Raw genomic sequence first — 143,636 nt, forward strand, 5'->3', positions numbered from 1 at the left:
GCTCACAGATGAAGAAGAGGGGATTTGTACCAGGTGGACCTGTTGCAGTCCAGCTGCCTCCAACCACAGTGTCTTCCTTGCAGACCAGGCATGACCTCCCAGGTCCTGGTAAGCTTGTCTTTAGGAATCTGACTCCCACCACCATCCCAGTCACCTCTGAGAGTGCTCGCCTGCTTCCACCTCTCCAGGCTGAACCCAAGGATACAAGCCTCACCTGCAGCCAGAAGGAACTTAGGAACCCTGAGGCTCTCCGGCTGAGCTGCAGGCCAGCAGCCTTCTGGGCTGTGGCCCCTCTTTGAGGTGGGTCTCGGTCACCTGACTCCAGGCATCTCCATCTTCCTTCCTAGGCACAACGACTCAGTTCCATCATGGGGCTTTGATCTCGGGCTGATTCTTTCTCAAGGGTCACAGTGCCTGGGCTCCCGAGTCTGTGTGGGGGTGTCCTGCCCAGTGCTGGGGACCAAACTGAGCCCTGGATGAGCAGGTGCTTCCACTGGACCCCCAGGCCCTGTTTTCAGATTAGCTGCCCTAAGATGTGTCCTTAACAAGAGGTGAAACTCTCCCTGGGGTGCTGGTGGCTGGGAGGGAGTTTCACCTGTGGCCTCTGTTTAGAGGTTTGAGAATGGGCCATGTTTATAATTTTAAAAAAGTATATCTGGGTGTTTGAGACTAGGGGCAGGGGATATTGGGGCAAAAGGAGAAGGACAGATTGTCATAGAATGGCAAGGGAAGCCCTTGAATACTTTTGCAAAGTTTAAAGTGTACAGGAAGAAGCTGGGGGTGGTGGCTCATGCCTGTAATCCTAGCACTTTGGGAGGCCGAGGTGGGTGGATCGCTTGAGGTCAGGAGTTTAAGACCAGCCCCGCCAACATGATGAAACCCCATCTCTGCTAAAAATACAAAAATTAGTCAGGCGTGGTGATGCATGCCTGGAATCCCAGCTACTTGGGAGGCTGAAACACCAGAATCACTTGAACCTGGAAGGCGGAGGCTGTACCCCAGCTTGGGCGACAGAGTGAAACTCTGTCTCAAACAAAACAAACCAAACAAAAAACAAAGTGTGCTAGAGGAACACAGAGCCAGTTAGCCGCTCTGAGCCGGCTGCTCTGAGCCCCACCTGGGACTCAGTGATAGAGGGCTGACCTGAGCACTGACCAGGCAGGAGTCCGGCTTCTACAGCCCCCCTTTGTGTGATAGCCTGGGGTTAGCTGGGAAGGCCCCTGTTAGGGCTGGGACCCCAGGGCTCATCGCAAGGCCAACCTCTCCCATTCTAGAGGAGGAATCTGAGGCCCAGAGAAGGGAGAGACATTCTGAGGTCACTCAGGCAGGTGAAGCCAAGGCTGGCTCAGACCTGGGAGTCCTGCCTGTCGTCATGATACTCTCTCTAATGCCTTGAACCATGCCTGAAGGTGGTGAGTGAAGATGATGAATGATGAAGATGATTAGTAAAGAAGACTCTTGGCCAGGAGCAGTGGCTCGCACCTGTAATCCCAGCACTTTGGGAGGCTGAGACGGGCGTATCACCTGAGGTCAGGAGTTTGAGACCAGCCTGGCCAACATGGTGAAACCTCGTCTCTACTAAAAATACAACAATTAGCCAGGAGTGGTGATGGGCACCTGTAATCCCAGCTACGGGGGAGGCTGAGATAGGAGAATCTCTTGAACCCAGGGGGCAGAGGTTGCGGTGAGCCGAGATCGTGCCATTGCACTCCAGCAGCCTGGGTAACAAGAGCGAAACTCCATCTCAAAAAAAAAAAAAAAAAAAAAAAAAAAGACTCTTCACTAACAGGTTGGGAGTTAAAGGTCAAAGGTCAAATTATCATCAGGATGCCACCCCCATTCCAAGTCCAGTGACTCAGGTCAGGGGATGACAGATCCACACTGTAGACAGCCATGGAACATGCCTTCTGCTGGCTTCAACTGCTTGTTGTGAAACACTTTCACAAGGGCATGTTTCCCTCGGCATGGGACTGCTTTCCAGAACTTCATAGACACTTACATCTTCCAGACAAGTGCGTTTCACAGTGAGAGAATTCTGGGAGTTTGCCTACTCTCCCAGGCAACAGGATCATGGTCACTTTTGGGCCTCCGTGTGGGTCAGTGTTGAAGAGAGATGCTAGACAAAGCATGCAGGCCTAAAGGCAAGGATTTCTAGAATTTCAAGAGCAGAGGGCAGGTAGGAGCCTGGGTTCCACGGAGGGAGGGAGAGTAGGTAGGCAGTGGTGGCTAGGGGGCACAGACCAGCCCAAACAGGATTGGAGTGGGGTTAGAAGATTCCATGTGCTGGAGATGGGGACACACGTTCCCCATCACATACATTCCGGATGAGAGGGCCCGCTGGCAGAACGTCTTAGGAGGGCACTGTGGCACTATCTAACAGAAGCTAAAGGGCACATACCTGTTGGCCTAACAACTCCACTTATGGGTATTCATCTGACACACTCCCACATGTGTGCAAAGAGGTATTCACAAGGCATTCTTTATTTAGGTGAGAAATGAGATATCTCATTAGCCCACCTCACTGGGGGGCTGAGGCATCAGTCATACAATAAAATGCCAACATGTGATCCGGTCGAAGGAATGAGGCAGCCTCATGTAGGTGGATCTCTAACACATATTAGGTTGAAAAGCAGAGCAAGTGAATGACAAGGTGCAGGATAATGTGCATAACATGCTCACATTTTAATAAGAAAATCCTATTGATGTGTGTGCTCGTGTATACATGGAAACACCTCTGGAAGGACAACGAAGACGCTGGGGACAGTGATTGCCTCTGAGAAGGTAACTGGGAGGCTGGGGTGCCAGGAGGGAGGAAGATGGGCTTCTCACAGTATGTCCTTGGATTGCTTATGTTACTTTTACCATGTTCAGCGCACAACATATCAGATCCTTCTTTCATGCCCCCTCCCCTGTCCCCCGACAGCTGCAAGACAGGGAGGGAGTGATGGCCTGAGCTAGTGAGACGTGGTACACAGGGCCTGACTGATGGCCCCTAGGTGAGGGTGTGGGTGAGGACACACCCAGCGCAGCAGTGTCTGTTTTGTGCTGATGAACAGATTTGTCACTGGCACTTTTGCAAGACTGCAATGAAATTCTGGCTCAGGACACAGTCACCCAGCTGGGGCCCCAAGGCTTTTGGAATTCACCCATGGACAGCTTGTCAGCAAATCTTTATGGGGCAACAACTCTGTGCTAGGTGCTGAGTACACAGTGATGAGCAGAACATGCAAAGACTGTGCCCTCTTCAACTTGGATGGCCAGGGGGGATTAGGAAAACAAATCGGTCAACAGACCCACAATACAGTCAGTGTTGTGTTCAAGTAGGCTATGCAGAGGGACAGGAGGGCCGGAGGGCTGCTTCATACAGGGTGAGGATGGAGGAGTTCTGAGGAAGGACGTCGAGGCTGAGACCCAAAAGGCGAAAAGGAGCTGATAGGGAGAGATGGGTGGCAGCCAGGAGTGAGCAGAATTACAGGTGGAGGGACCGTGTTGGGAGGCCCCACGGAGGACAGTCTGGAAGGACTGAAGGGCAGCCAATGTGGCCAAAGAATAGTGAGTGTGAGAGAGGAGGAGCCACGTGAGGTTGGTGGGGAGGCCATAGGAACGCCATGCTCCTGCTGCCCTGACTGTGGAGTACGGGGTGGCAGTCAGGCCCGTAGGTCACCCACTTTCTCAGGGCCTGACATTTGCCTTTTCTTGCCCTGCCCTTCCAGCTGGATGCAACCACTCCATGACTCCAGTGGAGGATGAGACCCTGGGATCAGTTCCTGCCCTGGCCACAGGCTTTGCTCACCATATGTTCTAGATGATCAGTATTTCTGCAACAACATCTTGCAGAAACAGTTTTAGTTCACCCACGCTGAGGTGGAGGCAGGGAAAATCAGGACTGAGTTGAAAATGCTCCAGGTTTCGTGTGCCTTTTCCATATTCTAAATGGTCAAGATTTCTGCAATAATATCCTGCAGAATTAGGTGATGTGGACAAGAGGGCTTCAGGGTGCATCAGGCAACATTATGTTTGGCTGTATGGGACAGAAAATGCCCGATCATGTAGCTTAAAGAAGATAGAGTTTTATTTTTTGTAGATAAACAAAGTTTGGAGGTAAATCTAGACCCCTGAATTAGTCCTACATCATCCATAAGAAGCTACCGCATGGCCCAAGATGGCTGCTCAAATGCCAGCAATTGCATCTGCATTTCAGACAGGAGGAGGAATGTGTGGGGAAAAGAAGGGTACACTTCCCTTTAAGGTCCCTTTATGGAAATCATATATGATTTACTTTTGCCTGTATTTCATTGTCCAGAATTTATCCCAGGGCTGCCTCTAGCTGCAGGAAATCTGGGAAAGGTAGTTTTTATTCTGGGTGGCGATGTGCCAAGCTAAAAACATCAGGGGTTCCATGTTAAAGGAAGAAGAGGGAAATGAAGAATGCTAGACACTTAGCATTTTCTGCCACATATGATCAAACAAATTTGAGAAATACTTGGTTAAACAAAGTGAAATAGGCTTCTTTACTGCAGAATCTCTCAGGCTTTAGTGCGCTCACGGGCATTGCTAATCGGTAAAAGGGGCTGTAGTAGTATGTAGCCTTTCCAAAACATACTACGTTATAGAATTGGTGTGTGTGTGAAGCACTTTATGGAACTGGTGTTCTGCAGAGGATATTCGGGTAACGCAGTCCTTGATGAACTACAGAGTTCAAAACTAACCAAGCCAGGCAACACGCTTTCATTTTAAAGACTCAATGCCATTCCTTCAATCAGCCTAGACCACCTACCCTTGATCTGACAGGCCCTGGCTAAGTGCTGAGAGAAGTTCCTCTGAGGTGGGTCCGAGCTCCATGTGGGGCCTCTTCCTGCTGGCAAAGGCTCCCCATGGAGGCTGCTCCACCAGGCAGGCAGGGAAGGGCCTGTATCCATTCCTGAGGGCTGCCATGATGAAGGACCACAAACTGGGTGCCTTCAAACAAGGGAAATCTGTTCTCCCGTGCTTCCGGAGGTCAGAAGTCTGGAATCAAGGCGTCAGCTGTGCATGTCCCCTCCGAAGGCTCTAGGGGAGGCTCCTTCTTGCCTCTTCCAGCCCCAGGAGGTTGCTGCCAATCTTGGCGCTCCTAGGTTTGCAGCTGTGTCACTCCGATCTGTGTCTGCATTGTCCCATGGTGTTCTCCCTGTGTACGTGTGTCTCTGTGTCTTTGAATGGCTTTCTCCTCTTTGTGTGTCTGTGTCCAGATTTCTCTTGTCTTATGAGGACACCAGTCACTGGATTAGGGCCTGACTAAGTCCAGTGTTGCCTCATCTTTCCTTGATTACATCTGCAAAGAGCCTGTTTCCAAATAGCACAGAGGTACCCGAGGTTAGGACTTCAACAGATCTTTTAGGGGAACCCAATGCAACCTAAACAGACAGTTTTCCCTCTTCAGCTCACACCTGAGCCAGCCTGGGGCCATGGAAAAGACCCAGCGCTGACGCTGATCCTGCAGCTCTAACCTCCAGCAAATCGACAAATCCCGCTTATCTCTAATTTATTAGCCTTTGCATGAATCTAATGCCCTTCAGTGCAGAGCCCTACAAACACACACTGTTTTCCTACTGACTCCCAGCCAGGTATGTGGTGGGGGAGCTGGGCCAGCTGGCAGAGAGCATCACCCACGGCCAGGGAGGCAGGCAGGGATGTGGCCAAATTTTCTTCCTGGGTGCCTCCTCCTAGCCACAGGTGCTCCTTGGCAACTAGGCAGCAGGGCAAGCTGGCTCTGCAGGCAGCCCAGGCCCACCTGGAGCCCATCTCCTGCCCTGGCCCTCCGACCTTCTCATGCGGCTGCGTCACGTTGAACGGCTTTGTAAGTGATGGCCTGGGTTGGTAGTGATAGGGGCACTTCGATTCTATTAATTTCAACAACCGTGGCCAGTTTGCTTTCTCTGTGCATCACAAATTCCTACCTGTCCTTCAAGGCTGTATTAGCTCACTAGGGCTATTGTAACAAAGTACTACAAACTGGGTGTTTAAATGACAGAAATGTAATATCTCACAGTTCTGGAGGCTGGAAGTCTGAAATCCAGGTGTCAGCAGGGTTCTTTTTTGTTTTGTGGGATGAAGTCTCGCTCTGTCGCCTAGGCTGGCATGCAACAGCGCGATCTTAGCTCACTGCAACCTCCGCCTCCTGGATTCAAGCGATTCTCTTGCCTCAGCCTCCTGAGTAGCTGGGACTACAGGTGCACGCCACTACACCTGGCTACTTTTTGTATTTTTCTGTAGAGATGAGGTTTCACCATGTTGGCCAGGCTGGTCTCGAACTCCGGACCTCAGGTGATTCACCTGCATTAACCTCCCAAAGTGCTGGGATTACAGGTGTGAGTCACCGTGCCTGGCCTGCTTCTTTTGGAGGTTCCTTCCTTCCTCCTTTTTGCTGGGAGGGAGAATTTGTTTGAGGTCTCTCCCTGGCTCTGGTGCTTTGCTGGCAATCTTTGGCGTTCCTTGGCTTGTAGCTGCATCAGCCCGGTCTCTGTGTTCATCTTCTTGTGTGTCTGTCTTCAAATTTCTGCTTTTTATAAGGACACAAGTTATATCAGATTGGGGTCCACCCTCTTCCACTATGACCTAATCTGAACGAATTACCTCTGCTATGCATCTACTTCCAAATAAGATCACATTCTTAGGTACTACAGGTTAGGATTTGAACATCTGAATTTTGGGATGGACTCAATTTAGCTCATAACAGAGGCCCATCAGAAATCTCGCCTCCTCCAGGAAGCCTTCTGCACTCAAACTCATGCAATCCCCCTTTCTGGAACTCCCATAGCACATAATGTCTGAGGAACTCAGTGGCCCAGGGCCACTTGGGTATTTATATTCTGTCTCTCTGAGGCTGGACTCAACTCTGGGTTGATGGCATTCATAGTTTTTGAACACAAGCGCAGCACAGCAGAAGCCTTTTTATTTGATGTTATTAGGACTGGTAGTTGGGTAGTAAATTGAAAATCCAAAAGGAATGCCAGCAAGCAGCGTGGCTCAGCATGAGGTAGGCAGCAGATTGATGCAAGAGTAGACAGCAAAGGTTAACCACTGTGTTAGTGAAATCGACGTTGGCTAGGAGAGATTCTCCTGAACAAAAAAACAAACAGCAGCCACCAAAGCCCAAGAAGGATGAAATCCGGATGCGAAGTTATCCAACTTCCCATTGAGAGTAGATTTCTTTTTAAAGGAACCATCAAGACTCTGTGCCATTTAAGACTCCTATCTGGTTTGGGTGTCAAGGGAAGTGGCCATACAAGCTGTTTGGGACTCTAAAAGTGGAATGGAATCCAGGACACAGTGAGGGGCCCCTAGGGAACCTCAATGATTTTGTTTTTGTTTTTTGAGATGGAGTCTTCCTCTGTTGCCCAGGCTGGAGTGCAGTGGCATGATCTTGGCTCACTGCAAACTCCACCTCCCGGGTTCAAGCGATTCTCCTGCCTCAGCCTCCTGAGTAGCTGGGATTACATGTGTGTGCCACCACGCCTGGCTAATTTTTGTATTTTTAGTAGAGACTGGGTTTCGCCATGTTAGCCAGGCTGGTCTCAAACTTCTGACCTCAGGTGATCTGCCCGCCTTGGCCTCCCAAAGTACTGGGATTACAGGTGTGAGCCACTGCACCTGGCTGGGAACCTGAAAGATTCTGGAAAATAAAGTTGTCTTTTGAGAGTTAAACTATAAAACAAGCATAATAGGCCCAAAGCAGGGATTGGCAAAGACTTTGTTTCACCTGTTTTGCAGTGTCAACATACCCCCAAAAGACTGGCCATCAGAAGAGTGTGTGTGTGTGTGTGTGCGCGCGGGCGAGTGTGTGTGAATGTATGTATGTGTGTTGTGCATGGCAGTGTATGCATGTGAGTGTGAGTGTGAGCATGTCTGTGGGCATGTGGGCTTGGGTAATGTGTATGATCACGTGCATGTGAGTGTGAGTATGAGCATGTCTGTGGGCATGTGGGCTTGGGTAATGTGTATGATCACGTGCATGTGAGTGTGAGTGTGAGCATGTCTGTGGGCATGTGGGCTTGGGTAATGTGTATGATCACGTGCATGTGTGTGTGAGTGGGTGTGGATATGTGGACAGCCAGGGAGGCCAAGGAGAGGGAGAATATACTGCCTTTGCCTAGCAAGGTGTAGCAAAGCCAAGCAGTGTGTCCCTGGCTTTCTGCAGGGGAAAGAGGGGGACACTGGGCCAGAAACTCATGCGCCTGGCCTCTGCTGAATCTCTGTCCATTCAGGGGAGATATATGCGTGAAGTCATTGCAATGTGACACCTGTGTACTCATCAGATCACCAACGTCATCTAATGCACTCCCATCACATTCCAGACTCACTCAGTGCTGCCATCAGCTCCCAGGAGCTCTCTCTCCAGGGAGGGAATGTGCCCACCAGCAGACACTCAGACGGAGCACGTGGGGACAGAGGCTGACAGCCTGCCTGGCCATTCCTCCTAGTTCCTCTCCTCAGACTAGCTGGTGTCCTTGTGCAAGTTACTTACCCTCTCTGAGATTCAGTTCCCTCCTCTTTGAAGTGGCTTTAATAATAGTAGCTGCCACATAGGTTGTTGTGAGGATTAATGAGATTACCCATATCATGTGCTTAGCACAATGGCTAATGGACGGCAGGCCTTCCAAAAGTATAAGCTACCATCATAATGATCAATACGATAATAAATCAAAACATCCGTATTGCTTTTCATATGTGCTCCAGCAGGCTGACTGGGAGCACAATCTGCCATCCATCCTGTATCCCCAGAGCTGAACTCAGGGCCTGGTGGACAGCATGTGCTCAGGAAGCGTTTGTTGCAGAAATGAATGAATGATAGTGAGTGGCAAGTCATGTTTCTAGGTGAGCCATTCTATACACTTGCACTTGGTGACTGGGCCACCTTTCCCTGGGGACAGCAGACCCCAATGAACTCTGGCACATTACTCACTCTTGGAGGGGAGGCAGGAAGGGAAGGAATTTGGAGATGGAGCTCCCTGAGCAGCCACCTGGTCACCAGGCCAGGGCTTGGGTCATTATCACCAAAATTCTCAGGCTGTTGAATTGGGCCATTGATATCTGCTTTTGTTTTATTTTAGTTTGGAGGGAAGCACAAGCATCACTGAGCAAAGTCAGTATCCTCCTATGCCTTGCTACTTATCCTAACTGTGATTCATGGACCAGCAAAATGGACCTCATCTAGGAGCTTGTTGGAAATGCAGAATTTCAGCCCGACCTACGGAATCAGAATCTACATGTTAACGAGATCCCCAGGGGCTGTGTGTGCATGTCAAAGTGTGAGAGTTTTCTGTCCTAGTGCCACTGCTTTGAGAACTACAGCTTGGTCATCTCTAGAAGAAAATCTAGCATTTGTGAGTTGCCACTTCTCCTGCACTCCAAAATGCACGTCCCAGTTCCTGACCCATTAGAATGAGGTTGTCCAGGGATGTATGGTGCTCTTGCTCCTTCTGGCCATCTCATCTCCCCTCTCCTCTTCTGAAGCTCTTACACTGGTCAGCAACTGGGCCCTTCTTTGCCTTTATGATGAGAAACTTCTCTGCTATTTGCTGATTGAACTGATATTTGTTTTCTTGAAAAGCGTGTTTTAATTCAAGACAGTTGTTGTTAAGGCAAATCTGTCTGCTGTGAGTTTTATCTCCTCTCTGTTGCTTCCTGGTGGTGCCACCCCAGGTCCTGGCATGCATCTTCTGCAGCCCAAGGGGCAAACAACACCCTTAGACTTCCAGACAATCCCCGGCTTCTCCTCCACGTCTTGCCTCATCTCTCCAGCTGTGCAGAACTGGCACACGGGCATGCCCTGCCTGCATTCTTCCCAGCTCATACCTGCTCTGGAGAGAAGACAAACATATGTCAATGACAACACATAAAACCCGATGACAGCCCAAGAACTCCTAAATCTTCCAAATTGCCGTCTGCACTTCCTCTCTCTTTATATCCTGGCATGCCTGAGCTGAACCGCCCCCCGGATCCAGTCCCAGCAGCTGTAATCATGTGTTCGCGTCTTCCAGCTGCTTTGGGAAACGCTGGGGTTCCAGGTACCAGCCTCTTCCTGGCTGCACCTCTCCAGAGTTGGAGACAGCTAAGGCATGAGGGTCCCTGGGAATTGGGAACAGAGGACAGGGCCTAGAGCACCTCCAGACCCAAGTGTCCTTTGACTTTGCACGTGGAAAACCAAGAAATGACTAAATCCAGTGAATTAGCCACAGGAATCCCACTGCAGGAAAAAAGAGAATCCCTAGTTGGAAGAGTTATGGCAAAGAGACAGCGCCTCCTTCTCCAGCAGCTCTATGCTAAATACGGAAACTCCAAAGAAGGGTTACAATTTTCCTTGAGCATCTGGAAATTAGGTTCTGCTCTCGGGCTCAAGTTAAAAACAGTGGTTGGAATTCTGGTGTCAACTTTGCCAGATAAGGGGGGATTGAGGCAGCTCCTTGGTGGTGAAGTGACATCCTGGCTGGCCTCTGTGCCTCAGTATTGGTGAAGGACTTTGGGAAACAAAGGCTCCAGGACAGCCCATTTGCTCATCACAGGTGCAAAGAGGCCAATACTTGGCCTCCAACGTTTTTTAAAACTCTAGAGAAGAATCTTTCACTTTGGCTGGGGCGAAGCAAAGGCATTTAATAACTCATTTCTTAATGAAGAATGAATCATTTTTAAAAGCTTTCCGCCTCTTTTACCAACTGACCCTATAATTAGAAAAAGCATTCATTTCCTTTTTACTGCTGGCTCCCTAAAGCGAGATCTAGTGGTCAGGGACTATCGGGAAACAGAAGCACACTCAAATTAGGATGCTTTAAGGAGTCCCTTAAAAAAAAATGTGTATCCTGCCCACACCTGCCTTGACTAAGGTGTGGGCAGGGTATAGGGAAACTGAAAGGGCTGGTGCGATATCCTGGAGCTGGGATCTCAGTGCAGGGCTCTTACCACTCCTGGGCCTAAAGTGCCGACAGGAGAGAGTTACCGAGTCTGGAAGGAGACAGTCAAGCGGAGAGGTGGCATTGACAGGAGCTGGGATCTTCAGCTGAGGCATGCAGCCAGCCTGAGATGACCCTGTGAGAACAGAGACAGGGGAATAAATATGCCAACTTCACTGACCGACTTCCTTCTAGTCTATCAGAGACCCCATTGACCAGACCCAGCCCAGAGCCAGAGCGGGAGCAGTCTATTACTATAGGACAGACAGGTCAGTCTCGTGGGGTAGAGAGCAGCGTGGAGAGGGGCAAAGGGTGGATCTGGAGAGGCTGAGAGGAGTCACCTGGGACCAGAGCTGCTCTTACATTCCCTCTGCACCCCGCCTGATGCATTCCTTCTTAAAGCTGCTGCCATGCAAGCATCTTGTCATTTTGCTCTGGAGCACCCGTCTGTGGTTTTCATTATTATATATTGCCTAGATCTGTCTTCTGCCAAGCCAGTTTGTAAGCCCTTAGAGACAGAGATTGCATCTCTCTTGGATTTACCCACCGCCCTGGGGTACATATGTTCCAAGTCTCCTTTGGCTTTTTACATGGAAAACCAACCAAGAAATGAATAAATCCAGTGAATTAGCCACAGGAATCCCATGGCAGGACAAAAGAGAATTCTCAGTTGGGAGAGTTGTGGCAAAGAGAGAGTACCTCCTTCCCAAGCAGCACAACGTATATACAAAACATATGGACAAGTGCGTGTGTGTGTGCTTGCGCATCAGCGAGGAGAGGGCAGGTGACGTTGCAGGTAGCAACCACCTGATCTCAGCAGCATTATACAATAAATATTTTCTTTTGTTCACATTACCTGTCCATTGCAGGTCAACATGGAGTGGTGTGCGTGTCATAGTTAGTTTGGGACCCCCGATGGTGTCTTCTCAACACACACATCCCCAATTACAACAGAAGAGAGAGTATGGAGTGAATTACTCACTGGCCCGATGTGTCCCTTCTGTACACATTTCATGGGCCAAAGTGGGCTTGTGGCCATGCCTAACTGTCACAGTCAGGGAAGGAGAAGCCTCACACGCTCAGAAAGCAGGGAACTAGAGACATTTGGTGAGCAGTCTCCCAAAGTGGCTGAGGTTGGTCTCTACCAGGGGTCCATGGAGGAATGAATAATTTTGAATTAAGTGGAACAGTGGGTGTCAATACAAATTAAATGAATAAAAAAATCTATGCCTTTTGACATAGGAATTCAAATCAGTCAACTCAGCAACAGAAAAAAATTAGCCAATCAAGTGTCCAGGAATTATAGAAATCAAATGATTTGTAAGACACAGACTAGTTTATATTACAAGACCCCATTTCTGGCTGGTTTCAGCATAGCCTATGTTGTTTGACATGAATTGTGCCTGGGATGTGGATTCTTCATTGGGGGAGAATCAAGTTCTCCCCCAATTCGATTATGTTATTGTTTTCCAGATTCTCTTGTCCTTGGCTATTCTTTAAGATTCGGACAGACTGATAAAGATCCGCTCACTGATCCTGATGCCCTCTGTGGCTCAGCTCCAAAGAGGACATAGCTGCTGCCACATCCGCTTCCCTGCGTTTTGTGGGACATCCCCATTCATGGCATTCTGCACTACCCCCAGGCATCAGTTCATAAAATTGCCTTATCCTGAGCCCTCCAAAATCCCTGGACCTTGCAGGAAATCACCTCACCTCAAAAGCAGAAAAGGGTGAAAAAACATTTTCAGATCTGGGCAATCACTTTGTTGAAAAAATTGAAACCAAGTTTTCAGGAGTATTTTCAAAAGTGGAGAAGCATGTTCACTCATCTTTAGAAACTGTCTATACCTAAAAACTGTTTAGGTAGTGATGCAGGTTGGTTGAGTTGTCATCAAATTGTCTCAGCCACTTGGCTTCCCAAAGAAATTGCCTTGAAAAATCATGAAGAGACTGAGACTAAAGATGTAAGAGATGGCAATATTTTTTAAAAAAAACAAACAAGACCAAAAAACTACGATCTCTCTTCTCTGTTCCCTCCTATTTTTAAGTAATCTTTTGCCCATCATGAACCCTGAAAACAAATGCTAATACTGCTTCTCAGAGTAAATTGTCAAAGTAATTTTGATGGCTGGACTTAGGCAGATGGACGTTTTATTTACAATGCCAAGCCAGATATCCTGGGATAAACACTAATTCATGAGATCTCTAAGGACTTTTGTGTGCCTAGAGGAGAAACATGAAAATGATCCTGTGATTGAAAAGGTGCATGATCTCATTGAGAAAGTTATTGTCGCAGTAATCTTACAAGCCTACAAAAGTTGGGTGACTAGCAAGGTCCTTCCCTGTCTTCTGAGGGGTCTGGGTCCATTCAGCTCTGGGACCTTGTTAAGGGCCCTTTGAGGTCCTGTCATCTTCAGTATTTTTTAGCAACTCACATTCTGATATGACCTGCCAGGGAGAGGGTGAAAACGATCAGCAATGGCAACTTCCACTGTTATAATTCCTTTTCCTGATGGTAAAAGCAGGACATGCTCATTGCAGAGAATTTGGAAAATATAAAATAAAAAGAAAATAAAAGGTAACCGTATTTTTCCACCCACTTATAATCACCATCAACTTTCTGATGACCTCCTCTTCTTTTTTAAGCTTCAGTTTTCCGTGTTTTGATTTTTAAATTATTTCAACCATTCATTCATCCTTATTTATTGAGAGCATACTATTGTTCTGTTCCCATCATCAGTGATGTAGCGGTAGAATAAATAATGTCCTGTTCTCATGGAAATGAAATAGTATCAGAGACAGTTACTAAAATTCAGAGGGCAGAAAGACCATGGGAAAATCTTCAAACACTTGGAAGTTAAATGGCATACTTCTAAATAATTCATGGGTCAAAGAAGGAGTCTCAAAGGGAATTAAAAACACATAGAACTCTGAGATGCAGCTAAAGCAGTGCTGAGAGGAAAATTTATAACACTAGATGCTAACATTAGAAGAGGAAACATCTGAAATCAATAATCGAAGTTCTCACTTCATAAAACTAGAAAAATAAGAAGAAAATTACACCCAAAGCAAGCAGAAGAAAGGAAATAAAAATAGGAGCAGAAATAAATTGAAAATAGGAAAATAATAGAGAAAAATCAATAAAACAAAAAGATTGTTCTTCAAAAAAAACCAATAAAATTGATACATCTCTAGAAAGACTGACAAAAATAAAAAGAGAGAAGACATATTACCACAATCTCAGAGTTGAGACAGAGGATATCACTACAAATCCTGTAGTTGCTAAAAATATGATGAGCAGATGCTTTGAACAACTTTATGCTCATAAATTCAACAACTTAAAAGGAATGAACCAATTCTGTAAATACCGCAACCTATCAAAACCCAACCCAGATGAAACAGACAATCTGAATAGCTCAAAAACTATGAAAGAAATGGACTTTGTAATTTAAAAAGCTTCAGAGACGGTTTTTCTGGAGAATTCTTAAAAAAAAAAAACCAGGAATTTTACACCATGTTATTCAGAAACTAGAAGAGAAGGGAATACTTCCCAATTCATTTTATGAAGCTGGTTTAACCTTGATTCCAAAGCCAGATAAAGATTTTACAAGAAAAGAAAATCACAGACCAGCATCTCTCATGAACTTAGATGCAAAAATCCTCAACAAAATATTAGCAAATCAAATCCAGAGAGGAATAAACATACCTTAGGGAGGTAGGGGTGACTTAACAAAATGAGCTAAGACATCACATTTAGACAGACTTAGTTTCAATTATCAGCTTCCCATGTGATACAATAACTCAACCTCAGTTTACCTATCTGTAATACAGGGGCAACACACATATTTTAGGATTGGTTCATGTATCTAGTAAATGAAATTATATGTCAAAAAAAAGTCAATGGAAGTTATATTATTTTGTCATATTTCTTTTTTTTTTTTTTTCTTTTTTTGATAGAGATAGGGTTTCACCATGTTGGCCAGGCTGGTATCGAACTCCTGAGCTCAAGTGATCCACCTGCCTTGGCCTTCCAAAGGGGATTACAGGTGTGAGCCAACACGCCCACCAGGTTTTCTCTTATGGAGGAACTAAATGTTACAGCAATAGCTGGTATTTTGTTATCGCAGACCAAGCTGACTAATACAGTCATGGCCCTTAAACGTGGCCCACGAGACCCTGCACCTTCTGGCCTCCCCTCTTTCTGATCGCTACCGTGACCTTTCCTCTGTGGCCCACTCTCTCCAGCACCACAGGCTTCCTTGGTATTCTCTGAATGACACGAGCACATTCCTACCCCAGGGCCTTTGCACTCTCATCTCCCCAGACAGCCTCACTCTTCCTCCACGGAAATTTCCCTCATTTCCTTCAAGCTTTTGTTCAAAAAGCTTCAGCCTTCTCAATGAGGCTGACCCTGAAAACTCTTTACAACTCACCTTCCCCCATTGAGCACTTCAACCCCCCTTACACGTTCTACTTAAAAAAAAAAAAATCTTCCCACATATTGATCACTTCCTAACATATGGTATCATGTATTTGTGATATTGTCTATTGCCTGTCACCCTCTGAAAAATGATAAGCTCCAGAAAATCAGGTATACGGGTCTCTGTTTTGTTCACTGAATCATTCCAAGTGCCTAGGACTCTGGCTGACACATATTTCCTGCTCCAGAAAACCTGTTGGCTGAGTGAATGAACCTCTTCCCCCAGCGAGCGAGCCTGTCGGCCGAAGAGACCACGCCATACCAGGATTTCCCAGCAGGTGGCAGCCGACGCACGCCAGAGACGGCTGGGCGCCCACACTTTGAACTCAAGGTTCTTCCAATTAAGTGCAAAATAAGGAGCCAGGAGAGTCATCAAGTTTGGCTTACTCCCGACACAGACTTGCACTGGAGGTTGTGTGGAGGGGATGAGCCAGTGAGTTGATAAAGCCTTTATCTAATACAGGAGGCTGTTTACCCACAATTCAGGGGTAAAAAAATGTAAACAGCTGTTGAGATGAAAGAAAGTCAGAGTCCTCCCACGGTGGGGAAAAGGGGCAGAAGAAAGCCTGTGGCCACGGATTGGCATCACTCCTGTAGATGGAAAAGTGACATTGGACAACTACTCAGGGAAAAAGGTGAGCCCCTAACACACCGCCGGTGCCGTGGACATTTCTAGTCTTATTATTATTATTATTTTTTGAGACGGAGTTTTGCTCCTGTTGCCCAGGCTGGAGTGCAATGGTGTGATCTCGGCTCATGCAACCTCTGCCTCCTGGGTTCAAGGGATTCTCCTGACTGCCTCCTGAGTAGTTGGAATTATAGGCGCCCGCCACCATGCCCAGCTAATTTTTTTGTATTTTTAGTAGAGAGGGGGTTTCACCAGGTTGGCCAGGCTGGTCTCAAACTCCTGACCTCAGGTGATCCACCCGCCTTGGCCTCCCAAAGTGCTGGGATTACAGGCGTGAGCCACCACACCTGGCCTAATCTTACTGTTAACACACCAGAAGATGCTTTGTTATGAAACCTTGAATCTCCCTGTGGGCCTCTGCCAAGCTGCCCTCCTCCCAGGTGCTTCTGTTATCCATCCAGTCATGGAATTGAGTTGCAGTAGTAAGGAACCCTTTGAAAGCCAAGTGCAAGGTGAACCTGCCTTCCAGCAAATTCAGCATTTGAGTGTATCCGTTTAGTGGGAGGCTCCCAGGCAGAAACTGCATGATAATCTGAGTCTACAAGCCCAGAAAAAATCCATGTCAGCTGATCAACCTAGTAACTATCACAGTGACTACAAGAGCTAGCATCCATTGAGCGCTGCCTGTGTACCAGGCATGTGCTGGAGATGTTTACCTGCACTATCTTATTCATTGTCAGTGCCAACCTCTGAAGTTCACCCTCTTCTCATCCCCAACTCACAGATGACACGAGAGAGGTTGTCACTAGCCCACGGACCCAGTTCGGTGCTTCGGATTTCACCCTCACCCCTGCAGGGGAGGAATCCGCTGAGATGTACCAAGGTGTCCTGATAGACCTCAGAGAACATCTAGTCCACCACTCAGTGTTGACAGATGGGTAAGCTGAGGCCCAAAGAGGGGAAGGGACTGGCTAAGTTTACACAGAAGCCTGCCCAGTCCCTGTGCAGGAAGAGCAACCCAGTGCCTTTAACATTCCCAACCAATGTCAGGAGGTCAAGCACAGGCCTTTATTATTTATTTGTTTGCTTGTTTATTTAGAGACAGGGTCTTGCCCTGTTGCCCAGGCTGGAGTGCAGTGATGCGACCATAGTTCACTGCAGCCTCGAACTCTTGGACTCAAGCAATCCTCCCTCCTCAGCACTCCCCATTCCCAGTAGCTGGAACTACCGGCACATGCGTCATCATGTTGTATTGCTATGTTGCCCAGGCTGACCTCGAACTCCTGAGCTCAAGTGATCTTCTCACCTCGACCTCCCAAAGTGCTGGGATTACAGGTGTGAGTCACCGTGCCCGGCCAATCGCAAGCTTTTAGTTTGCTTTCCTCAGATTCCACATTTGCTTCAGTCCTTGCTGGCACTGAACACTTTTGCATAAGAGCTTGTGAAAATAACACCACCTCTCTTATTTTAGGAGTTTTATCAACTAGTAGACTGTCCAGCTGGAATCACTGGCCTCTCATAATGTGAATTCTGGCTTCTGTGGCTATTAGCTGGTGACTTTGGTCAAGCCACTCAACTCTGAGCTGGTTTGTTCATTGGTAAAATGGGGGTAGCAATATATATTCATGAAAGGCTAGATTCTAAGCTAGTGCTGTCCCGTACAAATGTAATGATAGCCACATATGTAATTTTAAATTTTCTAATAGCCACATCAAAAAAAAAAAAAAAAAAAAAAAAAGTAAAGGGGGAACCAAAGCACACACCATGATTAATGTTCATAAATTGTTTCATTGAATGCAGTAGCTTCCAAATACCATCATTTCAACGTCTAGTCAATATCCAATTGTTAATGCGATACTTCGTTTCATTTTCACATGAAGTCTTCAAGATGGGGTGTGTGTTTTGCACTTACAGCACATCTCAATTTGGACTGGTCACGTGGCAAGGGGCTGCTGTGTGGGACAGGACTGTTTTCCCCCTCCACAGCATTTTGAGCAAGTGGCTCTGCGCTTTAGGAGGATCTTTGTATCTACACCTTGTCTGTAGATGGTCATCATTTGGGACCCTAACAGAACAGAGATGGTCTTCTTCCTGGCCTAACAAGTCCCCAGTACTCCCCTGTCGTCAGCAGGCCTCTGGGCTGTCTTTGAAAACCTTCCCTTCCGGGATAGGTTTCCTCCAACACCACAAACAGGTCTTTCCCATTCTCTGCAAATGTTCATGTCCATTTTGTCCTTGATGTGGTGGAAGTGTTCTTAAAAACTGCACAGCAGACTAAGACACAGTAAGAGAGAGGAATGCAGAGGATGGTGGGGTGATGCGGGAGGTGGAGAGATCACATCCTCCCTCGGGATGGGCTTGGTATTGTGGCACCCTGGGGCTCAGGGATCTGGTCTGTGGAATGTTGTCTTTGCTTGCCAGCTTCGCGCCCCACCTCGCCGCGCCCAGCTCAACTCTGTGGCCTCAACGGAAACACCCTCATTACAGGAGTGCCCCACCTCCGTGACCGCGACTTATATTTGATAATAAGCAGGTAGAAGGGGTGCAATTGTACATGGGCCGTGCTCAGAGAAACATGAAAAGGCTCAAGCCACGCTTCACCCTCAGGGGCCTGGACTGGGAGATGGGAGCCAGCGTCTGCTTGGGTTCTCCTGACAGCAATGGTCACTGTGGCTTGTGGAGAGTGACAAATGCAGGTGGGGTAGCTCAGACACAGGGCTCTAGGCTCTCCAGCGGGTCTAGGGGTGGTAGAGACCCCTCTAACTCTCCCCTCACTCCAGCTCCCAGACAGTTCCTTCCTTTTTATTTTTTCTGGAAGGCAGAGGTTGAGGGCCAGAGCTCTGCATTCAGCCTACCTGGGTTCACATTCCAGCTCTGCCACGTCCTGTGTGGCTTTGGTGAGTGATCCAACCTCTCTCTGCATTGGTGTCTTCCTCTATGAGTGGGGTGGTAACTCCTTCTTGGGGTTTTCTGAGGAATAAATGAGGCAATAAACAGGAGACTCAGCATCAGACCAGTGTACCATGATTATATTTTACAGGGAGAGACATGGTTCCTAGTACTTTGGCTTGTCCAGAATAGAGGCATCTTATTTTCCCCAATCAATTAATTTTATAGTTAAAAAATACAATATTAATAAAATCTATGCTGACAGAGAACAATCTCTGAGATGTACTCTGAAGTGAAAAAAGCAAAGTGTATAATATAGGCCAACATGGAACACAGACACGTGGCCTGTGTTTGGGATGGCACAAAAGTTACTGGTAATGAGTGACTGGGGAGGGGAGCCGGAGACAGCAGTGTGAGATAGCTTGACTTTTCATTCTCTAGCCCCTTGTAATATTCCCATTTTACCAGGAGTATGTATTCCTGCTTTTTTTTTTCGTTGTGAACATGAATTAATTTTTTCAATTAAAAAAAAAACTAATTCAAATATCCCTCCCACCCCCACCAATGATAAATGATCATTGTAAAAAATTTCCCAGTTCTGAAGAGAGAGCCTGAAAATGCTGTACCATTTAATTGCTGGGTGTTAGAGGATCCAGGGTCCCTGCCTGGGAAGATGGTTTGCTCTGAAATTCATTTTCCATGTATCAGCATTTAAGCATCTGTCGGGGTTTAACTGGGGTAAGAGGAAAGCAGCTACTCACGCATGTAACACGTATGCACCCAGCAAACATAGAGCTTCCCTCTCACACACGCACGCACGCATGCACACACACACTTACACAACCTAAGGACTACACATGAACCCCTCACCAACCAAACCACTTCATACCCACATACTAACAAATGAGCCACTTCACCTATCCGCATCCAACCCCAAAAGCTCTTTACACCCACAGACACACAACGCCCACCCCGACAACCAAGCACTCCACACACCACAACAGCCTTTACACACATGCACCCAACGACCAAAGTACTTCACACATGCAACCCAGAGATCAGAAGCGCTTCACGCATCTGCCCAATAAGCAAAGCACTTAATATACACACGCACAGAGCTTTACACACATATGCACCCCAACCAAAGGGTCCACACACACACTCACATGCCCCAACGCCCAAAGCACTTCACACACACACCCACATGCACACCCAAACAGCTTTACTCCTTCAACCAACGTGCATCATACACAGTCCCCAACAACCAAAATATTTTACCCCCATGCACCCCAACAGCCAATGCTCTCCATATAGACCCCCCTTCAAAAGCCCAAAGTGCTTCAATTGGTTTGATGCAGAGGTAGATACTTGAACACCAAGACATTAGACTGCGACTTTCTTTTCAGATTAATGAGCAGAAAAAGATTGGAGGAGGGAGGGGGCGAGAATGGCGGGAGAGAGCAATTACACCCAAATCTTTTCTCTGTTGATTAGGGATTCCTTCTCTAGCCTGCTTTGGCTCCAGCTAAATCTTTTTCTAATGAGATGTGGCTTATCCAGATCAAGGCCCTGAGAAAAAAGTTGCAATTAACTTTAAGAAGAAAAAGAGTGAGTGAGAAAAGGAAGGAAGAGTGGAGGGGGCGGCCAGGGGTAGGGGGTGGGGGCAGGCCCAAGGGCCTGAATGATCAGGCTGGGAGGAGCCCAGGGGCTGGAGCAGGCTCCCAGCAGGTGGAGGGGCGCAGGCCCCGGCTGTGCTTCTGGAGTTTAGGGAACAGCCCTGTGATGCCTCTGCCAGCCTGGGTCAGGCCTCGTGGCCACTTCAGGCTCAAATCAAGGTGCAGGAATGGTGAGTGCCCTCGGGTTTTGGCTTTCTCGGCTCTGCACCCCAATCCCTGGCAGCGGCCTCTCTCCTTTCTGTCTGCCTACCCTCTGGAGGACATGGGCCCTCCTCTGTCCACCCAGAACCTCGGGTGGTGTCTGGTCAGCACTGACTCTGCTCTTGGGAGCTGGGGGGTCCAGCAGTCCTCTGGCGGCCGGGAGCCACGGGGAGCTGGGGTGTCCAGCAGTCCTCCGGCGGCCCGGAACGACGGGGAGCTGGGGGGTCCAGCAGTCCTCCGGCGGCCGGGAGCCATGGGTTTGGCGTGGGCCTCAGCACTGATGGCTGCCGCCGAGGTCCCCCCGACTTGCCTCACTCTTTCCATCTGGGAGTGAGGTCTTGAGTTATTTTAATGTGAGTCACTTAGAAGGGTGGACAGGGCCTAGGACTGAAGGAGACACTTCATATTGAGATGCTAAAAACACCTCACGATCCTAGAACTGACACAGATTGACCTTTCTGTGTTTCTCTCTGGATAAAATCAAGCTAGACCCAGTCACAGTTGACGAATAGTCACTTCCTCTCGCTGATGCTCAGTTTCGTCACCTGTTAAGAAAACGAAAGAAGTGGGGCAGTGGATCTCCAGAGCCTCTGCCAATCCTGACACCCCCAGATCCAGCAGAAGGCACAGATGCAGACTCCGCATGTCCTGATTTGAGTACTCACGGCTCCCTCCCTGATTCCCAAGCTCTGCTCGGCACATTCGCGGGACACTTACACCTTCCTGAAAGTTGTTTTCCGTGCAGAGATTGGTTTTTGCCCTATTCGGCAAGAAATATCCAGCAATGCCTGAAGGCAGCTTTCACAAATCTTGAGGTCTCTAACCTGGCGCTTGTGGTGGGGTCTCGGCTAATAACTGGACATCTGTATGCCAGCCGAGCTGGGGAGCCCGAGCCTGGATCAGATGGAGTTGGGATGGGTAGGGTGGATGGGGGCGCAGGAGTGGGCTGCAGTCTCCTTTCTCTTTGGTCACACACAGCCAGGTATGCGGAAGGGGTCTGGGCAGATTATTTAAAGCTGAAGTCCTTTATTTTCCTACCCACAGCATTTCCTTTTCCCGTTCTGTGCATCTCCCTGTGCAAATTAAAAGGGATTTTGATGGCACGCTGGTGACTCCATGGGATAAATTGAATCTGGGTCTCTGCAACTTGCTTGACTTCCAAAGAAGCGGGGCCCTTGCATGTTGGTGGCCACCCACACACACGGGCTTCCTCCGTGGGATGTCTGGGTGACCCCTTGCCAAATAAGCCCCCCGGACCTGGGCACAGATGAGCTGGGCTCGTCTTTCCTGTGTCTAAGTTCTAGAGAGGTCACACAAGTCCCCACCTCCAAGCCCCAAGAATTTCCTTCAAGCCTGGTTCCCGGGTCCCCAGCCAGCCCTCCCTTCTGTCCCTGCCCTCCACAGTGTTGGTTGCTGGAGACAATCTGGGCTTTCTCCTGTGTCTCTCTGGCTGTCGCCAATGTAATAAGCATATGTGCTAGAAATCCTAGCTGCAGTGCTAAGTTAGAAATTCTTCTTAAACATATAGCAAGGTCAGATGAAGGGGAAAAAAATAGAAAACAAAACACAAAACCCTGAAACAGAAATTGGACACAGGAGGGCAGATGTAGACTGAACAGGAAGTGCTGGCCTGAGGCTAAATGAAACAGCTGTCACCATTGTTCTGGACTGAAAACTGCCTTTGCAAACTCCATGCGGTCCAGGCTCAGAAAGCAGATGTTAATAATTACAGCACATGAAACGAAGGGCACAGGATTAGGCAAGTGACGAAAAAGAAATGGTACCAGTAGATTTATAACTCGCCTAGGCAAATCTGCTTGCTGGTGTGGGGGGTGGGCTGGGCAGCTTCCCTGCAGAGGCCCCTCCTCAACCCCCTTCCTAGTTTGGCATTTTGGCTTCCGGGATGATCTCAGAATTTGGGGATTGTTTTATGGTGGGGGGCCATGGAGACCCATTCAAGCTGCCTTTCCAGGGACCCCGTGACTCCAGGGCCATAGACGGTTGCCTCTGACCTACAGGAAACAGGATAAAATCCCTAATGCTCAGCCCAGGTACAAAAAGGGGATCTGTGGGCAGAAAATCATTGGATGGGTTGCTGCAAGCCGGGACTCATGCGGACACAAAGCTGGGCAGCCATTCTTGGAGCTCTTGTTTTTACCAAAGGGTTCACGTCTAAAATCCAGGAGCTCAAGTTCTTTACAGCTGAAATTGATTCACACTTTAAAATCAGCCAGACCCTAGCGCCTTGGCAAGGGAGCTCAAGGAGGATGTTGGGACACTTAAATAAAGTCAGCAAGGCGAGTTTCTTGGGCTAATTACATAAGTAGAAAAGGCAGAGTCTTCACATGTTTTCTGAACATTCCTCAGTGCTTTTCCATGTGAGCCAGAATTGTAAAAAAACAAAACAAAACAACACACTCGCATCCACAAAAATTCCTCCCATCCCACCACCCCCTAGAAAGGACGTCTCTAGGAAAGGTTAGGAAGAAGGTAAAGCATGTGTTTGGCATCTTTATGCCTGATATGGAAACCATATGCTTAAATACACTAGCAAACATACTTAATATAACACTCTCTTTTATTAAATGTGGTTTTATAAACGCTCTCCCCAGCCAGGGCACCTTCCCCATGCTGGAGGCTGGAACTTGGCAAAATAATCTTCCCGCTGTTACATCTATTGATACACATTTTTTGAAAATGAGTCTCGGACCCTTGGAAAATAGACTGGTTCTGATTATTATTGCAAGAGGGAAGGGGCACACGAGGGCATCTTTTTTCCTCTGATAAATTAAAAGAACTGTAACGGGTGCTTTCTGCAACCTGTAAAAGGGCAGAGCCATCTGTGATTCATTTAGCAGCTCCTTATAGAAGATTTATTTGATTAATTCGGTCAGAAGAGAGAGAATATGGATTTTCCCCTTCTCTGAAAGGCACATATACACTCACACATGCACACATGCACCCACCCATGGGTAGACATCTCAGGAATGAAAAATGACTAATCGTGTTATTGGAACTGGCGAACGCAGGGCCTCAGTGGTGAGATAGCAAGCTCCCGCCCTGCCAATGGGAGGGCCAATTACAGAAGAGATTTAATATCCTCAGGCCCAATGCCATCAAAGAGTGAGCCCAGAGGATAATACCGTGAACTACTGGATCGCTTTGCTTAGGCATTGATTACTGGGTGCCAGGCACTGTGTTGAGCATTTTGAATGCATTATCTCATTACATCATCACAATGACCCTTGCAGGAGGTACTGTCGCCATCACCACTTTATAGACTGGGAGATGGCCCCATTCCCGGCAGGCCTCAGCTCAAAATTCTTTTCACTTTTTCCAGTGGAATTTTGCTTTCTCAGTCCTCCATGCCTACAGCAGACAGATGGAGGCCACACCTTACATTTATCTAGTGGTGGGTAATCTTGGAAGGGGTTATCCGCATTGGCTGTGCTTTATCCCTATAGGTTTCAGTTCAGTGTTGATTAGAGAAACACTCTCCTTTAGGCTTATCTCTAGTCTCAAGGAGAGCTCTGGCCTCCTCTGGCCTTTGTTGCCTCTAACTTACGTGACCCAACCCTATAAGCAATCATCTCTAGACCACTGTCAATTCCTGGTTGGGGGAGGTGGTAACAGCCCCTTAGAGAGGTCCTTGCAAAGGGCAAAGAAAACAGTACAGGTGAAAGGAATCATAAAAGCACACAAGATCTGACCCAAAGAAGATTTTGGATGTCAATGTCAGGAGTGGCAAATATATGGTAAGTAAATGTGTCACTGCTCTCTTTCCCTTGCTCACAGCAGACATTGCTAATTGATCCCAGCTCTGTCTTCTACTAAGCCTCAAAATCCTCAATATAGAACTCCAGTCAGCCTCTACCAATAGATCAGAATTAGCAAAAATAGTTGAAAGCTGTTTGCAGTCCCTTTCAGTTGAATGTTTCATTTTGTGGAGGGAGAAACAGGGGCCCAGAAAGAAGTCAGCTACAAAAGCAGTCAGAGAAGGTCAGTTCTCAGCCTCAGATCTCTGACTTTCTCTGCCCTGTATTTTCAGCATCCACACCAGTGGGGCCGGTCCAAGCCAGGGTGCAGTGGGTCAGAAGCCTCTGTATTTTGCTGGGTCTCTGCTGTCACCCCCTCCCTGCAATAGAACGTCACTGAAGCTGCTCTGCAGACAGGATAAAAGGCATCCTTTTGAAGGCTGCAGAAGATTGAAATCTTTGTGACTTTAAAATAATTAACCCCAAACCAGGATGGAGTGGGGCAGCCTGAGCCCATGATCTGTTACAATCCAGGGTCTAAGATTCTAGAAAGAAGTAGAAGTTTTCATTTTGGAAATACTGGCATCAGTAGACGCTCCTCATTCTCTCACTGGCTGGACCACAGGAAATGCCTAGATCAAAGGCAACCAGGACTCAATAGGTTTAAGGTATTGAGGGCTTGTCTCGGCTGCGGGGCTGTCACCCCGGCCCTCAGACTTTTCAGCTGGGCGGAATTTCTCTGTGGAAAGAATAACAGGATTTTGTGAAAGGAAGAAGGAGGCTTCAAGTTCAGAAGTTCCCTCCAGAGCTCTTTCCTGCTGCTCCCTTGCTAGGACCTAATCTTCAATGTTTCTCAGCCCGACATGGCTCAAGGGGGATTTTGTGGCTCACTACCTAGTTCTGTTGAATATCTGATTGGTGGAGACAAGCTTTTCCATAGAAGAATAAGACTGAGTACCAGGACTCAGGTTCAGAGAATCAGAGGGTGAGTCTGAAATCCAACATATTTGGAAGGGAGGCAGTCATGGCACATTCAGTATGAAGAGCGTTTTCACTATCCCATTGGCAGAGTTGCCTGTGGGGTCTTTAGGGGACCTGCTTAAAGAATAGACAAGAATTGTGTGCAACTTGCCTCTCAGCTCTTGGGTTGATCCTGGTACTTCTGCTATTTTTGAGGAGGCTTGAAAACACTTTGTTTAAACCTGCCTTCTACAATCCTGTGTATACTACGAATTTCCATTATCTAAGACGAAAATTTTGCTAACTGAATCAAACTCTAGCCCAGCCTAACTTCTTGAAAAGATCACAAATATTGAACTAGTGAGGTCCGAAATACTGAGGATTTTGCGGGCCCAAATACTGCCCCTTGAGGGAGTTTGTTGACCAACATCATTTGTTGAAAGAAGATGCTTGTATTACAGAAGTGGTTTTCCAGAATGTTCCTGACTGAGTGACAGTTCAGAGAAGGAGCGAAGTTGGGGGGCAGGTAATGAAAAGAGAAGATCCTCTGTGTACCTTTTTCTTTTCTTTTTTTTTTTTGAGACGTAGTCTCACTCTGTCGCCCAGGCTGGAGTTCAGTGGCGCGATCTCGGCTCACTGCAAGCTCCGCCTCCCGGGTTCAAGTGATCCTCCTGCCTCAGCCTCCTGAGTAGCTGAGGATTACAGGCACCCATCACCACAACTGGCTTTTTTTTTTTTTTTTTTTTTTTGTATTTTTACCAGAGAAATGTTTTTGCCATGTGGGCCAGGCTGGTCTCGAACTCCTGACCTTGGATCATCCACCTGCCTCAACCTCCCAAAGTGCTGGGATTACAGGTGGGAGCCACCATGCCTCGTCCCTCCCTGTGCCATTTCTGATTCCACTTATGGATAAACAAGCAGGCTGAGGTGGGTATGCATTACCCTGAAGACACAACTCAAAAGAGGACTGTGTGCCTCTGGGAATTTCACTTAGTGGCCAACCAGATCTTCACTAGATGTGTGACTTTGGACAAGTTAGATAACATCTCCTATTTCCTTCTCTGTAAAACAGGAGTAACAATAGCACCTACCTCACAAGGTTGTTGTGAGGATTAAATGAGATAAAGCACTTAGAATAGGGACTGGCACAAAGTACCAAGAAAATATTATCTCCCCAATGTCCATTGGCTGATGAATGGATAAAGAAAATGTGGTCTATCGATGCAATGGAATATTATTCACCCATAAAAATAAACGAAGTGCTGATACACAGTACCATGTAGACGAATGTGGAAGACATTATGTTGAATGAAAGAAGCCAGACACAAAAGGCCATCTATTGTATGATTTCATTTATATGAAATATCTAGAATAGGCAAATCTACAGAGACAAAAAGCAGAATCATGATTTCTTAGGGCTGGTAGGGGATGGGAGGACGGGGAAGTAACAGCTAAAGGGTATGGGATTTCTTTTTGAGATGACGGAAATGTTCAAAAATGGACTGTGGTGATGGTGGCACATATCTGTGAATATACTCAAAACCATTCCATTATATACACTTTGAATGACTTGTATGGGATGTGAATTATATCTTAATAAAGCTGTTTAAAAGAAAACTTTTCTTTTAGGTGAGTGGTTACAAAAACGGGATGATGGAGCCTTTGACAACTAGAGAGTGGTTGCTCTACCTACAGACATTCAGATAGAAAAGAAAAACATGCCTGTGGGCCAAACTCAGCCTCAGTTTCCCCATCTGCTAGACAGATAGTTCCTCCCTCAAAGGGCTGTTGGAAGGAAAAATGAGATAATTCATCTACAGCACTTAGCATGGAGCCTGGCATATTCCAGGCACTCAGGAGGTAGCAGTGGCATTGCCATTATTCTTTTAGACTCTAGAATTCCATGCTGGAGGAGTTTGGGGGGCAGGCTGGCTGGAAAGGAAGTGGGTAACTAGGCGTCATGTCCTGAAGCTACATTTGCAAATGAAGCCTACTGCATTAGCTTAGGTCATATGTTACAATGAAAAAGACATTTGCAAAGTTTTCTAAACATGCCTTTATTCACACTTTCATAGGGTTGAAAACACATCTGTAATCAAATAATAACATTATTATTAAAGTTGAAGTGTCTTTGATGAGAGGCCCATGAGGATTTTGGAAGAATTTAAGTCTCCCTGATCCCTGAAAACTGATCCCATAGGTGCCTGATTCCATAGGTGCCTGATCCCATAGGTGCCTGATTCCATAGGTGCCTGATTCCATAAGTGCCACTACTATTGTTAGAATTAATATTTAAGTGACCACATGTGAAGGGCACTGGACAGAGTGAAGAGGCTGGGCTCTTGACTTGACTCAGCCACTCACCAAATGTGCAACTTAAGGAAAATACTGTTATTTCCCTGGACTTCAGCGTTTTCAACTATAGGATGAGAAGATGGTGGGTGCAACTTCTGAATATCCTTCAAGCAAAAAACTTCAGAATCCATGATAATGGCCCAAATCTTATCACCACCTAGGTAAGCCAGATTGGACTGCCTGAAGGATGTCTCCCATAGACTGGAACTTGTCCTTTCTATTCCAAGGGTCTTGAGTTCTAGAATTCCAGGCCAAAGCTCACAGCACGCTTGGTAGAGAAGAGCCTCACCACTACCTCCATTCTGATTCCCCCTTAGGCTGAAGTGCCAACATGGTTAATCCTCTCTCTGGGGCTGGAGACACTGAATTGAAAAGTATCACCCCTAAATTCATGTCTACTGGATCCTGTGAGAGCGACCTTATTTGGAAATAGGGTCTTTGGAGATGTAATCAAGTTAAGATGAAGTCATACTGGATTAGGGTAGCTCTTAATCTAATGATTGGAGTTCTGCTAAGAAGAGGGAAATGTGGAAGACGTGACACAGAGGGGAGAATGCCATGTGTAAGTGGAAGCAGAGATTGAAGTGAAGCTGCTGCAAGCCAAGGAAGTCAGACTGCTAGCACCAACGACTAGAAGAGAGACATGGAACAGCAATGTGATCATCCCAAGGGCACGGCCAGAATTTCGTGGCATCAGTGATGCTGTAGCTCATGCATCCGAACTTGCTTCACACGGTCTCAGAGCAGCTTCTACACCCCACCAGCTTTCTGGTCCTCCATGTTTTGGGGGCCAGACACCAACTGGACAGTACCCAAAAGCTGTCCTATTCTCCTTCCCTACTTTGACTTGGTGCTGAGCCTCGCCTGTGGGTTCTGCAGCAGTGAGAAAGGATGGGGCTGAAGGCTTGGCAGTTCCTCAGGCATGAGGGATAACCATGGTTATTGAAGAAGAATGTCTAATGACACAGAAAAGTGCTCATTGTTCATTTGTTCATTCATTCAACAAATATTAGTGTTACTTGAGTACCCGCTCTGTCACAGGCACTGTCTCAGGCTCTGGAGGTAGAGCACTGCTGGCGGGAATGGGGATGAGCCAGTCCAGGGATCCTGGGGCTCCAGGGTTGGCTGAGATTGTTCTGTGGATCCCTGAGCATTTTTGCAATCTCTTAATATCTAATGGAGATTGTATAGTTACTCCCAGCAAGATCACTTGGGCTGACATGTCACCTTCCTTTGCAGGAATCTGGAATGACATCAGCTGGAAACGGTGATGCTAAATATCTTGTGGTGGTCAGAAGCTGCCTGAAAGATAGGACTGCAGTTAGAAATAAGTTTCTTTTATTTTTTAAGATGGAGTTTCATTCTTGTTGTACAGGCTGGAGTGCAATGGCACGATCTTGGCTCACTGCAAACTCCACCTCCTGGATTCAAGTGATTCTTCTGCCTCAGCCTCCTGAGTAGTTGGGATTACAGGCAACTGTTACCATGCCGGGCTAATGTTTGTATTTTTAGTAGAGACAGTGTTTTGCCATATTGGCCAGGCTGGTTTCGAACTCCTGACCTCAGGTGATCTGCTTGCCTTGGACTCCCAAAGTGCTGGGATTACAGGCATGAGCCACCATGCCTGGCCAAGTTAGAATTAAGTTTTTAAAATAGGAAAGCAATTAATACATTATAAGTGCCTTGGCTTGATAGATGAACAACTTTCAAAATGTAGAACTAGAGGGATGGGCCAAATAATTGAAAGTGTTCTTGAGGAGAGGAAAGCCCTTTATTCAACTTAATATATTGACTAAGTTTATTTAATATATACCTTTGAATAGAACCTATATGCCAGACCCTATGGTTGGCAGTGGGTACAGTGACACAACACAGAGAAGGTCCCTGCTCCCATGGAGCTGAGGCACTTACCACAGGAGACAGTCAATAGGCAAACAAAAGCCACTTTCTTAGGCACTCAATACATGACAGTTATTCATTGGAAACAGTGAATAACTAGAATAACTATCATGTACTGAGTGCTTAAGAAGGTGGCTTTTGTCCCATGCAGGCACAACCCTGGGCTCTGGAGACGAGCAAGGAGCAGCAGAGGCCAGTTCAGGCCGACTCCTTGCTATCCTGAAACTTACATCCTATCAGGGCTGGCAGCTGAGAAGCAAATGGGGAAAAAAAAAATCCAAACAGGAAAAGGTCAGATGGAAACATCAGTGACATGGTTGAGACTTCCAGGGAGATGGGAGGGGGCTACTTTAGCAGGTAGTCAGGGAAGACTTCTTAGAGGAGGTGGTGAGAGAATCCCAACACTCAGTTCTTTCAAGAGGCAAGGTGAAGGAAGGAGAAGCACAATCTGTGCCTAGACTTGGCAGGTCCGAGTTTTGTAGGAACGAGCTAGCTTTGCTTTAGGGCCACAGGTAGGTAAACTGAGGTGATGTGATCTGTCTAGGGTTGCTCAAGAAGTCAGTGGCAAAGCCAGGCTAGAGCTCTGGGTTTGGGCTCCCTGGGCAGTGCTCTTCCCATGCTGTGTACCATCCTGCCTCTTAGAAAATGACTTCCTGAATGCTTTCATGGACCTCTGGCCACACAAAGGATGTGTCTGTGTGTCAGGCGGGTCTCAAGGATTTCTGGAAGTCCTACAATGTGCATGGTGCTATGCCAGGAGCCACAAGGAGTGTGACGGACCAAGCTATGAGGGATCTACACTGGCATAGGAAGATGAAAGCAGCAATACCAGAGGGTGTGGGTGTGACAGTGTCCCAACGTGCTGCTGAAAGAAGCGGTGGGTTGAAGGAGTTCCCGGGAGGAGAGGCCACGGCAGCTGGGCTGGGAGCTTAACCTCTCATTTACTCACAGACAACTTCTCAGCCTGCATTTCACTGTCCCCCCAGCCCCTAGCATGGGGGCCCAGGGACAGGAGGAGGTCTTGGCACAGCTGCGGCTGGAGGTCTCTGCCTTGAGCCCCAGGTTGAGGTGTCTTAGACCTGCAGAGAGGCCCCTGCCCAGGGTTCCTATGGGACTAGCCCTGCCCCTGCTCACTTCTGTTCCTTGTTGCTGTGCCACCCCCCGCTGGCTTTGATGTTGATCCCACTCAGCTTGGCCCAGCTTTGAGGTCTCCTGCTATGACGCCCCAGGATGGCTCTCCAGTTCGCAGGGACTCTCCCTCTCTGTATCACAGCCCAGATCTGGCCTCCTCCTTGCTGGGTTGTGGCAGCGGGATCACTCTGGGGCCCAGGGAGAAGTAACGAAGGAAAAAGATAACTTTGGGCCAGATTGGGGAGGGTTTTATAGGCCTGGGGTCGCTAGGCAGATGCGCTCTGATGGATGATGGGGAGCCCCCAATCCCTGGCCATCTGAGTGGCATGTGAGGCCTAATGGGGGCAGTTGGAAATAATGATCACGAGTTTCCATTTCCTCCCTGAGTAGCCACGGTCAAGTTCCTTGGCAATATCTGCCTTGTTGACTTTACTCTGTGCCTCAGTTTGCCCATCTGTAAAATGGCGATAATAAGAATGGGTAATTCACAAGGTTGTTATGAGGACTAAATAAGGATGTGCCTGAGTCACTGTACTCTCTCTAAACTGGAACTGTCATTGATGCTGAAATCTCTGATGGATTTGGGAGGAAGTAGCCCTGTGGAAGCACAGGTGCAATGGTGCTTGGAGCCTCTTTGCTGCCTTCTGCGTGACAGGAGCCTTCCTCCCCTGTCTTGCGTTTGTGTTTTCCTCCTTCTCTGGCACCTGGCCCACTTTGGCCCTAATAACCTTTGAGGGACCCTCATAGCTGACCCCCAGCCTCTTTCTGCTCACAGCTGCCTGATGGATCTTCCAGCCCTGCTCAAAGTCCTCTATGGCTCCCGGGGGCTACACAGCAAATATAGCCACCTCCTTAGTCTTTATTTAAGATCTTCTGCAATCTGACCTTTGTCTTAACCTTTCAGCCCCATGTGGATCTGGGGAGTCCAAGCCTGAATTTGAGTCTGGGTTCCATTGCATCTGAGCTGTGAAACCTTGGGAAATGCATGTAACCTCTGTGCACCCTGGTTTTCTTATTTGTGAAATGAAAATCATTACTCCTTCCTTGTGGACTTCACAAGGATGTTTGAAGATCAGATGAACGGGGATGTGTCTGGTGTTCGTAACCCAGAAAGCAACTTGCTGTTTGGGGGCCATACAGTGGTTTCCTTTCTCTTAGGCCTTTGTCCACACTATTCCTCCACCTGGAGTTCCTTGTCATCTTCAGTTACCATTGTCCAAATGGGTATAGCGTTCAGAGCCCAGGGCAGACGCCATGTCTTGTCTGTAAAGACGCCCTGACTATTCTGCCTAAAGTGTATGTTTCCTATATCTGATCCTCACACCTCTCACAGACACGTCTTCCTGTATCTGCTGTCTCCTTCCTTTGACTGGGAGCTTCTAAAGGGCAGGGCAATACCGAAATCAGCTCTGCTTTTTCCATTGCACCTCGTACTCCACACACAACAGATGCTTGATGAGTACTTCGTAAAAGGATGGGAGTGTGTGTGGATGAGTGAGCGAATTTGGGGAGAGTGATGGTGCACTGAAGCCAAAGGGATGGCCCCATCCCCCTGGGACCTATTTCATGGCCCTTGGTGACTGTGCCTAATGGACAGCCATTTCCCACACGTGGCTCAAATTTTCACAAATGGGATAGATCCATTCACCTCTATAAGGAGGATTTAGGGGCAGAAATCTGATTGGAAGTTGGTGAATGGGCTTGTCTGGACATTGTATTATGCAGACCAAGCATATGTTTTAAAAAATTATATATATAGCTGGGTGCAGTGGCTCACACCTGTAATCCCAGGACTCTGGGGAGCCAAAGTGGGAGGATTGCTTGAACCCAGGAGTTTGAGACCAGCCTGGCCAACGTGAAGAAACCTTGTCAATACAAAAGAAAAAAATTAGCCTAATGTGGTGGCACATGCCTGTGGTCCCAGCTACTTGGGAGGCTTAGGTGGGAGGATCACTTGACCCCTGGAGGTTGAGGCTGCCATGAGTGGTGATTGTGCCATTGCACTTCAGCCTGGGCAACAGAGCAAGACCCTGTCTCAAAACAAACAAACAACAACAAAAGAGAACCTCAAAAAAAAACCCCAAATCAAACCACATACACACGCACACATGCAACACCCCTTCAATGTGGATATGGCGGGGGTCAGAGGTACGTCACACAACTTAGATCAGAGAGAGCTGGGGTGAGTCAGGGCAATACCTCCCTTCTCCCAGGTTGGGGTAGGGGAAGACTGGGGCTACGTGGGAACTGAGGAAGTGACTCTTGGTGACCTGAATTATGTTCCACACTCAGGAGCACCTGATTTATTATCAGGGACTGAAACACACAAAAGAACAAAGGGTCCTGGGGACATTTGTGACCCATCTGCTCCTTCTCCACATTGCACCAAGGCACTGAACTCTCAGCAGTTCTCAGTGTCTTTGCATCTTTGCGGGAGCCCCTCCTCAACCTCCCCCTCCCCCTCCCCACCCACCCCACTTACATTCTAGGGCCACACATTCCTCAGGCCGTGCTGAATCCTAAGTATTTTAATGCCTGATACCTATCTCCGTATGGATTTTTGTTTTATCATGAGGCCACTGGAAAGTTTTTTGATATCTCTTTGAAACAGATGTCAGCAAAAGCTTCCAGCACAGATCAAGGGCAGGTTAAGGCCTTTGAGATGGGTCTGAATGTCCCTTTAACATCGTTCAATCTAATACCCAAATATACCTCGAGTCATTACCCTGTTTTTATAAGAAGCTCTGAACCATATGTTCGGGAACTAATTAAGCATACAAATCAAGCCCTGGGATCAGGTGGCGCTCTGTTTAAATATCTTAACCTTTTATGATTATCTTAATTTAGAGAAAATTCAAAACACATTCAGAAGTCTTAGAAAATGAGTCACTAGGAATTTACTGGCCGGCTTTGTTGGGATCCTTTCTTTACAAGTCCAGCCGAGATTCCTGGGGAAGTCCTCCGAGCTCACACCTCTCAGGAAATGTAGACATTTGCCGGCCTGGGGGGCTCAAAAGGCCACACCTGTCTTTACCATCCCCTAGCAGCCTCTCCCAGCCAGAAACTCCACCTGTCCCCACCTCCCAGCCCACATGGCCCCCATTTGCCAGAAGGAAGGGGAGAAAAAGGGTCGACTCTGCACTTGGAAGTTTTACCTTCTTTTTAGATAAAATAAGGTATGAAATGAATTGGGGGGAAACATTCCTGTAGCCCGTGTTATTTTGGGAGAAGCCATGGGAGGAGCTAAGGCAGAGACTGAGATGTGAATTACACAAACCTGGCTCCAGAATGGCTACAGGTGGCTGAGAGGGAAGACAAAAGCTGGAAACCATCCTTGTTTTGGATTCTGGGTGATTCTGGCAGTGGGAAGTGGGGGCTGGGGTAGCAGGTGGGGATCTGTCTTCTTACCTACCTCAGATAAAGGAGATACTTGATCTGGAAGGCATGTCTAAAATGTGTACACATACCAAATTGAATTGACTTGTGACAAGGTCTTCTAATCTTTTACCTGCTCAGCCAATATACCTTTATTGAGCACCTACTATATGCCAGGTCTGTTCTAGGCATAGTCTTTACAAGGACATTAAACTGCCTCTGACACAAATGCCCAGTTTACTTACAAAGACTGGACTGGATCTCAAAAACACTCTTTCTTAATGTTCTTAGGACCAGTAAACCTTTATAACAGGGTTTCCAGATAAACTGTAGGATGTTCAAGTTTAAATTTCAGATGAACAACAAATACTTGTTTACGCTAAATATGTCCTGAATTTTGCATGGCACACACTTACACTAAATCATTATTCGTTATTTATCTGAAATGCAAATTTAGCTGGGTGTTCTGTGTGTTTATTTGTTACATCTTGCAACCTGACTTTAGAAGAAGATATAAATAGATACAGGTGCTGTCTCACAATTGGATGTTAAATACTAATTTTGGAGGAAGGCAACAGAAAGCAGTTTTGTACCAGGCCCCCTTACGTATGTGACTTCACTTAGACCTGTATTAGTCTGTTCTCATGTTGCTAATAAAGACATACCTGAGACTGGGTGATTTATAAAGAAAAAGAGATTTAACGGACTCACAGTTTCATGTGGCTGGGGAGGCCTCACAATCATGGTGGAAGGCAAAGGAGGAGCAAAGTCACGTCTCACATGGTGGCAGGCAAGAGAGAGCATGTGTGGGGGCAACTTCTCCTTTATAAGACCATCAGATCTCATGAGACTTATGCACTGTCATGAGAACAGCACAGGAAAGGCCCACCCTCATCATTCAAGTATCTCCCACCTGGTCCCTCCCACAACACGTGGGAATTATGGAAACTATGACTCAAGATGAGGTTTGGGTGGGGACACAGTCAAACCATATCAGACCTCATCACAACTCTAGGAAGGGGGTTCTGTGATCATCCCCATTTTGCCTATGAGTGAGCTGAAGCTCACAGAGTTTGAGGGACTTACCCAAGGTCATCCAACTTTTTCTCTAGCCCAGCTCTCCTGGACTTTGAAGCCTGGGTTCTTTCCAGTGACAAGTTGATGGTTATCTTTCCAGAGTTCTTATTTTCCTATAGCTTTCCGGCTTCTCTCAACTTCTTCCCCTCTTTCCCACAAATATTCAAGGAGAGATTCACTCCCGTCAGATCAATGTCACTGCCATAATGAAAACCACCACCCGAGTTCATGAAGGATGAGATCTGTCGAACCCTAATGAGAATGGTTCCGATTATGCAAAAAGCAACCTCATGGTTATTCTAATGTTACAAGTAAATATAAAACATTTAGAAATACTTGGCTTGGATAGTTTTTTCAAGCACAGATGTCTGACTCTCTGCCAGTTTGTTATTAAAAATGCTACGGTGGTTTGGGTACAAAGACTGTTATAAAAATAAAAGCTAATGCACTCTGAGCACTCGTTTTGTCTTTGTGGGGACATCAGCCATGGTAAGGCCAGAGCAGATGGTGGCTAGTGGTGGCTCTTAAGCGGGCACCCCAACATTCATAGCTCTGTTACTGCCCTGCTTAAAACGCTGCAGGAGCTTCCTGGTGTCCCTCAAATCCCAAATCTGCTCCTGCTGGGTTCCAGCCCTATCTGTTCCTGCTCCCTCTTGCTTACTGGCTTTTTCTAGCTCACCTCATTTGCACTTGCTGTGTCCTCCCAGCTCTTCACCTCTCTGGCTCCTTCTCTTCCTTGGCCTTCAGGTCTTCTCTGACCAACTTCTCTGTATGGCTGTCCTCTTGCCTCCAGTTACTTTCTGTTGCAACTCTCTGCTTATTTCCTTTATTTCTCTTATAACTCTCTGAAGTTATCTTGTTCACCTTTTGTCTTTCCCACCAGTAAGTCAACCCCGTGAAGGAAGGGACCCTGTTTGTTTCGTTAACATATGTCATCTTCAACACCTAGAGCAATGTTAGGTACATAGTAGTTGCTCAATAAATATTTGTTGAACAAGTGCTACCAAAGCACCTGAAGTCTTGCATTGCTTAATCCCATCTGGGGCCATAGGCCAGAAGAAAAGTAGCAGCGTCTACAATTTTTTTTTTCTTTTGAGACAGAGTCTCACTCTGTCGCCCAGACTGGAGTACAGTGGCATAATCTGGGCTTACTGCAATCTCTGCCTCCTGAGTTTGAGTGATTCTCCTGCCTCAGCTTCCTGCATAGCTGGGATTACAGTTGTGTGCCACCAAGCCTGGCTAATTTTTTTGTATTTTTAGTAGAGATGGGGTTTCACCGTGTTAGCCAGGATGGTCTCGATCTCCTGACCGTGTGATCCACCCACCTCAGCCTCCCAAAGTGCTGGGATTACAGGCGTGAGCCACCAAACCCGGCCGCGTCTACAAATTTTAATCAACTCACGGAAAACAATATAACTTGAGAGAATCCTAAACCCTGTGAGTGATGGTTTTGAGTCTAGCAGGAGTTTCCAAGACTGTGCTTCAAACCATGGCAATGAAAAACTTATTTGCTATAGCATTTGCCTATGTGTAGAAGGAGAAATGTAAACAGCAAACTGGGGGCATTCAAATGCAGCAAGGAAAACATTGTCACCCTAATAATCTTCCAGACAAATGTGTTGATGTGAACAGAATCATTTTGGGCTCATGGGATGGGGAGCACTCCTTAGAGGCTATTCTCCTTAGCTTGGCATTTGAGACTTTGCACACACTTGCTGAGACCTGCCTCTCCTGATTTCTTCTGCCTCTTTCCCTGCAGCCTGCCTTCCGTTGGTCCTGGGTTGTCTGTCACGCCCCCACTCCTTGCATGCTTTCCTAGGCTTGCTCCTTTATCTTGCTCTGAAGAATGCTCTTCCCTATCTGTGCATATTCAAAGCCTAATCACATGGGCCTTGTTCAAAGGTCGTCTTTGTCCCCATCTTCTGTCTCATCTACCTCTACCTAGTGGCAGCCTTTCCCTCCTTTGAAGTCTCTGGGCATTTTTTTTCTTTTCTTTTCTTTTTTGAGACAGGATCTTGCTCTGTCACCCAGGGTGGAGTGCAGTGGTGCAATCATGGCTCACTACAGCCTTCACCTCCCAGGCTCAAGCGATCCTCCCACCTTAGCCTCCCAAGTAACTGGGACCATGATGGTGTGCACCATCATACCCAGCTATTTTATTTTCTTTAGAAATAGGTCTCGCTAAGTTGCCCAGGTTGGTCTCGAACTTCTGGGCTCAAGCAATCCTCCCACCTTGGCCTCCTAAATTGCTGGGGTTATAGGCATGAGCCTGAGCCACAGTGCCTGACCTCTGGGCAATTTTTTCCTTTTTCTCATCACCTTCTACTTGACATCAAGCCTGACTTCAAGCTGCTAAAGGACAGGAACTGTGTCTCATTTTTGTGTCCTCCACTGCCCCAGCACAGTCATTTTTGTTAATAATGAGTTAATGATGCTTTTTAGGACACACAGCCCCAAGTCTTTAGCTCCGGACAATAGTGGTGCAGTGTCAGGAAGCTATAGCCAATCAGAGTCCATAACATTACCTGCCCCCACCCCAAGGCATGAAGGAGAAGTGATGCGGTTTATGGTGTGGGCAATGTAAACCAGTGTCTGCATGACCCCACATGTCCAGATGAAAGGCCCAGGGGGCCAGAGATCCAGAAAACAGACTGAACTTCCCTTTTCCATTCAGATGTTTCCCTGTTGGGTGGCCCAAAGCCTGAAACAGCTGAATTCCTGGGCGCTCTATAAACCTCTCCCATTCCAACCTTCCCAAATGTTTTCTTCCAAAACTCTGTCCAAACAAAGAAACAAAAAAACTCCTTCAAGAAACTCAAGTGCTAACACTGAACACATGAGCCCAAGAACCAGAGGTCCAAGGGGAAACAAATACCCTGTTTCTGCCAGACAAACGTTGTCAAATCTATGAACATGCAAATATATTTATCTCAAATGAGTTATACGGAGAGTCACACAGGGTCCAAAGCCACTTGCAAAAGATGGCAATCGGTTTTGGAGAATCTCACACATATTAACCTAAGGATCCTCCCTTTCTACACGATCTAGGAGATTTGGAAGTGTTCTGTGAGCAATGTGCTTTTCAAATGAAGCCCAGTACAAGCTTTTGATCTATATAGGATAGTATGAAGCCCAGTACAAGCTTTTGATCTATATAGGATAGTATGAAGCCCAGTACAAGCTTTTGATCTATATAGGATAGTATGAATTCATACGCAGTACTGATGAATTGACAGTCTACATTTAAACATTCCCCTCATGTACACAATCTGGATTTATGATTTTGTTTTGGTGCACACATATCCTTTGAGTTTCTATGTATATGACACATGGAGAGGCAAGGAAGGAACTCCTGGTAATCTTTCTAAGGCTGACACCCAAGTGTGATCTTGACAGCTTTGGGGCCATTGTCATGTTTTTGACAAGCAATCGCTGTTACAGAGGGAGCTAGTAAAAATGTTTCCCTGAACTCATCGTGGATTGCAACAGGAGGAAGCACTCCATCACTGGAAAGTGACACTAATGCATTCTATTAGATTTGCTTATCATGTTAAAGAGCGTATTAAAAGGAAATGTTTGGAAAAGAGATGCCATAAGTTGGTATGATGGGTTGAAAATTCCTAATTTGGAAAAAATGTGCTAAGACAACATGATTGATGTGAGTGACCTACTTTATTTCATAAGAAAGTATGAGTTGCCTCGGGCCCATTGGTACACATATTTGGAAAAAGTTGGTTTTTTTCCACATTAAGTTTTTATTAACATTTTCAAAAGAGCAAAAACACCATAGAAGGATATAAGTTGTAACTTGTCAATGCAGATGTGTTTGTAGTCATTTGCTGCTGAGAAAAACATATCCCCCTTGCTGGAAGGGTTTCTGAATTAGGTGAGTTTCTTGCCAAGCGAACACTTGATGGGAGAAATATGAGTCTTTTCTCTGATAAAAAATGACAGGGAAGAGGCGTTTTTATTTAAAGCACAAATGACTCTTCTGCTACTTGTAGGTAGTGATCTCTTAGAATGATTAACATTTCATGGAGCCTCCCGGCCACCTTTCTGTGCAGGCGGCAAAGGATTGGGGCTGAGTTAACCGTTTTAGTTCTGCTTGAGAAGATGGAGTTCAATGCCCTGATCCTGTTCCTCAAATGAAGCCTCTTGGTTTGGAAGTCAGGAGCTCTTAGGTTTATCTCAGGCAACGGAAGGGACAGCTGAGGGTCCAACAGAGGGTTGGTTCTGTTACCATTCAATCAGTATTGCCACTGAGTTTAAGACCTCAGGAAATGCTTGCGGTACAATGTTTACTGAAGAGAGTAGGATTAAAAAAATATATAGGCCTGGCACAGTGGCTCACGCCTGTAATTTTCTACATTAAAAAAATAAGAAGAAGAAATTAGCCAGGTATCATGGCACATGCCTGTAGTGCCAACTACTTGAGAGGCTGAGGCAGGAAGATGGTTTGAGCCCAGGAGTGAGTTCAAGGCTTCTGTGAGCTATGATCATGCCATTGTACTCCAGGCTGAGTGATAAAGCCAGACCTTGTCTTAAACAAAACAAATATCTTAATAAATGGAAGTGGGAGAATAAAGTGGCGCAAGTTTTCTGAAATGCAATTTGTGAATTTGTCACAAAAGCTTTAGATTGTTGCATACCTTTGGACCTAAAAATTCCACTTCTAGAAATTTCTTCTAAAAAACAACTATGAATATTTACAAAGATATAGCTAATAAGATGTTTACTATAGAATTATTTATAATATTAAGCGATAGACTCAATCTAAATGTCTGAAGTCAGAGGATTGCTTAAATAAAGTCATGCAATTAAAACAGCCGTTAAAATGATAATGTATAATGTATAAGAATTATGTGGAAGAAGGTTTGTAATATTTTATAGGAAAAGTGGGTTACAAAACATGCATATTACGATGCTATTTGAAAACTATACATATGTCTCCTTAATTTTTAGATATCTACATATGTCTACTTCAGTAGATACATGTATAGTTATGTATATATTCTTATACTGTCTTTAACTATATGCATATATATGTGAAGGACATTTATCAAAATGTTAAGAGTAACTGTTTCTGAAGTAAGTCTTCCAGGTAGTTTTTGTTTCTTTCCTTTTATATGTTTTCATTTTCTATGCTAACCATGGTTTACTCTGATAATAAGTAAAGCAGTTATTAAATGGAAAAATCCAAGAGATTTAACTGGTTACTTAACAGAAATAAGAGAATTCACAAGGATTACCAGGCATGAACTAGTTTTCTCATGTAATAGTAAACAGGTTAAAATATAAAATGAGAAATTATTCCATTCACTATAGCAAAACAAAACAAAACAAAGCATAAATCATCCACAAGACTGAAAATGCAATGACTAATTCATGCAAGAAACATCCAAGACCTATTTAGAAGAAAATAATGAAGTACATCAAAGAAAATCTAAATAAATTATTGTGTTTCTGGCTGGAATGACTAAATATTTTAAAGATTTCAACTCTTTCCCAAATTAATTCATACATTTGGTACAATTCCAATAATAGTTCTGATTAAAATAACTGGGAAGTTGATTCTAAATATTATCTAGGAAAACAGATACATGAGAACAGTTTTCCTAGATGAAGAAAGATGAGAGCAGCCTGGCCCTATTGGATTTTAAAAGATACTACAAAGTCAGGGTCATTAAGCAGTATGCTAATTTTTTTAGGAATATCAAATATATTAATGAACAAAATAGAATGCAGAATAGAATAAACAGAAGAAAATATAAGAATCTAGTATGTGATAAAGGTTGTATTTCCTGTCAATGGAGAAGGGCTATATTGTTCTGCAAATGATGTTGGAATAATTGGTTATCCATTAAGAGAAAAAAAAGTGGGTCTTCACTTCATGTTACATTCACAGAAAAAAAATCCAGATGTATTAAAGATGTACACATTTTAAAAAATTATAAAAGTTATTTAAAAGACTAAAACCAATAATTCCATAATCTTGAGAATGAGAAAGACTTTCTTGAACAGAGATAAGCCTCAGACTCCATAAAGGATAAGACCAACCATTTTGCCTGCATAAATATTTAAATCTTTGGTATGAGAAACATACTATGAGCAAAGGACAAACTAGGAAAAAAATGCAACTTGTATGACAAACAATAGATTAAGAGCTTTACTATATAAAGTGCTGTTTTCAGATAAGAGAAAGATTATCATTCCAATAGAAAAATTGGGAAAATAGAAGCAAAGCTTTTTATAGAAAAAGAAATATGAACATACAAAAAATACTCAACCTCGCTAATAATCAAACAATTTAAAATTAGAGCAATAAAATATGATTTTCACTCACCACTGTCAAAAGTTTTAAAAAGCGAATGATCATATTTAACATATTAAGGGTGTAGAGAAATACTTTGATGCAGTAATTTCATCTCAGGGAATTTACTCTGTGTAAAGATTCAGAAAAGGGTTCCAAAAGTCTGGAATCCTATGCAGTTGCTTGAACAAATGAGGCAGACCCGTGCACTGATGGAGGAAAGTCTGAGGTGTATGAACACATGAAGAGAGCTGGTAGGAAAACAATATAGCGTTGTGATCCCAACTTCTGCTTAAGAAGCATACATAGCTATTTGTACATTTAAAAGAATTTTTATAGCAGATGTTCAGTGGCAGTAGGATTAGGGGGTGATATGGTTTGCGTGTGTCCCTACCCAAATCTCATCTTGAATTGTAGTTCCCATAATCCCCACGTGTTGTAGAAGGGACCTGATGGGAGGTACCCAGTGGGAGGTAATTGAATCATGGGGATGGTTACCTCCATGCTGCTGTTCTTGTGATAGTGAGTGAGTTTTCATGAGATCTGATGGTTTTATAAAGGGCTTTTCCCCCTTTGCTCGGCACTTCTCTCTCCTGCTTCCATGTGAAGAAAGACGTGTTTGCTTCTCCTTCCGTCATGATTGTAAGTTTCCTGAGGCCTCCCCAACCATGTGGAACTGTGAGTCAATTAAACCTCTTTCCTTTATAAATTATGCAGTCTTGGGCAGCTCTTTATAGCAGCATGAGAATGGACTAATGGTGAGGGAGTGGGAAGGGAGCCTCTTCATTTGGACTTTCTCCTCTTCTGTCATATTTAAGATTTTTATGATCATATATCACTTTTATAATAAAAAGCAACACACATCTGACAAATCTGCCTAGGGAGGTGAGGTGACTTGCCTAAGGTTAATAGCACATGAGGACCAGAAGCCGCTGGGTCTCCTGATACCCAGCCTCTTAGTGCCCCCAAAGAGTCCCTTCTTCTTATTGAGGAACCCACGGGACCATGGCATAGCCTCTCTCTCAAAGGATCCCACAAATGCCCTAAAAATGCTATTTGCAGCCTCCTGTCAGGCTGCAGATCACCCCATCCCCTGGGCGTCTTGGATGGGAAGAGTTCACATATGCAGAATTGGGTTGATGAGTTTCAGGGTGGGACCAGTGCCCTCAGTAGTGGTGAGGCTGCTCCACCCATGCCAATGCCAGGTTGCCCACTTGCCTTGTAAGGGGTCCTTGGATGGACCCCTCTAGCCCACAAGTGGTGAGCTGGCCAGGGATTCCTTCCCCAACCCCCATGATTGCTTTTGCACCCACCATACTGGAAACCTCACACAACAGACCTGGCAAAGCAGGATGGGTCAGTTAGGAAGAAGGAAGATGCATCATTTCAAAGTACAACAACATTAGCTTATATCTTAAAGTGCTTTATAATTTACCTTTCTACCCATCACCTTGTTTGATCTTCAGAATCATCATCTGAGAGAAGAACAAGTGTAACTGTTATCATTCCCATTTCATGGAAGAAGAAACTGAGGCTCAAGAGGCTGAGTCATTGACCTGGTCCACACGGCAAGGAAGTGTGAAGAGAGAAGAGGTTGGATCAGCTTGGCACGAATTCTCCACTTTTGCCACACTCCCTCTTTCCTCTCTCCTGGGGAAACCCCTACCCACCCTCAGCCCATGCAAGCATGTTCCCCTTAATCCAGCTTGGCCTTGACCAAGGGCACTATGGCGCTTCCTGCCATAGTACAGTTTGACTTCTGACCCCAGTCTCTGACTCAGTGTCTACTGCACCTGGGCCTCCCCAGCAGCCTTCTGCTCCTTGGGGGATAAGACTGGTTGGGGAAATTCTCTGGAGCCCCCAGAGAAGGGCACAGATCTGAGGGTTCTCTAACTGAGGACACTGTCCTCTCCAGGAGAGCTTCTAACCACTCACACCCTGGTCTGTAAGGATGTGAGTGGTTAGAATTATATATCACTTTTGTAATAAAAAGCAACACACATCTGACAAATCATTCCATTGATTCACACTTGTGCTCCCACAATCTAGCAAAGCACCTGGCATACAGCAGGTGACCAATAAAAGTTTGCTGAATGAGTGAAGTGGCCAGAGGACCCCAAGTCCCATCACCAGTCCACCTAGAACTCCTGTGACTTCAGGCCATCTCTGTCCCCAAGCTGAGACTCTTTATTCCCTCCTGTATATGGGTGTGAGTTAGTCTCTAAGGACCAGAAGTCACCCAGCAGAGGGAGAGGCTCTACTAGTATTGCGTTTAGAATAAAGGGACTGGAGGAACAGAGTCCAGTTTTACCCAAGAGATCCAGAGCCAAAGAGTGGAGAGGTATCCCCACACATCTATTCTGAGTCCAGTTCTGAGAAACTATCTGAGTTTCTAGCAGACCCACCAGCTTCAATATCTTCAAGAATTTGATGCCACCACGAGCAGCTCCTTAAGGCCAGAGGCTGTGCCACCTTGCTTCTCTGTCCCCAGCACATAAGCAGGTGCATGTAAATGAATGCACGGATGCAGGGCTCCTGTAACAACTTGTCATAATAGAAATAAAAAGTTTAGGACAGAAAATGACATTATAGGCCATGTGGTTCAACTCCTTCCACTGGAGACGGAGAAACAGCAAAGACTTGTCCAAGGTCACAGAGACAGCCAATGGAAGAGATTTGGGTGGGATACATTAGCTGGTTTTCAGGGATCAGCCAAAGCTAAGGCCAGCTTGCTTGACTTGGTTCAGAAACCAGGGGAATCCTGTTGGGAGCCACTCCTCACACACTTGAACCCCCACGTTGGCTCCACCCAAAGCTCAATTACTGCTGGGAGAGGCCTGATGCTCTCATAATGAAGTCATATCTATCACAAAGATCCTTGAGGCTACTTAACTGTGAAATAATTACATGTGCCTCAGAACTGGGAGATCAAGGATTTCCATCCAAAATCCCATGATGCTCTTAAAAAAGGTTTCACTATAAACTGCAGGAGGGGTGGGGAAAGGCGAGAGTTTCAAGCCATGTTGCCATGTTTTAATTCCACCTTTTATGTGTTGGCATCATCCCATCTATGTATATATCTCGCTCCATAGACACATTAAAACAACATCAAAGGAGATTAAAAGAGTAACAATTGTCATCCACAATCATATTGCTATAACTAAATTATACCCACATGCATGTATCTGTCTCCCTGTTCAATTATGAAAGCAATATGTGAATGTATTCTCATCATCAGAAATCAAGAAGTATACATTGTAGTCAGAATAAGTACCAGGACCACACCAATTCCTGCAAGTTCCACTCTCTTCTCCTGAAGCAATGCAGTTGTCAGATTGGTATGTATTTTTCCAGAACTTTTCTCTGAATTTATATCTACGTATACACATGTAACTATATATTAGTATGTGAATACACACACACACACACACACACACACAAGCACGAACAAGTAGTATTTATTTTAAGCATTAATGGCATCATATCATGTATTGTCCTGGAGTTCGCTTTTTCTCTCCTTAATAGGTCTTGGAGGTCTTTCCATGACACTACAGAAAAAGAGCTACTTCCGTCTTTGCAATAGCTATATTACACAGTTTTCCATAGTATGGAAACATGCTTTAAAAAAAGTCCCCATTAAAAAACATTTAGTCCCCTGGGTTTTCCAATATTTCAAACAGTGAATATGTATGTATAGAGTGTATATATATACTCTCTCTATATATATATACACTATATATATACTATATGTAACTGTATCTATATAACTATATATATAACTACATCTATATGACCGTGTGTGTGTGTGTGTATATATATATATATATATAGAGAGAGAGAGAGAGAGAGGGAGTTCAGCCTTAAGCACTGTTTCTCACATAGCTGATCAATCTTTTTATTCATGTCTGCACACCGTCCTGCTAGGGAAATGTCAGCTCCACCAGGGTAAAGATTTTGTCTGCTTTTCCCCGTGCTATATTCCAAGTGCCTGGAACAGTGCCTGGCTTAGAACACAAAAAATATTTGTTGAATGAAGACCAGCAAGGGGAGAACATAGCTGCAAACTATTTTAACAAATAATGCTTGTCTAATGCCTGCATTTTCCAAAGGCACTTTGACTCTCGAATCACATTCTACCTGCAGAACAACTGTGGGGGCTCAGTAGATCCTGCATTGTTAATACCCCGTGCTGAATTGTGGACTGAAGTCAGGGCTTAGGCATCAGACAGAGAAAGGTTCAAATCCTAGCTTTGTCACTTTCTCTGTGTGTCTCTGGAGAATTTACTTAACCTCTGTGAGCCCCAATTTTTTAATCTGTAAAAAAGTGGATATACATACCTTCCCTTGAAGAGTTTTATGACAATTAAATGTGATATTATATGTGAAGTACCTGAAATACAGTAAGCACTTAATAAATGCTTGTTCTCTTTTGTCCCTTGCTCAGTATATTCTTTCTACCTGCTCAGGTCAATCACCCATGGCCCTCCTTGTAATGTCTTACTGTCTACCAATTACTGAAAAACCTTACAGTTTTTCCTAAAAAATATCCTGGTATATCAGTTTTCCTCCACCCACAGGAGTTTCTTGGGAAGGAAACAAAAGAAATACTTTCTTGTCTGTGTTACTTAAATGTAACATCAGTAGCTTTTTCCTGAGCATTTTATGTTTATGGACTTATCATGTTCAATAATATTTAGCTGTCTATTCCCCAACTGGTTCTCAAGGGCAAGGACCATGACTGACTCAATTTTTTAACCCTGTTAATTACAGGTCAATTGCAAATTTCCTTATAAATGGTAAATGCTCAATACTGGTGGAACTAATAAATGATCTGAAAATACTACAAATATCTGATTTTAAGTGATCCCATACGTTCATACTTCTGGGAGCACAGGGACTCCTAAACCACTCTGCTCTCATGATAGCACCCAAGCTGTCCTGAGTCAGCTTCATCATCCAGTGACTGATGTGGGGAACTGAACTTTTGTTTCTTTTCCAGTATTGGGGTTTATGCTTTTTCCTTCCTCCATACTCAGTCAAATCCCCTCTGGCAGTCCTTCTCCTGGGTTTACATACCTTTTAAATGTTTTCTTTTCCCTTTGAAATGGCAAGTTTTGCTCACCTCTACTCCCTTCAGATAATTTGAAAGTCAAAAAACAATCAACCCACCCCAACAGTGCTTGAGAAGTTAAACTGTATTGGTCTTATTGTAAAAGAAAGAGACATTTGGAAACAGCATTAGATCCAGGGCCATTGTGCCCATGAACCCTGAAAGTCTCCCTAAAGGTCTTCATCTAATTCCTTACCCCATCAGCCCTCCCTGCTTTAAAATTCCTTTCCCCTTGCCAACCAACATTCACTTCTATTTTTCTGTTTTGTTTAACTATAACGACCTCTATCACAAAGCCTGTGAAGATTTTATTGTACTTACATATTTACAAGGTTAGCCTTCCTCGGCTAGCTTCTTGAGGGAGGATATCATAGAATTTTTCATTTTTGAATTTCAAATGCCAACACAGTGTCTGGTAGATAGGTATATTTTTGGGAAAAAAAGAATATTGTTTTCCTCTAATTTTATTTATTTTTATTATTTATTTATTTATTTATTTATTTATTTATTTATTGTTTTTTGAGCCGGAGTCTCGCTCTGTTGCCCAGGTTGGAGTGCAGTGGTGCGATCTTGGCTCACTGCAAGCTCCACCTCCTGGGTTCACACCATTCTCCTGCCTCAGCCTCCCAAGTAGCTGGGACTACAGGCGCCGGCCACCACGTCCGGCTAATTTTTTTTTTTTTTTTGTATTTTTAGTAGAGATGGGGTTTCACCGTGTAAGGCAGGATGGTTGCTATCTCCTGACGTCGTGATCTGCCCGCCTTGGACTGCCAAAGTGCTGGGATTACAGGCATGAGCCACCGTGCCCGGCCTCCTCTCATTTTTTTTTTTTTTTATGACACACAACCACTATCACTCAATACACTTAGGAAACACAGTTTTTCCTAAAGAATCTCCTAGTATATCAGTTTTCCTCCACCCGCCAAGCTTAAAATTCTATACTTTTATGAGTAGACATTGAACAGATTTTTTAGGGTGGCATCTTGACCACCCTTTATAACATTGCTTCTGAGAGACCACATTCTGAGTTCCAGAGAGTGGCTAAGAAAGAAACTTTTGGAATCCTTTTTGAAAGCAAAGGCCTTTTACCTTCCTTGCTGACTCAAGCATGGATTCTTGTTACATTCCAAGGGACCCTCACCCCATCAGGAAATGCAGTGCCTCACTGTGAACATGGCAGAGTGTCAACATTAAAGAAGAGGGAGGCTGGCAAGCGGTGAGGCCCAGTAGGACCTTAAGATTGTATTACCCATTTAAGGATCCAGCCCTCTTGGATATACCTGCAACCTACCTAGGAGGACCTCTGAGAGGCTGGAATGGAGGGGAGCCAAGCTTGGCCTTCCTCTTTGTAGACCTCCAGGTATTGTGTGGCTGGTGTTAGCTCAGCATCTCCTGCTTTTTTGGTCAGTCTTTGGCTACTTCATCTCTCTCATTTGTTTTTTTTGATATAATATTTGTCCAAGATTCTTTCTTTTTCTTTATTAAGGTATAAACATTTACAAAAAAATACTTTAAAATCTTAAGTTTGATGACTTTTTGCAATTGTATACATCCATGTTACCATCACCCAAATCAAGACATAGAACATTCCTAGCAGCCCAGAAAGTTTTCTGGGCCTTTCTCAGTCAACCCACTCCAGAGGCAAACACCATTCTGAGTTCCATGTCCATAGATTCGTTTTGCCTGTTACTTCACATAAACAGACTCACATAGCCTGTTTCTTCCCTTTCTTTTAGGCACTAAAACAACAATAACAATGTTGTTAGATATATCTAACAATATTAGATGTTAGACAAATGTAATAATAACAATATATAGGCATAACTTAATTCCTTTTTTCTCTTTCTTTTTTTTTTTTTTTTGAGATGGAGTCTCACTCTGTCACCCAGGCTGGAGTGCAGTGTGGTGTGATCTGGGTTCACAGCAACCTCCACCTCTTAGGTTCAAGCTATTCTCCCGCCTCAGCCTCCTGAGTAACAGATTACAGGTGTGCGCCACCATGCCAGGCTAATTTTTTGTATTTTCAGTGGAGCTGGGGTTCACCATGTCGCCCTCCTAAAGTGCTGGGATTACAGGCGTGAGCCACCACACCCAGCCCTAATTCCTTCTTTTTTTTCAGTTAACATCTCAAATTTTTGCTATATAATTTCATAATAGCAAAAAAGCTTCTTCATGGGGTAGGAGAGCATGGCTTTTGTGAAGAAGTAAACAAGGGGCAATTTGCATGATTGTTATTGACTTCTTTACACATTCTGGCATAACGTTAAAAATATATATATATATATATATATATATATATATAAAACATTTCATGATAATGAGGAAAAAAAGCTTCTTCCTGGGGTAGGAGAGCATGGCTTTTGTGCAGAAGTAAACAAGTGAGATTCAGAATGAGCCTGATGAGGGAGCTTTGGTTGTCCGAAGGCTGAGAACATCCTTCCCTGGCAGGCTTTTTCTGGTGGCAGGAGATTTCTTATAGTATCTCAGGATCAGAGACCCCTTGAGCCACTTCCTGTCTGCATTCTTTTTTATCTCTTTGAACATGGAACTATTTGACCAAAGAATTCCTTCTGCCTCAAATTCTTCCTCTTGGATCTTAGCAAAGAGAAAACATTGTCTAAAGCGAGAGTTAACTGTACTTTGAAAGTCATGAAACACACACACACACAGAGACATACGATTAAAAACCCTTGATCACACATTTGGGTTTGAGTGATACAAGTAAGGCAAATGATAATAGAGCAAAATATACCATTATTGATAAAACCTGCACACCATGAGTATAGGTCTCTGAGTATCATCTGACCACAGATAAGGGGCAACTCCTTGTTTTGTTTCCTTGATGGCTTCACAATACAGATGGATACATACATGGAAAAGGTATGAGTGTCAGAGAGGCATAAATGCAGAGAAAGTTGGATCCTGAAATGATATTTGCAGAAATACTTAAAACATGAAAAAGAGAAAACTTAGCAATTTCACAGCACAATGCAAGGTCTAACTTCATTGGTTAAATAGTCCCATATGTGGTAATCTACAAAGCTGGGAGACTTGGACTGGGACAGCCAGGGCTCCGTGCAGAATGGATGGGGAGTGAGCAACTTGTGCAACCTCGTTGAGTTCATTCCTGCCTCTCTAAGTGGGGTAATAATGACAGTGTCCACCTCACAGGGCTGGTGGGAGAGGTGACGGAAGTGAGGTGTGGTCAGGCTATTTGTAAACCATCCATGCTGTCCATGTGGCAATAGTCTCTTGTCTCTTTCAGAGTTGGAATAAATGCTCTGGAGGGGATGTGGGATCCAGACTCTTTATCCTATGGTCATTGACTTTTTGGAGGACTAAAGAGCAAAGTGTTGTCTTTTTCCTCACCCTGTGACTTCCTCTTTGGGGAAAAGTCGGCATTTTGATAGGAAATCAGATGTAGGGAAGCAGAAAACCTGTTAGAGTCAGAAAGACCTGGGTTGGAATCCAGACTTCCTCATTTACTACCTGCGTGTGTGACCTTGGATGAATGTCTTAACATCTTAGAGCCTCCGTTTTCTCATATGGAAAATGGGAATAGACTTCAATGGATTCAATGGCTTTCTGGGAGGACTGGATGAAATAAATCCTTGTAATGGGAGCTCAGCACCGTAGATGGGACTGGTGCTATCACTGATAGAAATGAATTACCTCTCATGTGAGATACCCTGGCAGCAGATGAGAAATGAAACAGTCTATCTTGCTTTCGGCACACCCGGATCGGAACAGGGCAGAAATAAGGAATGCTGGTGCTAACACAGAATAAAGTTCTCCATTACACCGGGCGGGGAAGAGATGGATCACCTGGATGCAGAAAATGCTGCAGATGGGCCAGATGTGCCCAAGCCCATCTGGGGAAGACCCACATCCACATGGTTGGCACTGCAATCCACTCCTCATCTGGAAGGCCTGCCATTCTGTGCGTGTTCAGACGCCTCCCAGTGCCGCCAGGGCCAGAGACTGCAGCCATTGGGGTGAGGAGAGTGGGTTGTTTTATTTTTAGCAACAAGAAGACCTTCTCCTCCCTCTTCTGATGTCAGCCCCTCTACCCACTCCCAGCTCATCCCAGCAGACGCCTGGGAGCCCCTTCAGGGACAGAGCGGGGAGGTACAGTCTCTACTTCTCCACACCCACAACGACCTTTCCCAAGGCTGGGAACTGGACCAGATCCCAAGTGGGCTCTGGGCCTCACTGAACCTCAAGTTTTGCCAGAAGTGGGGAGCCTAAACTGCCTGTTCCAGGTTTTAGCCAAGTTTCTTTGTTTTGTTCTACAAGATGTTCACCAGGTAACCGTTGTGTGTGTGTGGGGGGGTTTGCTTTTGAGAAATAAACAGCCCATGGCATCCTGACAGTCTCCTCTCCCTCTTGCCCCTTCGCTGAGCCTACCCTCCCCACCTCCCCACCCCAATTTCCTTCCCCAACTCCCAAGTCTCTGAGTTAGCAGCCTCCTGTTTATTAAGCTGTAAAGTTAGGATGGTTCTCATTTCTGAGCTTTTCGTTGGCTACACCTGACTTCGTCTCTTTTTTGCTTTTTCCCCCCCACCTCCCTAAACTAAATCACTTGCGCGGTTCTTGCCTTTTAACGGAGGGATAACGTCAGGACATCTGAAATTCCGACTTTATTTTCCTCCAGCACACCTGGCCCCTGCCCTCCAACGGGAACTCCCGTCTGCTTGCTTATTTTAGCTCTCAATTGGTATTAAAAGCAGACTGTAGTTGGGACCATCTGATCTGTAAACGATGCAAGCCCCGACAGCTTTTCCTAGTCCGGGGTCGGGGCGGGCGGCCGCGAGCTGGAGCAGAGGACCTGCGGGAGCCCACGCAGCGCCTCCGCTCTGCCAGGCCCGCCCGCATCGTGCACCTAGGCTGGAGCCCCGCAGTTTGTCGTCTGCAGCCCGGAACCCAAGGTGAAAGGCTTCCGCTGAGCTCCCTGACGCCTCAGCGGAGCATATGCTGCACTCCTCACATTCATTTTTAATTTATGACATCAGTTTAGGGATCACTAGAGCCTCCAAACGGCTTCTCTCAAAACCAAAACAACCACCATAACACAAGCGAGGACAGGAGACGGCCACGGAGTCCAGAACATCGGCTCCTCCGTCCCCGGGGAATAAACATTTGGAAAATCACTTTCCAATGGGGTGTCCCTCACGGCAGCTACCTTCCCCCCAGCCTTGTCCTGGAGCCGACAGTGGATCCCAGGGTATTTTGCTATAAAGACATAGCTGGTCTCAAAGTGGCTTTGATTAGGACTTTATAAAGTTACATTAAAATGATCAAATGCGTACTTGCAGGAAGATTAAAGGCTCTCCCAAATACATTTACACACACACACACACACCTAGAATTGTATACAACATACATTGTATAATATATAAAACATTATGTTAGATAAGTAGTATAACAATATTATATAGGAACTGGATGTTAAATATTATGATATGAAACCACATCATACATATTATATGTTGAACAGTATATAATACAAACGGACCATCTATGTTATAGATGGTATATACGAGACAACATGTCCTCTGAAATAGCCCAGGTGCCGATCTCCTTGTCGCCAAGCACCAACTCAGTACAAGGCGCTGGAAGGGAAGGAGCGAAGCGCATCAGGGTCTCCCCATAGTGATGCAGTCACCCCAGCCCTCACCCTATCCCAGTTCCCCACACGCCCACGTGTCTTTGGGGTGGATGAAAAGATCTCAAACGACCAGCTCCTCATTGGGATAAAGTAGCGAAAAGATGATCTCTGATAGAGGTCAAACTCCAATTGGGAGGAGGGCGCAAATTCTGTAAATGACACCCGAGGGCACACTCACCAGGTTCACTGCAAGCCCTGAGCGTTTTGCGTTTGGTGCCCCAAGTGTAAATCTAAGTATTCTGTCTCCGACACGTAAAACAACTTAAAGTGCCATTTTCCAACGGAGGCATTTAGAAGCAATTTGAAAATTGAAACGAATCTTTATATGCAAGACTGGAACGTTCCAGAGGCCCTTTAAAGCTGCGGTTAGCAAGGCAGTTAGGGAACTCAATGATGGGCTGCAAGGAGACGATTGAACGCACAGCCAAATGCACAGTTAGAAATTTGATATTAAACACGCTCTCGCAAGTAATGCAGTTTAATGATAATTGCTGCGTGTTTACTCTTCACTGGCAGGGGAAATAGAAGAAACATTTTGACAGAAAAGTTACCCTAAAGAGTTACACTGTTTACAAGGAGAAAATATCTCAGTGGCCGCTGCTGGCTTACTAGCAACCCAAAACAGTGTGTGGGGGCATTAGTTTTCCTCCAGAGCTACCGAGAAGGGGAAACCCAACATCAAGTGTCTGGCAGATGGGAGTGTGTGTTAAGTGAGGGCTGTTTTCGTTGGGAACGCACAGCACAGCTCCCTTCCTCCGAGCCACCTCCAGACCCCTCGGCCCTCCCACGACCCCCAGTTCCCGGGTCCGAGGTTCTGGGCCAGCGGCGGCCAGCGCGCCGCGCGAGCAGCTTTTATTCGCAGTCTCTTTAACTCGCCCTTTCCGGTTCTCTTCCCTTCGAGCGCCCTGCAGCGGAGTGTTAGACAAGCCCTGTTGTCTGTGGGCTCTCACCTCAGAGTCAATATTATCTCAGATGGGCACAATAGACTGGAATGAAAAGCTAATATTGAATCAATGCTGTCCCTGTCCGCGCCACCGCGATGCCACCCTTTGTTGCGCACGCCGCCCCCGGCAAGCTGCTGGCGGCCGGGGCTAAGCGGAGGGCGGCGGCGGTCGGGCCTCTCCCGGTCCCCGCCAGGGGTGGGAGGACACTTCGGACCCAGCGTAGAGGAGGCCTCCGAGGCCCAAGCCGGCTTCGGCTGCTGCGGGTCCCCAGAGGCTCCCTCGGGCCTCACTCGCGGCCTCTCCTCCAGACGCCAGGGGCCTGCCACAAAGCCGAGGGCTCCGCATGGCCGTGGGAGAAGCCGGGTGCACGGAGCCTCCCCGCGCCCAGACGCCGAGGGGATGCAAACAGGAGAGCCAGGCCTGGTATGGCCAACCTCCAGGCCCGAGGGGCCCCAGAATATGCGTGTGGCCGGGGGAGGGGGTAGCTGTAGGGGCCAGAACCAGAGGATTCCTTCGCTCTCCCCTGGGGGCCGGGCCCCAGGAGTTGCAGCAGAGCCTGTCTGTAATTAGGGCCTCCTGGTCCGGCAAAGCTGCGGTACTCCTAGAGAGAGTTGGGGTCTTCGAAGGGCATGCGATGGGGTCGTGGTCGCATCAGTGGTCGTGGTCAGACCCTTGTGAGCCCCTTCGGAAGCTCCTAGTCCCTGTCCATTCTTCTGTCCCCCAGCTCTCTCCGCGCAGGCCGGGCAGAGCCGGGGAAGCAGAAGATGCTAGACAAGGGGTCTTGGGGCCGCCTCGCTGGCTGCGGTTGGAAGCACCAGTTTTCCTGCCCGCTGGCGCAGGCGCTGCTCTGTGGCCACCAGCAGAGGTTTCCCGGCCGCTGTGAGTCGCTCACGCGAACGACGTGGGGATACAGGGCACACGGAGTCTCAGCCGCCGCCACGCAGCGCCTGCCCTGCCCGCGCTTCCGTTCACTGGCAGCTGCGAGGCCACTAACCACCCTCCTCCCTCCAGTCCTAAACTCGGGGCTGGAGTCCGCAGGAGCTAAACCAGGAAGAAAAAAAGGGCAGGGCCTTAGGCCCGGAAGAGCGGCCTGGAGGACAACGGTGACCGGGTGCATAAGAGGCAAGAGCCAGAGTGACATTAAGTGGGGCCGCTTGGGCGAACCTTGCTGCTTGCACCCCAGCCCACCTGCAGGGCACTCTTCCCTGCCTTTTCCCCTTGGCTTGAGTGCGAGAGGCTGATTCCTGTGGGCGGGGAGGAGAGGGTGGTCTTCCTAGGGCTCCTAGTGAAGTGAGCACTGCACCCATGGCTAGGAGGTGGGGGTGCCCCGAGTGACTTTTGTAACTTCCCTAAGCCTCAGTTTTCTCATCTGAAAAGTGGGTATCATGACTGCTTCCCTAACTCACCACACCAGATTGTGATGTTCACTGAGATCATGGGCTTGAGCACACATACTTAAACAAAAATGCTAAAACTCGATACAGGTGAGAGGAATTGTTAGCCTTCTTGTAAGTCTTGCCCCAATCTTCCCCACGTTTCAAGGAGGGCCGCAGAGTCCAAAAGAAGAAACCTACAGTTTCTTTTTTTTCCTCAGATGGCAGGATTTCCTCTTCAAGTCCAAGCCCAGCCCCCACATCCAGAAAATGGGGAAATACTAAAGGAAGAGACGATTAAGTCCCTGAGAGAGGGGCTCCTGGGACGCCAGCGTTTCAGAAGTAGCATAGGCTCCTAGATGGACGCTGACAAACCCAAGGAGCGCCTTACATTGTCGGGCAAGGACCAGACTCCAAGTTAAAAGACCGGCCGGGCCATCAGTGGCAGAGAGCAGAGCCTCAAACACGAAAAGCCAGAAAGTGCTGCAGAGGCGTGGAAGGTGCGTCCCGCTTCCGCTCCCCATGCTGGTCCTCTGGGAGCCCAGGAGCCCGTGCACGCTCTGGTGGGCTCATAGTTTGTAGCTTTGGAGGCGATGGGAAGGATTTGCCACGCTCCCACCCACCCCCTATCCCGAGAGAGTGCAAGGGAGATGCAACTGTCTTTACCCCTATCCCCGGCAGGCGCCCCGAACTAGAGTGTACTTGTTTCCAGCTCCTGCACCACCGTCTGTGTGTACGTCTGTCGGTCCCCCTCAGTTCTTGCTTGGTCCTAGGCTTTCATTTGAAGGCAGCTGAGGGAGAAAGAAACTGGCTCTGTTTCCTCGCTTTCAATAATGAATCGAGACAGCGTGTGTGTGGTGAGGGAGTGACGAGTTTCAACGTGATGAAGGAGATAAAACCCGACGGCGGGGTCCTGCCGGTGGCTTCATGCGTCACTGAAATGTTGGGTCTCAAAACGGATAGATCTCCGGAGACTCAGACGTTCGCGCGGATGTCCAGAGGAGGACAGCGCCCCTGCAGCCACCCGCGGAGGCCAGGGCCAGGGTCAAGACCCTGCCGCAAGGGCTCGGAGCTCCAAACAGTTATGCTGAGGGCGCCGCTCCCAGGCTGCCTTCCTATGACACGGGTTTCCAGTGAAGCCCAAGCGTATTCCACGGCCTCACATCACCAGAGGAGCCAGGCTGCCCCGGGACGGATGGGGTACTCGCGCTCCGAGAGGAATGGGAGAGTCATCAGAACCCCGTCGCGGCGGCCCAACGTGCGCTGCTAGGAGTGTGTAGTAATTAATCGCCACCCCTGCCAAAACCAAGGACCCCCTGTGTCGGGCGTTCTCCGCCTGCCGCGAGGGGGCGCGGATATGAGAGAGTCGCACCCTGGGACCCCAGCTCTTCCGACTCCACCCCAGGCGGGGTCCGCGCAGGCCGTCCCAGGCCTGTTCTCTGAACCACCAGGGTCAGGCCGGGAGATATGGGACCTCAGGCATGGAATTGTGGCTGCACAGGTGATCACGGCTTCCTAGTCCTTCTTAGAGCAGAACCTGTCCCATCCCAGCCCCTCTCTGCGCTCCCTTCGGAAGGAAGCCGGACTCCTACTGGAGCTGGAATTCCTCTCAAGCCAAGAGCTGGAGCTGAGGGAGGCAGGAGGGACTCACTTCCAAGCCGCCCGGGCTCCTCTGTAGCCAGTGAGCCTCCTTTGACCCCTCCGCGGGCCTGGATGACGGCCTAGGCGAGACCTTGGCAATGCGGCGCAACCCCAGCACTCCCCCGCCCTCGGGCTCGGGGGCTCGGTGGGTATCGCGCCCGCGCCCAGCCCTCGCCACTAGGCGCCGCTGCGCGCACGTCAATCGGGGCCCCGGGCCGCTGCGCCCGCCTGGCGAGAGGCCTCTAGGGAAGACGCCAGAAAGGGATTTGTCGTAATAATTTAAAAAAAATGTTTTTAGGGCATTAATTATACTTTTCGTTTTCTCACCGCCACCCTACGCGTTCGGAGAGGCCGGCGTGACTGGGGATCTCAGTGGGTTGGAGGAATTCTTAACGCCCCCCAGGCCTTTCCAACTTGGGACACCATTAGTGCGCCTTGGACTGGGAAAGGGCTCGCCCTTCACGGGCGTCGGTGAGGTCCACGGCCCGCCGAGGGAGCACGGGACGGGCTCAGCGTGCTGGCTCAACGTGAGGACCCGAACCTTGGCGATCAGGGACCAAGACTTGGCAGAGTGCAGTGGGTAGGTTCCACGGCACAAGGCCATGACCTAGCAATAACTAAAATGTGATGAACGCTAACAGTGTGCTAAATATTAGCTCACTCACTCCTCAACAACCGTTAACACATTGCTATTTTCTTTTGGCAGATGAGTCAACCATGGCTCAAGAAGGTGAAAGTCACATAGGTGGCGACCCCAGACAGCTCCCACACACCTATTCTCAGTTGCAGGAGGCCATGCACCCACCCCAGGTACCTCACAGGCCTAGCACGGAGCGCAGCGATGGAGAAGCACTGCCCTTTGCTCCTTTGAAGTCCCTAGTTCATTATGTGCCAGACACTGTCTAAGCACTTAGCTTTGTTTATGTCATTGAACAAACCCAAAGCAATTTTTATTTATTCCCATTTCAGAGAAGAGGAAACAGAGGCACAGAGAAGTTAGGTAACTTACCCAAGGTCACACACTTAAGCTGTAAATGCAAGTCTCTCATCTTGGGGGATGGGGGCAGGTGTATTAAAGTATAATTACATATAGTAAAACTCACCCTTTGTAATGTACGGTTCTGTGAGTTTTGAAAAACATATAGAATCATATAAATACCACCACAATCAGAAAGTAGGATAGTTCTATCATCCTCCAAAACAAGTCGAGTGCTACTCCGACTGCATTGGCTGTATTTTTACATATGACAAAATGAGGTCGGGAGGTTTCCATGTTGCCCAAGGTCATTCAGTGACAAATTCGGAATTAGAACGTTTGAATGTGTCTGCTAGTCCAGCTACCTGCAAAGGTAGATTCCTCAGTCTACAGAGCCTAAGAGGCAGCAGTGGCTTGGGGCACACATAGGACAAAGGGAGGAAGCCCCTTGCTCTAAGCTGGAGCCTCAGAAATCCCCACATCTCCCACTCCACGCAGGGCTACTTAACCAAACACCCACTCCATGGGCAGCTAAGGAACAAAGGTGGTCGTATTCTGCAAGGCCTAAATCCACAAGTAAAGTTGAGCAGCAGGGCAGCTGTGCCATCTAGGAGCTCAGAGTCCAGTCCAGACCACAGTGCCCAGTGCCCTGGCACGCCTCCACTGGCCACTCTGGTTAATGAGTTACTATCCTAGTTAATTTCCCTGCACATCGGGGCTAGACCCCATGAACCTTCCCGGGCTCCTCAGGCCAAGTGCATGAATTAGCATAGATTACCCAGCTTCTGGGGTTCCGAACTGCCCGACTCACTAGAAACCCACTTCTCCTTCAAGGGGCTGGAGAGCAGCTTGGGTCTAGTAGCACTTGGAGCAGAGGAACTAGCATGCCCCGCTGCCTTCAGGAAGGGGGACACCAGACCTCAGACCCCGCTTCCCCTTTACCCATGCCTACCTGTTGGCTAGCTAGAGCCCTTGGGGTAAACCTGGCCACAGAAGGACAGTTTATAAAAGGTGGGTGGCCTGCAGAGGATGCCAACTGACTAAAGTGGGGACTGTGTAGCACTCTACCCTCTACTACAGCCAAATGTCCCTGCCTGGGGCAGAAGGCTGAGGGGTCCGTCTCCAGTCCAACACTGTCCTGGTTAAGGGAATAATGACTGCACCTTAGCACCCAGGGCTGCAAGTTTTAAAAGAGGGAAGGCACCCATCACCCTTACACATCGCAAACCATCTGGGTCTCAAACCATCTATCTCCCAGACAAACTGGATTCCCCATGCCCTCAAGGTCAATGACTTTTATGCCCCCACCCAAGATCACTAAGGGTGGAGCTTTCAGTGGCTCCAGTTTGCAACCCCTGAGTCTCAGGCTGAATTTGGAGGGTCTGGCCTGTGGGCACTGCCAGAGCCTGGCCCTCCAGTCCTCCTTCTGAAGCTTGCATGAAAGGTGCCCTCTCCTGCTTGCCAGGATTCTGGATCCATAGTCTCCCTAAGCTGGGTGTTTGTTTCCAGCCTCAAAAACCCGAGGGCGGACCTCTAGCTCCACCCTGGGCTTACTGACTGGGCACAGCCAAAAGACCTCCCCACTCTGCCATGCCTTCAGGCTCCCTGCTGGCCTAGGAGAGGAGAGGCCTCTAACCCCACAGCCTAATTGAGAGAGATATTTCCAAACTGCAGACAATATTTTGGGGGACAGTGGTCCAGGCCCAAGGGAGGTGCATCTTTAAATGCACCCCCACCCCAAGGGCTGGATTCAAAGCCCAGAATCTTTGGGCCTGGAAAAAGAGGAGGAGGTGAAAGCAAAGTCACCTGGAACTGACAGAGGGACAATACTGGGCCAGGACCCCAGCCCAGAGCTTCGAAGCCTAAGGGAGAAGGAGGTGTCTCCCACTGTAAGGGCAAAGCTGAGGCGCACACCTGTCTAGTGTGAAGATGTGTATGTATGTTCCCTGGGAAGGTGTGGAGTGGGGGCAACAAAGATGATCTCTGCCAGTTCCCCACGAATCTCTCTGGTGCCCTGACCACCCCGGAAAACACTGCTCCCAACTCCTCTCTTGCCTGGTTTCCCAAAAGAGGTTTTTGGACACCTGCCCCAACACAACATTTTATCTGGAATAAAGGAGTAATTGACACAAACATAAATATACAGTAGATGAAACCAAGGGAGGAAGCAGGTAGCTTGTCCTGAAACCTGTCCCCTCAACTATGCTTCTGGTGGCAGTGCAGCCTGGCTCACGGTGGACTTCACTCTTCTCCCCCCATTCCCATTGGCTTCTCCCAGGTCTCACGGCAACCTAGTCACCAAACACAGGCATTTCTGCATTCTTAGGAGAAATGACAGGGGCCTGAGAGTAATAGTTTTAAAGGACGCTAGACTTTTTTTTTTTTTATTATTATTATCATTAATTGTAAACGTGAAAATATCTGCTGGTACTTCACTTTAGAAGAATGTAATGGTAAAAAGAAAAAAAGGAAAAAAGAGGCGGCTGATGAATAGATAATAGATCTTTAACCACCAATAAACAGAGAGCAGCGCCAGCAGCCTGGGGATGTGATCATAATTATGCCGCCGCGCGAGCCAATGGGGACGAGGGAATTCGGTCCTAAAATCATCCCAAAACCGAAGGCGAGCTCGAAAATGCGGACACGGCCTGGGACCGGAGAAACGATCCATAATCCCTAGTTGCACTGGGTTTGCACAGCAACCCCCCCTCCCCGGGACAACAGATGGCATAATAATAATAGAAATAATAATAATAAAATAATAGCATCCATAATAATAATAACATTGACCACAGTAACAAAAATAATTACGTCGGAACCATAATAGTACGGTAGCACCACGTCAGGCTCTCCCCTGACCTCGGACTACCGCTCCCAGATATTCCAGAAGGAATTGTTTTGGGGAAGGAGGTGAGCACCCTCCCAGACAGAAAACGCTGGAGACCGTGGGGCGAGAGCGGGAGCGAGTTGGAAGCCCACTGCTTCAGCGGGGTCGGCAGCTCCCGGTCTCAACTCGCAAACGAACAAGCCGGGTCTAGACTCGCGAACGCACCGACCCTGGGACCTCGAGGCTAAGCGTGGTTGGTGGGGTGGGAGGACCCCGCACCCCCCACTCCAGGATCCCTCCTGGCCTAGGAAATCGCTGGGAGTTTTGCTAAGGGTGGGGATTGGTATAACCGAACAGCGCCTTTAGCCCAGGAACCAGCCCCCGCCCGCTTACCCTCGCGGTGCTCCTGGGACGATCCCAGTTCCCCCGACGCAGGGCCGCGTAAGGCAGCCGCGCCGGAGCGCTAGGCGAAAGGAATCTGTTTGTCCGTCTGTCCTACCAGCTTGGGCTCAGCAGGCTCCGGATTCAGGGGGCCGCAGCGGAGGCGGCGCCGGCCAGGGACTCTGCAGGGACCGGGGTGCCCCGGAGGGAGTGGTGCTGGTGGAGGAGGAGGCGGTGGCTGAGGGGGAGTAGGTGGGGAAAGAGGAGGAGGAAGAAGAGGAGGAGGAGGAAGAAGAGGAGGAGGAGAAGAAGAAACCGGAGGAAGAGGAGGAGGCGAAGGAGGAGGAGAAGCCGCAGCGGGCGCCGCAGGAGCGAGTGAGCTGGGAGCGAGGGGCGAAGGCGCGGAGAAGTCGGGCGGCCCGGCGGGCTGCGGCAGGCTCGGCCGAGGCGGCGGCGCCGACTCCGTTCCACTCGGCCGGGATCCAGGCCTCCGGGTTCCCAGGCGCTCACCTCCCTCTGACGCACTTTAAAGAGTCTCCCCCCTTCCACCTCAGGGCGAGTAATAGCGACCAATCATCAAGCCATTTACCAGGCTTCGGAGGAAGCTGTTTATGTGATCCCCGCACTAATTAGGCTCATGAACTAACAAATCGTTTGCACAACTTGTGAAGAAGCGAACACTTCCATGGATTGTCCTTGGACTTAGGGCGCCCTGCCCGCCTTTTGCAGAGGAGAAAAAACTTTTTTTTTTTGCCTCCCCCGAGAACTTTCCCCCCTTCTCCCCCCTGCCTCTAACTCCGATCCCCCCACGCCATCTCGCCAAAAAAAAAAAAAAAAAAAAAAAAAAAAAAAAAAGAAAGAAAAAAAAAAGAAAAAAAAATTACCCCAATCCACGCCTGCAAATTCTTCTGGAAGGATTTTCCCCCCTCTCTTCAGGTTGGGCGCGTTTGGTGCAAGATTCTCTGGATCCTCGGCTTTGCCTCTCCCTCTCCCTCCCCCCTCCTTTCCTTTTTCCTTTCCTTTCCTTTCTTTCTTCCCTTCCTCCCCCCACCCCCACCCCAAACAAACGAGTCCCCAATTCTAGTCCGTCCTCGCCGCGGGCAGCGGGCGGCGGAGGCAGCGTGCGGCGGTCGCCGGGAGCTGGGAGCCCAGGGCGCCCGCTCCTCGGCACAGCATGTTCCAGCCGGCGCCCAAGCGCTGCTTCACCATCGAGTCGCTGGTGGCCAAGGACAGTCCCCTGCCCGCCTCGCGCTCCGAGGACCCCATCCGTCCCGCGGCACTCAGCTACGCTAACTCCAGCCCCATAAATCCGTTCCTCAACGGCTTCCACTCGGCCGCAGCCGCCGCCGCCGGTAGGGGCGTCTACTCCAACCCGGACTTGGTGTTCGCCGAGGCGGTCTCGCACCCGCCCAACCCCGCCGTGCCAGTGCACCCGGTGCCGCCGCCGCACGCCCTGGCCGCCCACCCCCTACCCTCTTCGCACTCGCCACACCCCCTCTTCGCCTCGCAGCAGCGGGATCCGTCCACCTTCTACCCCTGGCTCATCCACCGCTACCGATATCTGGGTCATCGCTTCCAAGGTACGTGCCACGTCGCGGAACTGCAGAGCGCCGTTCCCGCCGCATCCTTTACTGCCCCCGGCCTGCTCCGGGTGGGCGCTTGGCAAGGCCTGGGCGGAGGTTTCTCCGGCTTGCGGGCCAGCGCGCCCTGTTGGGAAACTAGGCGGCGCGGGGCCGGTGGTGGTGTGGATCCCCAGTCTCCTAAGCTACGACCGGTTTGAAGTGATAGCCTGCGGTCTGCTTGACCCTTTGGGAAGGGGTGCGAATGGAGAAGTTGTCCCCCAGTGCGCTTGTATCCGAGCAGGCTGTGAGTGCCCGGCGCCGCGGGGCCCAGAGCCTGCGGGGTCCCCAGGCTCCTGGTACCATCGGCAATGCCCCCAACCGTCCTGGCTCCGAGGGGCGCGGACAGGACTCGGCCGCCAGGCTTGCTTTCGACTGCGTTCGACCCTGTTCACCACCCACTTTGCGCCCCTTCAGTCCAGACCCACCACTTCTTGGTCTTCCACCCTCTTCTGGAGGCGAGAGGACCCTCGCGCCCCCGGCGAAAAGTATGGGATTTGTTTTTTCTTTCCTGCTTTTCGGAGGCCTGGGGAGGGGCGGGAACCCGTGCGGGAGGAAAGCTCCAGGGCTCGGCGCTCTCGCCGCGACCTGCTTAATTGGGGCGCCGAGCAGCCACAGCGGGAAGGCAGGTTCGGTCTGGTTTTTGTTTTTCTTTCTTAAAAAAAAAAAAAAAAAAAAAAAAGAACCTGGTCAGAAACTGTCTTAGAGGGAAATATCTGTTCGCGTGTTTTCATTTATTGAGATTTTTGACTTGTTTTTCTCTGGGTACGGGGTGGGAGGAGGAGAGTTAAAACTTCAGAAAAAGGGATAGTTTACCGATCGGAGTCGGTGAAAAATCTACCTCCGGCGGCAGCCGATCAATACTCCAATACTCCGCGGCTTGTCCATTCATTAACCCATTGCGTTCCTGCCGGAGCCTAGAGTCGGGTGGATGTCACCCCCCTCCCCATATTTAAGAAAATCAAACCAAAGGAAGAAAAAAAAGAAAAACCTTTTACCCTTATTCCCGAACTAGATTTGCCTGCATCCTGCCTGGGCTGTCGGTTTGTTTTTCTTTGTTTGGGTTTTCGGTGAATCGATTTCCTATCCTAATGAGTGAACCCAAAACTCTGAGGCTTTGCTCGAAAAGTTTAGGGTTGTCCTTCCTCATTCTCTATCAGTCATGCTCATGGTCCCCCCACCAGACCCGGAGCCGCTGGGATCTTCCTGCGTTTCAGACTGTCCCGGCGGTGTCTGCAACTCGGTAACCCCCCCTCCCCGGGTTTCGATCTCTTCGCTCGCGTTTCTCTTCTAGTTCTCCGGAGCCGGGAGCCCCGGAGCCCAGTTCTCGAGAGGCAGCAGCGGCTGTAGCTGGGCGCACCCGCAGGCGAGATTTCTGTCCCGATCGGGCTGCAACGACTCGCTCCGCCTCTGTACTTTTCCGGAGGGGCAACAAAACAAATAATTTAAAAATAAATCTCCAAGAAAACTCTGGAGAGCAGCCCGCCGCCTTTCCACCCTGGGTCAAAGTTCCCCGAGAGGTTAGAAAGGAGAGAAAGTCGTTTCTTCGGGCTGTGGGCGCCAATCCCCCGGCCAGGCTCTGCGGCTCCCTCCCCTGCCCACAGCGCCCGGCGAGGAGGTGGCGAGGCCCGCGGCGCCAGGGCGGCTGCGGAGCCGGCCGAGGTCAGGAGCCTGGGGGACTGGTCCCGCCGGGGCAGCGGCTGGTTGGGTGCCGCACAGGTGGACACCCAGCGTTGCGGGCCGGGCAGCTGAGCCGGCGTTCCCTTCGTGAGCCCTTGGGAGGACCACCGACCCCCGCAGGTCGAGCGGCGCCAGCTATGCGAAGGCCCTGAGCGCGGTGACTGGCCAGCCCGGCTCGGGAGAAGTGCGCGGCTCGGGTCAGAGCAGCCCCCCTAATGGGATTTCTGCTGTGCTCCCCGCAGGGAACGACACTAGCCCCGAGAGTTTCCTTTTGCACAACGCGCTGGCCCGAAAGCCCAAGCGGATCCGAACCGCCTTCTCCCCGTCCCAGCTTCTAAGGCTGGAACACGCCTTTGAGAAGAATCACTACGTGGTGGGCGCCGAAAGGAAGCAGTTGGCACATAGCCTCAGCCTCACGGAAACTCAGGTGAGTGCGGCCCGGGCGCGAGGGACCCATCTGGGCGTGCGCCCCCACCCCAAATCTGGCTCTCAAGCACACCCATGAGCACGGAGCTCCGTGAGGGCCTTCCGCACAGGTCCTGGTAGCTGGTTCCACGCCTGGGCTCGGGATGTATGTCTCAAGGTGCTTGGCTTTGTTGGGTTCCAGAAAGGGGCTGTAAGTGCCAACCTGCCCCAGGTTCTGGGGAAACGCGCCGAGTTGTTTCTCTGTCCAGTTGGACATGTCCTGGCTAAGACATCCCTGCATTTCTGGTGAGACTTTTGGTGAGAGTGTGAGGACCCTGCTGGGGTCCAGGAAGAGGGAGAGCACAGTGGGGTTTCTGGGTGTTTGGGGCTGGAGACTGGTAAGGACAGGATGTGGGTTAAAGATGAGTTCTGAGCGACTACCAGCCCATGGCTCACACCGTCGGCTCCAGTGACTTCGCTGAAGGAGATGGGCGATCAGAAGGTGGAGGGCAAGCGTCCTGTGTGTACTCTACATCAGAGAAATAAAGCTGGGAGGCTGCAGAGAGAGGGTCTGCCTCAGGGCACAGGCCTTCTGCACAGCAGGGTCCCTGGGCGGGCCTGGCTTGGGCTTATCCCAGGGTGGGGAGGGGGTTTAGGACTACAGTAGGCGCTACTGTACACGGAGCCGCAGGGTGGGGTCAAAGTTCCCAGCAAACAGTAACGTTTTTGGGCAGATTAAGTTGTAACACTTTTCCTGGGCAGCGCAGAGAGGTCGAGCCTTTTGTTTTAAAACATGTTCCCCACCCCAAAACCGAGGAGGGCCTGGCGGGTTTGTGCGGAGCCCGGCACAAGGCGCGGCCCGGCTGATTTCTCCTGGACAGCCGAGGCGGCGGTGGTCTTTGTCCGCCTCGCTGCCCACGCTGCCTGGAGTCTTTGTGTGCGTGTCAAGCCCCGAGCGCACCGACGCGCGCCTTGGGCCAGCGCCGGGGAGAAATGAACCGTCCTCCCCCTCAATTAGCAAACTCAAAGCAAATTAAATTCAGCCTTGTTCCCGCTCAGCTTTTTCACGGAGCACTTTGGGGGACTGAGGCTTTCCGGGAGAGCAAGACGGACCGACCAGCGGCCTCAAAGGAGGGAATGGAGTGGACCCCAGGGGTCCAGGGACTGGCACTGAGCTAGGGTACTGTTATCCAGATAGGATAGGAGTTGTGGGGAGATGGTATCAGAGGTGCAGTCTCTGCCATCTCCCTTACCTGTACCCCCCTGCTGGGAAGATTGGACCTTGTTACTGTCTGCTGGCTGAATGAGGTCCCACCACTCAGCTTTCCCAGGGGCCCATGGGATGGCAGCTGACTCCCACCTCATTGCTCCTAAGACCTCTCAGAGCCACTCTGGTTAGGCCCAGCCTCCAGCCCCACCCTGGTGGGAAGTGATGGGACTGGGGTCTGAGGCTGTGTGACCAACAGCCTGTTCCGGGGCTGCTTAGGAGGAGGGAAGAGGGAGCTTGCTGTCATCTCCCCTCCTCTTAGTTTCTCTCTTACTTTCCGTGTAACTGACGGTCTTTCAGAAGCTTTCAGTTTTGAACCCATTTTCCTAGCTATAAAGGTACAGCTGGGTTGGTCTGGAGGCCTGCACACTCCATGCCCCTCCTGGCCTCTTCCAGCCCTATCCCCTTCCTGCTCACCTGTGAGAATCCCCCGCAGGGAGGATGCAGCGCAGGCAAACCCTGATCGCCTACCCAGGGCCCCCGCCACGAAGAGAAGACGCTATAGTTAGGAAACACTGCCCAGATCAGCAGAAAATAGAAAGCACATTGGGCCCTGAGGGAAGCTGCAGCAGCGGTGGACTGAGGTCTCCCTTGCACTGGCTTGCTGGAGGGAGTTAGGGACATGTCTCTTTTTATTTTTAATCACTTACTATTTTTGTAGGGGCTTCCCATGCTTTGCAAGGCTTTGCTCTCTGCGGGATATAGATGCCATGTGCAGGGCCAGGAGAGAGGGGACTCAGTGCACTGCGGGCCGCAGGGCCCTGGGGAAAGGCTCTTCAGGAAGGCTCAGAAGGGCAGGGAGCTGGGCTTCTTTTCCACCAGGTACTAAGGGCCCTGCTCCCTGAGGGCAGGCCTTGGGGAGGCTGGACCTTAGGACTTGCATCTAGGGGACTGGGTCTTTGCTGAGTCTGGAACTGGAGTCTGGGCTGGGTGAAAGGATCAGGCACTTGATAGAAGGGTGCTCTGAAAGAACTAACGCACCCCATCGGCCTCTCACCCGCAGGTAAAAGTATGGTTTCAGAACCGAAGAACAAAGTTCAAAAGGCAGAAGCTGGAGGAAGAAGGCTCAGATTCGCAACAAAAGAAAAAAGGGACGCACCATATTAACCGGTGGAGAATCGCCACCAAGCAGGCGAGTCCGGAGGAAATAGACGTGACCTCAGATGATTAAAAACACAAACCTAACCCCACAGAAACGGACAACATGGAGCAAAAGAGAGACAGGGAGAGGTGGAGAAGGAAAAAAACCCTACAAAACAAAAACAGACCGCATACACGTTCACTGAGAAAGGGAGAGGGAATCGGAGGGAGCAGCAGCATGCCGCGAAGACTTTGGACAGCGAGGGCACAGGGTCCCAACCCGAGGCCGTGCCAAGATGGCAGAGGATGGAGGCTCCTTCATCAACAAGCGACCCTCGTCTAAAGAGGCAGCTGAGTGAGTGAGAGAGACAGAGAGAAGGAGAAAGAGGGAGGGAGGGAGAGAAAGAGAGGGTGAGAGAGAGAGCAAGAGCTGAACGTGCACTCTGACAAGGGGAGCTGTCAGTCAAACACCAAACCGGGAAGACAAGATGATTGGCAGGTATTCCGTTTATCACAGTCCACTTAAAAAATGATAATGATGATGATAAAAAGCACGACCCAACCAGGCACAGGACTTTTTTTTTTTTTTTTTTGCACTTCGCTGTGTTCCCCCCATCTTTAAAAATAATTAGTAATAACAAATGAAAATTCCATGTCTAGCCCCATCCCACATCTGTTTCAAAACCTTGAAATGCATGTAGCAGTTGTTGGGCGAATGGTGTTTAAAGACCGAAATGAATTGTAATTTTCTTTTCGTTTTAAAGACAGGTTCTGTGTGCTTTTTATTTTGATTTTTTTTCCCAAGAAATGTGCAGTCTGTAAACAATTTTTGATACCTTCTGATGTCAAAGTGATTGTGCAAGCTAAATGAAGTAGGCTCAGCGATAGTGTCCTCTTACAGAGAAACGGGGAGCAGGATGACGGGGGGCTGGGGGTGGTGGGGGAGGGTGCCCACAAAAAGAGTCAGGACTTGTACTGGAAAAAAAAAAACCCTAAATTAATTATATTTCTTGGACATTCCCTTTCCTAACATCCTGAGGCTTAAAACCCTGATGCAAACTTCTCCTTTTAGTGGTTGGAGAAATTGGCCGAGTTCAACCATTCACTGCAATGGCTATTCCAAACTTTAAATCTATCTATTGCAAAAACTGAAGGACTGTAGTTAGCGGGGATGATGTTAAGTGTGGCCAAGCACACGGCGGCAAGTTTTCAAGCACTGAGTTTCTATTCCAAGATCATAGACTTACTAAAGAGAGTGACAAATGCTTCCTTAATGTCTTCTATACCAGAATGTAAATATTTTTGTGTTTTGTGTTAATTTGTTAGAATTCTAACACACTATATACTTCCAAGAAGTATGTCAATGTCAATATTTTGTCAATAAAGATTTATCAATATGCCCTCAGAGTAGTCGTCTTGGGAAATTGAAGTGGATCTTTAAAAATGTATCTCAGTAATTTGAGTGTGGTCCTTCCCCAACTAGGCTCAAGAAACCCAGGCTCCTCACCCACAAAAGGGCCAGTTTGGTGGATTCTCAGGCATTTTAAAGAAAGATGAGGGTGGAGAAGGGAGAAGATTAGGAAAACTTAAGTCCTTCAGAAAAGGGATGGGAGAAAAGTTTTCCAACCAGACCTTTGCCCATTGTATGCCCTACTGAGGGAGTTTAGTTTGAACTTTGGGTTAAAATGCTTACTTCTCTTAACTTCTAGTTATTAAAAAAATACTGGACATGTAGTTGCACATTGAAGACTACTCTCCCAGAATATTGGGGAAAACATGTAGCAGAATCAGAATCTTGCTACTTCTAAACTTTCTGACTTTAAACCCCGAAGTACAAGTCTTACTTTTCCTTCCTTTCTTTCCTTCTCTCCCTGGCTCCAATCTGCCAAAGGTGATGGGCCGAGCCCAAGGGCCTCAGCAGCCTTATAAGGCAAGCGTTCCGAGAAACCTTCAACTCTTAATTTTAACATTAAAGAAAAAGTTGTAATCAGACTTGGAGGAAACTTAGCTTTTTTTCCCTCCCTCCTTCCCCCTTCTGGGGGTACGAGGTTGTTTTTGCATGCTTCATTTGCTTCTTATCCTGATAGGCTGCATTAATCAGTTTTATTTCCATTGATAGAGAAACCTCGTCTGTTCTGTTCGAGCTACAAAGCGTCCTGCGAGCTTTTGTGAAAGTGCAAATCAGTTTAAGCAATTATCATACCAGGAATATGAAGGGGAAAGAGGAGGCCTTGCCCAGTGGTCTCCTTTAATCTCTTAATCCATGGATCCAGGGGGGCTGCCTGGACATAATTTAGGACAATCTCCCCACCCTTTACACTGTGATAAGGCCAAGTTACAATGCAGGGCAAAAATACAAGCTTTGTTAACATCCTGCCTTGAAAAGTTAAGATTAGACATTCCGTGCACGTGTGGGGACTATAGGGCACTATGGAAATTTTTTCTTTCTTTTTTTCCTCCTCTTCTCTAAAGTAGAATTCGTTCTCCATCTCTTTCTCCTTTCCCCCATCTCTGCCTGTCTAGCCCTCCCCTCTTTTCCGCCATCTCTGTCCCTCTGTAGAAACCTGTTTGCTCGTAGTGCGTTTTCACACAGACCCCTCTTGGAAGGTGTGTGTGCTGTGAGGGCTACTCCACCGCCGGGAGTTGCTGGCGGGAGGAGGGAGACGGGGTGGCCTCAGGAGACCCGGGCTTGCCTCTCACAGGGACAGGTGCGCCTCGGGGTATCCAGGAAACCCTCGTGGGGCTTCCAGGCTCTTTGACAGCACGACCCTCGGTGACCACTAGCTGTCTCAAGCGCTTTGCAGTCAGCGCTCCCGCAAAGCATCCCTTTCTCTTCAACAAGTACAAATTACCTTTTCCTTCCACTCACCTTCCGAAACCCGGAATACCTCAAACACTGAGCGCATTCTTAAACATTCTTAAAATTCAGAATGGTCTGTCCAGAAAAAAATTTTCCGTCTTAATAAAAGGTTTATTTCTGCCAAAATTATATACTTTATATTTTTTAAGTACAAGAAAAGGGGGCTGGTGAGGAAGATTTTTCTTTTTTTGGGTAAACGTCCTATGTAGTGTAACAGCAATAAAATCATCGGAGAATACTATTAGCTTTGAAAAAAAAAAACTAAAAGCTTTATTACAAACCAAGCTTTGAAAATAGGGGGGATTAGGCGGCTGAAAGGGTCCCACAATGGTAAGAAGAAAAGGTTTCATGCTAATGAGGTTAATGCCCTTTGTATCTCAGGCCTCCACATCTTCATTACGCGCTATCTCCGGCTGCACGGAGCGGCTCAGAGAGCCGCAATCCACTCCAACGCCCCCCTTCCCGGCCCAAAGAAGGATTTGATAGCAGCTCTGTTCAAACTAGATAATTATATCTTTTCAAGTCGGAATTAAGATAAAGAAAGTGAAGCAGAGGCGGCTCGCCTTGATCCACTGCAAACAAATTTGGCGCACTTTCGAGTCCTTCCTCCGCCTCAAAAAGGCAGGACCGTCAGCTTATTAGCCGCTCGTTTGCTTTATTAATTCATCTATTTAAAGTGGCAGGATTAGAGCGTCTAATGTGGACGCAGGCTGCTGTGGCGCTGAGGAATATAAATATTTGCGAGATGCCATCCCACGATGACTATCTGGGCGTGGGGCGCGGGGCAGGGTGCGCGTGTGCCCTGCCTCTGCGTTCCCTTCGCAGTGTGCGCCTGCTGGGCTGAGCAGTGGGGTGTGGGAGCCATGTGCCCCAGGTCTATGTGCCCCTTCGTGCTCCCTGGGTGCCAGGCCTGGATGCTTCCGGGCAGGGCTCAATGGGCAGCGTGGGTCAGATTCTGCGCTCCTCCTGGGACACGGTGAACTGTATACATGTTGCCATAGGGTCCTGTCTGTGACCCCGAATGGGGGTATAGGACACAAGTTTGATCCATGTTCCCTTTCCTTGTTAATTATTTGTGGACCTTCCCTGTAGGACCCCTTGGCCAAGTGCATGTTCGGGAGAGGCACGTATTCTCCGTTTGCGCTGCCCTGAGAGGGTCAAACCGAATCTATTACGCGCGTGTGCCGCGGCTACGTTCTCCTGCGAGGTACACATGGGTTCCGCGTGCGTTTCTCGCGGAGGCGCCAGAAAGTCCTAGGGTGGGAGAAGCCTTCGACCTCCGAACTTCCTGGCTTTCTTTCTGTGTGTCCAGTGCTCCAAGCTCCTTCTGGCTCTGGTCCTGGCAGGCAAGCCGAGCAGGAGCTGGCGCATTGGCTGCGGCCCGTAACCTGCCGGGCCACTTTTGTGCGAGGGGCGGATTGTGGCTGCCTGAGAGCCGCGCCAGGCGGGACAGGCAGAAAAGGGACTCGGGCCTGCGCGCGGATTTGGAAACCTCGGCTCCTCCCCGTCCCCGCCTCGAGTCGCAGGAAACAAAGTCTGGGACTCGCGGGCCGGTTGGGGAGGGACTCTGGCTGCTCAGAGGCCTGGCCCGGGGCCCCGCTTCGTGGTGGGGGTTTTAAGGGCTGGTCCAAGTCGGTGTAAGGCTGGCAGGGTGAGGGGTCTGTTCTTGTATGTTTGTATAGGGTGAGAGCACTAGTTTGTGGTATAATGGCATTTGTGTGGATTGTGGAATAGAATTGTGTGTCTCAGCTAGGACTTTAGTCAATTTGTGTCAGTGCTAATTGTTTGAGTAAGTTAAAGGCTGGAGCGGCCGGGGCTACTTATGTAGATTTGGTCAAGATGTTTAGTTGACCTTGTGCGTCTAGATTGCTTTGAGTTAGGGCCAGCACGTGCAGTTGTGAGGCTGCAGAGTGCCTATGACGGTGTGGAAATGCAGTTTATTGAATTTGTGTGCCACGATCTAGTTGCACTGTGTATCTGTGAATTCGTCTGGAGTTGTGCATCTCAGAGAATGGGGTGACTTCGGTGTGTGTGTGGCTTGCGGGGACGTTTCTCGGTGTTTGGATGGGGGTCCCTGTGATGGATGTCCATGCCTGGCCCTAGGGCAGCATCTGCGTGTCTTGGGATCGAGGCGTGTGTGTCTAGTGAGGAGGCTTGGGCTGGGATGTCATCCGGCAGCGCCCCACTAACTCCGGAGTCTGGCAAACAACAGCCGTTTTGTGTAATTGCGCATTTTTCTAGACCAATCTTTATTATTCCAGCAATCAGCGCTGGAATTACTGGGGCGCCGCCTCGAAGCAGCCGCGGGCGGGGCGGCAGAGGATGCCGGCCTCCAGCGTCTGGAGACCGCGCCCGAAAGCCGGGCTGCGTTGCGGGGCCGCTCGAGCCTCGCCCGCAGCTTCCAGCCCGCACCCTCCGCTTGGCCGCCGGATTTTCTTGCCCCAGGCAGCCCCGTAGCCAGGGGAAAGTGGGAGTTTTGAGAACCCTCTGACCCCAGCCGTGACCCCTCTCCGGGAGTTGGCTTCTCCCACATGACCCGGTGCGCCAGAAAACTCTAGGCGGCGCCACGCTTGGAAGCGCAAGGTCCATTCATCAGCCGCGCCCCAGCGTCTAATTGGCCTTTTGTTTATTAGTGTTTGTTGCCCGGCGGGGGGTCTCGGGAGGGCACCGGAGCTGCAAGTCGGGGTGCCAGAAGCGGGCGGCGGACCGGCGCCCAGGGCTGGGGTCCGGGTAGGGCAGAGGCGCATCGCACTCCTCTGAGGGGGCGCCAGAGCGCGCCAAAGATCACGCCCACGTGCGGAGATGCACGCATGGAGGCTGGACTCCGAGTGCCAGAGCCTGGTCCTCCCCGCTGCTAAGGCCCCAGGCTTCGCCCCTGCCCCCACCTCCACCTGCAGGCCGAGCCCTCCCCATCTCTCCACACCCTCAGGATTTCAGACCCGCCTTCCTGCCTCTCCTAAGTTCCCATCCCAGGCGCTGGCCTTGTGGCTGGGTTCCGCTCACGTCCCGCCGTTCTTCGTTCTTCGTGCTTCGAGTTCATTTGTCGTGGCTCCGCCGATTACCCCGGGGAGTAAGCTCCCGGTTTACTCTGGGTTTCCCTCCCTAAATACCAGCCCGGCAGTATGGAGCATCCGGCTTCGCTGGGTGGTGTGATTGAGAGAATGTTTTTGGCAAGGCAGGGAGAGAGGGATGAGACAAGTACTCAAAATTCCACCTTCCTCACCAAGTCAAACCTCACCTTCCGATCCCTATCTCCCACCCAGTGTTCAATCTCCATATCCAGCCTCGCCATCCTCCTCCCTACCCCACATTTACTGCCCCTCCTGTCATTCCTGAGAGACAGCACAAAAGTAAGGTCTCCATTCCCAGCACAAGCACAAGGCCAAAATGCACCTGGGGGTCCCGGAGGTGCTTGGGATGGGCATGGAGTCTCATTTGGAAAATGACTTGAGGAGGATTGGCCTCGCCTGGCGGTGGCCTGGCTGCCGGCAACGTCTGGAGGGCTGGGCCTCAGCCTGGCCCCAGACGTCCCCTGCTCCCAGCCAGCTCCAGGCCCTATATATAGCACTGGTCTCCATAGCCCTGGCTGGACCCTGACGTCAGAAAGAACTTGATCTTGCCTGCTTCGCTCCTGCTTCTGAAACTGATCCTTGAAATGAGAGAACAGACTCTACACAATTCCCATGGCCTTGACATAAGGTACAGCGATAAATATACACCACTAATGAGCAATTACCATATAATCACCTTCCAATTAGCTCGCATAATGATGAATTAAACATTCTAGCAGGCGGGATTAGGTTTCTTACTTTGTATATTATTTACGAAGGCTATAGCTTCTGCAAAGAACCAAATATCAAATTAGATGGGGGAATTTTCACTTGGGGGTGATTATGCATTCAGGCCAGCGGCTGTGTTCTGGTCACTTGTCAACTGAGGCCTCCTGCAAGGTAGTGACCAGTGCGTTTGGGCATTTATTTTCCTTTTTTTCCTTCTCTCTCTTTAGGTTGCAATTGCCTTTTATTTTTCCTTTTACTACTCTGGCCCCTGGGGTGAGAGGCTGGGGACACCGAGGTGGGGGACTAGGTGGGGTTTGGGGAGGGACCTCAGAGAAGATGAGGTGCAGGCATCAGGCCCTGTCCTTCTGGCCCCATTCGCTTGGCCCTTGTTCCTGTTTCTCTCCAGCCCAGGAAGGATGCCTGAGCAATTGGCTCTGCACAGCTAGGGAGCACAAGGCCAGCATGGCTGCCCACTCACCTAATGCCACGGGCTTCCTCCCACTGCACCTGGTGCCGCTGCCTCACCTTCCTTAGGCCTCCTCGGGGCCTCAGTGCAGTCTATTCCAACTTTTACCTCTGCTCCCACCCCAGTAACAGGGAGAGAAAGGATACCGCGAGTTGAGAAACCAATGACAAACCTCCACATCGCCCGCAGCCACCTCTCTTGTTCCGAAATGAATTTTGGCAAGAGATTAGTTCCTAATCTCATCTAACGCTGCTGACATTTGGGAAGAAGATGAAAATGGCAGCTCAATTTCACTCTGAAACAGGGTCACTTCGCAGGGCTCTGCTCTCCAGAGAATGTGGACGCCCCTCCCCTCTCCTAAAACCGAAGAGCTGGAGGGGCAGCCATGCCAGGGACTGCCCATCCCCAGGTCAGCCAGAGCGCGTGGGCCCTGGGCCTGTCTGCAGTAGAATGGTGGGAGTGGAGGGAGGCTGTCTGGGCTGGGGCCACTGCCTCTGTCCTCTGCCGTCTGCCTTCAGGGCACGGTGCTTGTGCACAGAGAGGGGCTTTTGGGCCCCCGTAGAAGAAGACTCTTTAGGCTAGAGAGCCTCTTTCTTGTAGGGAAGGTAAGAAAGTTTCAGGAGTCACCAGTGGAGTAATTAAAGGAAGGTGCCCCAGGGCCTGTGGGGGTTCTTCCACCCTGTACTTCCTGGGTAAGTAAAAGCACAGCTAGGGCTGGGTGGCTGGCATTGGCTGAGGGTCTGGCTTATTTGGAAGCCATGGGTCTGGAGACAGCTGCTCTGGCACTTGACTCCCTGGGGCTGCAAGGTCCTCCTGGAGGCAGAGTTCTCCCTTTCCCCTGCTTCCTTGCTTTCTCCCAGACACACGCTCACCCACTGCAAACCCAAGAGGTGGGTGGGCCATGTTCTTGGTCACCTAGCAGAGCCCTCCATGTCAGCCTTTGTCCTCAACAGGGGCCACTCTGGCAGTGGCCTCATCCTGGGTCAGGTAAGAGAGGGCAGGTAAGTAACTTGTTGCGGGACCTGCCTGGTCACTGGATTTTGTTCCTGAGGGATCAGGCACTTCTGAGGCCTTGTCTGTGGGGCGCAGGGCCTGGAATGGGGGTTGAGGACAGCAGGAGAATCTGTGCCTGGATCCCTAGGAAGGGGTGTGCTAATGAAGAGAGTTCTGTGCCATGTACCTTGCATGCTGGTGGCTGCATATGTAGGAGTGGCTATACCTGAATATGCTTGTACAGTATGCAACTTTGAACATGTGGATCACAAACATGCATGTAAGTGTGCACGTGACCATGGGGGTTGGGGTTGCGGTAGCCCGTAGTGTGTCTTCGTGCAGCTTAGCAAAAGGCATCCCTTCTTCTGGGTGGAAGGCATCCCTTCCTCTCCTGTGGCTTGCCAAGTGGAATGTGAACTGGATTTCAGCAGAGCACCCCGTCGCCCATCCTTTTGGCCAGACTTCTTAGGCAGTACACAGTCTGGAGTCCATAAACTCAAATTCTGGTGGAGACATCTGTGTGTTGGGTGTGGTATTATCCAAGGGTGACTTTATTATTGAGAATCAGCTTTATTCCTAGGAGTCCCTCCTTCGGTGGCACCTAGCTGGGGACTGCCTCTTGCCCCCTTTGCAGTACAGAGGACCTGAAGAGCAACAGCCACCACCGTCTTGGACCCTGAGCAGTATGCAAGCCTGGTAAGCACAGGTACATTTGTGCTTGTGAGTGGGGCTGAGTAACAGAGTACATGTGTATGGATGGATGTTCGGAAGTGTGAATATTTGTGTGTGTGAGTGTAGGTGGGCCCAGGTGTGACCATGGGGGTGGAGAGGGCATGACTGGACATGTTTGTGGGAGCCACAGTGAGGTGCATGGTTGTGGGGTACAGCTGGCTTCTCTGTGTTGCCTCCCCCAACCACGCACAGGCAGAGCCTCCCTTCGGCCACGGTGGTCTGCTTCCTGAAGGGCTCACTGCCACTCCTCTCCTTGACCCACTCTAAATGACTGCGGTTGGCTGGGTGCAGTGGCTCACACCTATAACCCCAGCATTTTGGGAGGCTGAGGTGGGTGGATCACGAGGTCAGGAGATCGAGACCATCCTGGCTAACACAGTGAAACCCTATCTCTACTAAAAATACAAATACAAAAAATAGCCGGGCGTGGTGGCGGGCGCCTGTAGTCTCAGCTACTCAGGAGGCTGAGGCAAGAGAATGGCGTGAACCCGGGAGGCGGAGCTTGCAGTGAGCTGAGATCACGCCACTGCACTCCAGCCTGGGCAACAGAGTGAGACTCCATCTCAAAAAAAAAAAAAAAAAAAAAAAGACTGCAATTGCAGCCTTCCATGAAAGCCAGAAGTGGTGTCTACTACTGTAGATCACTTCAAGCGGAAGGCCACTGTTTTGTTAAGTAAACAGCACCATGTTGACTCAAATGTTGCTTCTGTACTTGCTGTTTAGGGGCAGCACAAAGGGACTTAAGCAGCTCCAAGGACCCTTGGGGTGGTGGTGTCATTCAGGGTTTATTGAAAGCCAGAGCCCTTTAAAGAGCCCCCTTCTCTGCCCACACCCTATGGCACCCCACAACCTGCTTCTCTCTCAAATCTTGAGTTTTCATAGCTGAAAAGGAGACTTTATTTATAATATACTGAATATGCTACAGACCACATCCACTTGTCAGCCTCAAGAGGGTAGAGGAAGAGAGCATGTGTGGGCCTGTGTGTGCACACGTGAGGTGTATGTGGATGTACCAATGATCTCAGCCCATCAGCTGTTCGTGGAAACCCCAGGAAGAGTGATCTCTAGAGGGGTCACTTGGTTCTTTGCCCCAGGGAAGGGAATAGGTGAGCCAGGAGTCTCTGGGGGACTAGCATCCAAGCCTCATGCTTGTTTCGGAAGCTCTCTCCCTGCCTCTGGCCCTGGGTTAGATTGTAGGCCAGCCTGGGGGCAGGAGTAAATAGCCACTGCTTCTGCTTCAAATGCCTACTCTGTGCCACCACTTCATGAACATTGTAGCTGTCTGCCCCCCAACCCTACCCCCACGGGTCAGGCCCTAGTTACCTGCCCTCCCTGCTCACTGCCCTTTCTGGCCTCTCCTTCTATTGCAGACCAGTGGGTGATGGAAGGCACTTAGGTAGGGAAAGGACCTTGTGGTAGTTCCTTCCCAGTCTCATGACTCTCGCTCTCTCATCCTGGGGAAAGGGACCAAGCCAATGGGTGTACAGGTGTCACTATAAAGAGACAGGATCCAGGATAGTTCTGTCCAGAACCTTCCTGCTGCCTGTCTGATTGTGATTTTTGCTCATTTCTCCATGTCTGCTTGCTTGAGGTCACAGAGGTGGCTGTACCCAGGAAGGGTGGAAAGTCTTCCCGAGCCCTGTACCTTCTCTCAACCATCCAACCAACCTTCCTCCCTCCTTCCCTCCCTCCCTCCCTCCCTCCCTCCCTTCCCTCCTTCCTTCCTTCCTTCCTTCCTTCCTTCCTTCCTTCCTTCCTTCCTTCCTTCCTTCTTTCCTTCCTTCCTTCCTTCCTTCCTTCCTTCCTTCCTTCCTTCCTTCCTTCCTTCCTTCCTTCCTTCCTCCCTTCCTTCCATAATATTTGTTTAACTTAGATTTATTCCACAAATGAACTCATTCATATGTGAAGTGACATACATGTAAGATGATGACGATTATTATTTTTGAGACGGAATCTCGCTCTGTTGCCCAGGCTAGAGTGCAATGGTTCAATCTCAGCTCACTGCAACCTCTGCCTCCTGGGTTCAAGTGATTCTCCTGCCTTAGTCTTCCGAGTAGCTGGGATTATAGGCATGTGCCATCACGCCTGGCTAATTTTTGTATTTTTAGTAGAGACGGGGTTTCACCATGTTGGCCAGGCTGGTCTGGAACTCCTGACCTCAGGTGATCTGCCCACCTTGGCCTCCCGAAGTCCTGGGATTATAGGCGTGAGCCACCATGCCCAGCCTGTGTGAAATTAATTATTAAGTGCTGTTAGCTATAGGGAAATATTTGAAACAGTCAAAATGATCATTGCTAGGGGATTGGTAACATAATTTACCCTAGGATGGGATGTTATGCAGTAGTTAAAAACAAAGAAGCATAATCTGTGTTCTAATATGGGAAGCTCTTTAAGATATGTAACTGTTAATTGACAAAAGCAAAAGGAGTTTCCTTGGAATATGATTACTACAAAAGAAATACATATGGGTGCGTATTTGTTGTGAAACTTGCTTATAATCTTTCTAGCAGGATACAGGAGGGACTGGTAAAGTAGATTCCACAGTCTTTCTTGAATGCTATGGCACGATTTCCTCCAGCACCTGGTCGCTCCTCTCCAGATGCAACTCTGTCCCTCTTGAGTGGTTAATATACCATTTGCAAAGGGATTCTCAGCATGGAGCACCATAATCCAGCTGATCCGTTCCGGTTCTATGTAGAGCAGGACTCTCCCATCCCTTGCCTTTAGCCACCGTCCTGTTAATGCAGTCCACAACGGCACTGGCTTTTTTTGGCAACCAAGATTTTAGACAAAGTTATAGAAGTTGGCCAGCCCAGCTTCCCCTCCATGAAAGAATCCTACAGGAGGTCCCACTGGTGGTCATGCAGCCTGGGCTTGGATGTTTTCGTGCTGAGAAGCTCTCTACCTCCCATGGTTGCATAGTCTCTTCTAAAACAGTAGAGTTTCAGGATTTCCCTTGAGCTCTGGAGAACAAGTTTTACCTCTCTGGAGTTTAACCTGGAGTTGAGTCAGTTGTTTGAAGCACTGTTCCCTTGTTTGCCTACCCACTCCACCCATTATTATGAAGAAAATGCAAATTTATACAGCAATAGAGTGACTAGTGTAATGCATACATCTCCCATCTTCAGTAATTATGTGATGGATTGAATTGTGACCCCCCCCTCAAATTTATATGTTGAAATCCTTACCCCAAGTACCTCACAATGTGAACTCATTTGGAGATGAGGGCTTTATAAAGGTAATCAAGTCAAAAGGAGATAGCTAGAGCAGGCCCTAATTCAGTGTGACTGGTGACCTTATAAGAAGAGGAAGTTTGGTGGCTTGTCTTGGATCACACCTGTAATCCCAGCAATTTAGGAAGCAGAGGCAGGAGGATCGCTTGAGTCCAGGAGTTCAAGACCAGCCTGGGGAACATAGTGAAACTCTCTATCTAAAAAAATAAAAATAAAAAAAGAAAAGGAAGCTTGGACACAGACAGACCCAGAGGGAAAATGATATGAAGATCCAAGGAGAAGATGGCTGTCTACAAACCCAGGCCTGGAATAAATTCTTTCCTCGGAGGGACCAGTCCCGCTGACAACTCTGTCTTGGATTTCCAGCCTCCGGAGCTGTGAGAAAATAAATTTCTGTTGTTTAAACCACGCAGTCTGGTGGTTTAAACAACAGCAGCCCTAGCTTGTTAAGTACAAATGATCAAGTGAAGGTCAATCTAGTTCCATCTACCCTTCCCAGTGTCTCTCCAGCCCAGGCTATTTTGGAGCAAATTCCAGACATTATATCTTGTTGTTAGTAACCATGTTAGGATGTATCTCTAACAAGATTCTTTTGAAAGCTTAACTGCAATTCCATGGTTCTTTAATAATTTGACTGTCCATGAGGGGTTGTCCCACAGGATGAGCAGACACCTGTGTGGTGACTCCTGCCCAGTTGACCTGGGCTCTGGGCTCTGCCCAGAATTCAGTCTCCATGTTCCCCAAAGATGAGATCTCTGTTGGATCCAGGTAAACCAGACTCTCCAGTCCTGGTCCTGGGAAGGGGGCTGTCCTCCTGGGTAGAGTCTGGTGATGCTGCCCATTTCTGCCCCTCCCACCCTGCCCAGCTTCCCTGACCCAGCTCATGTAAGTTCAGGTATACAGCAAGAACACTTCTAGGGTCTGTGGGTCTCATTTAACAAGATGCTTTCTGAAATTTCCAGAAACATTCCCCAAAGCAGCACATGCTAAGTAGAACTAAGATTCTGGCTGGGCGTGGTGGCTCACACCTATAATCCCAGCACTTTAGGATGCCAAGGTGGGTGGATCACTGGAGGTCAGGAGTTCAAGATCAGCCTGGCCAACATGGTAAAACCCGTCTCTACTAAAAATACAAAAATTAGCTGGGCATGGTGGTGCACACCTGTAATCCCAGCTACTCGGGAGTTGGAGGCAGGAGAATTGCTTGAACCCAGGAGGTGGAGGTTGCAGTGAGCTGAGATTGTGATACTGCACTCCAGCCTGGGTGACAAAGTGAAATTTTTTTTTCTTTTTTTTAAATCAAAGCAAACAAACAAACAAAAAAGAAATATACAATTATTTTGGGGTCTGGGAGGGAAGAAGGTATGAAAAAGCCAAATGCACCCAGAAGGAAGATCTGTTACACTTATTTGAAAACTTCAAAAATAGTAGAAAGAATCGAATCAAAATGAATGAACATGAATGAATAAACATCATGTTAAGAGCTTTGTCTGTTGAGTGACTCTTGTATGCCATGTACTTTTCACTCGTTGTAGTTATTTTTCACATTGATACTATGAACGAAATACCATGAAATCATCCCCATTTTGCAGATAAGAAAATAGACCAGTTAAATTTCTTGCCCAATGTCTCAGAGCTGGAAAGTGGCTGAGACAGTACTCGATGTGCGATGAGTTCACGGCTTGCTCGCTCTCGTTCTCTTGAAGGAGAACATACTTGAGTGATTTTATGGTCCAAGGTCTGAGCTAAGTGCTTTATGTACATGATTTCCCTGAATCCTCATAGCAACTCCGTAAGGTAGGTTCTATGAACAAAACCCATTTTACAGATGAGGATACTGAGGCTCATGAGGTGAAGTGATGGCTTCAAGTGGCAGAACTGGGACTTGAATCCATGGCTGTCTGACTCTGACATCTAGATTGTTAACCCTGAAGCCTTTATCTCTTACGTTTCACATCTCAACTAAGTCTACTTGCTGTGGCTTGGAGACTTTCTGGTGACATCAGGAGACAGTGACACAGTTACAGGCCTGCGTGTACCCTTCATTGGGTGTAAACACCCCAAGGTGTGACTGAGGAGGCAGCCAGGACACAGGTGAGCCCATCAGAAAACACTGGTGCCCTCCTCCTCCAGGAGGAAAAGAAGACATTTGGACACTAGTTCCCTTCTTGAGAGAGCAAGGACTTCCTTCCCACAGAGGCCTCTGTTGTGTGTGTGTGCGTGTGTGTGTGTGTGTTGTGTGTGTGTGTTTAGGGGGAAATGTGGATGCCTCCCCCTTCCTCTGTGGGACATGAATCTTGATGTTGCCAGTCTGGTCATACTGTGGACATCAGCAGGGCTCCAGGGGTCTCGGGGGAGGGCTTTGCTCTCTTACATGGGGCCTTGGGTGCCTGTGGTCATGGTCCTGTCCCCCTTGGATGCCAGCAGCTTTAGCCACTACCTCCCCCGCTGTGTCTCAGCACAGATTAACCATGGGAACCAGGCCCCAGCAGGAGATGGCAGCCCAGAGTAACCAGGATAGCTGAGGCAGAACCTAGGTGGAGTTGCTCATGCCCTAGAGCTGCCTCCCAGAGAGGGCCCACTGGCGAGGAACCCACTGGGAGGATTAGCCTGAGAGTGTCCTCCTAGTGGCTCTGTGAACACCTCCAATGGACCTTTCTAAGGTTTCTGGCATGCAGGTTGCTTCCAGGGAGCAGCTAGAAAGCCAGGGTTGCCTTCCGCTGTTCTGGGCTGCTGGGGGGTCTGTGGCCCTGGAAACCACAGCTATGGGGCTGTAGCCTCTCTGAGCAGAGCCAAGTGAGGCTCCAGTCTCCCCTGGCAGTGGCTGCATTGTTAAGTAGTGTACAAGCAATTACACCCATGGCAGCTCAGTTGCACCCTAAGCAAATTAGGTGCTGATCCAAAGGTGTAATTAAGCAATAGTGAGTGCAATTTAGCAGTTGCAAGTGCCTTCCTCACTAGTACAGCAATCACAGGCCCATTCAAAGACCTGTTGGAGGCCCATTTTGTTTCTACGACCCTGCCTGTGCTAAGTCCAGGTAAAGAAAGACCTTGAAGCCAAGTTCTGTTTGATTTCTAAATATTCGGGGAGAACCTTTGGATGTGTCAGGGTGCCAAACATAATTAACATTCCTTAGAAACAAAACACACAACAAGCCTGCTATTGTTTTTTAAAATTATATGTCTTCTGATATAAAACAATCCCTGGGTGTTGGTGATGTGTTGATTAATTATCCCAGACAGTTCCTTTTGAAAGTTAGGCAATGTGTTTCTTGACCTCCTTCTCCATTTCAAGGTAGCCAACCTATCGAGTTTCAAGTGCATTGTCATTACCTGTGCTGGAAAAGAGGAGGGAGAAATGGATATCCCTGGGTGGTGGTGGGGCCAGGCTGGCCTGTGGGCTTTCAGGGGCTTTGTAGGCCTTGGAGTTAGGGGTCTAGGTGGCTTTTCAGGCAGACCCAGGGGAGCCAGGCCTGCAGCCCCCATGTGTGCCCTAGATAGAGGGCCCAGTGCTTGCCATGCCTGGTGGGTGAGGACGGAGCAGTGTGGCATTTGTTTGCAAGCTCTGGACCCTCCAGTCACAAAGTCCCTGGTGACTCGCTGAGCAGACTCTCCCATGGCCACTCCCTATGGACCACTCCTCACTTTCTGCCACCCTTTTCTGAGTTTCTGAGCCCTCCTGTGAGCCTCTGAGAGGCGTGCCAAGGTGAGGCTGCAGTTTACACAAGACCTGACCGGAGGGAGCCACAGGGTGGCAGCCAGGAGAGGGGCCTGAGAATCTTGGCAGGTGTGTGAGGGTAATGCTGTGGGTGCTGAGGGGAGGGGAGAGGCCCCTCCAAATAGCCATGAAGGTGTGTGTGCGTGCACATGCACAAATGTGTGTGTGTGGGCGGCTGCATGTGGTTGCTCATGTGTTTATATAGGGGACTGTGTGGGTGCGTGTGTGTGTATGGATGTATGTTTGAGCATGTGTATGAGTGTGCATAGGTGTGTATGTGTATGTGTGTATATGGGTGTGTGTGGGTGTGTACATGTGTGTTTACATATGTGTATAGGGGTGTCTGTATGAGTGTGCATGTGTATGGGTAGGTGTGTATGAGTGTGTATCAGTGTGTGGGGATGTGTCTGTGTGTTTATGGATGTGCGCATGTATATACAAGTAGGCATGTGGGTGTGCATGTGTCTATGGGTGTGTGGGTGTGCATGTGTGTGGGTGTGCATGCGTGTCTATGGGTGTGCGTGTGTGTGGATGTGTAGGTGTGCATGTGTGTATGGGTGTGTGGGTGTGCATGTGTGTATGGGAGTGTGGGTGTGCATGTGTGTGGTGTGTAGATGTGCGTGTGTGTCTATGGGTGTGTGGGTGTGCATGTGTGTGGGTGTGTATGTGTGTCTATGGGTGTGCATGTGTGGGTGTGCATGTGTGTGGTGTGTAGATGTGCGTGTGTGTATGGGTGTGTGGGTGTGCATGTGTGTGGTGTGTAGATGTGCGTGTGTGTATATGGGTGTGTGGGTGTGCATGTGTGTGGGGGTGTGCATGTGTGTGCATGTGTATGGGTGTGTGGGTGTGCGTGTGTGTGGTGTGCATGTGTGCGTGGATGTGTGTGGGTGTGCACGTCTGTGTGTGGGTGTGCATATGTGTGTGGGTGTGCATGTGTGTCTATGGGTGTGTGGGGGTGTGTGTGTATGGATGAGTCTGGGTAGTGTGTAGGGGTCTGCGTGTGTGGAGGGGAGATGAGTGAGGGCGGGGACATTTTCTGCTGAAGTTTCCTTTTAAGCACCTGGTTTCGGCCTGGCTCACAGGGGCCTAACATTCCTGCCTCCGTGCCCTCATGGGTAGCACTTCCTTGCCTTGCCCACCATCATTTCCCTACCCTGCTGCCCCCAGTGGTTCCCTCCCTCTAAACCTGTAAGTCCAGTCTCTCCAACAGGCAGTAAGAATGTGGCACGAGGGAGTGGGGCTGGTCCTTGCCCCTCTTGGTTGCCCTTTGGTGGTCAGTCCTTCTAGGGGCGCTCAGTCTCTCCTCTTCTCCTTCCCGCCCCACTGCCCCTCCTCCTGTCCCCCCTCTCAGCCCTGTCTTCCCCATCACCTCTGCCTGTCTCTGTGTGGGTCGCTGAGTGTCTACTTTTCCTACCTGATTACACAAAATATCTGAAGTGGCCCTCAGGGAATAGAATTAAACTTTATTAATACATATATGGTATAAACACATTATAATGTAAAAATAAAACAGCAAGAAATCGATATAGAAAAACCATAAATTAAACAGTCAAGACCAGGGGAAAGTTAGAAGGCAGGTATAAGATTTTGAGTATTTGCAGAGACAGTGGTTGTGACCAACAGCTATGGAATGTGCTCTGTACCATTCAATTCTGAACTTTATGTGCATTCTCTCATTTAATCCTCTTGATGATGCCCCCAGAGAGGTAGAAACTCTCACCAACTCCGTTTTAGAAATGAGGATATTGGGCTCAGAGTGGCTGAGTACCTTGCCTAAGGTCACACAGCTGATAAATGGCAGATAAGGGATTGGGGTGGAGGTCAAACCTAGGTGCTTGCAGGAGGCGGGAGAGCACATAGACCCAGCCAGAGCAGTCTTAGAGATGAAATCCCTACCCTGTGGGGCGGCCTGGCAGCCCAACAGCAGGAAGCAGAACCCTTTGTGACCCCTCCTCATGGGGGAGGCCTCTCCAGAGAGGGAAAACAGCCTTGTCTTAGGCACACCTGGCTGCCCCACCAGCCCGGCGTTGGATTTCAGGAGTGCCCGATAACATGCCAGGGCACTTCCCTGGGGAGGGGTCTGGTACACAGTTCTCTGCCCATATCCAGTCCCCTTAACTGGCTATCAACCAAAAAACTACTTACTTTCTTGAAAGCAAGTGAGCAAACAGTACCCCTGTGTGGTGTCGGGCGCTGTGACAAATGGCTGCTGAATGCAGTGGCTGGGCTGAGCTGAGAACAGAAATATGGAAAGATGGGGTTGCGGGGGCGGGGGGTGCACAGGGAAGAACCATTCAGAAGGAAAGGAGGGAGAGTGTCTTGTCTCAAGGGGAGAGTTGAAAGGCAGGGTTTACAAGGGAGCAGCATGATCACTTCCTGTCCCCTGTCCCAGGCATAAGACTTGGAAAATCTCTTAGTGAGGTGAGTTTAAAGATCTTAGCTGAAATTGATGACTCAGGCAAGAAAAGTGGCCAGGAGATATAGCTGCCCTTGGCTTGGAGAAAGAGGGTTCAGATCCTGATGATTAAATGATAGCCCACCTTCACAGGCCCTCACTCACAGCAGCCGTTGCAGCACCTGAAGAACTGGCTTACAGAGCCCAGTTTATTTAGCACAAGGAAGGCAGTTTCCTATCTTGGTTCAAAGCGCACATCTGGGTAAAGTGGCCACTAACCTTGCCAACTGTGTGACCCGGGACAAGTATTTTGGCTTCCGTTTCTTCACGCATAAATGAAGGCCATAGTAAAATTTACAACCTGGGGGTATCGTGTATATTAAATGAGCCTAGCATGCCGTAGGAGCTCAATAAATGCTAGGCACTACTATATTCCTGCAAGTTGGGGAACAAATGGCTGCTATTGAACTCTCAAGAGTTCAGCTTTCTTTTGACTGTGCCCTGCTATCAGAAACAGTCATTGTAGGCAGTGGACAAGCCTTGGGCTAGATCTAGGAGATGGGGATCCCAGTTCCAATTCTTTCTCTGATGGCTATGTGACATCGGGCAAGACCCTTTCCCCCTCTGGCCTTCAGTTTTCTCACCTGAGCGGTGAAGGAGTTGAACCAATGGAGCTTCTCAGCCGGGTAGGTCCATGATGAGGCCTCCTTGGGCACCTCATAGAGCAGTTTCTCTTCAGCATCCGAGGGAGGCTTGGCAGGATGAATCCTAAGCTTATCAGGAAAGATCCCAATGGGAAAGGTGATGGAAACATTTTTTTGTCTTAGAGTAACTCAGCCAGACCCCTGGTGTGGCTGCCCCTATTCTGCAGGCTTTGTTTAGAGTTGGGTGGAGATGACTCATTCTCATGCCTTCAACAGACTTCTGTCAGTGAACATACTGAGCACGCTCCCACTGGGCATGGAGGGACACAGCTAATGCACACACGTAGCACACGTATGTATATACATGCACACATGGGCATGCACAGAGCTGCTTCCATGGTCTGTGTAGAAATGACTGCCCTGGGGATGCTCTGATTGTGAGTCTCAGAGCACCTGGACCCAGGAGTAGCATTGCCAGATTTAGCAAATAAAAAGATAGGATGCCCAGCTAAATTAGAAAAATAGTTCTAATGGCTGAATTTTTGTAATTTATTGACAAAAGCTGAATACAGGGTGTTAATTATGGACCATTTTGACAGTCTATACAGGAGCTGGGTCACATAAGCAAATATGGGACACATCCTTGTATACAAGATACCTGGCAACCCTACCCGGGGGGTCCCCAAATCAGCAATGAATTGGACTGAAAGCTGGATAACTTCTTGGCTTAGAAGACAAGTAGTTTACTCAGAAGGCTCTCAGATTGGGGGTTGGAGGAAAAAGGGAGAAAATAAGGGAAAAGGTCCAGGGTAGGGCTTAGGACTTTGCTAGAACCCTGAGGGCACTGAGGTCCTGGCTGCACTGTCTTCCAGATCTGAACCCCACCTCTCCCTCACTGACCAATGCCTGGCAGCCCAATCACATTAGCCTGTTGATTGGGGGCAGCTGCCCGGGCACCACTGCTATTTCAGGATGGAACTGTCTCATAGCAACAAAAAATGGACAGAGGCAAGGACCTAGCTCAGACCCCGCCCCAAACCCCATATAGGTGTCCCAGCTAGGATCAGCCTCTTTCTAAGTCATTGTTCATCCACCCCTTATTGGGCAGGGACCCTTTCCACTTTGCAGACGAGCAAATGGAGGCTCAGGGAGATCTGCTGGGCCTCTAGGATGTTTGCTGTGGAACTAGAAAAAGGCCACTAGTCCCCAGTTGAGCCCCAGCTGGACTGGATTCTGTTGGTGTGTGGGCTTTGAGCCCACCTAGGAGGGGTGGGAGCTGCAGTTAGTGGGCACCGTGGTGTGCAGGAGACTGGCTGAGCTGTGTAGCAGAGATGAGACTTGGGGAGGTGAGTTAATGAGGTAAAATATTTTGTCCAGTGTTCACACAGCACCCGGGGTGGGGGTAGATGATCATTATTGCTATATTAATGCTAATCAAAGTGATACTATAACTATATTATTTCTGTTCACATTTATAGAACAGTTTTGATAAACCAGGCACTGTGCTAGGGGCTAAGGGGGCCCTCAAACAAAGTATGCAGTGCTGCCCATCCCCTAGGAGCTGCTGAGAGTCTAGGTAAGGATCTCTGCAGGTCACACATGACATATTACATGAACAAGGCAAGTGGTGGTAAAGTCATGTAACTTGGCCTTAACGTTTAGGAAGATGTCAAAAGAGAGGGCTGGTCTCACTCACCAATGCCTGGCATTGTGGTGATCAGGGAAGGCTTCCCGGAGGATGTGAGCATCAGGCTCTGGTCCTGGCCCACTCTCAGCCCAGTGTGTTCTGTTCAGCACCCTGAGCTTGCAGGCATGTGGCACAGGGGTGACACTCAGAGAGTGGTCCCAGGGGTGTGTCCAGGGCTGGACAGAGGGCCTAAGTGGGAGAAGCTGGGAGCAAGTGTCCGTGACCTGGCCAGAGTTTTGAAGGGCTGGAGTGACATCAGTTCTTTACCTGCTCCATCCTCCTCTTAGGCTCCAAGGAGAAGAGCCAGGTAAGAGCTGGGTGTAGCTCATCTGTGGCCCTGGCTGGGAGGTTGCTCTGCTGAGAAGCTGACAGCTCCACCCTGTCCACAGTGACCCTAGATGCCCATCGCAGCCTTTAGCCTACTGCACAGGAAGGAAAGATCCTTCTCTGCATCTCAGGGATTCCATCTGGTTTTTATTTTCGTGTGTAGCAGTGACGAATGTTGCCGCAAAAAAACAGAAAGAGGCAAGAGAAGCATACCTCCTCCCGTGTAGGGCGTTTCATCGTGTCGTGTCTGTGCTGGCTGACTGATGGAATTTGACATTCCGAGCTCATTAGCTCAGGAGTCACTTACAGCGAGCAGTTTGCACTGGGAGGTTGAAAAGGGGCTTTAGTTTTGGCATCAGTGCGAAATTTGGCTTCCAAGGAGAAGCTGTCTGGCGGGGCTCATCCCATCCTGAGGCTTTCCCTTCCGCTGTGCTCAGGCTTGGCTTAGCTGGGATCTGTGTCCCCTTCTCCAGGGAGAGGGCCAGCTGGGGCCACCCTCCCCATTTCATCTCCCAGGCCAAGACACTCGATTGTCAAAGTTGGAAGAGAAAGTCTGACTCCAGCAATTTGCAGGGTAGCAGGGGAACTGAGGCCAAGAAAGTGGGTGGGGGGGGGGCTTGCCCAAAGTAGCCCTGCATGTCAGGGAAAGAGGGGCTGTACATAAGAGTGTGGATTCTGGAGGCAGAAAGATGATGCTTCGAAGCCTGCCTCTGTTCCTCACTGGCTGCGTGATCTTGGCCCACAAATGCCCTTGTCTCAGAGGACTGCAAAGAGATGAAGGTAACATATCTGAAGAGCCTAGCATGGTGCCTGTTTCAGACCAAGGGCTCAACACATGCTAGTTATTGCTATTCTCATTCTTGTTATTATTGTGGTTCAGCCCTGACTTCCAGACTTGCAGTGTGGCCCATTAGTTCATGGTGAGGTCTTTTCTGTGCCTTCACGAGTTTCCCAATGAGAGTCAAACGGCAAAAGCAGCCTGGAGACTGCTGGGGGCAGCTCTGCTCTGGCTTTGCCCTTTGGCCTGGAATTAAATAGTGAAGTCTCTGGAGACCAGGCTGAAGGGAGGCAGAGCTTCAGTAGGAGGGGAGATGTCCTTGGGGGGCAGCAGGATGTGCCAATATCAGTCATCAACCAGGCTCCTGCTCCAGAATATCCTTACTGAGTGAATGAGTGATGAAACGTTTGCCCGTTGTTGATTTTTCTAGACCTGGGCCCCTTGGATGCTCCCCTCTAAGGCAGAAAGAGCATGAGTGTGGGAGCCAGCTGGCCTCAGTTTCTTCATCTGCGAAAGGGGTACTGTTTCTCTTTTGGGACTCAAGGAGATGGTGTGGGTAAAGCATCTTGCACGTAAGCCTCATTCTACTTCCACCTGCACAGAAAAGCTCCAGCTTTGAGGTCACCTCTCCTGCCATTGTGTTCCTCAAACCCTTTTGAAGAGGTAGGAGAGAAGTATTACCACTCCCATGGTGCAGGGGAGAACACGGCAGCCCCAACAGGGTGGTTGACTTGCCCAAGAAGTCATCAACAAAGCCGGGACCTCATGCCAAACCTCTTGGTTCTCAGGCCAGTACCCATGCTGCTATGATGCTTCTGTTTCAGCAGCTGGACAAAAATATGGTTGAAACTAAACAACAAAGTCAGCAGTTTCTCAGCCCTTCTCTTCACTCACCCTGGGGATTGGTTGAACTTTCCTCTTCCAAGACATAAACACTCCCCCTGGGTTAAGGGTGCCTTGGATCTACCCCACAGACCTGAGTCAGACTTCAAACAGGGCTTTGGGTGAAAGGGAAGGGGTTCTCAGCCGTAAGATGAGTCACGTGGGCAGGGTGCTGAGACCCCAGGCTGGGGATCCTTCCCAGGCAGACCTTCTGGGCAGATCATGTAAGCGTAGTTTCCTCCCAGCACCTTTCAGGAAACCCTGTACAAACAGCGCCCTCCCCACCTGGCTCGGAGTCCTGGTGATTAGGATTTAATGAGCTGGCTGCAGAGAGCTCAGTGGGCTGGGGTCAGTCTTCCAGGCCTGCGGAATGCACCTCTGCTGGGCTGGGGCTCTGAGTTTTGTGTTTTGGGCCAACCTGATCCTCATATATCTATTTGGAACCAGCGAGTCCTCCTAGAACATTTTATCAGGTTATTTTGAGTTAGGAGTTTAATAGACATAGAAGCCTTTAAGGAGAGTGAGTAAATGAAGTTGGCAAGGGGGAGTAGGCAGGGGAGAGAGGAGGAAATCACAGGCCGAGTTTTGGAAGAGGGCTTGATTATGTTGGTGACAGCAGGCTGCATCTTCCAGGACAGGAATCTCCTCATGGTTTACAAAACACTTCCCCTCACATAATTCTATTTAATTCACACAACAAGCCTGAGAGGTAGGGAGGGTTCATTTGCCTTATTATCCTGCGTTTACAGATGGTGAAACTGAGGCTCAGAGAGGTGCTGAGATCACACAGCAGACCATGGGCAGGGCTAGGATTCTGGACCAAGCTTGGTTTTCTTTTCCCGGCACCACAGTATCCTCTGCAAACCCTCTGTGTTTTCCACTCCTGAGTTAGATGTCATGGTGGTGCTGTAGAGGGGGCTGCTGGAGCACTGTTCTTCATGTAAACGGGGGTTCCTTTTGCCCTTTTTGTGTGCCCACCCAAAAGCTTCTCTGTGCTCTGCTTCCCTTTGCTCTTCAAGATGCTACCTTAGAGCTACTGGAGCCACTTTGTTCAGGCAGAGGGCTGTATGTGCCCTAGGGCTGATGATCTCCCTCTGGGAAGGTTTGCAGCTAAGGACTGCCTGGAGCAGGGATATGAAAGCCTAGCTTTCTCGGCTCAAGGCAGGACAAACTTAGAGGTATAATTTAGCCTTTAGAACTCCCCATGGGACTGGTCCCCAGCTGGGGCTGGGACTTCACCTGAAACTGCACTCTTCTTGCTTCTGTCTGCCTTGCTCCCCTACCATGTCCTTCCTTCAATCTTTCCTGGGAGCACTTCCTTAATTTCTCATGAATCCAGACCTTCAGATGAGATACATTCTTTTTTTTTTGTTTTTGAGACGAAGTCTCACTCCATCACCAGGTTGGAGTGCAGTGGCACAATCTCGGCTCACTGCAACCTCCACCTCCTGAGTTTAAGCGATTATTTTGCCTCAGCCTCCCTAGCAGCTGGGACTACAGGCGTGCACCACCACACCTGGCTAATTTTTGTATTTATAATAGAGATGGGGTTTCACCATATCGGCTAGGCTGGTCTTGAACTCCTGACCTCAAGTGATCCGGCAGCCTTGGCCTCCCAAAATGCTGGGATTACAGGCATGAGTCACCGCGCAGGTGTGGTCAGATAGATTCTCATCTAAAGGTCTGCTTCTGACGTGGACCCAAGACAGGTTCTGAACAAGGGCAGGGCTCCAGAATCAAGATCATGAAAGGAGATGAAATTAGAAAGGGAGGGGAGCTCCTTCACAGAAATCTAAGCGTGAAGGGAGACCTTTTTGAAGCGTTGGCTGGCACAGAGGTGGGGAAGAGGTCATCTGAGAACGTGCTAGAGTGTATTTGTGAATGAACCATATCTTAGAGACTGTGATCTCATTATCTCTTATGAATGACAAGGGTAAGGTGTTGGCCCATGGGCCTTGGCTATGAACAGGGACACAAACATGCTGGGGACTGCATTGGGTCTGAGACACAAATTAGCATGCAGGACATTGATTAGGGAATGCACTTGGGAAGAAAACCTACAAACAAATCAGGGAAGCAGGATGGGGTGGAGGGAGAAGTTGGGCTGTGATGCAGTTGCAGCCAAGGACCCGGCAGACCCCATGGGACTCTGGAGCTGGGATGGCATTTCAGAGATGACCTGAATGACGCTGGGGGCTGGGTCTTTGTACTCCTGCTTGGACCAGTCCTTGAATGCTAGCTACCCCAGGGAGGGAGGTAACCTTGAACTAGGCAACTTCCTCCAGCTGAAGGAAAGTTCTGGAGAAGGACTCAGCTGCAAGGGATGTGGGTGGTACAGCACAGGGTTCCACCGACGCTCATGGACTGTCTGTTGGGGGGTTTCCACCTGGCATTTTCTTGTCCCTGGTTCATCCAATCTTTGGGTACAGAGGCTGTAGAAAGAAGGGAAACATACCTGCTTTCAATTCCATTTAAGTTAACACGGATTTCTTGAGGAGTTCTTATATGTTGGACCCTTTAAGGCCTGATGAAGAAGAGAAGGTCTTTGTCTTCATGAAACTTCAGTCCAGGTGGAAAGATGCAGCTTTTGCATGTTTGAGAAGTGAAATGATAGTCCAAAGGAGCGGGTGTCTTGATGACTAGTGTTTATCAAGCACTTACTATGTGCCAGGAACTATGCTGGGTACTCAACCCATTTATCTTCTCGTAACAATTCGTGATGGCTTTAGAGTATTCTAGCCTCATTTCACAGATGGGTTCAGTGGCTTTCCTGTAAATACTAGAAAGTGGTCAAAATGAGATTTGTAATTTAAGCATTCTAACTCCAAAAGCCTCAGTTCTAAAGAACCACTTTCCACTGTGTGTGTGGGAACTGAGAGGATGCTGGAGCTTTTTGCAGAGTAAGATGAGGATTGTCAGGGAAGACTGCCTGGAGGTGATGGTACCTGGAAGTGGTGCTACTGACAGCATGTGTGTTAGGGGAGTGGAGTTTGCACCAATGCTATATAGAGAGAAGGCAATCTCTTATTGTAAATTGGTTTATGAAATGCTCTCTTCTGTGTGGTCTGCCTAGATCAATCAGAGGTTTAATGGTTGAATGGTACCCTCTCCTGAGTGGAGGAGGAGTTTTTCTGTTTTCCCTTTTCAACTTTTGTAGTGATATCTGTGTCCTGACAGTCACATTCTGCCTCTGCGGTACCCTGACTTGTAGTGTTTGGCAGTTTCTGTGGTATAAATACACCACCATGGCCGATTCATGACTAGTGTCGTGAATAACATGTCACTGGAGGTGGAGTTGGGAAGAGATGCCCACAATTGGCTCTAGGATCACTGCAAGTTACCTTTTGTGTCTCTAACATCTCCACTTCCAGAATTGGATTTTAAGGGTCAGGTCTTGACTTTTACAATGTCTGGGAGGAGCAGCGATTCCTTGGGTCCATTTGGTCCTCACTCAATGAGTGATATCTCACATCCTTATATTCCCAAGTTGAGGACATGGATTACACTGTGAAAGTCTATTGTTCACACAGAGTGAATATCTTTCACCACCCACTCTGGGAAATTGCACTGTCTACCCACCTCCTTCCTCCGTGTTTCTGATACTTAGTGGTCTGGGATCTGCCCAGGACCCACTTTTGCTCCTATACCATAACAACTGTTCACATGGGGAGAGCATTTACAAAGTGCTTTTCAGAGCCATCTTCCCATATAATCCTCCCAACAGCCCGTGAGGTCAGCTGAACAAGGTGTGACTTCTATTACTTTACAGATAAATTATCCAAGGCTCCAGGAGGTTTAAAGACTCACTCAAGGTCACACTGGCTGGTAAATGGTGGTGGAGTAGAATGTAAACCCTTTGGCCTGGCAGGCCCAGTCTGGCACATTTTCTTGTTTTGGACAGATTGAGCGTCATAAATATTGCAGAGTACATTATAAATGAAAAGTTAGGCTAAAAGCTACATGTCTGGACTTATCCTTTTATTTTACATTATTAACTTTAACAATTCTGCCAGACTGGGTGAGGTAGCTCAATCCTGTAATCCTAGCACTTTGGGATTATCTTGAATCTCTTGAGACCAGCCTGGGCAACATAGCAAGACTCTGTCTCTAAAAAAAAAAAAGAAAAAAAAATTAGGCAGGCAAGGATGGTGGTGGACACCTGTAGTCCCAGCAACTGAGGAGGCTGAGGTGGGAGGATCACTTGAGCCCAGGAGTTGGAGGCTGCAGTGAGCTATGATTGCACCACTGCACTCTAGCCTGGGCAAGAGTGAGACATTGTCTCTAAAAATAAATAAATAAACACTAAGATATTTAAAATTCTGCCAACTTATACCCAATTCCTTTTTTCATTGTTCTCTTTTGATTTTCGGTAGCAGTCGGGAACCAGGAGTTTTGGGGTGGGCGGCATGGCACTTTTCACGGGTGATTCGGTCCCTTCCTAGCCTGCTCCTTGTCTTTTCAGCCTCCCACAAACCCCATACTGCAACAGTCCGGGTGACTGTGAAGGGGTAGGCAGAGGTAATATTTCAGCCTAAGGTGTTTCAGATCAACAACTTCTTTAGTCAAGACGACAAAAGTATTTATTACAGGAAATCCCTGGCAAGGACGATCTCATGCTTCTCAAAGAGACGGCAATAAAGGCAAACTTTTGCCTGGAGCACCGGACTTCTGAGGCTGAGCTGCAAATATCTGACGGAGGCAGCATTAACATTCCTGCAGGAGGTGGAATCTGCCCTTCTGATTAGGAAGCTGTGAACAATGTACAAACATCAGCGTCTGCTTTTGAGGGGAGGGAGATTTATACCTGCGATTTCTCTTGTGATCTGCTGTCCTCTGAGCTTCAGGATGGAACAGCAGCTGTGTTTGACTCAATTTTCAGGAAAGATAAACCTGCCATCCTCCAGATCCACCCACCCGCCTGCACACCCACAACCACGCTCTTTGTGGTATCTCATCCCAGTTTTCTTCCAGTGCAGTCAAAATGTGAATAGCTTGGATGAATGTTTCTAAAACTTGCCCAATAGAAAGTTAAAAGATACTGATTCTGAGGTTCTCCCTGCCCCTTCCCTGCAGTCTGATTCATTAGGTGGGGTGGGGCATCTAAGAAGCGATCGTCTTAACAAGACCACAGGTAATTCTTATAATTGGATATGTCTGAGAAGCAGCAGGTATGGACCAGTGTGTTTCACACGGAGCAAGCACCTGAATCAGCAGAAGGGCTTGCTAAAAATGGAGTGCTGACCCTCTTGGTGGGTGGGTGCATCTGGGGGTTTCTGATAATTTGCATTTGGAACACACTCCCAAGCCATGGGGATGCTGATGGTGAGGGAGGGGTAAAAAGCAGAAACGCTGGAGCCAGACTTCACCTGTCTAAGCCTCCATCATCTGTAACATGGGGTTGGCCGTAACATCCACCTCTTAAAGTGTTGTTGTGAGGACTAAGTAGTAATACTTGTAAGGCACTTAGAACAGATTCTGGCAGATGGCAAACTAATATTACATGTTTGTTAACTAGATTAAATAAACTGCCAGCCTAGGTTGGAGGTTTCTATTCATTCATCCACTCAACGAATGCTTTCTGAGTACTCCTTCTGAGCTGGAACTGTAGTAAGTATGGGACGATGCAGGGGTGGGTGCAGGCGGCAGAGGCAATCCCTTCGATCTGTGGTATTTTACATGTAATAAGATGCTAAAAGGACACCTACCAGAAGATTATAAATGATTGAAGCAAAGAGGTCAGGGCAGAGGACTTAGGGACTAGTTGAAATGTGGTACATTTCCGCATTTTACAACTCCTTCTGCTCCCTGCACCCTGCCCTGCCCCACTCTGGGAGGTGGTATTTCCTTCTCACTCACAAGTCAGAGGAGACAGGCTCACGCAAGACCACTCAGAAAGCTTGACCCATGTTCCCTAGAATTGGGGACCGGGGTGAATGAGTCTTCCCATGAGTCAAGGAGACCTGCAGGAGACAGTTGACTTTGGCTAGTCAGACAATGTGACCTCAACTGAGAACATCTGAGTTGGGAGGACCTCTGGAAGCCCAGGGGCTGGGGAGTCTTAAGTAGCAGGAGAAGGAGAGATGCCTAGAGGGAGAGTTCTAGAGAAACCCAGAAAAAGCACTCCTCGAGAAAGTGAACTTTGAACGTCTATAATAGCCAGTTAAAGCACAAGATTACATCTGAATCCTCTTCTTCTCCCTCTTCTTTTCCAAACCTGGAGGCCTGGGAGTCGGGAGGAGTAGAGGAGGAGATACACAAGGCTGGGAGGGGAGAAAAGACCACCCTGCTGCCCTTGGCCCCCCTGGGCCTCCCCAGCTAAAGCTGGCCTGAGCTGGGGAGGGCTCCTACACTGTGGGGAGAGTAAGGAGTTAGTAATTATGACTCTGGGCCTGAAATTTTAATTAATGAAATGAGACTATGCTTGGGACTGAAAGTGACTGCAAAGCAGAAAAGCTCTGGGACTTGCCAGAGATTTTGTTCTCAGGGCAGGAAAAGAACAACCTGCAGAGCTGGTTTGAAGGGACAGTTGAGGTTGGGATGAGCAATGTTGGAGTAAGTTGTTCAATAGAATGGTGATACAACCATATTTATCTGAATGCATGAAAATATATAAATACACATATATAATACAGATTCATATCCATATATGTACATATGGATATAGCCATGTCTATAACAGATATATCTATATTCAAAAACTATCATTTTTGAGAGTCCACTACTGTACATGCTCTAGACCAGGTATCATTACATAATAATGTATGTAAAAGGTATTATTACATACTAGTGTATGTAAAGTCAATACTTTAATCCTCAAATAAGATAGATGCCATCCCTATTTTACAGATGATAACACTGAGGGTCAAAGACATGAAATCTTTTATCCCAAGATCACTTAGCAGGTGGCAGAGCTGCAATTCAAACCCAGATTCCCTCCCTCATCTAGACTGGGTATCTGTGGTTCCCCTGCTGTGCTGCCAGTCCTGAGATGGATCTGTCCCCAAGGTCCGGGTCTCTTTAGTGATCTTATGTGGCCTGTAGATTTGTCAATTCCTGTGTCAATATACAGCTTTCTCTTTATGCATAGATTAAGGTGATCCCCTATTGTGGTTAATTGATACGCACTGGCCCAGGCTAAAGGATTCCCCCTCTCCCTTAGCTTGCTCAGGTTTAGGGTAGATAATACAAATGTCCCATGGCTAAAGCATTTGAGAAGGGTGACTGAGTTTTGAAGATTTTGGGGCTAAAATAATGGTAATGGGGGAATCCAAGGAGACGTGGCATGGAGACTGAGCGTAAAGCATGATTAATTGGTAAAATAGGTCCCCTTGCTCTGGCTGAGTTTCAGGTTAGGCAGGTCTCCCTCCTCTCTTTCTTCCCTCCTCCATGCATGCTACCCACGTGGCCAAGAGAACTCCTTTGTCCCTGGTGCAGTCACCTTCTGGAACCACGCAAGCCCATTGATCCCATGTCACTTGGCACTGTTTTAGGTACTTAAATCTAGTCTTCCTAAAGCAGGCTTCAATCCTGGGGCACTGTGCTGGGGGAAGTGGAGGACGAGCCAGGTGCCCAGGCATGCACCTGAGCATATGTACAAGACCCTGTGCTTGATTCAAAGCTCTGCTGTTTTCCTCTTGACATGTTTTGACTAAGGAGCCCAACACTTTCATTTTGCATTGGGTCCTGCAAATTATGTAGCTGATTTTGATGGGGAGCATTTTTGTCTGACAAATCCGTGTATTCTCCATAGAACCTAGCACCATGCAAAGTCAGCCTGAACCACATTGTATGTAAACTTGTTAAACAAATAGCCACAGGCCTGAGCTGCCGTGCGTGGTCAGCATAGGGGTGGTGTGGGCAGGGTGGAGAGATGTTGTATGTGTTACATGGAGAGAGACATGGTGTCCAGGCTTCTGTGCAATGATGAGAAAAAAAGTCCACTCTTAACTGGGATCTCATTCAGGAAGTTACTCTCTTCAACTAAAAGAAAATGATACAATTCTCCCCCCTCCCTGACCAGTTTGTACACTGAGATGAACTCAAGAAACAAATACTCACGGCCAGGCATCTGGCCATAAAATTTCTAAAACAGAAAGAAGCCATCCCATCCCCTTGGGTAATAGGTAATTAGCAGCAGGCATTTTACTAAAGGGATCGGAGAGAGGCAAAGCTTTCCCAGCAAAGCGATTGATAGAGAAATGGCACTGACGGTGGACTGGGAACAAGCCATAAGCAATGACAATTAATGTTCTGCAAATCTCAAGGGTCCTGCGTACCAGGTGACCAACCATCTGTATGGTCAGGGGCAGACCAGGAAAACAGGAACCAAGTCAGGTATTTACAACAGGGGGAGTGTAAAGCAGGGAATTTGAGACACAGATGGTATGGAGGAGCCCAGAAGCCAAACAGAGTTATTTCAATAAAGTACCCCAGAGATTAGCAAGGGGAGGGAGCTACTACCCTGCCCGGCTGGTAAAACGGAGGGAAGAGACGGTGTTACTGGAGCCTAGTGTGATCTGGAATCAAGTGGGAGTGAAGCTTGGAGGAGCTGCTGCCTGAAAGACACCCCAACGCAGAGAGTCAGGAGGAGAAAGACCCTGGCTGCCCTCTCTTCCCCACCCTCCAGTCTCTCTCTCTTGCCTCCCATGGGCTGACATGGGAGTCTGGGAAGTGCAGCTTGCAGTCTCTGCTGTGATACAGAGCTGGGAAAGAGCGCCGGGTAGCTCAGTGGCACCTTAGCACACAGTGGTGAGGTACGCTGCCCATGAGAAGACCAGCAGAGCATCTCAAGGGGATGAGAAAGTTAGGTAAGTTTATCAGGAAGAGTAACATGAGGCCGGTTGCAATGGCTCACACCTGTAATCCCAGCTCTTTGGGAAGCTGAGGCTGATGGATTGCTTGAGCCCAGGAGTTCAAGACTTGCCTGGGCAGCAAGGTGAAAACTCGCCTCTACAAAAAATACAAAAATTATCTGGGCATGGTGGTGCACGCCTGTAGTTCTAGCTACTAGGGAAGCTAAGGGGAAGGATGGGTTGAATCCAGGAGGTACAAGCTGCAGTGAGCCATGATCACACCACTGCACTCCAACCTGGGCAACAGAGCGAGACCCTGTCTCAAAAAACACAAACAAACAAAAAAAGAGTAACATGAGTCATTTATTGATAACATCATGTGCCACGGAATACTTGATTTCATGGAATCTTTTATGACAGTACTGTGAAGTAAGAGTCCTTATCCCATTTTTAGGTATGAGGAGACTAAGGCTCAGGCATTGAATAACTTGCCCAAGCTCTCGGTCACTCAGTGGAGTGGAGGCCAGGTTTGCGCTACTCAAACCTTTGCTTCTTACCACTGTAATGTGACCCCTGCTCAGCCATGCCTCGGCCAAGTGAAGGGCAGATTGACAATGTCAGAATCCCCTGAAAATCATTCATAGTAAGGTCACTGAGTTGTAAAATGTCTAGAATTTTTACTTCATGAATTAGCTCAGCAAATTCTTCTCATTCTCAGCAAATTCTTTTATAGGCATCATAAAGTGACCCCTCCAGGTATTATTTTGGTCAAGTACCCAAACTGGGAATATCCCTTCTGACAGCCTAACTGAGGTTCTGGTCCCCAAAGTGGGAACTTCTAGGAGAACAGAACCCTATAAACAGGATTTATTCTGCATTGTTTGTTTGTTTTTAGCAGTTTTAGTGGTTGTGTAGAAGAAACTTTTTTTTTTTTGGTGAGACAGTCTCTTGCTCTGTCACTGAGGCTGGAGTGCGGGGATGCAATCACAGCCAGCTTATTGCAGGCTTGACCTCCTGGACTCAAGCGATCCTCCCACCTCAGCCTCCCAAGTAGCTGGGACTGCAAGTACATGCCACGTGCCTGGATACTTTTTGTATTCTTTGTAGAGACGGGGTGTCACCATGTTGCCCAGGCTGGTCTTGAACTCTTAAGCTGCATTCCATCTGCCTCAGCCTCCCAAAGGGCTGGGATTACAAGCGTGAACCACCATGCCCGGCCTCTCATTATCCTCTTAATTTTCATTTCTCTGATGACTGATGATGTAGAGCATCTTTCAGTGTTCTTATTGTCTATCAGTATATCTTCTTTTGAGAAGTGTCTGTTCAAATCTTCTGTCTATTGTTTTCATTGGGTTCTTTGTCTTTTTATTGAGTTGTAAAAGTTCTTTATTCTGTGTGCACATTCTTTTTAAGCTATACGTATTGCGAATCTTTTCTTATTTTCTGTTGGTTGCGTGCTATTTTTCTTAATTGTGTCTTTTGAAGAGCAGAAGTTTTTATTTTGATGAAATCCACTTTATATCTTCTGGGTTTTTTTCTTTTTTTTTGGTATGTGTGTATGTGGGTGTGTGTCCCATCTAAGAAATCTTAGTCTAGCCCAAGATCTGAAAGTTTTTCCCCTATCTTTTCTTCTAGAAATTTTGTAATTTAAACTTTTGTGCTTAGGCTTATGATTCATTTTGAGCTTTTTTTTCTGTGCCTTTGTGAGCTGTGGAGCAAAATTCGTTTTTTTCTAAATAACTTTCCATTTCTTCCAGCACCATTTGTTGATAAGACCATCCTTTCCCTGTTGAATTGTTCTGGTACCTCTGTCAAACATCAGTTAACCACACTGTTTTAATTGCTGTGGTTTTCCAAGTAAGTCATCTATCTGTCTGTCTATCTATCTATCTATCTATCTATCTATCTATCTATCTATCTATCTATCATCTATCTATCTATCTATCTTCTATCTATCATTTATGACTTGTATAGCTTATATAGTTAGAAATCAAGTAATGCAACTCCTTCTTTTTGTTCCTTATGTTCAACATTCTTTTGGCTATTCAAAGTTATTTGCATTTTCATGTCAAGTTTAATTGTCAGCATTTCAATTTCTACAAAGAAGCCTGTTAGGAATTGTACGGAATTGCATTAAATCTATAGATCAATTTGGAGTAAATCAACATCATAACAATATTGAGTCCTTCAACCCATGAATATAGTGTATCTCTCAATTTATTTGGTTTATTTCAGAAGTTACTTGTCTCTAATACAATGCTGAAGTTTCTCTATTACTTGTTTTATTGATTTCCACTCCTATATTTATTTTTCCTTCTTTCTGTTAGCTTTGAATTTAAATGGTATGTTCATTATTGTTACTATTTTTGTTTGTAATTTGGTACATATTTTCATATTGCTCTCATGGAGTAGCCTATTTATATTTTCACCAGCAATATAGCTGGGAGCCTCTTTCTACATTTTTGGCAACTGTTTGGTCTTTACATATTTGGTGGGTAATCTTCATTTCTTTTCATATGCATAAGGGTGGCCATCTTTTCATAAAGTTAAGAGCCTTTAGTACTGTACTTCCTTTTTTGTGAAATGTCCATTCATGACTTTTTCTCTACTTTTTATAAGTTAAAGAAAATAGCACAAATAAAAAAATACAGATGTAAATAAATGAGAGGATTGAACTGGCTCTTTTAAGTCTCAACACTCTCTAAAATTTTAAAGTAAAACCACTCCAGTGCACTTCAAATCAACAAACAACACACCCTAAAGAGACAAATGGCTCTTGATCTATTGGAACAGAGATCCGAATTGAGGAAAAAACCAAGATAGGTGTAAGATTCAGAATTTGGGTGAGTCCAAATGCAATCCCTTAATAAGAAACCAGGGAAGTGTGACTTCTTGACACATGTGAAACAGACCTAGTTGGCTGAAAGAAAGTCCAGTATGGGTCACAAGGATGGAAGGAAGTGCCACTCCAGTGTCAGGCTGTGAGGATGGAAATGCGTTTGCTGGGGAGGGAAGGATTTCCCTGCGGTGGACTGCTGAGATTTCCACACTGGCTTCTGTCCTTGGTTGTTGGATCTCTGAAAAGAAGTGGAAACCTTTCCAGAGAAGAGAGCTCAAGTTACTAAAGAGGCTTGAAACCGGGCCCTGTGAGAAGTGATGGAAGGCACTGGGGATACCCAACAGAAGGCAGAAGGTTAGGGTCCCATGAGCTGAGTCCTCAAATGAGGGAAGACCTTTCCTTGGGAAGAATGGGTTCTGCTCATCTCAAAGAGGGAGATTAAAGATCTACAACTAGAGTAAGCAGGGAAATAAATATCAGTTCCCTTTAAGAACTTTCCAATAGAGCTGTCCAAAGATGACAGATGCTTCCCTAGAGTGCTGAGTTCTTTATCATCAGAAGTATGCAAGTATAGGCTACATCTCTTCCAGTGGGAAGGGCTTCAAGTATCTTGTGTACTAGTTAGTCTGCGAGATCTCTTGCAATTCTGGTACTCTCTGATTTTTTACCCCTTTCTATAGACATAGAAAATCCAGCTCGAACAGAAGGCCTTGCAGTGGGATTAAATGACTGAAAAGTGGCAAAGCCAGGTCTAGAACCTAGGTTTTGAAAGTCTTGGTGGAGTTTATTCTAATCCATTCCCATCTACATAATCTTGGGACAAGACTAAGCAAGACGCTTCTGGAAAGTTGTCAGTGAGGGGAGGATTCTGACATCACGGACATACCTGGAATCCAAATTCAGGAGAACTGAGATTGAATTCTGGTTCCCCATCCTTTTTTTTTTTTTTTTTTTTTTTTTTTTTTTTTTTTTTTTGAGACGAAGTCTTGCTCTGTCACTCAGGCTGGAGTGCTGTGGAGCAATCTCGGCTCACTGTAATCTCTGCCTCCTGGGTTCAAGCGATTCTCCTGCCTCAGCCTTCCAAGTAGCTGGGACTATAGGCGCCCGCCACCATGCCCAGCTAATTTTTGTATATTTATTAGAGATGGGGTTTCACCATGTTGGCAAGACTGGCCTCGAACTTCAGACCTCAGGTGATCACCTGCCTTGGCCTCCCAAAGTGCTGGGATAACAGGCTTGAACCACCACGCCCGGCCCTCATTTAGATTCATTAAACTTTCATGGTTTGTGCTTTCCATATGTTTTGTTTGAGACAAGGTCTCTCTGGAGTACAGTGGTGCAAACCTTGAACTCCTGGGCTCAAATGACCTTCCCACCCCAGCCTCCCAAAGGGCTGGGATTACAGGCACGAGCCATGGCACCCCTGCCATCCTTATTATGCCAGTCATTTCATCTTTTTCAATCTTAATTCCCTTATATACCAAATACTGGTGATCTCAAGTGGCACTATCTCTGCTCAGCCAGCCTCTGGAACTTCCCCTTCCTCAAAAATTCCTGTAGGGTTTATCATCTGCACCAACTACTATATCCTCTTTCTTATGGTTCTTCCCCAAGTGTGTGCTTGGTGAGGACAAGGGCCAGACCTTATTGTTGCTTGCATCCCTGAAGCCTCTTTTGTGGCACCTGGCACTTAGCAGGTGCACCTGAAAAAGGGTCTTTTTTTCTTTTGAGACAGAGTCTTGTTCTGTCATCCAGGCTGGAGTGCAGTGGCTTGATCACTTCTGGGCTCAAGTGATCCTCCCGCCTCAGCCTTTCAAGTATCTAGGACTTACAGGTGTACACCACCATGCTTGGCTAGTTTTTATTTTTTCTGGAGATGGAGTCTTGCTGTTGTTGCCCAGGGTGGTCTTGAACTCTTGGGCTCAAGTGATCCTCCTGCCTCGGCTTCTCAAAGAGCTGGGATTACAGGTGTGAATGACTGTGCCCGACCAAGGATCTTGTTTTCTAACATCCCCTCGACTCCTCTTCCTGGGGCCTGGGGAAGCTCTATGGGCTAATGAATGAGATCTCCCTTTACATGTGTTAAGAGAATGTAATAACTCAATAAAGGTGCTCTGCAAGATGGAAAGACAATCAGGCCATCTGCTCTGCCCAGGTGGTTCAAATCAACATGTTTCACAAGGAAGTTTTGCCCAGTTACCTCGAAAGGGTTCTGCTGTCTTAACTGCTAGAAGAGGTTTAATCATAAAAATGTGTCCTGGACAAGAGTCCCTGTCAGATAGGGATATCAGCCAATAGTGCTGTTTTCAACTTTGACTGTAAGATCCTAGTGACAATGGATATCAGAAATGATGACAAGTGTCAAAATAGGGAAACTCTTATGCTTCTATTCTGACAAATGTAGCCCAATGGCCTCAGGGCTTTGTTTTCTGTGGGAAGACAGAACCTTATGCCCATGGCATCTTTTTGGCCATTTCTACTATGGGACCTGGGAGCCCAGAAGCTTCTGGGAAAGTGCTGGTCACCTTGAAGGGCAAGGCTGGCTGACCTGCTTGTTACTTCTAGCTTTGAAATGATGGAGCCAAGGTAGAGGAAATGGAAAGGCCAGGGGGGCCAGGGTGGCAGGTTGTAGCAGATTGCAAAATTGAACGGAATTCTTCACTTCTATGTAGTATTCCACAGCCACACCTGACATGGTTTTGTGGTATACAAGGGACATTTCCCTGCGTATTGACTTCAGGCTTACCTGTGTAACTTGCTTTGGACAACAAGATATTCACAGATGTGATGTAAGCAGAAGATTGAATGTTATTGAACAGTTGAGCTCTCTTTGCTGCACTTCTGCCATTGTTAAGAAAAGCATGTGCTCTGGGTAGCCGCTGCCCTTTTGGTCTAGACCCCAAAAGGAGATACGTGGAAAAGAGCAATCTCAGCTGAGCCTAAAACACAACTGAACCCCAACTGACTCACAGACCTGCAGGCATGAAAAATGAGTATGTGTTGTAAGGCACTGATTTTTAAAAAAATTTAATAATTTTAAGTTCCAAGATACATGTGCAGGACATGCAGGTTTGTTACATAGGTAAACATGTGCCATGGTGGTTTGCTGCAGCTATCAACTCATCATGTAGGTATTAAGCCTGGCATCCTGCATGCATTTGATATTTATCCTGATGCTCTCCCTTCTCTCCATCTGACAGGCCCCAATGTGTGTTTTGCCCCTCCCTATGTCCATGTGTTCTCACTGTTCGGCTCCCACTTATAAGTGAGAACATGTGGTGTTTGGTCTTCTGTTCCTGTGTTAGTTTGCTGAGGATAATGGCTTCCAGCTCCATCTATGTCCCTGCAAAGGACATGATCTTATTCCTTTTTATGGCTGCATAGTATTCCACAGTGTATATGTACCACATTTTCTTTATCCAGTCTATCATTGATGGGCATTTGGGTTGATTCCATGTATTTGCTACTGTGAATAGAAGGCACTGATATTTTGAGGTTGTTTGTTATCCAACATTATGTGTCAATAGCTAATACAGAGGTGAAAGTTGGTATGTGTGTGGGGTCATGTTGGATAGACGGTTTCAGTTTCTTTCTTAGGATTCCGACCAGACCTGATAGCTCTCAACCAGTTGCTTCTTGATCTCTCTGGCTACCCTGGTGGTCTTCAATGCTCTGCTTCTCCAAGGAGTTTATGGAATGTGGGCCTAGTCAAGCCTATTCCAAGTCATTAAGTGTGGTAAGTTGTTGCATTAATGTACCCCAATAAATTATACCTCCTGGGTCAATGCCCTTGTGCAATCCCTTCCTAGGTTGACTCTGACCTTGGCTGTGTGACTTGCCTTAGCCAGCAGATAGCAAATGTGTGATGTTGTCTTAAGTTCATGTGCATTGGGCTTGTGTTCTTTTGCTGCCGGAAGCTCATCTGCTGTTTTGTAGAAAAACCAAGCTTAGCCTCTTTTAGGATGAGAGACTATGTGGAGAGAAGTCCCAGTCATCTCAGCAGTCCCAGATGTAGCGAGGCTGTTCTAGATCATCTGGCTCTAGCCAAGCTACCTAGACTAGAACTGCAGGCCACCTACAGAATTATGAGAATTAGTATGTGTTTGTTAAGTTACTACATTTTGAGGCGATTGGTTATGCAGCGAATGCTAACTTATACACCTAGACAAAACACAGTTTGGAAAATCAGTGAGGCATCATTCACGCATGCACACATACTTACTGAGATCTTGTTAAGTTCTAGACATTGTGCTTTGAGTTGGGCTTGAGATCTCCAGCTAGGAGACAAGTTTGGCTCTCCAAATGCAGAACCAGAGGCAGATGGCATTACAAGGGCTTTGTCTGAAGTACTATCAGGGTGAGGTCCACGCATGGTGGATGTTGGCACAGCAGAGAGCAAGGTATCCAAGACAAAGAAAGGCAAGCCAAGGAAACACTGATTACCACCAAGGAGGAGGGCTGAGGTTCAGGTACAAATTAGGCTGACTTTGAGAGCAGCAGCAAGTAAGCAAGACAAAAGGCCCTAGAACTAGGGAGGTGCCTTCCCCAGGCAGGAACTCTTGCTCCTTAACCTCCAGAGCAGGATGAAAGTCATTCCTGACATCTGTTGGACACTCTCATATGGGGTTTCTCCTTTGATTCTCATGACCCTGTGAGCAGGCGGTCCAGATATTTTTAGCTCCACTCTACCAAAGTGGAGCTGAGGTAGAATGACCTGCCTAGGATCACACACCACTAAGAGGCAAAGCTGGTACTCTGCCTGAGTCAGGGCTGACTTTGTATACCTGTCCACTGCAGTGAAAATCTTTCAGGACCAGGTGCTCAGCATTGGTCCCTCAATAGTCCTGGAAGATCTGGACAATGCAGGACCTAGGGGGGAATAAGTAGTGTCAGTGTTGCCCAGGGCAGGGAATCAGGGTCAAGGGAGTTGGTTGGGTCCCAAGGACCCTGGAAGGAGAGATTGTGCAGGGAGTAGGGAAGACATTAAACCAGTCAGTGATGAAACCAACATCTCTACTGCCTACTTACCCAACCACTAGCCAACCATTCGTTCACCCATCCACCCATCCAATCATTCACTCAGCCAGTCAACTACCCATCCACCTGTTAACCAACTACCCACTCGTCCATCCAGTTAAGTAACTAGTCAATCACTCAGCCATTCAAACAACTAACCAGCCAGCCAGTCTGCCAGCAGACAACTGAGCATCTAAATATTTAAGTATTAGTTAAATCCTGCTGTGGGCAATGCTCAGTGCTAGAAATAAGGGACACACAAAAGTGAGACTGAGTCTCACTCTACTCCTTTTATTCCTTCACCCCCTCATATCTATTCCATCAGCAAGTAGTTAAACACATCTACCTTTAAACATACATTTCACCTTTGATCCCTTCCATCCATCTCCACTGCTTCCTTCCAAGTCCAAGCCTCCACCATCTTTCCTTGGCTCCTGAAGTAGCCTTTTGTCTGGGGCTTCACGTTCCACTCCTGCGTTTTGATGGTGCGATGGGCCACCTCCCTGTCCTGCCTAAAGCCTTCCAGTGGTTTTCTTGTCACCAAAATAAACCCAGGCGGCCGGGCCTGGTGGCTTACGCCTGTAATTTCAGCACCTTGGGAGGCCGAGGCAGGTGGATCGCCGGAGGTGAGGAGCTTGAGACCAGCCTGGCCAGCATGGTGAAAACCCATCTCTACTAAAAATACAAAAATTAGCAGGGCGTGATGGTGCATGCCTGTAATCCCAGCTACTTGGGAGGCTGAGGCAGGAGCATTTCTTGAACCCAGGAGGTGGAGGTTGTGGTGAGCCAAGATCGTGCCATTGCACTCCAGCCTGGAAAACAAGAGTGAAACTCCATCTCAAATAAATGAATGAATAAATAAATAAATAAATAAATAAATAGAATAAAATAAAATAAAAATAAAGAAAGGAAAAGAAAAGAACAAGAAAAAGAAAAAGAAAGAAAGAAACCCAGGATTCTCATCAGGGCTTCCATGGCCTTCCAAGATGGCTGCACTGGAGATACCTCCAGTCTCACCTTCTCCCACACCTTCCCCTCTTTACCCCAATGCACCTCTGCCGGGCTTCCTTCTATTACTCACACCTGTGAATTTGTTCCTGTCTTGGTCTTCTCGCTTGCTATTCTGGAATGGTCTATTCTCAGATCTCAGCACAGCCACTGTCTCTTCAAGAGGCCAGCCTCCATTCAGGTTATCACCTTGGCAGAGAGGCCTTCCCCAAGCACCTGCTCTTATGGCCACTCTGATCACTCTCTTATCATCCTGTTTCATGCTCTGAACAGCATATGTCATTCTTGAGTTTATTTCCTATATGTTACTTGGTTGGTTGTCTGTATCTACCTTTGGAATCAGCTGGGAAGAGCAAGGACCTTGCCTGTCTCACTCACCATAGTAGCCCTCTGGGGTCTAGAACCACAGCTGGCTCATTGCACGTCCTCAGGAAATGGCCATTATTGATATTATGGCCACCATCTGCTTTCTCCTCACTGCCTTTTTCCTTTTGTCCCAGAACGCACTGGTGAGTGCTATTCCACTGCAGGGCATCCTTGTTCTTTCTGAGACAAGGCGTACTTTGCACTTTACCATTGTCCTCTCTGCAGGCCCCCTGAGGGATGTACACCCAGACATGAGCCTGGGAGGGCAAGTGCTGACCCACCTCATGTTCAGGCCCAGCCCTGGTGGGATTTTGGCATTTTGATGTGGTGGACTCACTGCCTACAGCACTGGTTACCATCCCCACTGATGGCCTCAAGGCTTGGGATTCTGATTCTGAACAGCAGTGACCCTGAGCTCTAACTTGGTGAACCCTGTAACCACAAAACCAAATGGCCCCAGGCTGCAGAGATGTGGGAATCCTTGGGTCTGCTTTTGATGACTTTCTGTTATGCTGTCAATTGCCATCACTTGTTGCCATCAAGTCTCCCCTTCAATATGCTGCTTCTAATCACATTGATTTCTCTTGTAGTAAAAGGGAATAAACAGCTGCTGCTTCTGTAATATTGGGCATTCAGGCCACAGACACTGTTGGGGTCCCTCCTGTGCACCCTGTGTACTGGGAAATGAGAGATACCCAACACTACACAGGGTGCCCTTAGGGACCCTGCCATTAAGTGGTGGTAATAAGATAGAAGCATCCAGAAAGAGTCACCAGAAGGGCCAATTGGGAAAGGCTCTCTAGGGGGTCAGATGGAGCAGAGAGGAACTTTGGAAGTTGGCACCTTCTAACCCGGCATGAGGAAGAGTTCATTGTTGGAGAAAGTTGGAGGTGATCTTGGGGTCCTGCCTTGTTGCTGGGGAGATGTGGCTCATAAACCAGCAGTTGAGGCAGACTGGGATAAGAGTTTTCTGGCAACAGCCCGGCCCTCTCCATGTCAGAACTCAGGGCCAGCAAGTCCTTATCAGTGTGGTCTATGGACTGGAGTCAAATCTGATTCTCAATCCCTGGCCATGGTGGCCTCTCTGCATCCCCATGATGCAAACATTTGTATAGAGTCTACTGTGTGTAGGCCACTGTGCCGTGAGCACAAAGATGGCAGGATGTGGCTTGGGATCTTATATACTTGGTGTGAGTTCTGCTCTGCTCCTTCCTGGGTGTTTGTGAGGTTTAAAATATAATGTCTTTTGAATAGTTAATACCTTTACATGGTTTAACACTTCAAGGTACATCTGATGAAATTCTTATCAACTTTGTCCCCAGATGTCTAGCCCTCCTGCCTAGAAGGCGCTTGCAAGAAGAAGCTACCACTCTCCTTGGTGTCTTATTTCAGGGATTAAAAGTATTTCAGGGATTAAAACATATATGCAAGCAAATATGAATATGGAGTCTCATTTCTCCCTTTCATACAAAAGGTAATACTTTAGATACTCTGCAATTTTCTCTCTTCAGACTATATCTTGGAGATCTTTCCATTTCTATTCAGAGAAACCTGGCTTATTTGTTTGTTTGTTTGTTTCATAGCTACATGGTATTTCACTCTATGGCAGATCATTTACGTACATATTTTAAACAGTTTCTTGCTGGTGGACATTTGAGTTGCTTGACTACAAGGTTTGGCCATGGCCTCATTCATAGTAAGTCTCCTTCTTGGCAGGTGGCCTGCAGTCATGGGAGGTTAGCCACAGCCCCTAGGGACCCATTAGAGTAAATAGGACTAGGACCAGCTCTGGGGACTGTGTCTCCACTCAGGGAAGCAGTCATGAGACCCTACCAGTGGTTGGAAGCTCATGCTTCGAAGGCAAAAAAAGAAGAATCTGCCTTTGTTTCACAGATGGGGAAGCTGTGACCTGGGTGAGTCTCGAATTTTTGGGTCCACCCCGAGGCTGGTAGGTGGCAGTGGCCTAAGCTCAGAGCAGCTGCAAACATACGCCTGTCCCTCTGCTCCCCTAAGACCTGTGATGTGCTTGGAGGGGAGTGTAGAGCAGTAGATCTAAGGTGTGGGTGGGTGGTGGGGTGCTTTGGGTAAAACTTCTTATCGCTAAAATCTCAACTTTCGTAGGATTAGTAGAATTGAGTCTGGAATTCTCTAATTTTTTTTTTTTTTTTAAACTCCTAGAGTTGCAGGGCAGAGATGGCACTATTTATCTGGCAGCTAAACTCATAAATTCATCTTTAGCCATTGACATCTTTATGACTGGCTAATGGGGGGTGGGCCAAGTGGGATTTCTGGATAGCGTAGGGGGGTCTTGCCAAAGAGACATGTGAGGCACAGGAAGACTCTCTGTCCTTCTGTCCCAGAGTCAGCACACTGTAGGAGAAAAGCGTGTTATGGAGGTCAGCCCATGCTCCCAGGAAGGTGAGGGCATTCAGAAAACTAGCAGAGAAACTGGTGGCGGTGGAGATTCTGCCTGCATTCTTGACACAGTCCTGGGAGGATCAGGGTCTTGGTGATCATGCAGACCTAGTTTTTAAATCCTGGTGCAGTCATTTACAACTTACATGGCTTTGAGTAACTGACAACACTCCAAGTCTCAGTTTCTTCACTTATACAATGGGGATACTAATACCTACTGTATTAGGGTTCTCTAGAGGGATGAACTAATAGGACAGATGTATATATGAAAGGGACTTTGTTAAGGAGAAATGGCTCACACCATCACAAGGTAGAGTCCCATGATAGGTCATCTGCAAGTTGAAGAGAAAGGAAGCCAGTGGTGGATGAGTCCGAGTCCCAAAGCCTCAAAGACAGGGAAGCTGACAGTGCAGCCTTTATTCTGTGGCCAAAGGCCTGAAGAGCCCTGGCAAACCACTGGTCCAAGAGTCCAAAAGTTGAAGAACTTAAAGTCTAATGTTCGAGGGCAGGAAGCATCCGGCATGGAAGAAAGAAGAAAGTAGGAACACTCAGCAAGTCTGCTCTTCTGTCTTCTCCTGCCTGCTTTTATTCTAGCCACGCTGGCAGCTGATTAGATGGTGCCCACCGAGATTGAGGGTGGGTCTGCTTCTCCCAGCCCACTGACTCAAATGTTAATCTCCTTTGGCAACACTCTCACAGACACGCCCAGGAACAATACTTTGCATCCTTCAATCCAATCAAGTTGACACTCAGTATTAACCATCACACCTACCTCACAGGGTTTTACGAAATTTAAATGAGGGGTGAATATGAATACCCAGCATAGGTAGATATTCAATACATACTAACATTTTTCATCCCTTCTTGCCTACAATGACAAAACACAGCTTATTCGTCTTTCCTTCTTCTTTCCCTTGTCTTCTCTGCCTCTGAACCATACGCATTTTACATAAGCACTTTGTAATTCTGAAGCTAGGAAATTGAGCAAAAAAGTTCTGAAAATCTGTTATTTCTATGTAGGCAGAGTATGTGTGTAACAAGGGGTTGGGTGAAGAAGAGTTTAACTTCCCCAGTTCTAGTAGTAAACACACTATATGCACTGTTACCTGTTCTCCTCTTTGTGTCTCAAATATTTATTTTAAGGTCTGCTATAAAAGCAAGACATTGCTTAATTGTCTTGCCATAAAATATGTAAAATATTACACTATTGGGGCTCATTAGCTAAAGCAGAGCTGCTGTTTAGTAATCCATAAGGTGATACTGATTAATGAACCCTGCAAATGATTCTCCTAACTACCTAAAGAGTAATAATAGATATGTCAGCTCAAACAAACAAGCCTCTGGTCCCTGGGGGGTGTGGAGACACTGGATCATAATTAGACAGAGGGGCAGAGCAGACACTTGTATTTTTGTGGATAGGACTCTCCGTGTGCATCTCTGGCATCCCTTCCAGGTCTGCAGAGGTGGAGCCCCACTTCTGTCCGCATCCTTGTTTAGGGGAAGGATAGTTCCCTGCTCACAGTAGAAGTGGCCACAGGGCCTTACTGAGAGTCAAAGTTCTGTTCTCCATGTGTGGGGCAGTCGGGATCCTGATTTAGAGGCCTTTTGGGCAGAGTGGGGTTTTCAGTGGCGCTCTCAATCCCTTGAGGCTACAGCTGAAGCTCATTAATATTACCCACCCCATGGTTCTGAAATAAAGCAGAGAGTAGGGTTGGAGAAGGGAATATTCTTAGGCAGTGGTGTGTTAAAAGCCACTCGGTTATTGGAAAACAGTATTGTGGTTCTTAAAAAAACAAAAACAAAAACAAAAAAACACTAAACATAAAATTACCATATGATCCAGCAATTCACTTCTGGGTATATGTCCAAAGGAATTGAAAACAGGGGTTCAAACAGATATTTGTACAGTTATGTTTATAGCAGCTGCTATACTGTTGATTTTGCCATAGTAGTCTCTTAACAGCATCAGATTCCTCATCTAAAATAATGGGACTTGCCTTGTAGGGTCATTGAAAGAATTAAATGAGATAATGTGAATTAAATGCTTAGCATTTGCCTGAAACATGACAAGTGTATAGCAAATATTGGTCATCATTGTAATTGAAAATGGGTATCATTGATGGCAGGAGGGTACACTCTTACAACTGTAAACTCTAATATTTATCTTTTTTGTTTGTTTATGAGACAGGGTCTTGCTGTCATCCAGGGGAGCTGGAGTACAGTGACATGATCACAGCTCACTGCAGCTTCAACCCACCTGGGCTCAAGCGATCCTTCTACCTTAGCCTCCTGAGTAGCTGGGCCTACAGGCATACGTGCCACCTTCCCTGGCGAATTTTTTATTTTTATTTTTTGTAGAGATGGGATCTGCCTATGTTGCCTAGGCTGGTCTCTAACTCCTGGACTAAATCGATCCTCCTGTCTTGACCTCCCAAAGTACTGGGATTACAGACATGTGCCCGGTCACATTTATCTTAATTCATAAGCTCAGGGGGCAGAAATAAGAATCTATGAATTCATACTCCTGAGATAAATAAATAAAGGGAGGGAGCATTTTAATACAGTAACTTTTAAATGATGGATGAAGAAAGAGCAATGGGGTTGAACACTGGCATCCACTCCACTAATACTTGTTTCAGGCCAGAATCATCCATGGATGCTAACATCATTTGTTGAAACTGTGATGAGAAACGGGATATTTACCTAACTTCAAAGTCTCTCTTCAAAAGATACTTATGAATGATGGAAGGGAAAAGGTAACTCCACCTTGGAGAAACCTGACAGACACCACATGAACCAAGATCGGAGCTAACATCCCCAGTTACAGGGACAAATCAACACCGCGTAGCTGTCAGTGTGATGCTCTGAGAAGGCATAACATTCCTGCTGGTACTATGGTGTTCCTGCTAAAAACGCCTAACTTGAATCTGATCATGAGAAACATTAGACACACTCAACTGAGGGACATTCTACGAAATAACTGCTTTTCCTTTTCAAAATAATCAAGACCATGAAAGACAAAGGAAAAACTGAAGATCACCAGCTTCAGGCAGACTAAAGAGACATGACAAATAAATGGAACATGTCATCTTGGATTGGATTCTGGACCAGGAAAAGAACATTAGCAGGACAGTTGGTGAAATCTGAGTAAGATTAGATGATGCTATTTTATCAAGGTCAGTTTCCTGATTTCAATAATTGCACTATGGTTATGTAAGAGAGTATCCTCGCTTTTAGGAAATATACTCTATAAAGTATTTAGAGATGAAAAAAAACCATGATGGCTCTGCCTTACTCTCCAATGTTTCAGGAGAAAAATTGAATTTATTTCAATTTTGTATATATGAGATTTTGTATATATGTTTGTATATATGAGAGAGAAAATGATATGCACAGGGTACAAAATGTTAAGGTTTGGGGAAGATGGTATATAGAAGGTGGATGGGAATTCTTTGTGCTACTCCTTCAAATTTTTGTAAGTCTGAAACTATTCCAAAAGAATAAGTTAAAAATGAGCATTATTTTACAACATACATATTGTAGAATATATGTATTTTTTAACCACTTGTCACATTTAATGAAGTTATTTATTAACTTCATTATTTAACCACTTGTCACATTTAATGAAGTTATTCCTTAAGGCCACTATGGGAAGTTGGGAGGTAAGTATTATTATTTTCTTGATTTTTCAGATGAGCAAATGTGATCTCAACAGGATTAAGTAGCTTGCCCTAGTCCCAGGGCTAGTAAATGGCAGAGTAAAGATTTGGTTACGGGTAGGTTCACACCAGTGCCTGCATGCTTCAACATCGTAACAAATATTTATTGAGTGTCTATTAGGTGCTAAGTACTTTTCACATAATGCTTTATTTAACTCTCACTGTAACCTTTTGCAGCAAGTATTTTCATCCTGGTTTTAAGGATGGGGGTGTGGCTGCTCAAAGAGGTTAAAGGATGGACCTACAATATCCTATGGCTAAGAAATGGCAGCTCCAGAATTTCCACTCAGGTTCCCCTGAAGCCAAAGTGTGTCTCTCCACTGTGCCCTGTGTTCCAGTCCAGGTCCAGGCTGGGGACCATCAACAGAGTATTGAGATGCTGGCCCACATCAGGCTAGCTGGTATGCTGCCCCTCTTGCTTTTGACAGTGTCTATCTGTCACAACCACAGGCCTCCCCTTCCAAAACAGGGCAACAAAGTCCTAGTTGCCTTGCAGTGTGCGTGGTCATTTGATAGGGAGCCACACTACCATTGTGGTTGGAAAATCCAGAGACTCCTGGGGAAATTGTACGGAGAATGCCATCCACATGATGATCTGATTATATGCATTTCACCATCAGCATGACTTTGTGCTTGGCTCTTAATACACCCTTAGTGGGAGTGGGCCAGGGAGGGGGACCCTCTTCCCCCAGGAGCATTTTTCACTTGTGGCCTGTGGGACTTGGGCGCAGGGACTATCAAGAGAATGTGTGGGATTTATCCACAGCCCCCAGGCCTGCCTCCCTCCCTGATGGGTGGCTGCGAACAGGTTTTGCTTACAATTTTGGCAAGACAGTTTGATCATGAGTTAGGTATAAAAATATTCAGGGGAAGACAATGACTCATAATTGGGGAATTAGAGGGAACAAATGGGATGTAATGTGGGTTTAGCAAGTGGTCACTATGATGTGAAAGAAACTTGATCCTCAGAGGAAGAGGTTGAGGAGCGACTATTAATTCCTTTAAGCAAGTTGTAGATGTCCTTCTGATATTTTCTTAGATTAAAAATATGTATGATGTTCACAGATGTGGGCCTTGGAATAGACAAACAAATCAGCTTCCAAAACAATCTTAGACTATTCATACTAGCTGGAGCCCATGAATGATGGATGGGGCTTAGTGCCCACATCCTGGCCAAGGAAACTGAGGTTGAGGATGCCCCATCGGACCTAACTCCTAGCCCAGTGCTCCCCACCCCAAATTCTCTACTCCTGGACTCCCCACTGAAGCCATTGTCCCCACCTCCAAGGCTGCCTGCATTCCCCAGGCTGTTTTGCATTAGAGTTTCTCTAGGTCAGTGATATTTAAACTGTTTTGATTGTAACCCACAGCAAGATAGACACACACATTGGATCAGTGGTGTTCAAGGTCCCAGCAGGTTACAGAGTTCTCTGAAATGGTTCAAATAAAGGGATTTTATTGAAGGGATACTCACAGAGGTGCAGGCTGGGTTAAGGAAACAAACAATGCCTATTGAGGCACCTGAAGTCTAGCAACGATGGGAAGCTAATGATGGGAAGCTGTTACCACCCTTAGGGCTGAAGGGACAAGATGAAGGATGGTGTAACTGGGGTCCACTGAGAGCTGAAGCTATGGGAGGAGCTGCAGTCCTGGGAGGAACAGCCTTTATCAGGCGTGTTGTGCTGAAGCCAGGGGTGAGTGGAGAGAAACAGTCTCCTGATCTCAAACAGGGATATCTACTGGGCAAACCCAACCAACCAAAGATCCAAGGAGACGGCATTTGAAGGGGTCAGCGTGTAACTGCCCAGAGCATCCAGAGAAGGGTGCAAAATGGACAGTGAGTGGGGTGTAGCCAAATGGACAGTGTCCAGCCCATGCACACACAGACACCATTCACCCATGCAGTGCCCCTGCATGAGGAAAGGGGTGCCTCTGCTGAGGAGACCCAGCCCTGTTAGCACACAGCTTGGAAAGAGGTGCCCTTTGCTCCTGGGGATGAGGCTGCCTGTCAGAATGTAGGAGCTGGTAAGCAAAGATTGGGCTGGATTTCTGGTTTGGGCTGAAGCATGAAGGCCAATGTGGCAACCATTTCCCATGGGCCTGCAAACACATGTGCAAAACTGAAATAAAATGTCCTGAAAAAAAACTTACCCTTGCTGCTTGCGTTGATCTAGTTTTTTCCTTCCATTCTATTCCATTCCTTCATTTAAAAAGGTAGATTTTGAACCAACTAATAGGTGACCATTGTGATTTAAAAACGGTGCTCCAGATTGCGGAGCTTTCAGAGCCCAGTAAGCAGGCATGGTGTTGTTTTGAGGGTCCAGGATGAACTTCAGCTTGGTGCTGCTCACCCACTAGGTACAGACTTCTCAGGGGTTGGGGAGGAGCCCAGGCTGCCTGCAGGGGTGGGAGCCTGTGAGGCACTATTCTGGTTTTGCTGTTAGAAGGTTTGGGTTCAAATCTTGCCTCTATCATATGTGACATTGGCTAGGTGATTTAACTCTCAGCGTTCTCATCCGTAAAATGGGATAACTACCTACGTCTTAGACTTAGGACAGCATTAAATTAAACCAGACAAGGTCAGTAACACACATGGCACGTGTACATGCTCAAAAAATATTGCAGCAGTTAGTATTACATCTCCCATATCAGGGAACAGTGGGCAGAGAACATGTTTCTCAGGTAGATGTTAATAGCTTGGGGGTTGCCTGATCTGGAGAGAGAGTCAGCTACCAGCTTCTGCTTTTCCTATCTATGGACGAAGTAGGTCAAGGACCAGCTTCTACGTGCCACAGGGCATTCGGAGGATGGGTGAGGCCCCACATAGTCACTAGGCATGTACAGCGACCTCCTGTTAACCCAGAATCTAGACTGGAAAGTCCAAATACTCAAAATTTTTCTGCACTTTGCTTTTATGAGGGAGAGATACACACAGATAAAGGAGCCAAGAGCAGGGATTTGTTCAAGAGAGCAATTTCCTGGGCAGGTTTTAGAGTGAGTACAGATTCTGCCCTGTATTGCAGTCCTTCTGCTTCTACAATCACAAGAAAGCCTCTCTTACCAGCCCCTGGCCACAGTTCAGCACAGCATTGGCAGAATGTGTAGTGGCAGCTGGAATTGTCACTAGCTCCACTTTTAAGAGAGGACAGTGTGTCACCGCTTCCTGACGCTTTGCCTGGGCCAGTTTGGTTTTTCAGGTCTTACCTTAGAACTCCTTTTCCAGAAAGCCTTCTGTTACCATCCCAGGCTAAGTTGGTTCTGCCTCTGTGCATCCACAGGAACGCATGCTGACCTCTCTCCTAGGTAGCCTGTCCCACACTTATGGAAATTCTCCACTTGCTTATGGAGCCTTAGGATGGGACTATGGGCTACGTAGGGCAGGGCCTGTCTGATTCATCTTCCTGGCTCCGACTCCAAGGAAGGAGCTTTGCATAGGGTGAGTGCTTAGTCCCTGCTTATGGAATGAATGGAGTGATAAACACTCAAATAAATAGTTGGTCAATATCATGTCATTTCCCCCCATTTGTTGTGTGCCGATGACATTTTGAGTAGGCTACTTATAAGTAAACCCAGATCAAATCCCTTCCACCTAAACTTGTCATTTTGTGTAAGGGGATGGTCAGTCAAAATAACTTTTATGGATGAAAAAATCAGGGTGCTATAATTCCACACTTGTATTTTCATTGTTGTTGTTTGTTTTAGACAGGGTCTCACTCTGTTGCCTGTGCTGGAGAGCAGTGGTGTGATTTTGGCTCACTGCAACCTCAACCTCCCGGGCTCAGGTGATCCTCCCACCTCAGCCTCCTGAGTAGCTGAGACTACAGGTGTGCACCACCGCACCTGGCTAGTTTTTGTATCTTTTGTAGAGGCAGGGTTTCATCAATGTTGCCCAGGCTGATCTCGAACTCCTGGACTCAAGCGATTCTCGTGCCTCGGCCTCCCGAAATTTTAGGATTACAGGCATGAGCCACTGCACCTGGCCCACATTGGTTTTTGTTCTTAGCATCTTATTATCTTAGGGTTTGTGGATTCTCCCTCCCATGTTGACCCCTAAGCCACTGGGACTCACTCACTGGCTTACTCCCTTCCCAAATAAAAATAGCTTCATTCTGATCACCAAAGGAATACATACTTATCATAAAGAATCAGAAAGTATAAGAGAAAAGTCAAGGAAGAGAGTAAAAACTGCTTGAAACCTGCTCCTGAGAGATAACCCCTACCACCAGAGTTGAGTATGTTCTTCTAGAATTTTCCTGGTGTATGAAAACACACATATACACACTCAAAAATGTATGTTAGCGCTACGTTCATAGCACTTTGTAATGTGCTTTTGTCAGTTGTTACCAACATTGTGGACGCGCTTTCATGCCAATACATATAGTCCTGAGTCATGTCATTATATTTAAAAGCTTCTTCATGTTCTATTCATAATGCAGCTTTGCCACACAGCTCCTCATTATTGGACATGTAAGTTGTTTCCACTCCGTTTGCTGTTGAGAACAATACAAGCACTTGCTTGGGATATAACTAAGACCACAGCAACATGGTACCCAAAGCTCTGGGTGGGGAATGATATCTCACATCCTAGAAGAGGCTTGACAATATGATTGGAGGTTTATTCCACCAGTAAATAGACTAATTAGTGTGTCAACAGCCTTGGAGTGAGAAAGCCTGTTTTCTCTTCTGCCAAGATGATAGTAACCTTATCAGAAGGAAGAGGGAGCCTTTTGGAGCAAGGCTGGGTCTTTTTTCAAGTTTTTTTGAGAGAAGCAACAGCAGCTCTCTCTGGCTGCGTGAGTGCAGGGAGGAGAATGGTTTTCCCTGCGGCCAGCACACCCATCTTAGGGGCTGAAGCCCTCCCTCTACAAGTACACAGATGCGTGTTTTACTCTCTGGCATGACAACCTACTAGGGAAATACAGACGGAAAGCCCTGGAGAGCTCGATAAAACGACATAAACATGCCTATGTCTAGAAGGTGAGAATTAAGACTGAGACCTGAAAATCTTTGATCAACTTTCTTCCTTTTCATGGAAAAGTGTTTTATTCCAATAGCTGTAATCAAATGCAAAAGTGTGCGCCATGATATAAAGGCACTTAAATTTGTGAACTCAAAGAAAAATCCTGGTGATGTAACTTGATTCTGTTGACGAATTAACCTAATGAGAATAGTTTCCTACTACGAATTCATTAAGCAAAAATGTGTAAAGATGGTATTTGCAGCCTGTTAACCCTTAATTGGCTCAACACTGAAAACACTTAATTGTGACATGTGTCACCAAAATCCCTAATGTAGTTAATCGCTTTCAGATTCACAAAATGATACACTTTACATGATGATCTTTAATTAAAAATTATTTGGGATAATCTTCAGCCCATGCTTTAAAATGAGCAGCTTTAGTACACTTGAGAAAATGTGGGTTGGGGGGAGGGGGAAGGCAACAGTATCAGGAGTGTTGTTTTTTGCTTATAACCCAACTTCTACATATGGGAAATGTGGAACGAAGAGTCAGGTTGTTTTGAAATAGGCTTCAAATACTTCAAACTGGTATGGTAGAAAGTGATGGACACAAACAGGGGAGAGGCCGTGCCATTTGATGGCTGTATGATCTCGGATAGACCACACTTCTCTCTGGGACTGAGGGTCATGATCAGTAAAATGTGGTGAATTGGATTAGGTTGGATTTGGAAATGTCTAGTGTACACACTAAAAGAAAGATGAAAATAAATATTTTCATGTATTATTGGCTCAACCAAAATTCAGGACACAATTGTGAAGCTTCTCACTCGATGGGTAGATGAGCGAATGTGCCGTAGACTCTAAAATGGGCTATGGAAATTTACAAAAAATCCAAGCGACAAAAAAGGTGGGGCTCAATTAGATTTTTCCTTCCGGCTCCTGATACCTCTGCCTTTGGAGCATTCATTGGCATAGACAGTTAATTGCCTTCTTTTCCTTGGTGGTCTTGGTAGGTGGGGTGGAAACTTTTCATTCTAATCAACAAGAGCCATATTGCACAGAAAGTAGTTTTTCTGGGTTAAGAGAAAAAAAAAAACCACCAATTAAATTCTGGAGTTGTGCTGGTCTTCTTTACACCTTCCATATCCTGAACAATTCATTTCAGAATTCAAATCCAAATTATAGTAGCATCTTTTGGCTCCCTGGTGACCCATGATCACGTACACAATTTTAATGATCTATATTCTAAGGTGGTTGAATAGTGGTCTCTCCCAAGAGACTTGAAAGTCTCTGAGGCATGTGTTAAAAAAACACAGCTGGTGGCAGGCCTTGAAATCCCAGTGGGGTGAGCATGGAGCATGGATCCTGGAGCCTAGGTAGGGGAGAGGAGGAGGTTGACGCGCTGACCATGTCTACACAGACTTGGTGCTGACTCAGCAACATGGCGGCCACTGGCACGAACCATAGTGAAAGGGGTGCAATGGGAAAAGGGTGAATATGGAGTAGAGTGGGGCTGAGATGCCAGAGGTATCAATCAAAGAGAAATTGAGTTCTCTTTTTTACTTGTTGTGACCATAGACTAGAATCAAAGACTGTCAGATTCTCTGGGTGAGGCTTCCCTCATATTAGGTCAAGTTTCTGCTAGGAGGCAACAGAGCCATCCATCCACTTCCCTCCCTTCTCCTTCTCCTTCTCCTCCTCCCTCCCAGCTAAAGGGCTCTGCAGAAACTGACCACAGTTGATCACTGGCTGGCTCTGAGGTTACTGAGGCCTGCTCTTTGTGGGGCTCTAGGCTCATCAACCTCTACTGCTTGCTTTGCTCTGCCCTGGATTGCTCTCCTTGTCAATAGGGTGGATTCTGTGCCTCTTGGGTTCACTATTACCTTGGACTGAGCTATTTTTCTGGGACTACTCCTGGCTGGGGCACACACTGTGGTTGTGGGTTGTGGGTGAGAGGAACCCACTTCCACCACTGCAGGGGTTCCCTAGGCTGTGTCTGTCTTCCTTGCCAGTGAGGGGTAAGATGGGACATCATAGGACCTCACTAGAGGGACACAAAGCATGGTCCCTGAACTCATGGGCTTCAAGGCTGATGGGGGAAGGATCATGATGCCAGTAAACCAGATTGGGTATAGCACTGGCCCTGGGAGGAGGCACACTGAAGAAAGCCAGAGGGCAGTCTTTTCCAAAAATCAGAACAACCCTCCTTTCTTTTTCTTCTTTTTTTTTGTCCCAAATGAAATTATATAACCAAGCAAAACAGATCAAAGCTAAAGGCAGATCTTCTGTAGTTGAAGTGAGAGATGGGAGTCTCCAGAGAACATTTAAAAATATTATCAGTTATTCAATGAATACATGTGCCTTAAAAAATTAGAGCATTAAAAGATTAAGCGAAAATCCATTGGCCCTCCATTTCCAGGCCTACTCCTATTGTACTCTCCCCAGAGGTAACCAGTTACCCGTTGGTGGGGATTCCTCCAGACCCTTCAACCATGCTTATATTCAGATCTATGCCTACATACATAGCATTGCCTTGTGTGTGTTTTATATCAAAATTACCATACTGTAGGCAGGGTGTGGAGGCTCATGCCTCTAATCCAAGCACTTTGGGAGGCCAAGGCAGGAGGATCACTTGAGCCTAGGAGTTCAGGACCAGCCTGGGCAACATAGGGAGACCCCCATCTCTACAAAATATTTTTTTGAAAAGTTATCCGAGCATGGTGGCATACACCTGCAGTCCCAGCTACTCAGGAGGCAGAGGTGGGAGGATGGCTTGGGCCTGGGAGGTGGAGGCTGCAGTAAGCCATGATTGCTCACTGCCCTCCAACCTGGGCAACATAGTGAAACCCTGTCTCTCTCTCACACACACACAGCTTTACCATACTGTAGCCCCACAAATACCTGATGCATTCATTTCAGCTGACATATAGTATTCCACTATATGGATAATCCCCATTTTACAGAGCAGTCAGTCCCCTATTGATGGACACATAGGTTATTTCCTATTTGTTCATGGTCATGAACAGAGCTTGCACCTGACTTTTTATACACAGATGAGTTTCTCTCCTGAGAAGAAGCATTTTCCTGACAGCTTGGGAATTAATTGTTCTGCTTATTTGGGCAAAGGAGAGTTCACCGGGGGAAGAGTAGAACATGATGGTGGGCTCCGCAGAGGAGCTGGGTTTGGATCAGGCCACAGAAGGGAACCAAGGCTTTAAGTAGATGGAGAAAAGAGAAGGGGGTGGTTCTGGAGCAGGGAGAGGCAGAGGTGTGGTCAAGGGCACTATCCTGGAGGGCACAGGAGGTCTGCATCTGGTGCCAGGGTGGGCTAGTGTGCCTGGAAGGGCAGAGCTGTGAAGGGCACGCTGCTTTCTGGGGGGGTAGGATGGGAGTAGGAATGGCACTGGGACAAGAGCAAGTCACTCAAAGGTGCCTGGAAAGAATGTTGAACCCAAACCTGCTTTTAATGAGGCACCTGAGTTTGCTTCTGCCTTAAAATTACCTTAGAGGGGATGATCTTATGCAAACCCTCGTCCTTGTCTCCCTGGTCCAGTAACCCAGGCCTTTCCTTTCTCTTGCCAACACCCTACCACTCAGCTGTCGCCCCTGCATTGCTGCAAGCAGCCAGCAGCCACATCCCTGGCCTCCCCAAGGGTTTGGAGTTGGTGGATGAAGCCCATTCAGGTGCTCACAGCAACCTCAGGTGGCTTGGAGGGGGATGGAGCAGACCATCTTCCTCTGGGGCACCTAGGGTGAGTCTATCTTCCAGGCCCTGCATGGATCCTCCTTGCTTCATGGTGATGGCAATTGCAACCATTGACTGCTCACAATTTTGCTGTGACACGGGCAGGGAAGGCCTTTGATGGACACTTACACTGCCTTGGGGAAGTTGAGGGATGCCCTTCCGGATGGTGTGGGGAGTAATCACAGAAACGTGGACTCTGGGAGGGATGGAGAGGAAGAGGGGACGTGGAGGCAGGGAGGGCTGATGGCTTTCTTGAACTTCCCTTTCTGTGAGTGGGGCATCCCTCCCAAAGCTTCTCCTTGCCCCAGCACAATCATATCACAAGAGATCTAGAAAGTAGCTCCAATTGTGCCTTGGTTTCCTTTGTGCCTTAGGACTGGCTTTCCACATTCTCAGACATGCCCCGAAGTGGGCCTGCGAATCTCTGTTCTTCTGGGCGAGAGGCTCTGAAGAACAATGGAGAGTGGGTGTAAGGGGTGGCTGTGTGTGGAAGTCCCTTCCAGCAACTGCCGGTGCCCCTGCCAAGTGGCTGTCTCTTCAGGACTCCCTGTGGTCAGCACATGCTCCAGGCAGGAGGATGGATCCTCTGTGGCCCTCCAGGAGGGAACAGGGCCTGGGAGTGGAAGCAGGGTTGGAAAGTGGCTGAGAGTGGGGTTGGCAAGGAAGTGAGGGCTGCATTGAGCAGGTCCTGAGTGCAGGTCTGAGGGGTCTCCACAGTTTCCTGGGAGCGGCGGAGCCACTGAAGGTTTCTGCATAAAAGCAGCAAAGTGATCTGCTACAACAGTGGGGGATAGATTGGGGGCAGATGCCACTTGGAAGAGGTTGAGTTGTCCAGGTGTGAGGGACGAAGAGCTGAACTACAGCATGGTGGGGCAGCGGGGAGGGAAGGAAAAGATACAGGAGAAATTCTGGAAGACCAGTAACTTTGCATCGGAAAGACCCATCCACTGGGACAGCTTGACCCAGCCCTGCCAGCTGCATTTGCTTTGGGAGAGCCTTCCTAATTAAGGTGACTTTTGTCAGGTGGACGTGTAATTAAAAGAGCAGAACTTCTAACCTTTGAGGCTCTTAGCAGTCCCAGGTCAGAAATAACGGTCTGGTCCTCAGAGACAGCTAATGCCAAGGTAACTGGGAGAGAAGCCTTCTGAAACGGCAGGCTGTGCAGTGTGCAGCACAGCCTCCAGCCACATCCCACATGTGCTGTGTGCCCTGGGGCAAGTAAACAACCTCTCTGAATTTGTGTTTTCTTACCAGGGAAATGGGACAGCGACAGTCCCAATCACCTGCTGTGCAATGATGAACTAGGCTCAGCCCAGTGTGTGTTGAGCAGGGGGCCTGGCACACGGTGAGCACCTGGTGAATGGCCACTGGGATTCATGTCAACCTGGCTGAGAATCTTCTCAAAGACTCTTCCTTCTCCCAATGTTCCCCAAAAGTCTTTCCTGATTTCAAATTAGTCTTTGCTCTCGGGATAGCCTGAAGTTTCCTTTTCCCTGTTCTGATAACCAGCCCTGAATTTCCACAAGGATCCTTCAAGACCTCTTGGAATTCAGGTGCTCACAGTTCTGGGGGACTCTCTGGCCAGGTGCCTTTTCTGAGGTCACCACTTCATAAGGGTGCCTTGCTCACCTGTGAATTTCTCTCCCTTTTCCCTGGCGTGTCGGTGATATGGAAGGCAGGAATTTATCTGGAAGCTGGGGTGGGGTAGCCATGTACTTTTTTTCTGTACTAGGAACCAGTAATTTCGTTGGTCAGATGCTGCTAAGTATTTAGACAATGGCTTTGCCAAAAGTGGTAACCAAAAGGGACTTATTAGCACTCCATCATTTAGCTTATAGCTTCGAATGCGATGCCCTCAACTGTCCTGCGTGCTCTTATCATATTGGCTGAGTCTTCCTGGCATGAATGAGGTGGGCTGATGCCAAATGTCCAGCTGAGAATGGAGGGGACTAGCCTTTGGTGCCTCTGGGATGGAGGATCTCAGAGTGTGAAGAGGTTTGGGAGCATCTGGGGATTAAGGAGGCCAAGTCACTCACTGTCTGATGAAAAGTACCTTTGTGGAAGTGGGCTGGGACCTAGGAGTTCTTGTAATGTGCCTGGTGGAGAGAGGGGAGGGTGCGTGGTTTTAAAGTTTTTTTCCCTTTGCCAAGAATGGAAATAAGACAGAGTACTGAAGTCTACTCAAAGACTGGTGGGGAATTTCTGGCAGAGTATTGAGCTACCCCCATGACTTCAGAAATCTTCAGGATTGTGTGTGTGTGTGTGTGTGTGTGTGTGTGTTGGGGGTAAGCCTGCTTCTTCGGCATATCCATTTGGGTTTGTGTGTTTCCTTGGATTTATAGTAACTTGGATGGATACAGGTTGATCCAATTTGGGTCCAGGTGTCTGTGTGTCAGCGACTGGAAGATTCTGTCTTAGGAATGTAGGAAAGGCTAGTGAGCGCAACATCACACATATGGGTTAAATACTGGTCAAGAATCATGCCAACCAAGTCATAGATTTTAAGTATGGTGGGAAGCAACTGTAAATGATATAATTTTTTTTAACTTGGTTCAGAATTCATTTTACCTTCATTCTCTTTCTATTCTCAATCCATTAGGTTTGAGTGGGTTGACATCACTCCCTCATCTAGAGCATTCCACTCCACTTTGGCCATGGTGAATGGTTCTAGGGATAGGGCAGGTGACTCAAGCTCATCTGACGAGGCTGTATCCAGGGGTTTTTCTTGGTACTGTTGAGAATGAGGCACATTTTCTCTGCTAGAGGTTCTGGGTAGTATGAAGCTTGAAGCTATTAGCAGTCAATGGGGAGACTGAAAATGAAGCAATCAGAAGGTAAAGAAGAGTTTAGATATGGAGAGAGGTGGATTCTCATGACATTGTTTGTATACCTGGCTTTAGCCATTCTTGAAAGTCATCAAAAGTATCTGTTAAATAAGCCTACAAATACCTCATCCACCCTTTTTTATTGTGTTTATGTCCCTGGCACCCCAAATAATACTGGCTAACTCAGGGTTTAATTGCCTCTACTAATCCTATTGCCTCTTGTTGAACACCTCTGTGGATGGGAATCTCATTTCTTTTGGATGCAGGAAGACTTGGAATTAAAACAGCACTCTTTCCCAAGCATGGGTTTGTGTGCCTCTCTCCTGGGAAGGAATTAGTTACCGCGTTCAGTTCATCACTATCATGTCTGTGAATTCTTTCTGTCACATTCAAACTTGGTTGCACAGTAAGATGCTCTAATGGGTACCTGGAAATGCCTGATATGGGGCAACATCCTGAAATTTGTTAGCAGGCATCTTGAGAGATGGCGGCTGCGGGGAACGATCACCATCCAATCCCCAAGCTGGAGCTGTGAGCTCTTAACCAGCTACATCGGGAGTACGAGGCTTTGGCTCCATCAGACTTTCTTTTCTTTTCTTTTCCTTTCTCTCTCTCTTTCTCTCCCTTCCTTCCTCCCTCCCTTCTTCCCTTCCTTCCTTCCTTTCTTCCTCCCTCCCTCCCTCTCTTTCTTTCTTTCTTTCTTTCTTTCTTTCTTTCTTTCTTTCTTTCTTTCTTTCTTTCTTTCTTTCTTTCTTTCTCTTCTTTATTCCTTCTTTTTCTTTTCCTCCCTTCCTTCCTCCCTCCCTCCCTTCCTTCCTTCCTTCTTTTTCTCTCTCTCTCCCCTCTCCCTCCCTTCTCTTTCTTTCCCCTTCCTTCCCTCCTTCCTTCCTTCCTTCCTTCCTTCCTTCCTTCCTTCCTTCCTTCCTTCCTTCCTTCCTTCCTTCCTTCCTTCCTTCCTCTCTCTCTTTCTCTCTTTCTTGGAATCTCACTTTGTCACCAGGCTGGAGTGCAGTGGCATGATCTCAGCTCACTGCAGCCTCCACCTCCCAGGTTCAAGCAATTCTCCTGCCTCAGTCTCCCAAGTAGCTGAGACTACAGGTGCGCACCAGCATGGCCGGCTATTTTTTTTGTATTTTTAGTAGACACAGGGTTTCACCATGTTGGCCAGGATGGTCTTGATCTCCTGACCTCGTGACCTGCCCACCTCGGCCTCCCAAAGGACTGGGATTACAGGCGTGAGCCACCATGCCTGGCCCATCTTTATTTCTTGTCCAACGATAAATTGTATTTCCTTAAAGATAACACTTGATTCTACCCTGGTTGACATTTTCCTTGCCTACTTGTTGGTACTTTGCATGCAAAGATCTCAACTTTGAGGAGTGCCTGGGGGCTGCTCAGACTGGCGGTTAGTGGAGTAGTTGCAACGGGGCTGCATGGAGCCATCTAAGCTCTTTCCTAGCCAATGAGGCACCAGTTTGTGAAAAGAGCTTAGAGGGTGTAAGGATGCCAGCTGCACTCACAGAGCAAGACAGGACAGGGCAGCCCCATCAGTTCCAGGCCCCACCAGCTTCAGCCCAGGCAGACTCTGAGGCAAAGCAGAGTTATGTGATTCTCCAGCAAGGACCATGGCATTTATGGATTTATGTTGCCCTGCATAGCTGGGAAGTTCAAGGGGCAGACCAGACTTCAGGCCAACCAGATCCAGGGTTTAAACAACGTCACCAGGGCTCCTCTCTCTCCCTTGTTTCTGCTCTGCTTTCCTGAGTGTGTCCTCATTCTCACTGCAAGCCTCAGGCTTGTATCTTCCTCATGGCCAGTCCCAGAGAGGTACTGCCATCTTTCTCCCTCATCCTTATTCATCCCTGAAAAAGACTGATTGGTAGACTCGGGATAGCATACCCTCTTCAATTGCGTGCTAGGGATTGAGCACAGAGTACTCTGATTGGCCATCCTGGGGGATACTGGGTGTGGTTCCTTGATTGGCAGCCCAATCAGAAACAGGTGGTGTAGGTACAGTAATTTTCTAAAGTAAGGGAAGCAAGACGGACCCAAAAGTAAGGGAGATTTTCCATAGCCCCTACAGTGAGCAGTTACCTTTCAAATGCCAACTCGCATTGGTGTTGGCTGCCCCAGTCAGTGGATAAGAAGGCTGCCGTTGATTGGCAGGGTCTGTCTTGGGTGTACGACATGAGCATGGTAAACACATGCACTGTATTTACTGTCTGAGCTTCTAGGGAATGATGGGCTGGAAGGTTCACACCGATTTAGTTTGGAGGAAGTTCCTAGTTGCATATCAGAGGAATTGATCCAGAAATCTCAGGGCACGTCATTAACTTGCTCTCAGCCTCTCCCCCCTACCCCATCTCCCTGCTTCACAGGAGCATTTCCTCCCTGTTCAGGGCCTCTGCTTGGGCTCCTGAGAGCCCAGGGCACTCTAGCCTGAGGACCCTTCTCTTCCCATTGTGCCCTGCAGAGGTCTTTAATTATTTCCCCTCTGGGAGGAGGGGCTGTTCTGGGGCCAGGGGCTCTTCTAGGGCCAGATGCTTCCTTCTTGTCTTCCATCCTGGACTGAGAGGGAAAGAAAACAAACAACAAACAACAATAACAACGACAACAACAGAGAAGAGAACAGGGAGGAGGACAGCCCTGAAGCAATTTGGATGTCTGAGTTGAGTCTTCTCTCCCGAATCCGCAGCATCCTGGTTGATGAAGGGAAAAGGGCAGTGACCTGGGGAGCTAGGTTCAAGAGCCAGTTCTGACCCAGTAAGCTGGGGACCTTGGCACCTCTGGGTTTAGTTTCCCCATCCCTAAAACAAAGGGTCATCACTTTACATCCTTCTACAGTGCAGTAGTTCCGAAGCAATGCTAGAATTAAGAATGAAATCCAGTAGTAACCCTTGGGGCCGGGTGCAGTGACTCACGCCTGTAATCCCAGCACTTTGGGAGGCTGAGGCAGGCGGATCACCAGAGGTCAGGAGGTCGAGACCAGCCTGGCTAACATGGTGAAATCCTGTCTCTACTACATTAGCCAAGTGTGGTGGTGGGCGCTTGTAATCCCAGCTACTTGGGAGGCTGAGGCAGGAGAATCAATTGAACCCAGTTACAGTGAGCCGGGATCGTGCCACTGCACTCCACCCTGGGCGACAGAGCGAGACTTTGTCTCAAAAAATAAATTAATTTAAAAAATTAATAAAATAAAACAGTAGTGACCCCAAAATTAGCTGGGCATGGTGACGCGTGCCTGTAATCCCAGCTACTCTGAAGGCGGAGAGAGAATTGCTTGAACCCAGGAGGCAGAGGTTGTGGTGAGCAGAGATTGTACCACCACACTCCAGCCTGGACAACAGAGCAAGACTCCAACTCAAAACAAAACAAACAAAAACAAAAACAAAATAAAGTTGACACAGGAGACAGAGATAAGCTGTTTCTGAACTCTCACTCAAAACTGGCCTAAGAATGGGCCAGAAATTCCTTTAGGCCTGTTCATACTACGTCTTACACTTAGCAGACATGGAGCAAATATTTGTTGAATGATTGGAATCCCAGGGGTTTGTTTGAATATGAAACCCGAAACAGCACTGGGGTTGTGCTACTTAATGTCCCGGCCTCAGGTCTCTGATGGGGCAACTGGAAGGGAGGGTTGGAGCCAGGACACCAGGGCTGTGTGATGCGTGTGTGGGGCTGGAGACCTCGACTGTAATGCCAAGGCCACTTACTGGCCTGGAATGGGGCCATCTGTGAGCCGAGGTAGGAAGACAGACTTCTAGCAGCGGACATAGGAGGTGGTGGCGGGAAGGCTGTGTTTTTCTGCTTGTGTCTTAGGAAATGTAGCTGTTTTCTCTCTTTTCTTTTGGGAATAAATTACTGTGGCTTTATTGCTCTTACAGGAGTTTCTGGAAACTCTGACTGGATGAATCCCAAATACTGAATTCTTTTCTGAGTATCCAACTCCCCCAGATCCCCATTTGGAAGGAAAATGGGGTCAGCTTCTTTGCCTCTTCCATTCACCCTCCAAACAGGGTAACCGCAGCGTGATCTCTGAAGGTTTTTTTTTTCCGAGGAATTCTAAAGAGATGGCTGAGCCGTTTCTTCCAGACCCACAGCCACTCCCTAAGGGTGAAGGGCATTGCTTTGAAAGTCTTGTCACCTCCCTGATCAAGATGCTCAACCCTATCAGGACAGAGCTCAGGCTGGCAGAGGCCGACTTATCCCCCTGTACTATTGTCCTTGCTCCTGAGAAACACACGTGGATATTCATCAAATGCTTCCACCCCCATGCAGATGTGTATAGCTTAGGAAGCATCGGGGATGCTATATAGTCAATTAAATTAATCTCCCCCGTTCCCTATCTTAGAAAAATGTTCTGTGCAGCCAAACATCTGTAGCCCTGGATATGTCATCTCCTTGTGTTTTGTTTTGCTCCAGACAAAATGGTGGAAAAGCCGAAATTTATGCCTTTGGAATCTGAGGCATTAACTGTTGTAAATCAGCCTTGGGTGCCCAAAGGTAACAATTACCGCTCTCATTAATAGATTTCCCCAACCTCACTCATAAAACAACTCTAGAAATGTCTCCGGGGGCAGGGTGGGGGAAGTGTGCCCAGGGATCATTAAAAGTCAAGTACCCTGGGCAGAGAGGGAGGCTGCACCCTTCTCCCCAGGGCCTGCCCAGCGAACGAGAGAGAAGGCACTCTCGGAGGCCTCCAGACAGGGGAGGGGGCTGCTTGCATGAGTAGACCTGAGTGAGAAGCAGGACTCCCAAGGCTGGGTGAAACAGGGGATTGGAAGCACTGGGTCGTGCAGAGGAAGGGACTTGCGGGAGGGGGAAGGAACGTCTGCATGTCTATTATCAAGTAGTGACTTCCTTCTCGTGGGAACACCAAGGCTGGATGGGATCTTGGGGTCACGGGGTCTACTCCATTAGTACTCGTATGGAGACAACGGGGGCCCAGGGACTTGCCCCGGGTCAAGCAGCAAGTCAGTGGCTGAGCTGGGCTCTAAGAAGGAAAACAGCAGACTGGCCCGATAGCACTGATAGTGTTTCTCAAATGGCTTTGTGTCCTTGCGTTTCTCTTTGCTTGGAACATAAACTGGATTGGAATCCAGGCAATGCTTTCTTCTGTTCTGTAGGTGGCATAGGGGTAACGATTTCAAGGCCAGATGGAAATGGTAGGTTGTGGTGCCGCACTTTGCCGGGAGGCAGGGGCTGTTCCCCATCTGGGCATTTATTTGTACTTGAGTGTGGGCTAAATGCTGGACTGTAGGACCCAAAGACCAGACAGTCCTTTCAGATACTTGATGTTACCCTGGCCCCAGTTTATTTATGTTTATTTATTTATATATTTATATATTTTTGAGACAGGGTCTTGCTCTGTCACCCAAGTATCTTTACTTTTGAGTGGGATTCTCATATTCTCTTTGAAATACTGGTTTGTGGAAAGAATCCATGTGGGATTTGGATGCAGACAGGGCCTGCCTTAGAATCTCAGCTTCACTGATAGCTGTGAACGTGCCTTGGGAGAGTCACAGAACTCCATTGCTCCTGTCTGTGATGGGCATCATTGATCCTACCTGAGATGTTGGTGGAAGGGCGAGTGCCTCACTGATTGCGCTGTGTGGGTACCAAGCAGAGTGCCTGGCACGTTGTGAGTGCTTAGAAAGTGTGTCTCAAGTGAGTGGAAAAGAAAAGGTGCCAATTGTTATAGCAACAAGAGGGGGCTGTCCCGCCCTCCTGGGTCAGTTTCATTCTCCCTCTGCAGTGTACTCAGAGGAAAGTAACCAAAGGCTTCCTGATCTCTGGGGAGGGTTTCTGGCCCTCGGGCAAAGCTCAGCTCAGGGAGGCTGTCATGTTTCTCAGGGCGCACAGCACAGCGGGCAGGTGGTCAGCTTCCCAGGCCCCCACCTACCTGCTCTGACCATCATTTCCAGCTTGTTGCAACTCCCCTAGGCTGATCGACAGAACCCCCCCACCCACCTGTTTTTTAGGTATGGTAAAATTGATCAGATTTACCATTTTTACCATTTTTAAGCCTGCAATTCAGTGGCATTAGGTACATCCACATTCTTGTGCAACTATCACCACCATCCATCTCTAGAAGGTTTTATCTTTCCAAGACAACCTCTGTATCCATGAAACTCCAGCTCCTCATTCTCCTCCTCCCCAGTCCCTGGTAACCTCTAATCTACATTTACTTTCTGTGAATTTGCTTATTCTGGGTACCTTATAGAAGTGGAATCATACGATCTTTTCCTTTTGTGTCTGGCATATCTCAATTAGCATAATGTCCTCAAAGTTCATTCATGTTGTGGCACATGTTAGAATTGTGTTCTTTTTTTAAAGTCCAAATAGTATGCCAATGTTTGTGTATACCACATTTTCATTATGCATTTATCAATCAGTGGACCTTTAGGATTTTTTTTCTCCTTTTGACTTTTGTGAATAATGCCGCCATGAGCATTGGTGTATAGATATCTGAGTCTCTGCTATCTGTCTATCTATCTATCTATCTATCTATCTATCTATCTATCTATCTATCTATCTATCTATCAATCTATGATCAATTATCTATCATCTATCAATCTGCCTAATCAATCATCTATTATCTATCGATCTATCATCTGTCTAATCTATCATCTATTATCATGTATCTATCATCTCTCAATTATCTGTCATCTATCAATCTGTGGAATCAATCATCTATTATCTATTGATCTATCATCTATCTTATCAATCTATCATCTATTATCTATCTACCTACCTACCTATCTATCTTACAAATATACCTAGAAGTGAAATTGCTAGATCTGTATTTAATTTTTTGAGGATCCTCCGTATTACCTCTTATTTTAACTTTCCCAGTGGAAGGGGAGTGCTAAAGGGCTGGGTGCACTGTACTCCATGGAAACTACTCTGTTCCAGGTAGGGCCTCTCCTAAGTTAGGGATGGGGGCTGTGGCTGGACAGGGAGGCCCGTGAAGCTGGCATGGGGTCCCCGGGTGGTTTAGCAATCCCCCTCTTCCCCTAACCTCAATTTTATACTCAGCTCTGGGAAAGAAAATACTAGCTCTACCCCCATGGACAGAAAGAGATTGTTTTATTCTTGTGGTTAAACAACGACAAAACTCCCACTCCATGCACATATACAAACTCTAAGTTTTGCTCAGAAAGGCAAGTTAAGAAGGTCTACAATATTGTGATTACGCAGATGGGCTTCGGAGCCAGTTAAAATTCCGGTTCTGTCACTTATTAGCTGGGGACTTCGGACAAATCACTGAACATATGAGCCTCAGTTTTCACATGGAGCTCACAGGTTGTTGTGACACATCAAGGAGACATTGTATGTGAAGAGCTGTGTACAATCTTGGGCATGCAGAGGGCTCTCAGCCCATGGGCTGAGATTTCATCCTCAGAGGCCAGTGACCATGTCATAAGTGAAGGTAGTAAAAAACGCCTAATTGGCAGTTTGGCTCTGGTCCAGCTCACATGCTCTGGTTTTGGAAGGCCACGTATGGTTGTGGCAGGTGCCCAGCCCCATCCTAAGCCCCATGCATTACACATTCACTGCCAGGCCTTCCAGGTCTCAGGGCAGCACTGCCTGTGGGGAATTCTCAATGGAAGACAGACTGCAGTGGGGGGTTTATGATCCTTGGTCTCCGGCACTTCCTGGGTCATGTGACATGGCTGATTGTTAATTACACCTAATGTTAAAGGTTAGTCCACCACTGGGATGTTTCTCAGTTTGAAGGTGCCTACGGAAAATTAGTTCATTCATAAAACAAAGTGTCGGGTTACAGCCCCGAATGGCTTCCTCCCATCCTCCCTGGCAGAGAAGGGCCAACAAGGGCTGATGAGAAGCATCTCCAAGCCTGCCTCTGACTCCTCCACTACCTCGAACAGGGTGTCCAGTGAATGTGTCACCTCTAGAAAGATAGTGTTGTGCACAGAGGATGGGAGAGTACAAAAGGCTTCAGAAACATTGGACAGAGGTCAGCACAAAGGTGAAGCCTGGGACATTTCATGGAGATGGCTTTGCTTTGCTGTTGCTCCACCCTGACTGCCACTGTGCTTTGTATGGCCAATGGGGACATTGCTGAATGGCTGAGAGGTGCTGGGGCCCCTGGCTCCATCTTGGGGGCAATGCCCCTGTGGATCTGGAAGTTGTCACAGCCATGTCCCAAACTCAGGGCAGCTCCACCATGTCCTGCCTGCTCTGAGGATGGGTTCTCATCAGTCCCTAGCTTATCAAGTCATCCAACACTTTTTTTTTTTTTGAGACAGAGTCTTGTTCTGTCACCTAGGCTAGAGTGCAGTGGTGCGATCTAGGCTCACTGGAACCTCTGCCTCCTGGGCTCAAGTGATTCTCCTGCCTCAGTCTCCCGAGTATGCTGAGATTACAGGTGTGTACCACCACGCCCAGCTAATTTTTGTATTTTTTAGTAGAGACAGAGTTTTGCCATGTTGGCCAGGCTGGTTTCGAACTCTTGGCCTCAAGTGATCCACCCACCTTGGCCTCCCAAAGTGCTGAGATTACAGGTGTAAGCCACGGTTTTGGTGGTTACTCACTGTGTGCCAGGAACTACTCTAGGATCTGGGAATATAGTACAGTGACCAAAACAGACAAAACAAGAAACAAGAATGCCTATCCCTGCCCCTACCCTGCACAGGGTTTACATTCTAGTGGTGGGAGGTACAGACAGAAACTGAGTGAAATGAATTAGTAAAATGATGGACCTATTCAGAGAGTGATAAGTACTATGGAGAAAAAGAAAGGAGGGGAGAGAGGAAAGGCTGGCATGGGTGTGGGTGGCCAGTTTTGACAGGGTAGTCAAGAGAAGGCCTTACTGAAAAGTCATAGGTGGAGCAAAGAACAAAAGGAGGTGAGGGAATGAACCATGAAGAAATCTGGAAGGATGGGTGCTCCAGGCAGGGCCAACAGCAAGTGCAAAGGCGCTGAGACTGTGGGATGCCAGGCATGTTTGAAGAGCAGCGGGAAGGCTGTGCAGCTAGATTGGAGAAAGCAAAGGAAAGAGTAACAGGAGATGAGATCAGGAAAAGTGCAGGCCATGCGTTGGTCTCTCTGTCTCCAGTCCTGTGCCCAGCATTTCCTGGCCTGGAGCCTGGATGTGACATGGCTGCGGACAGGCTTTAGGGTAGCGGTCAACTATGGCCCTCAGGCCAAATCTTTCCAGCTGCCTGTTGTAAATAAAGTGTGATTTATTTACACAGCCACGCCCACCTATTTTACATACTGTTTGCAGCTGCTTTCAAGTTACAAGGGCAGAAGTGACTAGTTGTGACAGTGACTGGATGGACTGAAAAGCCTCAAATATTTACTATTATTATAGAAAAAGTTTGTAGCCTTGTGCTTTGAGACACGCGCTCTGGAGTTAGATGACATTGGTTCAAACTCCTGCTCATTTATTATCTAGGTGACCCTGGGCAAGTTATTTAACTTCTCTGAGCTTTACTCTCCCATCTGTAAAGTGTTGATAATATCTATCCTGTGGTTAAATTAAATAACTAATATAAAGTGTACACAGAACCTGATAGAACCAAATATTTTGTTGGGAGGCAGCATTAGGTGTACAGTCTTGGACTCACATGGGCAGGATTTTGGCTTTGTTGGGTGATCCTGACAAAAGGCTTTATTGGCCTCAGTCTCAGTTTCCCTGTCTGGTAAGTGGGGAGAATTATAACCAAAATGAGAGAGGTGGATGGCTCGTAGGAAGCACATATGAGATAGAAGTTGCCGTTTTATAATCATCAGTCTTACTCTCCATCATCTCCTATGTGCCAGGGCATCTGCAAATTCTCCAGGATCTGGAGGAAAAATCCAACATCTGTCTCTCTGTCTCCGTGTGCCGCTGTCATGCCACCCAGCCCCCAACCCCCAGCACATGCCTCAGATGACAGTGCCTGGATGGGGGTGGGTATTAAAAAACCTCCTTTCCCACAGCTTGGCACCTGGCCTAAATGCACTGCTACCTGAAAGGGTGCCAACCTGTCCAGCACATTTTAATTTGCAAATGATCTCTTGTTTACTATGAGAGGATTCACAAAACTCAAGCTTGTCATTGGTTTTATGTTGCTGCAATAAGTTTCTGTTGGGGAAGGTCTGTCTTTGCAAAGCCTAGTTTGTGTATTTAGTTATTGGGCTATTTTATCAGCAGGTAAGAAAGTAAGAGGATCATTAAAGAATTTTGCCCACGGGACCTGGTTTGAGCATTTGCTAATCTGCGGGGTGTGTATGGCAAATGGTAGGAGTTTGGGGAGTGGGATGGACGTTTGGGATGGAAAAAATGTTGACTTTGCTAGAAAACTCTGTCATGCTGCTTGGCCATGGTGACAATTCACTTGAGTTACGTTGCAGTTAGAAAGAAAAAAGTGGTGAGAGTTCAGTGGTTGAAATGCAGACGCCCACGTGTATTTATGTTTGCAACGCCTGGGCCTTGTGTGCAGTGATATAGAGAACTCAAAAGTTGTGGAACTGAAAATAACATATGCTTGTCTCAAGTGCCAGAGGAAATTGTAGCACTAGTGAGAAGGAGAAGGGTACAGATTTAGAGAGGTGGAAAGAAATATGCTCCTTGTTCAGCTGTGATGTTTATACACAGGCCCTTGCCTCTCCTCACACGTAATGAGCAGTTACAGAACCCACAGGAAAACAAATGCAAGTGGAGTTGACTGCTTCTTGGAGAGCAGCTTGACTTAATTGAGTTCAGGATTGAAAATATTCCTGCAGAAAAGGCATAAGAATGATACAATGGACTTTGGGGACTTAGGGGGAAGAGTGGGAGGGCAAGGGATAAAAGACTATACAAATAGGGTACAGTGTATACTGCTCAGGTGAGGGGTGCACCAAAATCTCACAAATCACCACTACAGAACTTACTCATGTAACCAAACACCACCTGTACCCCAATAACCTATGGAAAGAAAAAAAGGAAATATTCCGGCAGATTGAACTTTGACCCTCCCACAGCCCCTTGCTGAGGTTGAGTTTCTTGAAATCTTTACAAGAAAGAAGCTGTGACTGGGGCTGAAACAGGTCAAAGTGAAGGTGGTAAGTAAAGGGCCACCCGTACACCACCAAACTGCCTGGGCTTAAAAAGGATTCCAATAAAAAATCTCTAAACCAAGTACTTTCAGTCTTTGGAGAGCCAGAGAATTGTCCAGAATTTTTCTGTATTCAGGAAAGCCATGAGACCCCATAAGAAGACATTTCTCTTCCGGGTGCAGTGCTATTTTTAAGGCATGGCTACCACCCTCTAATGCCATGTGTCTACATGTATAAATAGATAAGACTAAATTAAAAAAGAAACAATAGGTTAAGCTCACATTAAAAAAAAACCTTGTGTAAGCAAATAACTGGTTTGACTTCATTTTCCACATTTCACGTTGCCATTTTGACATTATCAGACCAGCCTTAGACTCAGAGTACATTGGTCTTTGCAGACAAAACTCAGCAGAAAGAATCAGATGTTGACACCTCTCTTTGATCCTGTGATTCATCTCTCTTGGGGATCACTGATAATCCCGCACCCCATCCAGACCCTAGAACAAGCTGGAAATGTCCCACTGTGACCCCTAACATGAAACCACATCCACAAGTTTTTAACATACATATTGGCCAAGCCACCTACGCCTAACTTCCCCTGCCTCAGTATTTTCATCTGCAGAATGGACATGATATTCTCTCTTCTGCAGGGCTGGGAGAGGAGGGATGAATTGAGGAAGCATGGGGGCTGGGGAAAGAGGGAGGAGGTGGTTAGAGGAGTTGCTGACATGAAATAGAGCCCAGTTACTACTCACTACTCAGCTACTGTTTGCTGCCTCTTCCACACTCTACAGGTAAAGCATCTTCAACACCTGGATTTCCTGTTCTAATCTCCAGGGACCTCAGTTTGCCAGGGTGCCTGGCCTAAGAACCTGAGGTCAGAGGCTGAGCTACCATAGCCTGAGCATGTCTAATGGGCCGGCACTTGGCACCACCTGCTTCACCTTGGTTTGCTGGGTTAGACATCATAACTGCTTGTGAGAGTCACACTGCTCGCCCCATTTCACAGGTCAGAGACTGACAGAAGCTGCCCCTTTAATACCAATTGAAACTTGACTATAACAAGCCCAGTAGTTTAAAAAAAAGCTTTTTTTTATAACCCACCAAAGAAAATCCATGCAGTTGTCTGTGGGGAAGGAAGGGCAGGCATGGAGAGCAGACATTCCAAGACTTGCATCTCGGGAGGAAAGTACCAGATCTTTCCACATCCTGCATAGTGGGTTGGATGACATCACCTCAAATTCATGTCCACGCAGAACCGCATAATCTGACCTTCTCTGGAAACAGGGTCTTTGCAGATGTACTTAGTTAAGGATCTTGAGCTGAAATTATTCTGTATTAAGGGTGGGGCCTAAATCCAATTATCAGAGACATTTGAACCAGAGAAACTCCATCTTGAGTAGGGGGCTGGGCAAAATAAGGATGAGACCTACTGGGCTGCATTTTCAGATAGTTAAGGCATTCTAAGTCACAGGATGAGATAGGTGGTCAGCACAAGATACAGGTCGCAAAGACTTTGCTGATAAAACAGGTTGCAGTAAAGGAGCTGGCCAAAACCCACCAAAACCCACCAAAACCAAGATGGCGACGTGAGTGAGCTCTGGTCATCCTCACTGCTGCACTACCACCAGCGCCATGACTGTTTACAAATGCCATGGCAATGTCAGGAAGTTATCCCATATGGTCAATAAAGGGGAGGCATGAATAATTCACCCCCTTTTTAGGATATAATCAAGACATAATCATAAAAATGGACAACCAGCAGCTCTCAGGGCTGCTCTGTCTGTGGAGTAGCCATTCTTTTATTATTCTACTTTCTTAATAAATTTGCTTTCACTTTACTCTGGACTTGCCCTGCATTCTTTCTTGTGCGAGATCCAAGAACCCTTTGTTGGGGTCTGGATCGGGATCCCTTTCGTGTAACACAGTGACTTATAGGCATCCTTATAAAAAGTAAAGGACACAGACACAGAGGGAAGAAGGCCAAGTGAGGATGGAGGCAGGGAGTACAGTAATGCAGCCAGAAGTCAAGGAATGCTAGGAGGTGACAGAAGCCGGAAGAGGCAAGGCAGGATCCTCCTCTGGAATTCTTGGAGGGAGCACGATCCCGCGGACACCTTGATTTCAGACTTCTGGCCTCCAGAACCATGAGACAATAAATTTGTTGTTTTAAGTCACCATGTTTGTGGTGATTGATTACATCAGCCCTAGGAAACGAACCCATCCTGCAGTCCTTCTGGTTAGCCTGTTACATTTGGTCTCCAGAAATAAAGGCAGGTGGGGGCAAGTGCTAAGCATACATAAAGTGTTGACCGCATAACAGGAAAAGTTAAATCATATTTGCTAAACAAAAGGCAGAAATTTCCTTCTTCTTTCCTGGGGCATGCCTGAGAGACGGGATCCCTGAGTCTGCAGAGGAGCCGGGCAGCGTGAGGTATGGGATCGGGGTATGATGTAAGATGATATGATTTATTGCTTTGTTAAGCAACATATTCAGCCATGGATCTTGCTTTCACACTTAACCTATTGCCAACACAATGGCCAGGCCAAGGAAATTTGAACACATGGAGAGAATGTCTCCAGTGCAGAGATGGAGCGTGGATGACATTTCAATTGCGAAGGTGGGAGGTAAGCGGTCTGAAGACTCAATTATGGAAAAACTGCACAGGGTGACCAGATGACATTACTAATACTTTAATGAGCTCAAGGTATGGGGAATATAGAGATAGGCTGGTTAAGTCTTCTCTCCAAGGGGTTGATATGAGAAGTCCTTTAAACTGGGGCGGCAATTGGGAGCCTCAAACTCCAGTAGATGAGTGGTGCAATTAGCATCGCTCTGACACCTGAGAGGCCCAGGAGTGCTGGATGTCAAATGCAAGGGCAACTTTTGATTAGGACAAATGCTATGATATATGAGCAAGGACCAGCCAACAGCAAATTACAGCAGCTCAGCTGGGAGATGACTAAAGCAAAAACTAGAATCTTGGCAACCGTTGTCTTTAAGTATCTAGCCAGCCATGTGTGAGTGCATGTGTGTGTTGTTATTTTACAGAGATTAAAAAGAAATAATCGTTAAGACTTTATTAATAAATGGAAAGAAGTCAGAAATAATTAAAAAAAGTGATATCCAAAAAGGCATGAACATTTCTGACCTGGGGCTGAGGGTGTGGATGGGATTTATCCTGTGGAAGCCAGAGATCTGTCACTCGGGATGGTAAAGACAGACCTGCTTGTGTGGGGGAGAAGGGCCACCAAGTGCTTCAGAGTGAGGGGCTCCTGGGTTCTGACCTCGCTCAGCCTGCAGCAGAGTGTAGTGCCATGAGCTTGATCTATCTCTCTTCTCTGTTGGTGTCGAGGGAGCTGGTGCCCCCATCAGGTTCCCAATCTGTGCCCAAATCACAGAGGCTGATACTCACTCAAGTTGATGGAAATGAAAATGTGATTCATAATGAAACAACAGCTTCCACGTATTCAGGGAGAGCATAGAGACCAGGGCTCAGAGCCTGCTCTCTGGAGTTTAAAGCCTGAGTTCAAATCCTGCCTCCAGCTGTATGACTTTGCACATGTTGTCTGCTCTCATCTGCTAGGGAGGTGGATTCTAGGACCACTAGTGGCAAGAGCAAGATGGAATGATTGGTGGGAAGCAGAGGAGTGCCTGGCACATAGTACACCCTGAATCAATGTGACCTGCCCTTTTCACACAGCTTACCCTCTGTGGAACTACATTGTCCCGTTTGATCTGCACTACTGCACCAGGTAGGGGAGGCAGCTGCTGTTTTCTGGGTCATACATGAGGAAACTGAGGCTCAGAGGTCTTGAGTAACTTGCCTGAGGTTTCTTGCTTGGTGTGTGGTAGGGACAGGATTTGAACTCAGCACTCTGAGCCTCTGATTGTTCCCCTACACTGGCTCAGAGAACATGAGCTCCTTGGCTCAGATCAAATCAAGGAGCCCAGCAGCAGTACAGGCCCCTGTCTCTACCATGATGAGTGGCCTCACCATCCTACGGGCACTGGGAATGGCTGCACCCTCAGCAGGCAGATCCACTTGATCCACAGTCTTCTGCTTGTGGTCTCACTCTTTCAACTTAATTGCCATTTGGATGTTAATGACAATGTTGATATCTCTACAACCACACAGATGTGGGCACACACACACGTGCTTGCACACACAAGTGCACAGACACATGTACACACACAATCACCCTCAAATGCTCCACCTGATCAGGCTCCTTGTTTTGACAAGTCGCTCTACAGTGAGTTGTGTCGGATTCCCTAGAGCTGCACATGTCCAAGACAGCAAGATTGAAAGCAGCTTTTCAGGCTGTCAGTGACAAACCACCCTGCCCCAGAGCCCTGCTTCTTCAGAGGAAGGAAGCCGCCCCCAGACAACTCCTGTGTCCCCTCCTATCTCATGCCATCCCTCCCTTTCCGGGGTGGGTCGGTCCTGAGGCCTCCCTGCCTCCCTTAGCCTCTGTCTGCTCTGAAGTTTTCTGCCTGGAAATGGCAGTTTCCTGGGGGTGGGTAGGTGACTCCAGGACTCCTCTGATTGGAGGTGCAGCCCCCTTTCTCTTTTGTTTTGAATTTTGGGTTCCAGAATCCTAGACAGCTGTCCAGGGCTGCTCAAATCTCCTGAGCTGTGCCTGGTTCCTGTGTCCACCTCAGGGGAACATCCCCTTTCCAGTTCCTGCTCCTTACTGCTTCCTCATTGGAGGGTGGTTTAGGTCTCCATGCTCTTCTTCTCCCTCTCTCCCCTCCTTCCCCTCCTGCCTCCCTTCCCATGGGCGGCCTTAGCACCAGATGAAGCCTGTTTCATTTTGATGGTGGCAGGCTGAGGACGCTGATGGCCCCCCTACTAGTTCCTCCCCATCACATACTTGGAGGGTAAAGGGGACTCAGAGGAAAATAACCCATCCTGAGAGTGAGATTGGACATTGGGACTAGCCAGAGAGAGCTGTTCCTCTCCAGGGAGCATGAAAGCTTCAGACCTGCTCCCAAGGCGGTGATGAGAAGATCACAGGCTGGCGCCAGGCTTGCTGTGAGTGGAGAGTCTGCCTGAGTGCAGTGGGAGGGTGGGGAACGGAATGGAGAGGTGGGAGGTGAGGTTGGGGAGGGCACGCCTAGGGGCTTCCCTGAAGCTGACACTGAGTGGACTGATGGAAAGCCAAGAGCTGATGGCTCCTTGGCATTGCACTTTTGGGACTGACTCCTGCAAGACTTGAAATGAGATAGACGTTGTTGGCAGCTGCTTGGGACACAGTGTCGGGGCACCCGGCAACTACTCCTCCTTACAAAAGGAAAATCAATGCTTCACCTTTTACAACACCTTCCCAGTGTTGACAGGTCTGATCCAGCCTGTCCCCAGGAAGTGAGTGCACTCACTTCCAGCTCCCGCTCCTTACTGCTTCCTCAGTGGAGGGTGGTTTAGGTCTCCATGCTCTTCTCCCTCTTCTCATCTTCGCCCAGTGGTTCTCAGCCGTGGCTGCACACATTCAAATCACCTGGGGCTGCTTTAAAACTGTCCCATGCCTGCACCTCACCTGAGAGCAGCTGCCTGCCTCTCTATCAGCCCAAGTGAGCTGAATGTGCAGTTGAGCTTGAGGACTACTGCCAGGTTATACTTCTTGTGCTAGGTCACAGACATGTGTTTGCAATTTAAAACCTCTCACCTTAGATAGATGTCACATGGTTGGTGGAAGGCCCCAATTTCAGCTTTGCAGGACATCACCTGGTGACGAAAACCACCGGACCCTGCTAGGGTTGAGGAAGATTGAGGAAGAGGACAGTACAGACTATTTCCTTCAAACACACGGGGACAGCCCAATATCTACTCCCCAGGGGCCTCTAAGCAAGTCTCCATTGCCTCTGTGGCTGGCATTCGTAGGGGCGGTGGTCAGGGTCTCCAGGGTCTTCATTTGCTTCCTGAAAGGCAGGTCCTATAAATGGCTCCACTTTAAATGGCTTTTCTAATCATGGAAACTCCCTGTTTTACTGTAACAATAGCTGAATGCTTTTCAAATAGCAGCATCTAATGAGCCATGCAACAACTCTTTGTTGTAGGTATTTTTATCCCCATTTCACAGATAGGAAAACAAGGGGTCTGACAAATTGGATGACATCATATGCCAGAAATGGCAGAGCTGAGATCTGACCCCAAGTCTCTGGGGCAGAGTCTGCTGAGGTGAGATGCTTGGTTTCCACATCACAAAGGACTCCTTGACAGTGCCACTACATTCTGGGCTATCCTGGACATGTCTTTTTCCTTGGGGGTCTCAGTTTTTTGTTGTAAAATTCTGAGAGGGGCATATCCTTTAAGGGTTTAATTAAAGCTGATAAGTTAAAGATAATGCAGTTGTTAAGGTCATAGAAGAGAAGGACTGTGAAAGTACTCTTCAAACGAGAATGCCTCCTTCAAATGTGAGGGCTATCACCACAGTTGCCCTCAAACACAGGCACCCATTCCTTGTCTTACATTCACTCTGCCCATTTCGGGAATACTGGGTGGAGGGCCATATTTACCTTATTTACCCCTGCATACAGGTGGCATATACATATACACTGTCTCCAGGCCACATCTACTGTGTTTACTGCTGTATATGCTGTAAACAGGTGGTCAGAAAAGCATTTTTAAGTCATTTTAAAATATTGAAGTATAACACATAGAGATGCATGTAAATCATAAGTGTATAGCTCAGTGGAATTCTCAGCGTGAGTGTGTACCCACGTAACTACCCATGGGTGGTTGCCATGTAACCACCTGAAACGAGATGTAGAACTCACCCAACACCCTTCACAGGACTCCCTCATGGCCCTTCTGGTCCTTACACCCTGCCAACGAACTACCATCCTCACTTCTAACCTCATCGATTTGTTTTGCTTCTTTGAGCTTTATTTGGATAGAATCTTGTAGTATGTGCTCTTTTGCATCTGGTTTATGTGTGACATTATGTTTGTGAGATTCACCCATGCTGCAGTGTATACTTTTGCATCATTCATCCTCATTACCATATACATTCCATTGTGTAGATGCAACTCAGCATATGTATAATTCTACTGTTGATGTATATTTAGATGGCTTCCAGTTTGGTAGCTACTTGGAGTAAGACTGCAATGAACATTCTGATATTTTGAAGCACATATGTAGAAATGTTTGTTGAGTATATACCTAAGAGTAGAATTGCTTGGTTATTAGATTTTTAAAATTCTGCTCATTGGTATTCCTGTTAGCAATGTAGGAGAGAAAGTTTTAGTTCTTTCATATCCCTGCTAAGACTTGGTATTATTCTTTTATTCTTCTGGTGTGTGTGCAGTGGTATATCATTGTGATTTTAATATGCATTTCCTTGCTAGTTATTTATGTTGAACACTTTTTAAAAAATGTGTATTGGCCATTTGGACATTTGTTTTTGTGAAGTGTCTGTTTAAATTTTTGGCCCTATTTCTGCCAAGTTACTGATATCTTTCTTATTGAGTTGTAGGAGTTCCTTATATTCTGGTATGAGTCTCTTAGGCATACCTTCTCATTTCTTCATGGTGTCTTTGTTGAACAGAAATTCTTAATTTTTGTGTGTGTGTAAGTTATTTACATTGTAATAGAAGCTAATAATTGTGAAACACTGAAATTATTTTCTTTTGAATATTACTTCCTACATTAGGTTATGTTTTTATTTTTATTTTTTAATTGTGGAGAAATTCTTAATTTTAATAAAGTATAATTTATCAATCTTTTTACTTATGATTATTGCTTATTGTGTCCTGTTAAGAAAATGTGGA

At 47.5% G+C, this 143,636-nt stretch overlaps 1 protein-coding gene and 1 long non-coding RNA gene across 4 annotated transcripts; one reads left to right on the forward strand and one right to left on the reverse strand.

The window, feature by feature from the left end:
- Positions 1-4,050: 4,050 nt before the first annotated feature.
- On the reverse strand, positions 4,051-60,793 carry LOC107130899 (uncharacterized). 2 transcript variants are annotated; one of them, XR_012418219.1, is made up of 5 exons: positions 60,594-60,793; positions 18,889-19,003; positions 10,973-11,061; positions 9,413-9,839; positions 4,051-6,535 (listed from the first exon to the last, which is right to left on the reverse strand). It is a non-coding gene; the product is annotated as an uncharacterized lncRNA (long non-coding RNA). The 2 variants fall into 2 exon arrangements; XR_001493631.4 differs by lacking the exon at positions 4,051-6,535 and having other exon boundaries at positions 9,050-9,839.
- An 87-nt stretch (positions 60,794-60,880) lies between these two features.
- Positions 60,881-68,037, forward strand: EMX2 (empty spiracles homeobox 2). 2 transcript variants are annotated; one of them, XM_005566546.5, is made up of 3 exons: positions 60,881-62,161; positions 64,123-64,307; positions 66,556-68,037. In XM_005566546.5, the coding sequence occupies exons 1-3, from the start codon at positions 61,756-61,758 to the stop codon at positions 66,721-66,723; spliced, it is 759 nt and encodes a 252-aa protein (XP_005566603.1). In that variant the 5' UTR covers positions 60,881-61,755; the 3' UTR covers positions 66,724-68,037. The 2 variants fall into 2 exon arrangements, with proteins under 2 accessions (XP_005566603.1, XP_015312247.3); XM_015456761.4 differs by lacking the exon at positions 64,123-64,307 and having other exon boundaries at positions 66,556-68,031.
- Positions 68,038-143,636: the final 75,599 nt, after the last annotated feature.

Source organism: Macaca fascicularis, chromosome 9 (assembly GCF_037993035.2).
Source record: "Macaca fascicularis isolate 582-1 chromosome 9, T2T-MFA8v1.1".
Lineage (NCBI taxonomy): Eukaryota > Metazoa > Chordata > Mammalia > Primates > Cercopithecidae > Macaca > Macaca fascicularis.

Excerpts from the sequence above, each read along its gene's own strand:
- EMX2 (XM_005566546.5), top strand. The coding sequence starts at position 61,756 with ATGTTCCAGCCGGCGCCCAAGCGCTGCTTCACCATCGAGTCGCTGGTG. Across the intron at positions 62,162-64,122 it reads TCTGGGTCATCGCTTCCAAG|GGAACGACACTAGCCCCGAG; the intron begins GTACGTGCCACG and ends TGCTCCCCGCAG. Across the intron at positions 64,308-66,555 it reads TCAGCCTCACGGAAACTCAG|GTAAAAGTATGGTTTCAGAA; the intron begins GTGAGTGCGGCC and ends TCTCACCCGCAG.